Source organism: Phyllostomus hastatus, unplaced genomic scaffold, assembly GCF_019186645.2.
Source record: "Phyllostomus hastatus isolate PE091 unplaced genomic scaffold, TTU_PhHast_1.1 phas_scaffold_555, whole genome shotgun sequence".
Taxonomy (NCBI): Eukaryota; Metazoa; Chordata; class Mammalia; order Chiroptera; family Phyllostomidae; genus Phyllostomus; species Phyllostomus hastatus.
Genome location: NW_025334036.1, coordinates 12,031,534 through 12,167,520, shown reverse-complemented (window position 1 = coordinate 12,167,520; position 135,987 = coordinate 12,031,534). Strand labels below are relative to the sequence as shown.

The 135,987-nt window shown below is 49.2% G+C and overlaps 1 protein-coding gene and 1 pseudogene across 1 annotated transcript; both read right to left on the bottom strand.

The window, feature by feature from the left end:
* Window positions 1-16,641: 16,641 nt before the first annotated feature.
* Window positions 16,642-32,735, bottom strand: LOC123809586 (annotated as a pseudogene).
* Window positions 32,736-51,951: 19,216 nt separating this feature from the next.
* On the bottom strand, window positions 51,952-118,118 carry CHRNA7 (cholinergic receptor nicotinic alpha 7 subunit). The gene is made up of 10 exons (XM_045824980.1): window positions 117,979-118,118; window positions 117,614-117,753; window positions 87,209-87,253; window positions 78,269-78,378; window positions 67,881-67,960; window positions 63,895-64,062; window positions 62,511-62,705; window positions 61,510-61,596; window positions 59,082-59,191; window positions 51,952-54,917 (listed from the first exon to the last, which is right to left on the bottom strand). The coding sequence occupies exons 1-10, from the start codon at window positions 118,022-118,024 to the stop codon at window positions 54,393-54,395; spliced, it is 1,506 nt and encodes a 501-aa protein (XP_045680936.1). The 5' UTR covers window positions 118,025-118,118; the 3' UTR covers window positions 51,952-54,392.
* Between the last annotated feature and the right edge of the window lie 17,869 nt (window positions 118,119-135,987).

Below are 135,987 nucleotides of genomic sequence, written 5' to 3'. Positions count from 1 at the left end.
ATGGGAGTTCAATATACAAGGTCAGTTGTGTTTCCATACATTGTAATATGACAAAGGTATAATCAATGACACAAAAATATTTAAAATTCGTAGCATTTACACCAACATGAAAAGATACCCATCTGAGGAATTAAACTAATTTAAGTGGTGAAACTTGAAATCACTTTTGCTCATGAAGGACTTTCCCACCACAGATGTAGGAATTTTCCTTCTTTCTGTCGTCATGGAACTTAGTATTGGAGACGGCCGTCTCCCAAGGTCTGACTCACTTGTGTTCTCCTACCTCTCCTAAATACATTGGTTCATGGATCTTCCTCTGACAACCCCTAAGTGTTTTGCAGAAGAAAGATTTAGAGCACAGGTTTTTCATAGATTCACAAACATAAGAATCCTGAATATAAACCTATGACTTGTTTAATAGTAATATGTTCCCAGCACTGTGTAAATGATATCTGATCCATTTTTTAATAAACCAGCAGTTCTATGATGATTGTGTATATATGATTTTTAGTGCAATGGACATTAACTCCATGTGGATTTTGAGCAATTGAAATGTAGCTCGAGTGACTTAGGAACTGAATTTGTATTTTTAAAAACGTTTTATTTTCTTTTTAGGCAGAGGGGAAGAAGCGAGAGGGAGATAAACATCAGTGTGGTTGCCCCTTGTGCACCCCCCTACTGGAGACCCAGCCTGCAACCCAGGCGTATGCCCTGACTGGGAATCAAAGCGGCAACCCTTTGGCTCACAGGCCAGTAGTCTACCCACTGAGCCGCACCATCCAGGGCTGAATTTTTTAAAAAAATTTCAGAGTTAATTTAAATAGCCACCCATGACTAGTAGCTACTGTACTAGACAGTGAAGTTCCAGGTAGTGTTTGACCATCTTATTTCCTCAAACAGGAGGGAACAGAGATCCCCTAACCTGCCCAAGGCTGTGATGCTGTCACCAGCCACTGCTTGCTTCCCAGTCTCCACCCCTGTGCTTCCCAATCAAGTTCACGTCCCACCGTCTCACAGTGAACCGTACCATCTAGTTTCATAGTGCATGTGACAAAATTGCACGTGCACTATCAGAAACTCAAACCCTATCTTCTGCCCTGGCCAGTGTGGCTCAGTGGATTGAGCACTGGCCTGCGAACCAAAGGGCCGCTGTTTCAATTCTCAGGACACATGCCTGGGTTGCTGGCCAGGTCCCCAATGGGGCACATGCAAGAGGCAAGCATACACAGATGTTTCTCTCCCTCTCTCCCTTCCCCTCTGTCTACAAATAAATAAATAATCTTAAAAAAAAATAAAATCGTATCTTCTGATTATAGATAGCATGTGAGATTGAATAACTGGAAATACCAGGTGGTGCATCTTGGGAGAAATAAGCAAATATTTCCCATCCCAGTCAAATTATAATCTCAAAGAACTTTCTCCGTCATAGTCCATTTTCCTGTCCTGTTTCCCCCACACCCCCAGCACTGATGTGTTCATGCAGTCTCTGAGCATACACATCTGGCCATTTCTCTCAGTTTATTCTACCCCACCCAAAGCACTGTGTGCTTCAAGGGCTGGGACTTTTACTGTGACAAACTTGTGCACCCACAGCAGTCTGCAGGGCTGTGCAGGAATTCTGGCTGGTCAGCATTTGTGGGTTCGAGTCGAAGGAAGGGAGGCAGCATCCCACTTGAGCAGGCAGTGCTCACCCCCTGGTCCCAGAGAGCAGAGGGACAATGTGGGAGGTGCTTTACAGCAATGCAACAGTGACACATTCCAGACAGCCTAACAACAGCCTGAGAAGCAGGAGCCTAGCTCAGAAGTGGATTCTAGGGACAGACAGAAAAGAAGAATCTTTTATCCCAAAGGGCTGAGGCCTGCTGGGCGGAGCCCCACATGGCTGGTAGGTCTGTATTCAAAGGACACACATTATCTCATGGCAGTTTCCTCCAGCACACACAGCTGCTAATGGCCCAGTGCTTAGGTGTGTCTGTGGGTTTGGGGAGTGAGCTAGTGGGAGAGGGGATTGAAGGCGAGTATCTAACTTCAGGCATCAAGGGTTCGAATTCTGAAAGCAATAGGAATAAGTAATAGTGCTAGTACACTGGTAATAATAATCCCAGTTTGCTCTGAGTATTAAATGAGAGAATTCTTACAAAACAATTATTGCACCACCGCCTGTTACAAGGGACAGTCTTGGAGAGCCCCGTGGATGTCTTTTGTATTTTAGAATCATCCCAAGAATCCTGTGACCAAAGTCACTGTCCACACCCTCCATTTTCGGCTGTCTGCATGCAGTAGTAATATGTCTACAGATCCTTGGAAGTTCGGGGCACACGAGAGGTAGTGAGTCAATACTAGTTCTCATGCTGATGGACCAACTGACTTTTATTTTGGAATTTACAGAGGCAGGTGTCTACAACTCTTAATTCCTACGTCCAAGCTCACCAAATTGAATACATTAGTTATGTGCAGTATTTTGTACTTCAGTTATGCTGCAGTAAAGCTGGGAAAATGAAGTTGAGCTTTAAAACCAGGTGAAATAAAATATGTTACTTAAAAAAGTTCAGTGGTAAACACGTCTTTGCAGTGTTTTTTTGGTGTTTTTTTTTTTTTTTGCCCCTCATCCTGTGGGACTCTGCATAGAACAGACTAATTAGCTCATCCTGGGAGACGTGGGCTGTTTCAAGGAATCCACATCAAATACAAGAAAGTTACTAAAAAAATGCCTTTCTAATTTGATATTTCAGCATGGATATTAAAATAGAAGCATAACTGCCCTGGCCAGGTGGCTCAGTTGGTTGGAGCATCACCCCGTGCACCAAAAGGGCTCTGGGTTCAATTCCTAGTCAGTGTACACAGGTTGTGAGTTCGATCCCCAGTCAGGGGTGTACCAGAGGCAACCAATTGATGTTTCTCTCACATCTACATTTCTCTCTCTGAAACCAATAAACATACCCTCTAGTGGGGATTAAAAAAACCCTGTAACTGCTGCGCAAACCACTCCATTTGGCATCATAAAAATTGCTCTAGTGGTAAAACCCACACTGAATTATCTACATTGTAATTAAACACTGAAAATTTCAATAAATCTTCCAGGTGCTTTTCCACAAGTGCCTACAGTTCAGCTATGTGTATGCTTTAGTGTGTTTAGCAGAATTTTGTCATATTTGTAGTGATATGGTTTACCTAAATTTTCTTCCAACATGCTTAAATTTTAATGTCTAGCTATATGAAGTAGCTTACATAAGGCTAATCAGAAAACTAGTAGACACTGGGCAAATACATAAAATCAGTGTGTGAAGGACTTAGCATACAGCTAATTATGTTAAAAAGGCAGAACCCAAGAGCAAGCATGAAATAACCTAAAGAACCTATGCATTATTGAAAAATCACAAAGAAAATTAGAAAGTAGCTTCAAATGAACAACAATAGAAATATAAAACATTAAGACATTTAAGATGCACCTAAAGCCATGCTTAGAGGCAAAATTTATTGCCTTAAATACAGTGTCTGGCAGAAGAACACCGGCCTGAGTGTGGTCGGCAGGGTAATAATATCAGTGTAGGAATTTATAGTTTTAATTTGAACAGTTCACCTAAAATCTCACACAGTGTGCTTGAGTGTGATATTGTTATGTTCCAGAATGACATGCTTATGATTTTGTAATAAAAGATTTTGTAATTAAAAAGGGTCATTGTTTGTGCCAGACCCTGTCCGTTAAGAAGGAAGGAAGAAGCTTTGCTTCTGGGAGAAAAAGAAAAAACACAAAGGCAAAGGGAACAGATGGGGGAAGACTGTCACAGCAATGCTGGAGTCCCCCTGCCACCTTCCCTTCAGGAAAGGCCACAGGGGTCGTGTCACGGCTGCACACAGACCTGCCTGCTGTGGCTGTATGAGAAAGGGACAGCTTTAATCTGAATTTTGGGTCCTTAGAGGAGTGATTTTCATTTCTAAAAACATAAATATACTCGCCCTGGCCACATAGCGCAGTTGGTTGGAGCGTCATCCTGTATACCAAAGTTGTGAGTCTGATTCCCAGTCAGGGCACATACTTGGCATGTGAGTTTGATCTTCAGTAGGGACACAGATGGGAGGCAACTGATGGATATTTCTCTCTCACATCGATGTCTGTCTTTCTCCTCTCCTTCCCTCCCTCCTGCCTCTCTGTCTAAAATTAAAAACCATTTCCTTGGGTGAGGATGTAAAAAATATACAAATATCAAAACACTCATATAATTTGCCATGTTCCTTTTCCCCTGCAAACGTTTAAGAAGTGATTAAAGGGATTCGAGAACCATGATCTGTAACTGCCCAGGCGATGGAGTTTGTCTCCCACGGAGAACATAAGGAAGTGTATTAATATTTCTGTTTACTAGAAAGCAAGATGCGATGGACTGCATATGCAGAGGTGAAAATCCAGAAAGGCTTAGGAATTTTGATACACAGTTGGTACTACTGATTTAACTGATGTATATAAAACCACTGCACCTATCTCCTCTGGTCTGTGCAAACACACTGGACACTTCGGCCAGTCTGCAACATATGGACGTAAAAGATGTCTCAGTCATTTCAAAAGAGTGAAATAATTCAGAAAACACTCTCAGACCCCAGACCGGAATTTAGCCAGAAACCAACTATGAGGTCTAACTAGAAATTATTTCTGAGTTAGAACATTAATAAGTATATCTCTAAATAATCCACAGGTCAAAGAAAAAAATCACCATGTTAGAGAATAGTATGCTTTGATTAATGATGAAGGTGCTTATATGAAATTTTGTGTGCTGTTGGAAAGAATGCTTCTTCAAAGAGGAAATTTTATAGCTTGAAGTCAATGTGTTAGAAATGAAAAAGTCTGGGTATTTCTGATACAATCACTCAATTCTGGTAATTACCAAAACGGACAATTTTTTTTTTCAATCCTTACGGGAGAATATACTTACTGATTTGCGAGAGAACTATATCGATTGTATCCGATCAAGGACTAAGCCCACAACCCAAGTTTGTGCCCTGAATGGGAAACGAACCTTTTACGTGTACCGTAAGGTTCGCCAACTCCCGGCCGCGGACCAGTAGGAGTCTGTGGCCTGTTAGGAGCCGGGCCGGGAGGGACTGTCGCCTGAGCTGCACGTCCTGCCCCGCCGAACCCCGAGCCACCTGCCCCACCGAGCCCCCGCCCCGCCCCGCCCAAACCCATCCACAGCGGGCGGGAGCTGTGGCCACCGCCACTGAAGCTTGCCTGAACTCCAAGCCTGCTCCGCCCCCTGCCGGCCATTCGTGGGAAAGCCAGACCCTGGTGCCAAAATCACGGGACCACGGGTGTACGGAGTGATGGCTTCCACCAACTTTGCGACTCCGCCAGGACAAGGCAACAAATCTAACTAAATGAAAATTTGTGGAAGGGCTGAAAAAAAAATAAGGTCATAAATTAATAAAGGAGAACAAATATATGGAAAGCAGAATAGCCCAAGTTGGTTCTTTAGTAGCATTAAGGATACAAATTAACCTCTGGTGTGCTTCCCTGAAGAGAAATGTTGATTTTGCAAGTGACCAATATCAAGGTGAGAAGCAGTGATATCCCAAGTGCTCGCACTTATTTTAGGGAGATCCTAGGATGGTGTCATGGACAACTTTAGGCTATTAAACATGGAATTGTAGTTGAAATGGCCAGTGTCCTAGAAAACACAAATTATCAAAAGTAAAATGAAAGTAAATTGGAAAGATGAAAAGCCTTCTAGCTATTAAAGGAATTAATTGTGATAAAAAAAAGTTTCTTACAAAGAAAACTCTAGGCTCGGATAGAGTCACAATAAATTTTATTACATATATAAAAAGGAACGTTACAGATTCATGCTGCTCAGATGATTTGACACAAGTTAATTTAAAAATGAACTCAAATGATTATAAAAGATAAAATAACAAGCAAGGGGTAATTCCCTTAATTCAATGCTATGTCAGAATTTCAAAAATAAATTTAAAAAGCAAGCTCATGACCTCTAACCTCTATCTCAATCTTTGCCTTTAACAACTATTTTATTTTATTATTTTATTTTATTATTTTCATGCTCACCTGAGGATATGTTTATTGGTTTTTTTAGAGGGAGAAGAGGGGAGAGACGGAGAGACAGGGAGAGAAAGAAAATTCGGTGTGACATTGATTGGGTACCTGCCATACATGCCCCAATTGGGGATCGAACCCACAACATAGGGATATGCCCCCTGACCTGGGAGTGAACCAGAAACCCTTTGGTGTGGGAGATGATGCTCCATCCTGTTGGGTCACTGGGCCAGAGCACCTTTAATAACTCCTGATTGAAAGCCATCTGGGAGTTCAAGTTTTAAGTGACAACTGCCTGTTCTGGCTTTAATCTCCACACTGCAGAACTTGGTGTTGTGTTCGGTTCTGCTACCTGTCAGGTGGACATATGCCCCTTCTTTGGTGTGGTAGCATTATGATGTGCCCTTAGAGACATCCTCAGGGTCTCTAATATTCATCTACCAGTATTTTGTTGAATTTTAAGAGTTGCTGCGTCCCTTTTCGTTGCTGTAGTCATGTTCCCTTTGCCTTTGTTTTTGTTTTTTTTTTTTCCCCCGAAGCAAAACTTCTTCCTTCCTTACTAATGGACAGGGTCTGGCACGAACAATACCCCTTTTTAATTACAAACCCATCACCTTTTAGAATGACCCAGACTACTGTTGATGGGCATGTGGACTTCTTTCATTTTTCTTACCATCACAAAAAATTTTATATGGACACTTCTGATCATATACTTTGACGCACATATGCTGGCAAAGATATACAGTGGACATTAGGAGTGTTCTTGAAGGTGCTTGAACAAACTTCACGTTCACCATCAGTTTGTGAGAGTCAGCCCTTGACATTGTCAGTTTTTCTTAAGAATGTAGCCCATTTGCCAGGAGTGCAGTTGTGTGTCACGGTTTCAGTTTGCACCTCCCTAGTGACCGAAGGTGTTGAGCGTGCCATTCATTCACTCGTCGGCCTCTTGACTATCCCCTTGTTGAAATGTTGATTTAAATGTTTTGTCTCACATCACATTGGGATGCATCACAAAGGGTTTGTCCCTACTTTGGAAAAAATCGACACAAATGTATCGGAGCTTACTTAGTCAAGAGCCCGTAGGTGGATTCACTGCGCTCTCTGCTCAGGGTCTGAAAAGATTCCAGCCGCCACGTTGATGAGACGTGTCTTAGCTTGGAGGTCTGGGGTCTTCTTCTGAGGTCCTTCCGGTTGTCGACTGAGTGGTTCCCTTGCACCTGTAGTGCTGAGGCCCGTCCCTGCTAAAGGCCGCCCCTCAGATTGCCGGCCACGTCCGGGCCAGGCCCTGTCTGCACGGCAATACTTCTGTCTCATGTTGACTGCAGTTTGGGCAGCTTCCATGTTTTCAGCTAAACTAAGTAAAACACCAGGGGTAATTCTTTAAAAAAAAGTTGGGGAGAGAGTGGAGCTGTATGATTTATTTTGTAGAAAATTCCACTTGTGAAAATAACCATGAGTTCATGGTATGTCAGTATCTTTATTTATTAGTGCCCGGATGGGCCACAAGAATAGGGTCCAAAAGGCCTTATCTTAAAACATGAATCAGTAATATATTTTTTAAAGATTTTATTTATTTATTGTTAGACAGAGGGAGAGGGAGGGAGAAAGAGGGGGAGAGAAACATCAGTGCATGGTTGCCTCTACATTGCCCCTAACTGGGGACCTTGCCCACAACCCAGGCATGTGCCCTGACTGGGAATCAAACTGGTGACCCTTTGGTTCATAGGCTGGCACTCAATCCACTGAGCCACACCAGTCAGGGTGAATCAATAATATTTTAAAAATTGTAATTAGGTGCCAACACCAGAATTAAAATGGTTATAAATAATACATTGAATCTAGGTCTACACTGGTCTAAAAAGATTTTGTAGAAGTTGTTCTACAACGTTTAGATACAGTCATTGAAACTGCTGTGTGTTACTCAGGGAGCACGTTCACAGTTAGGGAAGGGGCAGTTTATTTTGACACCACGTGAAATCTGGGAAGCACTAACCAGCAAAATTTTATACACACCGCCCATGCGCACGAGTCAAAGGAAGCCCCTTATACATGCCCATTTTATTTGGCACAGATAAATATTTTCCACATTTCTATGTTTTCAAAGCAGCAATGCTGGTGCAGCAGAATTTTTAAGATAAAATGAAAATTTACACAAAATTCTATCACACACACACACACACACACACACACACACACACACACACACCAATGAACAGGTAGGTAAGCCTCCAGGGAATTGAGCCTCGCTATGAAAATGCAGACCAAACCTGTGTAAAAGGGAAGAATATATGTCTAGGATGATCCAAATGCACTCAACTGATTTAAAAAAGAAAAAGGGAAAAAAGATAAAAAAATAAAGTTTTAAAAGGTATTACGTAGTAAAAACAGATACAAAGACATTGCACTCCATTTAATAAAATGGCTATCCGTTCGTTGGTTCTTTTGAAACTCTGTTACAAGAACTTGAATTCTATGTCTTCAAAAGGATGGAAAGACAGCTAAAGCTGGCTGCCCATGACAAGGACTCTCCCCTTTGACCACACTTGAATCAGACTCTTCAGAGCCCTCTGTTCTTCTAGGTCCACTTGCCTTTCTCTCTCTGTCCTGCGGAATGCAGTTAAGAATCCTGTATCCAGCATCCATGCTGCTAAGGCAGCCTAGTGAACACCCCCAACCTGACACCTGCCCACCCCAGGTATATGACCAAATTTCTCCCCCTCCTCCCTCGATATCTTAGTACCCCAGGCTGCTTGCAATTCGAATTCTGTTGAGTTAGCCTCACCAGAATCCCCCACTCCTAGTTCTGATGTTTTCTCTTAGTCGTTTTTCATCCACTGGCCCCCTGCTCCTTGGATACAAATCCCCACATTTCCTTGTTGGAGGAGGAGTGAGGCTCAATCTCGGTCTCCTATACAAAGCCCCGTTACATCCCTGGCTGGTGTGACTCAGTGGATTGAGCGCTGGCCTGTGAATTGAAAGGTTGCTGGTTCGATTCCCAGTCAGGGCACATGGCTGGGTTGTGGGCCAGGTCCCCAGTAGGGGGCATGCTAGAGGCAACTGATCGATGTTTCTCTTGCACTTCCATGTTTCTCTCCCTCTCTTTCTCCCTCCCTTTCCCCCTATCTAAAAATAAATAAATGAAATCTTTTAAACTAAAAAGCATAATTAAAACAAAACAAAACCCCATTAGAGTACCATTTTTAATAAACGAGTCCTATGGTCCTGAACAAGAGCTTGAATAATCTTTCCTTTAACAGTTCAGGAGTCCGCAACTCAGATGGGGTGGTACTCATCCCTGGACCGCCCGGCCTCTCACCCAGGACACCGGGCGCAGCCTGAGTCTTCACTCCTGGCCGACTGATCGAAGAGCCGCTGGTGGGTGCGACTCCTGAGCTGGTGCTCCGAGGACGGTCCCTGGAAGCACGGTAAGGACAGGTTTTGGTCCTTAAAATTCCGATGTGCTCTCTGAAGCTCTCCAGGGTTCGTAAGAAAGCTCCCTGGTGGGCTGGAAGTCCTTCTTCCTGGCTTCTCAGTCACCAGCACTTCCCTCCCTGAGCCCCTGCCAACCTCATGCCTCACTGACTCTGTCCACCTCCCACTGCTGGTGTGATGTTGCAGAGGATGATTTGGAACTTCAGTGACGTTTTGGAAAAGTCAAGGGTTCCCCGTATTGGTTCTTGTAAGACATGGGCCTTCGTATCACCTCCACTCCACCTTCCTCCTCTGACCATGTTTTTAACTTTATTTTTATTGTTGACATTATTATGGATGTCCCCTTGGCCCATCTCCTCCCACCCCTCACTTCTCCTTCCCTCTGGCCACCCCCACACTGTTGCCAGCATCCATGGGTCATGCACATATGTTCTTCGGCTAATCCTTCTCCTTCTTTCATCCAGTGCCCCCAGCCCCTCCCCTCTGACAGCTGTCAGTCTGCCCCATGTGTCCACGCCTCTGGTTCTATTCTGTTCATTAGTGAAATCATGGTCTTTGTCTTTCTCTGACCGGCTTATTTCACTCAGCATCATAATCTCCAGGTACATCCATGCCGTTGCAAAAGGTAAGATTTCTTTTGTTTAATGGCTGTGTAGTATATTCCATTGTGTGAATGTACCACAGCTTTTTCATCCGTTCAGCTATTAATGGGCACTTGGGCTTTTTCCAGATCTTGGCTACTGTAAATAACACTGCTACTAGCATAGGGGTGCATAGATTTTTTTTGCATTGGTGTTTCTGGATTCTTAGGATATATTCCCAGAAGTGGAATCTCTGGGTCAAAAGGCAGTTCCATTTTTATTTTTTATTTTTGAGGAAACTCCATACTGTTTTCCCACAGTGGCTGCACCAGTCTGCATGCCCACCAGCAGTGCACTGGGGTTCCCTTTTCTCCACATCCTCCCCAGCACTTACTGTTTGTTGTTTTACTGGTGGTGGCCATTCTGACAGGTGTGAGGTGATATCTCATTGTAATTTTAATCTGCATTTTCTTGATGATCAGTGATGTTGAGCATTTTTTTTCACATGTCTGTTGGCCATCTGTCTGTCCTCTTTGGAGAAGTGTCTGCCCAGGTCCTGTGTCCATGTTGTCACGCCTTTCCCTTCCACCCCAGCACCTCGGCCACCTCACTGTGGGTCCCTGCCTCGGTCTGGAGCTCTCAGGGGACTCAGAGCCACCTGAAAACTACTCCCTGGGGCTAAAAAGGATCATGGGAAATAGGCGGAATATTTCCTCCACTCAGATGCACTTTGCAGACATCACTGTGGGCCCTAGATGTCTCCGCAACCTAAAAGGTAGACCGCCCCCTGTGTATGGTCATGCGTCAGAGCAAAGGTCAACCTAAGAAAGTCTTCTCCACAAATACTGGTGAAAAGCATTAGCCCTCATTGAGTAGGCAGCCTCAGTGTGTCCCATTTTGGTCAGAAACATACCGTAATTTGGGGGAAAATATAAAAGCGAAGATAAACCAATGAATTTGTATTGCTATGTTGCCAGACTCATAACTAAGATTTTGGAATGAAGGCTATAAGATCCGCTTGCATCTGTCCATATGTTTCTATGTTATGTATATGTGATATTTTTCTTACATCTATATGGTATTACCAAGATAATGGATAAAACCTCTTAAGTGAATTCTAGTCAAATTGGCTTATAGATAAATGGACACATGTAAATATTTCTAAAACTCCTGGAAATATAGACACTGACCCAAGTGTCATTCGACTTCTTGTGGCTTGGGTAAATCTTTGATACATAGATGAGCTTACAATTGTTGGTTAAGTGAGAACAGGCATATCTTCAGGTAGGTAACGTGATTCTCCCCTAGGTTTACGAGTCACGTAGGCTTTGGTGACCTGTACCAGGTGTGCACGATGACGACACTGAAACTGCGTGGGTCAGCGGGCAGGACTGTGTGTCCTCATGCAGCAAGGGGAGTGGCCTTGCCGTGGGAGCTCACGGCGTCGAACGAAAGGAAAGGCAGCCGGGGCTGGTGACAGTCATCTCTGTCACCGCTCCACTCACAGCTGTTGGGCTTTGTCCCTTGACCCAGCAGCGATATGGTGCGTCAGTCCCTGGTGGGTGGTGTTGCCAACAAACAAGTAGAAGGGTCCTGAACACCTGGTGCTGGCGTCTCCTGAGACCCCCGAGGGGGCACACACTCCTTCATAAATGCAAAGCCCCGGGGATGTTCCCTGGGCCTCGCTGAGTGCTCTGGGGCTGTGCTGCTGGCATTACGCTCTGGGGGCTGAGGGGCTTTTCCTGTGAATCCTGGGCATCACCTTTGTAACTTTCTCCTTTTTACATGCTGCCCCACATTCTGACGTACTGTCTCCTGTTTTCTTTGTTCTTCCCAGATAGCTTAGTTTTTCCATATGCTTTTGGACTTGTACAGTTAATGCTTGTAGGATTCTTCACACAAGCAGCTGCTCAAGCTTCTTGTCATTGAACAACAATATTAGGTTCCCCGGCAGCCACAGCTCGGTCCAGCTGCCTGTGTCAGGGCCCTTGGCCGGGTCTGCTGAAGGGCCAGGGAGAGGAGGATGCAGCTGCGGACCATGTCCCAGCCCCAGGTGGCCAGCAGGGTGCCCAGCACTATGTGCCGGAAGCAACACCCCTCTCTCTCCAAGGCCAGCCGGCTGTGTGCACAGCTGCTATATACAGTTGCTATATCACATGTGATACATGCAGGCAGAGTATATGCACATACACACACATGGAAAATGCATGTGTGTACATGTATTCACTGATGGTGTATACGTGCACACACATATGTGCACACAGATATATATGCAGAATGCATATACATCACCATGCATATATGCATATGTTTGAATCACAGGTGTGTGTACAACATATAAAACATGAAATACATGCATGCATGTACATCACACATATGCATGTGTGATGTATACATATATAGGTATATACATATATAGGTATATACAAGACATTCATATATACACGCATTTTTCAGATATTCTACAAAAGGCTTTTTGTCACTTTGATCAGTACAGTTGTCATCTGAATACATCTGAACTTCTCAATTAAAATTATGCTGAGATAAAGTGGATTACTATCTATGGCATCTTTGTTTAGAAATTCTGACATGAATAGGTGTATGTTTATATTTTTTTGTATATGTACATATGTGTACATAGATATATACATATGCCCTGGAGAGGCTGGGGCAAGGTAGGTTTCCAGTTGGAAAAAAAAGTAAGTTTTGTGTGGAAAATAATATAATAATTAATAAATAATAATAATACAAAAATAAACCGTGTTTCTCATGCTCACAATTGTAAACCCCCTTTTGTCCCCTCCTGTATTCGAGTATACTTAGCAGCTATAGTTGCTCTAGGTCTGAAATACTTTAAAAGCTAAACCTTTTTTCATTTTGGAAGATGCTTATCTTTTATCAATTTTAGCCACAATCTTTGTCTATAAAATGCCCTTTATTTTTGCTGAATAGCTTCTGACATTTAGACTTTCTAGCTCCACCCTTCTGCTTCCGAACTGGGGCAGGCGACTAGCTTCTGGTGCCCTTCCTTTGGAGCAGGGGGCAGTGCAGACCCTGCCTGGAATCCGCATCTCCGCCCCGCCCCAAGCCCCATAGAAACCCAACCAAGCCTCCTTCCCCTGCTCTCACCGGCCAGTTTTAGGGCCTGCCTGGGAGCTGCTCTGCTCTTCCCCGAAAACCCCATGCCCATATTCTCTTGGGGGGTGTGTGTGTGTGTCCTTCACAGTCTGGGCATCAAAACCAAATTTTGGGCGAGGTTCATCCTAGCAACTGAAAATATAAATCTCCCTGGCTGAGGGGCTGAGCTGGTTGGAGTGTTGTCCTGTGCACCCAAAGGTTGTGAGTTTGATTCCCGGTCAGGGCACATGCTTAGGTTTCAGGTTTGATTCCTGGTATGGGAAACAACTGATCGATGTCTATCTGTCTCGATCTCCACCTTCCTCTCTCTCTAAAATCAAGAAACATATCCTCAGGTGAGGAATAAAAAAAAAGGAGTATAAATCAAGGCCACATGTGATTCTGTGGGTCCTGGGGCCATGACACGAGCCTCACCAGGACACAGTCCCCTTTTCGGGAGCAGGGACCACATCGCACATTCCACTTTTCAAAATATACAAGGCGGGCCCTTTAAGAAAGCAGTCAGTAAAATTTAATCTCCTCCCTACATCCCAGGAAGCTGATTTAATTGAGAGAGCTAAAGAGTTCTTCAAAAAAAATTCCAATTTCAATTACCAAATGGTAAGTAGACACGTAAATAGGACCTCCTGCTCCCCCTTGTCCTTTCCTACATGCCTCCTCCAGCTTCCCACCACGACCTCCATCTAGGGCCTGGGACCACGACCACCAATCCTTTCCCCTTGGTCACAGATAAGGACCATTAACCTTTCCATGTACCTGACTACATTATGAATTCATACATTCTGACAACGGAATGGCTAGATCTGCCACCGAGACCCATGACATACATCAACATATAATCATCACAGAAACATGATTCAAATGTTTAACATACACCTTCACCAATACAGTGTTAGAGACTGCAGAAACTTCTGGTCTTTTTTGGGGTGGGGGGCTAATGGCATAAATCAGGAACTTGGTTATGGGCCAGTTGATAAGAATTCCTTATATTTCTATGTGTTTTCCTCCTCTGAATTCTTGCAATTGAATGTTTCTACAGTTCTGGGCCAACTTACACTGTATTCTATAAAAGATTCACCTATTATTCAGGCCACTCAAATATGTCAAAAGACTGAGGTCAAAGTTGATGTCAAGACATCCAGAATCAGTTGTAATACGGTGTTTTTTTTTCCAGCTATTTTGAGATATAATGAACAAATAACATTGTGTGAGTTTCAGGTATACAATGTGAAGATTTCATATATTGTATATATACCAAAATGATTACCACAATGTTAGTTAACACATTTACCACCTCACATAGTTATAGTTTTGTGTTGAGAACTTTTAAGATTCACTCTCAGCACCTGTCAGATTAACCGTAGTTACAATGCTGTACCCCACACCCCCAGAAGTTATTCCTCTTATAGCTGGAACCTAAGGATACACACAGGTAGGACACACCCTGGCCCCTTAGGAGCTGAAGACTAAAGCATCAGGTCATAGGACAGGGACATTTGTCTTTTGCTGGGAGTAAAGTTGTGTTTTTTTTTTTTAATTGGTTTGAGAGAGCCAGAGAGAGAGGGAGGGAGGGAGGGAAGGAAGGAGGGAATCAGAGAGAAGAAGAGAGGGAGGACCAGAGGGGGAGAGAGGGACATCAATTTGTTGATCCACTCATTTACGCCTTCATTGTTTCATTCCTGCTTGTGTCCGGACTGGACATGGATCCCACAACCTTGGCTCATGGGGACAACGCTCTAACCAACTGAGCGCCCTGCCCAGGGCTTGGGAGTAAAGTTTTTATAAAGTTATTCCAAGCGTGGCCATTTAGTTCATCTTCCGGTTAGATTTTGAGTCCGCTGAAGGCTGTCCATCTGCCGCATTCTAAGAACTCAAGACGGGTCTCAAGCTGGCGAGGGCGCGGATAGTTTACGGGACGGTCGGTAGACCGGAGCGCATGCGCACTGTGGTGGGTCCCGCTGCTAAATCTCTCCGACCCAGCCCTCCAAACCTTCTTTCACTTCTGCGCCCACAGGGCCTCCAACGCCTAAGACCCAGGCGTGCTCTGGACACCGCCTGGCCCAAGTCACCTCCGGAGCAGGGTCAGCGGAGTTCCCAGGACTCTGACAGGGAGACCAGAGCGGAAAAGCCTGGGACGGAGCTGTGGGGACTACATTTCCCACAATGCCCCGGGACCGCTTCCGGTGTCTGGGCTTTCCCCGCGGGTGATTCTACTGCGGAGGTTCCGCGACCTAGACTTTAATACGCGAAATCCTCTTGTTTAAATATTCAGCAGAGATTGAAGATAGGAAATATGTAAAATGGAGTCACTTTAGCCAAGTTGCTAAAATTATTAACATTGTGACGGAAAGGGTCCATTTTTATTCGAGCTAGCCTGGGAACTGAAAATCAATTAATTAGAACTTTGCAGCCCGTTCTCTATGTCTCTTAAAATGCTTTTCTCTGTTTTCCAGCCTTTCCATTCCTTATAATCCTGGATAATTGTCCATGGTCTGTGTCCTACTGTACTAATTTTCTGTTGTCCGATGTCCAATCTCCACCCAGTCGTGCAATATGTTTTTAGTTTTGATGATTGTGTGTTTGACATGTAGAATGAATGTACGTGTTTCCTTTTCAAATCTTCTTTGTCATCTTATTTAGGTTCCTCTTACTTTCACATTTAGACAAGTTGGCCCTTTAATTCTTTACAGATTATTCTCTGAGAATAATATTTCAACATTGCATTTTCTGGAAGCTTGTTCCTGTAGGTTCTCACTCCCAGTACTTCATACCTTAGTCGGTTTAGTGATCTTTGTGTATTCCTCACTGACTTTGAAAATTATGTCTGGTAATTCTCCAAGGTCTAAGATTCAGTTACTTTTCCCAGGGAGGATCTGCGCTGTTTCTGCCAACCTCTCCAGGGTATTATTAGTGCAAGATCACATTAAACAAAAAACACAGCCGAAGCTTCCCTAGACAATTCACGTGATCTAAATTGGGGAATAACCTGAATGAGGTCTTATACTTGTGATACCTAAGACCGGGGTTTTCTCCCTGCTTTCCTATCACCTTTGTTCTTCTCATGAGTGGAAACTCTCACAGTTACCTGAGTGTGGAGGATGATAATGACTTCAACTGGTTTTCCTTATCTTATGGGTGTATTTCAGCCTTATATTAGTTAAAAAAAAACAACACAGAAAAGCAAATGGTAGCAGGAAATAGTGAATTATATTTTTTAAAATTTACTCTTTAAAATAGATTTTATTTACTTATTTGAGAGGTGAGGAGGGGAGAAGAAGGAGATGAGGATCATTGATGTGTGAGAGAAACCTCATTAGTTGGCTCCCCTTTGCATCTTGACCAGGAACTGAACCTGCAACCCAACCATGTCCCCCAACCCGGAATCCTTCGCTTTGCCAGAGGGCCCCCCACCCAGCGACAGTCAGCGCTGTTATTTATTTATCAGGAAGTTTAAATTCTCAAGGGGTACAGCATTACACGGATTCTACGTCCAATGGCCTTAGCAGGAAGGTTGCTTTGGAATTTAGCAGGAGCCATGCCACTGTTTCCATGAGCACGAGTTGCCTTCCCCCAGATGACTCGGGTTCTGTTTGGCTTACCCCCAGGAGTCACTGTGCTATTCTTTGCTTTGCACACATAGCACATCTGTTGCCTAGATAGAATTCAGTTTCATCTCGAGCATAAACACCTTCAATGTTAAGAAGAGCCATGTCTTCCCCCTGGTTCCAGAGACCCTGTTTATAGCCAGCAAAAATGGCCTTGGGCCACTGCCTTCCAGACGTATTTGTTGTAGCAGCCCTGTTCCCTGGCAGGCTCCATGGGCTTCAAAATGGCGAATTATGTCTTGAAATGAATGGGGAAAAAATGCTACAAAAATACTATGCTCAACAAAAATATTTTAAAGAAATGAGGGCAAAATAGAGGTCTTTTCAGGCCAAAAGGAAATAACAACAAAAATGAGCCAGTCCATGTTGTAGCCATCTTTCAGAGCAAATAGACCATCACCTAAAATTTGGTTTACTTATCAAGATTTTAGTAGAATCAGAAAATGTTTATTACATAGTGAGGCTTCCCGGGGAGAGCAGGGCAGGTCTCCCAGCTGGTCTGGAAGTGTCCTGAGAGATAAAAGAAGAAGACCAGTTGGACTTTTTATGGTGGTTGGGCGTAGGGCTGGGAAGAGGTTTCCCACCTTTGTTTGACATCCCACCTCTGTCAAAGGAGAGACCACCGGGGCTTTTCTACCAGCTCATCCCAATGTGAGCCGGGAGGCAAACGTGAAAAGAAAAATTGGAGCCCTGGCCGAACAGCTCAGTTGGTTAGAACTTCATCCCAATACACCAAGGCTGTGGGTGTGATCCCCGGTCAGGGCACATGCAAGAACCAACCAATGAATGTGTCAATAAGTGGAACAACAAATCAGTGTCTCTCTCTCCAAAAACAAGAAAGAGAGAGAGAAGAGAAAAAAGAGTCAGTCTTCATTCCAGTACATTACCAGCAGATTTTTTTCCCTAAAGATGTTGTTTATTTTATTTTTAGAGAGAGGGGAAGGGAGGGAGAAAGAAAGGGAGAGAAACCTCAATATGTGGTTGCTTCTTGCGCACCAGCAGGGTACCAGCAGCCTTTAACCAAAGAATATTCTAAAAGATGTACATTTCAGCCTGGCTGAAGTGTGTCTCAGTGTATTGAGTGCCAGCCTGTGAATCAAAAGGTCATGGGTTTGATTCCCAGTCAGGGCACATGCCTGGGCTGCAGGCCAGGTCCTCAGTAGGTGGCCTGCGAGGGGCAACCACAAACTGATGTTTTTCCCTCTTTCTCCTTCCTTTCTCCTCTCTAAAAAATGAATAAATAAAATCTTTGAAAAACAAGATGTACATTTCAGGCAGAAGGGACGTATGTATAGTTCTTAGATAAAGGAAAGCGATAGAAGAAAGAAAGGATAAGTGTATGGGTAAATGTAAATGAAGAGTGATTTTAAAAAACAGCAGTAAGTTCAGGCTGGTGTGTCTCAGTGGACTGAGTGCTGGCCTGGGAACCAAAGGGTCGCCAGTTTGATTCCTAGTCAGGGCACATGGCTGGGTTGAGAGCCAGGTCCTCAGTGAGGGGTGTTCAAAAGGCAACCACACACTGATGTTTCTCTCCCTCTCTTTCTCCTTCCTCTGTCTAAAAATAAATAAATAAAATCTTTAAAAATAGCAATAAAAATATCTGATGGGGTTAAAGGAAAAGATAGGACTTTTAAAAACAATATAACACATATGAAGGGGATGTAATGCGTTTCATTGTTCTACCTTTTTTTATTATTTAGGAAGCAATTAAACACTATTTTGATTAACTTTACATTTGGACAATTTTGGTAATTTCTTGCATAACCATTGAAGATAAAAATCAACAGTCCATAAAATTCAAACCAGAAGAGGAAACCATGAAGACCCAACAATGATCCATCCAAACAAGAGGTCATAAAGGACAGAAAAATAAGTGGACAGCACGGTAGATTTAAGAGCAAAATATTAGTAATTAAATATAAATTGATTCAATACTCCATGTTTCAGAAAATGAAAAAATTGTCAAATTATATTTAGAAACTCTAAGCTGTTCATAACAGACACGTCTATATATAAAGTCTCAGGAAAATGAAATGTAAAAGGGGGTAAAAATATATCATTCCAATGACGGGGTGCAAAGTCCAGGGATACAACGTAAAAGTGCAGGCGATTTGAAATGTCAGTCTTTGAAAGGCAGTTTCTGGGAGAGAAAAGAAAGGAGGAGGCATCCTTCGGCAATTGTGCAGTGCAGTCCACGTGGGGAAAAAGGGAGTCTTAGGCATCCTAAGAGACAAAACAAACAAACAAACAAACAAACAAACAAACAACTTGGAGGACACACCAGCATCTCCCAGAAACCATCAAAACAAATCCTCGAATCACTGGAATTTGCTCTATGGACAGAAGAAGGTGCTCCTGAACTAGGAATCTCATAAGCCAGCAAAAAAATCCACAAAAATGAATGGCAGAAAACTCAATGAGTCTTAAAAAGTTTTTATTTAAAGATCATATTCAGTATACTTCAACTCATTAAAAATTCCCCCAATCAAATAATCAGGTATCAGAATAAAACTCTAAAGCAACACTAGGAATGGAATGAAATATATTCAAAGAAGCAGTTTTGGATAAGGAAAATCACCTTGAATCAGACATCCAAAAAAAAAAAGGAACAGCTTCGGCCAGGTGCTTCAGTTTGTTGGGACGTTGTTCTGTACACCAAAAAGTTGTGGGTTCAATCCCCGATCTGAGCACATACGTAGGTATGTAAAAAGAAAAGGAACTCTGCTCTGGCTGGTGTGGCTCAGTGGATTGAGCGCCACCCTGTGAAAGAAAGGGTCTCTGGTTCAATTCCCAGTCCAGGGCACATGGCTGGGGCCAGGTCCCCAGCAGGGGGCGCACAAAAGTTAACCACACACTGATGTTTTTCTCTCTCCCTCTGTTCCCCTCGCTCTAAAAATAAATAAAATCTTTAAAATAATGTTTAAGAAAAGAAAAGAAAAGAAACTCCTAGCCTTGACAACAGCAGGGATGGACCTGGAGATTATTATGCTAAGTGAGATAGCCAGTCAGAGAAAGACAAATAACATATGATCTCACTTATTTGTGGAATCTAATGAGCAAATTAAATGGTTGAACAAAATACAAACAGAGGCATGGATCTGTGAAAGAGGATGGAGAGCTGTCAGAGGGGAGGGGACTGGATGAAAGAAGGGAAGGAGATTAGCCAAAGAACATAAATGCATGACCCATGAGCACAGACAACAGTGTGGGATGGCCAGAGGGGAGGGGGCACTATGTGGAGGTGGGCAAAGGGGAAAAATTGGGACAACTGTAATAGCATAAGCAATAAAATATAACTAAAAACAAAAAAATGAAAGCAATGAGCTCAGTGCCTAGAAAATAGTAAGCATTTACAGTGGGGTAAATTCTCGTCGAATGTTATGGAGAATGTGTTGATTGGTAAGAGTGGTATTTTAGGAAGACTAACTGGGCTGTTTACTGAATGGGATCATAGCTGCAGCATATTACAAAGGCCTGGAGCTTCAGTCAATATATCTGTTTAATAATAAAGAACAAAGTTCTGGGCTCTGTGCCTGTTGGAAGGAAAAAGAAGAGAAAAAGCCGTGTCTCTGTACGTGCCGCCCACGGGCCACGCCTACGGACGTGGGAGAAAGTTGAGGCTGCGAAAGCAGGTGGGTGGTGAAATGATCTTACAAAGGTGTATTTTGACATCCAAGTGGTGAACCCAACAGGATATGTTTGCGGGAGTCGTATGCCTCAAGCATAGGAAGAAGGTGAATGTTTGGATTTGGGGATTTTCTGCATAGAAGTCATATTACAAGCACTGAGAGTGGTTAAGGTCTGTCCCAAGCACAAAGCACACTATTTTAAAGGCCAGGAGTGAACAAGAACGCGGTTATGACACAGAGACACAGATTTCCAGGTCGGGGTGGAATCAGGTTCAAACACAGGGAATCCTGGTTCCTGGACCCATACTTGCGGTTTTCTGTATCACCACCAGGGGGTGCCCAAGTCTCACTACATCCCTGGAGATTTTGGTAATGAGCCAATTTCAAGAAGAAATTTTGAGCTGCTTACTTTCTCTCGACTGAAGAAATGTTGCAGAATCATTTATACAGATAGGTTTTGTAAAAAAAAAAAATAAAGAGATCTAAAATCAGGACTACGTGCTCCCGTTTTCACTTAGAACATGGGCCCATTATCGCGGAGAGCTGTTAGCAGCTCTCTTGGAGTAATCAATTGGAGTAAATTAATAGCCAATATCTGTTTTCTGAGGTCATTTTTGTGTAATTCTACTTGTTGTGTGAACGTTTCTCACCTATTCTCAACGACAAATTTATATATTACTATTGTTTTAATGCTAAACAGCATGGCTTTCAGGAAAAAAACAACATTTAGTTATTTTTACAGCAAAGTTAACTCATCAGCTTCGAACACTGATTTCTAATGGTCTCCAATAGCCCCGATAATTTGTTTTGTTGCATTCCCAGTCATGGCACCTGTGAGTAGGGCCAGCTTTATTTCTTCTTTTCTAATTCTAATTCCCTGTATTTCTTTTTCATGTCTTACTGCGCTTTCTGGGCCACTCTTTACAATACCAGACAGATGCGGTGGTCTTGAATAGAAGCTCTTCGAAGGTGGGGAAATGCAAAGGCACGGAGGGCTGACTTACAAGCCTTCAGGACCGTGTGCTCATAGTCCACAGGAGGAGGAATAAGTGAGGGTCCTCACTAGACAGGTTCCTTCACCTTTATGGAGGATGTGGGAGGGGAGGACCATGCTGGTAACACTGCACAATTTTCTCCAGATCAAACCAACTTCCTCTTTCCCTATTTTTGCAATAGTGCTGGGATCAGGGCTACAGCTCTGTGTGTCAGAAGCAAGGGCAATCCCTGAGGAAGGAGTTGTACACCTTCCATCTTTATGCAGAATTTCCAAGGGCCCGATGGAGTGCCTTGAGTTGTTAGCTCTTCTGGAAGAGTCGGGGTTGGCAGCGAACACAGCTGCATTGCCTGGTGGTCAAGAAAGACCACCCGCCCATGTGCTGAACTTCGCACCTTCTAAGGGTGAGAAAGCTTGGCTTCCAATTGATGACAAATGGAGAGAAGGCAACAGAGGGAATGTAACTGTGAGCAAGGGAATGAATGAATGCTTTGTGCAGTGAGGGAAACTCGTGCGAGGTTCCTAGCCAGTGGTGAGACTGCGGCTCAGTCATACCAGGTGCCCTCAGGTGTGAAGCCGTCTGTTTGCGCCTGACTTTGTAACCTGACAAGGTCAAGTGGAATCCTGCGTGCCTAAGTGGCATTGCTCTGGCGGAAACTGTGGTCATATAATATGATGCTGAACTGGACCAATTGTTAATGACTGCGTGGAACTGTAGTACTAACTATGCCAGTGTCCGTTGACTTATTTTTCAAGTTATTTCCACTCCCAAACTCGGGTACGGTATAATGCTTGCACTGTTACTAAGATTCAGCTCTCTTATGCAAACAGATCATACGCTAAGCTTGATCCTGATCGCCAGTGCCTTGAGATACTCGGTTCAAGTCTCATCAGGATGCAATTGGAACAGAAAATCACTGAACTCAGGAAGAGCTATATTTAGCTAACCATTATCTAATCTATGCTAAATAGTTCAGCAGAAGCTGATCATAAGGTATAATTAACGGTAGATTGATGAGGAAATGGGTAATCAAATTAGTACAGAAACTTGAAAATGTATGGAATGACTTTATAGGATAGTGAGGTGGTGAATTTTATGTCAACTTGTCTGGGCCACGGGGCATCCAGATATTTCGCCACACATTAGTCTAGGCACTTCTGTGAGGGTATTTTTGGATGAGATTAACACTGAAATCAGCAGCTTGAGTAAATCAGATTGCCCTCCCTTGAGTGGATGGGCCACACCCAATCAGGGGAAGGTCTGAGTGGAACCAAAAGGCAGACCCTCCCCTAAATAAGAGAGAATTTTTCTTCCCAGGCAGCTTTTGAATGGGGACGTCAGCTGCCTTAAGACTTCAAGTGACATGCCAGCTCTTCCTGGGTTTCAAGCCTGTGGCCTTGAGACTGGAACTGCACCGTTGGCTGTTCTGGGTCTCCCGCTGGCCGTCTCACTGTGCAGGACTTGGGAATGGCCAGCCTCGAGAATAGTGCAAGACAGTTTCTAATAATAAACCTCTTTCTATGTGTGTGTATCTGTCTGTCTGGCTCTACATGAACAGAAAGTAAGTATGCCCACGTGGATGCTACTGGAGGGTATGTTATACATGCGCTACCCTAAATGTAGATGCTCGTACAACCATGATGGTTTTGCTGTAAAAGCCAGGAGCCTAGGCCAGACACCAAGGGGGCGACCTGTGCCGGCAAGGTTAACCCAGCATTTTGGGGTGTTCGGTCTCTGTGCATTCCAGACACTGGCCCATGACCTACTCTTGGGAGGTCACCTCTAAGCTCTTGGAACATCCTGTGTCTTTGTCTGTCTGGGGACCTTGGCTGTACCAGGGAGTCTGTGGTTGCAGTGTGACACACGATGGGGACACACCTTGGGCCATGCTGTGTCTGTTTTGACCTCTGGAGCAGATGAAGATGGAGTAACCCATAAAGGTGGAGGCACCATGTCTTCACAGCCAACCCCAGCAGAAACTCTGTCTTAGGGGACTTGACAATACTCTGTGTGTGTGTGTGTGTGTGTGTGTGTGTGTGTTTTCTAAGGTCACTTCCTTCCTCTTGTGGGTTAAGGCATTCTCAACGAATTTCTTTTGCTGTAATAAAGTCATAACTAATATTTATTTAGTTCTAATGACGATCTGGGCCATCTGCTATAGCCTTGAAAGAACGTCAGTACCCTTGGTTTTGGAGCAGAAGTCAACGGAGCCTCAGATGGACCCGCTAATGCGCCTAAGTGAAAAACCTCAATCCCTCTTCTGATTCTGACTCCCTGCTTCCATCGGCAATGATGCTTCAGCATCTCTGACAGAGAAGGATCTAAACAGAGGTCTTTCTTTTTTCTCTGTATCGCACGTTCTGTTTTACAATAGGCTTTTGCATTGGGTTCTCCAGAGAGCGCGTGCATCTCATGTGGGAGGGAACTTTGTATCTCAGAGAAGTCAGGAGACCTCCTCAGGCTGGAGGATTCCTGCTCACACCTCTGGTTGCAAAGTACACAGACTCTGCCTGGGAGGAACAAGATTCTTCTTCATTCTTCCCGAGTCTCTGAACGTACACAGATTGCTAGAGCAAAATCCCCTGCCTGCTATTAAAGTCTAATAGGGACCCAGAGTCTCAAAAAGTCTGCGAAAACACTCGGGCACATTTATTTCCTGAAGTTGTCAGTTTCATCGGAAATGACTAAATAGGAATGATGGGCCTTGACTTTGTCTTTCTGTTCAATTTGGCTCTTTGTCACACTGAATCCAGACTGAAGCTGATGGGCAGACGCTGAGGCAATGTTGACTTGACCCCCAAATACCCTCCTATGCTCTTCTTGCAATGAATGAACGTCTTATTCCTGGTGCATGTGGGCCGAGGGGAGGCTGTGGAGAGGGCGGTAGGGATCGATGCTGGTATGTTTTCATTGTAAATATGGAAACTACACCAAAAGGCACCAAACATTAATTGCTTTCTTAGGTCCTACATAGGAGGTGGCCTGTTAGGGGGGCTGAACACCGGCTGCAGTGTTAGGGGACATGAAGCGACACCTTAGTTCCATGATGTGACACCATAAGCAAGTCACCTCGTCCTCCATCCCATCTCTGGGCGGTTCCTCTTCTGTTCTGGGTCCCACCACGTCTGGACGTCTGTGGACCACTTCGTAAAGGGATCGGCACCACGCATCCAATAGTGTTCTGTGTCTCCTCCAAAATTCAATGAATTTGAATTTTGAGGTGCTGACTTCTTGGAAGTCAGAGGATTAAGCCCTGGTCAGGAGCTTCATCCTATACACCCAGAGGTTGTGGGTTTGGTTCCCAGTTGGGGCTCATTTGAGAGGCAACTGTTTGGCCTCTCTCTTTCTCTCTCTCTCTCTCTCCAATGACAAAATGTCCTTGAGTGAAGAGGATTAAGACACACTGATTGTCCTCCACCTGGGGAGGTTTATCTCAGTGTGCCCCCACATCACTGAATAGCCAGAACCTCCCAGATGGCAGGCATTTGAATTGTATTAGGTTTTGTCTTCACATTATTAGCATATCTCCTGCATGCCTACGGGGCATGCCAGGAGGAAAATTCAAATCAAGACTATATTTATCCCCTGGCTCCCCGGAGTGCTCAGTAAAGCACAGATGGAATTTGGAGACCCCAGGACAGAGGATTAACTCAGAGTCCCTAGGCGATCACTGGGAGGGGACTTGGTACTCCCACCCCAGCTCATCGACCACAACACGTGACTTCTTTGAAGGTGGACAGAGGAATACTCACAGGAAGAACTGACTGAAGAGGAGAAAGAGAGTGGGACTGGGAATATTTGAAGGAGCCCTAGCTGGGTAGCTCAGTTGGTTAGAGGATCATCCTGATATGCAAAGGTTGTGGGTTCGAGCCCCAGTCAGGGCACATACAAGAAAAGAATCCACCACTGAATGCATGAATGAGTGGAACAACAAAATTAATCTGTCTCTCTGTCTCTCTTTCTCTCTCTCTCTCTCTCTCCTCTTCCTCTCTGTCTCTAAAAACCAATAAAAAAGAATATTTGAAGAAATAATGGCTAAAAAAATTCCCAAATTTGGTAGAAGAAAGAAACCCACAGACTCAAGAAGCTTATAGTGTTCCAAATAGGATAAATTGGAACAAATCCACACCAGGACACATTATAATTAAATTTCTGAAAACTAAAGACAAAAAAACACAACAACAATCTTGGAAGCATTGAGAAATGGCACATCACCAACAGGGGACGCCAGTTTGAATTAAGTGGAGTTCTCATCCAAAACCACGCAGGCAGGAAGTGACAGGCATTTTGTTCAAGTCACGGAGAAGAAAATTGGTTAGCAGTAAACTTAGTATGAAACTGTCCTTCAGGAAATGAATCCTACTCATAAAGCAGCAAATTGCTGACTCACACAACAACTTTGATGGATCCTAAATGCATTTTGCTGGTTGAAGAAGACAGTCTCAGACGGTTAGGCACTGGGCCTCTGTTTATGTGACATTCACGACAAGACGAAAGGCCTTCAGAGGTTAGAAGGGTGTGACCGTGTGAGGTTGTTTACAGGCACGAGACTGGTCTTCGTTCTAATTGTTGGGAGGGTCACATAAATCTCTGCGCTTGTTAACATTTATCGGCTTACTAGACAGCTCATCAAAAGAGAGCATTCAGATTTACTATGTAGTAAATTACAAAATAAATTTTCAAAGGTCACATTTGCACACTTCACAAGGCATGATTGCAAAGTTAAATGGAGATCTTAAAATAAAATGTTAACACAGCAAACACAGATTTATATAAGGCCAGTTACTTTTTTATATAATATTTTTCCAGCAGTTCAATTCTTTTTTAAAAATTCTTTATTTATTTATTTTTAGAGAGAAGGGAAGGGAGGGAGGAAGCAAGGGAGAGAAACTTCAATGTGTGGTTGCCTCTCATGTGCCCCCTACAGGGGACCTGGCCTGCACCCCAGGCATGTGCCCTGACTGGGAATTGAACCAGCGACCCTTTGGTTTGCAGGCTGGCACTTAGTCCACTGAGCCACACCAGCCAGGGCAAAAGTCTTTAGTTTTAATTAACTCCAGATTATCAATGATTCATTTTATGGATGGTATCTTTGTTTGCATCTAGAAAGGCATTAGCATACCTGAGGTCATCTAGGGTTTCTCCCATTTCATTTTCCAGGAGTTTTCTAGTTTTTCATGACCTATTTAGGTCTGTGATCCATTTTCAGTTGATTTTTGTGAGGAGTGTAAGCTCTGTTCCTACGTTCATTTTCTTGCCGCTAGGATGCCCCGTTCCAGCACCATTTCCTGAAGGGACTATTTGCTCCATTTGTGTGGTCTCGTTCCTGTGTCAGAGATCTGTTGTATGCTCCTGGGGGCCTGTTTCTGGGCTTGCTGCTCCGTGCCACGGGTCCATCTGCCATTATGTCACCGCATGCCATTCTGTCTAGGTCACTGTCGCATTGTAGTGAGGTTTGAGTTTGGGCAGTGTCTGTTCTCTGATCTGGGTCATCTCTTCCAATGTCGTGTGGGCTGCTCATTTAAACTGTGTAGTTGGTTTGTTAGCACCCATATATTAGCGCGATGGGGCTTGTGGATCAAGCTGGGCAGAGCAGACATCGTGACAACACTTCTGCTGTGAACATGGACTCTCTCTTCATCTTTTCAGTTCTTCGATTTAACGCGGCAGAGTCCTATCCTTTTCCTCACATGGGTCCTGTACATATTTTGTTAGATTGATACGTAAGTGTTTCACTGTGGGGGCTGCTAAAGTAGGTGGTGTTCGGTGTACAATTTCAGGTATGTAGGCATATTTAAATGTCATCTAACTGCAGTCACTTTAATATGAATGTTTAAGATGTACGCGATGAATCAATAGAGTAACACACAAAACTTCTCTTTTTATTAGATCCGAAATGAAAACTTCGCAGACACAGATACAATGGTAACTCTTGGACAATAACTAGTGTTTTGAAAAGGATTTGCTGAGTATAGGAAGGGAAGGATTCAAACCCAGGACTGGATATCACCTATGCAAAGCTTGTCCGTAGAATAGTAAGTAGAGTTAGTAGATCCTAAGAAGTTTTATGGACATTATCTTGCACAATAAAAACTGAGGCCCCAACCATTATGCTTATCTGTATATGATCTATCAGTCACATGTTTATATTTGTCATCTGTCATCCATCTATTTTTATAGGAGTGCAGCCAGGAAATAGCATTCGTCTAAAGGACTGGAATACTCACGTGATCAAAGAGTTGCAGAGAAAAAAAACAGGAATATAGATATTCAAGAAACTAAGTCCTTAAGCCCTTGTTGTGGGGTAGGGTGCTGTTTTATTGGGTTCTGTTGCATGTTCTTCCTCATGGTAGAGAGTGCCCGGCAGGTCAGAAGCTGTGGTATAATCGCCAAAACTTATAAACTTTCACTAGATTCTTCTCTGACTCCCTGTGATTGGGAAACAAACTCTATCTATGAGTCACAAAGTGTTACAGAGAGCCCTGGCCTGGTGGCTCAGTTGGCTGGAACATTGTTCTGTACACCGAAAGGTTTTGGGTTCGATCCCCAGTCGGGGCGTGTGTGGGAGGCAATACATTCCTCTCTAAAATCAGTTTTTAAAAATATCCCCGGTTAGAATTTAAATTTTTTTAATGTTATGGAGACAATATGGCCTTTCAAGAATAGTTTCAGAAAGAAAACCCAAGCATCAGATATTTTGTTGAACAAGATCAGCAGTCAATACACATTAAATATCATGTTTGTGTATACATTTCAATTATGTTGAAATAAACCTATCATCTCATGTATTCAAAGCCCCATCTGTTTTCTCAAATGATTGTTACAGCATTTGCTATTCATATTAATATATGAGTTATTTGCAAGTCCTTCTGTGAGCTGCTTCCACCAGTTATTTAAAGAGACTTGCAATAAAGCCTATGTGGACAACCTAATAGAAGTAGAATTTTTATAGAATAGCAAGATCAGGAGGACGTTAAGAGTAAAAGGTAAATTAAGAAAAATAAATCATGCCTTAGTAGAAGAGCACAGGGCCCACCCTAATTTCTGTACTTGAAGTTCAACTTCGGTTCCGGGCCTTCTGACCAGGAAGCAGGGAGGAGCATGTTATTGGAAATGTCAGGAGAGCGAGAATTCCCTTCAGTCTGTGCCCCAAGAGAACTTGTTCAGGCAGGATTTTACAGATGACTGGTGAACAAGAAATACCCTCTGACGTTTGAGGAATAACAGCTTTATTGTTACACTCAAACACCATTAAAACCCTTCTTTAAAATGCACAGTTCAGTGGCTTTAGCGCATTCACAGAGCTGTGCAGAAATCACCGTTATGTGCCTCGCTTTGCCTTTAGCCTGGCAAAGAGAAACTCCGCCCCACGCGCAGTCCTTCCGCACGACCCCTCTGCCAGGCCCCGGCCACCGCCGATCCGCGTCCCGTCTCTCGGGATGTGTCTGTTCTGGGCGATCCGTGTACATTGTACGTGTTCGTCCAACATGTGGTCAGTATGTCTGGCCCGGCTGCTTACACTCAGCATTTCAAGGATCATTCATGTTAGGGCAGGTATTAAGTATTCATTTATTTCTAGGGCTGAATAATATTTAATTGTACGATGGTGCCATTTTAAAAACTGTTTTATTTATTTACTTTTAAAGAGAGGGGAAGGGAGGGAGAAAGAGAGGGAGAGAAACCTCCATGTGTGGTTGTCTCTCGCGCGCCCCCTACTGGGGACCTGGCCCGCAACCCAGGCACGTAACCTGACTGGGAAGGAATCAGTGACCCTTTGGTTCTCAGGCCTGTGCTCAGTCCACTGAGCCCCACCAGCCAGGGAGCCATATGTGAATCTTTTTCGTGTGAAAATGGGTGGTCGAGTCTCTTGTTTCTGTATGTACAGTGCTGTGCAACCATCACAGTCGTTGCAGGACTTCTGTTACCCTTCTAAAGGATCCTGGGTCCCCACCGAACGGTACTGGCCCCTCCCTTCCCTGCCCACCCCCAGCCACCACCGTTCCGCCCTCGGTCTCTGTGAACTCGCCTACTCCAGGGCCCTCCTAGGGCTGCAGTCACACAACAGCTGTCCTCCTGGGACTGCCGTATTAGCATCACGTTGTCAAATTCCATGCACGCTGTGGCATGAGTTAGAACCTCCTTCCTTGTTAAGGCTGAGAAACCTTCCGTGGTGCGTGGGGCGCACACTCGGTTGATCCGTCCGTCTGTGGATGGGCACTGGGGTCGCTGCACCGTTTGGCTAACGCCGCGGTGGACACCAGTGTCCAAGGAAAGACCTGCATCCGTTTCTGCTCTCACTTTTTTTTAGGCACATATCGCTAGTCAAACTGGAAGATCATATGGTAATTCTATGTATAATTTTTTGAAGAATTACCCTACCCTTTTCTAGAGTAGCTGCACCATTTACATTCCCACCAGCAGAGCACAGGGTTCCGATTTCTCCACATCCTCACCAACACTTGTTCTTTATTTTTAGGTTTGATTAATTAACTTCTCTTTTACATTTTTTATGGTTGACACTATTACAGATGTCCCCCATTTCCCTCCCTTTTTCCTCCCCCACCAAGCCCTCACCCCCCCCACCCCAGGCCTCCACCACACTGTTGCCTATGCCCATGGGCTTGGTGTGATGCATGTATGTTCTTTGGCTAATCTCTTCCGGTTCGCCCTCCCCCTCCCCTCTGACAGCTGGCAGTCTGTTCCACGTGTCCCTGCCTCTGGCTTTATTTTGCCCATCAGTTTATTTCGTTTGTTAGTTTCCACATATGAGAGAGGCAGTGTGGTATTTGTCTTTCTCCGACTGGCTTATTTCCCTTAGCATAATATTCTCCAGATCCACCAACACTTTTGAAAAATTAATAGTTATCCCAGTGGGTGGGAAATCTCATTGTTGCTTTAATGAGCATTTTTCAGTGACTAGGCATCTTGAGCATCTTTTCATTATCTTTAATTTTTATCTATTCCAGTGGGTGTGAAGTGCCATCTCCCTGGCGTAGTGGTTGGCATTGCTCCAAGACTACTCACGCTGAGAGTGTTTTCTTGTGCTCCTTGCCCCTTTTCTTGTCCCTTTGGAGAAATGCCTATTCATATTCTTTGCACGTTTCTTTCTTTCTTTTTTTCATATTTCTTTTTTTTAATTATTTATTTCTAGACAGAGGGGAAGGGAGGGAGAAAGAGAGGGAGAGAAACATCAGTGTGTGGTTGCCTTTTACACGCTCCCTACTAGAGGCTGGCCGGCAACCCAGGCAGGTACCCTGACTGGGAATTGAACCAGCAACGCTCTGGTTTGCAGGTTGGCACCCAATCCACTGAGCCACACCAGCCAGGGCTGCACATTTCTTAATTGAAGTGTCCTTACATTTATTGTGGAATTTTAAGAGTTCTATGTATATTTTACATATTACATCCTTATAAGATAGATGATTTGCAAGTATTTTCTCCCATGTAGTGGATTGGCTTTCACTTGCTTGGTGATGTTCTTTGAAGAAAAAAATGTTTTTAATTCTAATAATGAACAATTTATCTATTTACTATTTTGTTGCTTGTTCTTCTGGTGTCATATCTAAAGAACCATGACCTAAGCCAACTTTATTCTTTTGTTGTGCGTAACCAGGTGTCACAGCATCTTTTGCTAAAAAGACTATTCTGTCCCCATTTAATTACCTCAGTACCTTTGTCAAAAAAAAAAAAAACAATCCAGCCCTGGATGGTGTAGTTCCGTGGATTGAGCCTGGGCTGTGAACCAAAAGGTCGCTGGTTCGATTCCCAGTCAGGGCACATGCCTGGGTTGCAGGCCAGGTCCCCAGTGGGGAGCACGTGAGAGGCAACCACACACTGATGTTTCTCTCCCTCTCTTCTTCCCTTCCTATCTCTCTAAAAATAAAGAAAGAAAATCTTTTTTATAAACTCAATCCCTTTCTAAGCCTCATTTTTGGACTCTCAATTCTGTTCCACTGACCAATGTGTCGATGTTATGCTGCCATTGCACTGTCTGGATAGATGTGGCTTTGTGACAAGTTTTGAAACTGGGAGGTCTGACCCCAGCGTCCTTCTTCTTCCAGATTGCTTTGTGGGATTTATGCTCCCAATTTTACTACCTGTTCTGTGCATGTTGTATATCTCTTTTTGTTCCTTTGTTTATCCATTAGTGACAGGCGCACAGCAGAGTAATCAGACATTCATATACCTTACGAAGTGATCCCCTCGATAACCCACCTGGCAGCATACAGAGTTATTATAATATTATTGACTATATTTCCTAAGCTGTCATTCACATGCCTGTGACTGTTTTAAAGCTGCCGATCTGTACTTCTTAATCCCCTCAACTTTTCCACCCAGATTCCCAAAACCCTCCTCCCATCTGGCCACCAGCAGTTTGTTCTCTGTGCCTGTGAGTCTGTTTCTGTTTTGTTTGTATATTTTGTTTTTTAGATTCCACATATAAGCGAATCCCTATGGTATCTGTCTTTCTCTGTCTGATTTATTTCACTAAGCACAATACACTCTAGGTCCATCTCCACTGTTGCAAACGGTAAGATTTCATTCTTTTTCATGACCGAGTAATATTCCATTGTGTGCATGTACCCCATCTTCATCCATTCATCTATGGAGGGGAACTTAGATTGCTTCCATAGCTTGACTATTGTAGATAATGCTGCTGTGAACATAGGGGTGCGTACATCTTTTCAAAATAGGGTTTTGGATTTCTTTGGCTAAATACTCAGAAGTGGCATTGGCCTGTAAGGGTTTGAGAAGTTTTCATCTTTGTGCCGACACTCCCCTTTCGCAGCTGCACGTTGTCTCCTTTCCCCAGCAGAGTCCGGGGCATTTGCGTCTTACTGCTTTTACCTCGCTCTCTGGCCCTGTCACATCAGTGCCCCATGCCAGTCCGGATCTGATGACAGTTTAATAGCTGGGACTCCTCAGTCTGAGTTCTTCTCTCACCTTCGACATGTCTTGTAATTTTTGCTGAGAGCTAGCTGCGTGCGTGAGGCCGTGGGAGCCGAGTGTGAGAACACGTGCCCACCCGGCTGGCTTAGGGGCAGCATCTGACGTGCGTTGTAGCTGTGGGCACGCGAGGCCTCTGACCTCCTTCCTGTTTTTGTCTTCGCTCCTCTCTTGGCCTCATGGCTTCCCCGACATTCCTCCTCTTACAGAGTCCGTGTCTCCCGGCTCTGCAGCGGTCACCCCTGGTTTTGAACTTGAGTAGTGTTGGCTTGACAACAGGGTATGGGGAGAGGAACATTCTGTTACCTTCTGAAGAGAATGCCATTCTCTTCATGGGCCAGAATCTGCTGCCTGTGGCTGTCCCACATGTTTCTGTCCCTGTCCCCCCATTCCCCCCCACCCCCGAAACTTTCCCCGGCTATAGAATACAGAATCCCCAATATCTGTCCACAGAGCCCTCTCCCCTGTTGGCTGGGATTTTGTCTTCCTCTTTGGGTGAAACAGGAAGGCTTCAGTGAGGAGGAATTCCTTTCCCTGAGCTGGGATGAGGTTTCAGAGCGGAGCTCTGGTGGGGGGGATGGGGCTTCCTGGGGGAGGGGGAGGGGGGAGGGCTCAGGCCTTTGGAGAAGGCGCGGGTTGAACTTCACAGCGACCACGCTTCTCCTCCCCCTTCTAATCAACCAGCTGGTATAAAACAGGGATTCCCACTCCCGCCATCAGGTTTGGTAATTTTCCAAAACGACTCAGAGCCCAGGAGAGCGTTATAACGCAGGTTCCGAATCAGGAAGAGCCCAGAGAAGAAGTCCGCAGGGAGAGGTCTGCCAGGGCCCTGGATGCAGAACGCCCAGTTTCTCGGGACAGGGGACCCTCCTGGCATTTCGATGACCAACCAGGAGAACTCTCCCACACCTCGGTGTCCAGAGTTTTTCCCGGGGTCGATGGCCCGGCTGCTTGGATCTGGGACCACAGCGGCCAGGGAGCTCCCAATGGCCGGACCTCCCAGAAGGTCAAGCTCACAGCAAAGCCCAGTCCTCTTGCCACAGGGCTGACCTTTCTGTCCTGACTGCTGCCGTAGCTGAGCTCCTGACACCATGCAGTGACCTTGCCAGGAGCCCTGGTCCCTTTGTCATGCCGTCTGGTTGCCATCTCTGTGTCCATCTTTCCCACAATTCTGTGGCTTTGTCATCTTTGAGCCCCTGGCCACCTGGTCCTGCCGGTGTGAGCTAGCTGCTCCCTAGAGTAAAATGTTCCTTCTTTCTGAGTTTCTTACTCAGAAATGCCTCTTCGTGGCACCGTGCCAGACTGCTTCTGCCTCGACTGCTATTAGGAGATGTAGGACTGCCGAAATGAATTTCCGAGGGGCCGGGTCTCTGGCCAGCACCACTCTCATCAAGCGGCTGACACCTGCTGTTTTGAATCCCAGCTATTGCTGATGGGAATCATAAAGACCCCAGGGGCATAACTCTTCTGGGATAAACTGTCCTTCTTTGAGGAAAGCCTCATCAGCCACGAAGTAACCAAGGGGGATGACACATACACTGTCCTTCCTGAGCCCAAAGGGAGAGGTCCCATCAGCCCCGTGGCCTATGATTATGGAAATCTTTGCTGAGATAGGACAATCTGAAATAAGCGATGAGCAAGATCGATATCCAAATCAGAGGTTGTGACATGAAGCAGGAATATGACCTTCCTTGAAATAGAAAATGGAATAAAGCTTATTGAAAGTGTTCAACTCTCTAGACTGGAAATGACACCGGGAATTTATTCATAAACATCAATATGGCTTTTGCGTTTTGAGGGGTTTAATAGCCGATATTTTCCCATGTGAAATTCTATATATCTTGTCAATTGCTTCAGCCTTCTCGGAGTTAAATGCTTGAATGCACTGGAACTAGAATAGTATAGCTTATTTTAGCCCTGGCTGGTGTGGCTCAGTGGATTGAGGACCAGTCTGCAAACCCTGGGTCACTGGTTTGATTCCCCGTCAGGGCACATGGCTGGGTTGCAGGCCAAGTCCTCAGTAGGGGGCGCAGGAGAGGCAACCACACATTGATGTCTCTCTAAAAATAAGTAAATAACATTTAAAAAATAATAGCTTATTTTAGCATAGTACTGAAGAGCATAGAGCAGAAGAGAAACATCTCTTATTATAGCAGATAACCAAACTATGTTTATATTGGTGTAAATGCATATGTATTGATTAATATGTCTAAATAATGATGTAGACAAAGTAGAACAAGCTCACTTATTTTTTCTTTCATCTTGGGGAAAAACAAAATAGACTTTGGCAACACTTGGCAATTAGTGAGTAAGGTATGTAAGTCTTGCTGAGTGGTTATATTTATTTTAATGAGGCTAATATTGTGGAGCTTATGGTGACATCTCTTTGGCTGCCATTTCCTTGGTGGGTGGCCGTGCGCAAGTTATCTCCTCTTCCTGTGTTCTGTAACCTGGAACGGGCTATTGAGCAGGGGAGAAGTTAAATACGCTTAGCATGGTGCCTGGCACAGACTGATCACATAATGAGTGGTAGCTTTCAGAAGCACTTAAAAAAAAGATTTCATTTATTTTATTTTTAGAGAGGAGAAGGGAAGAAGAAAGAGAGGGAAAGAAATGCTATTGTGTAGTTGCCTCTTACACACCCCCTACTGGCGACCTGGCCCAAAACGCAGGCAGGTGACCTGACTGGGAATCGAACCAGCGACCCTTTGGTTTGCAGGCCAGCGTTCAGTCCACCGAGCCACACCAGCCAGGGCCAGAAGTACTTTTAAAAAGGGTAATTGGTTTCTAGGTGTCAGAACACTCACCTTGCTTTATAAAATTAGCATTCCGAAAGTAGAGCTGAGGAAGAGTTAGAAATTGGACACCCAAATGATTTTTGACATCTGAGTTCGTAGCCACTCTCCATTGAATATTCCAGAAGTCCCTATCGTTAGTGAGCGGTGTGCATGCTCATGTGCACACGCATTTTGTGGTCAAATCGACAAGTCTGACGATGTGCAAACTGACAAGGCCTCCCGGCTGCCAGATGTGTCCACGAGAACTTTTTAGGTTTTCAATAGAGTTTTTTTTGTCTCTTGCTTCTTACTCATACTTTCTATTCCTATATTTCTTTTCTTGTATTTTCATCTTTATTGTAGTTTTGTTTCCTTTGAGTCCCCTTATGCCCCCCACCCCCCACAGCTAGTGTTTTTTTGGGGGGGATTAAGACACCCAAAGGCCTAGCCGGAGCCTGCCTTTCCCAGGAGAGCTGAGGACAAAGCCGGCTCCACGCACAAACAGGTGCAGAGACGCAGAAATGAGATCGCATTGGCTCATTAGCTCCCTTGTTGCCCTCTTGCTTGATTCCGCTTCTCTGAACATGAGACTCATTTTTGTCCACCCTCCCCGCCCCGGGAACTCGTGGAGACATTGAAGATGCCAGAGTGATTAGTCTTATTGCCAATAAGCTAGTCATCGAGCCGAAACCGATGGTTGAACATCGTGAGGGGGTTTCCGGGCTTTTAGCTGATGACCTACCTCCCTTAGGGCCCCCACGCGACAGGAGAAAGGCTACAAAGCAGCAGGGAGTGCTTGTGACGTGGACCCCCTGTGTGTCAGACAGCGCACACCCACACACGCGCGGACTTCGGAGACGCAGAGGTGAAACCCCCGACGACCTACCACCCCACCAGCGTCAACTCCCTCTAACCCTAACGCGTGAGCATTTCACTCCTCCGGGAGCCCCCGCCCTCCCTCCGCAAGTGCTGGATCTCGCCCGCCCGGGTGCGGTCCAGACCTCCCTTCTCCACCCATATCCTGCATTTCCACAAAGAAGCAAACCACAAACCCCCAACCCCCAAGCCGTTCACCACCATCCCTCTCCACCCTTCATTCAGGCACTCCCCGTGGAGAGGGAGGGGCCGGCATTCCTTCCTTCCCTTCACTCCGATTTGCTGCAGGCGCGCGGGAGTCTGCTCCTGGCGGGATGGATCTCAGTGAGCCCCACAGAGCCGGGGGAAAGGACCCACCGTCCTCGCCTCACGTGATGGCACGGCAGAGTTTGGTGTGCTCGACGGCCTTTGAGCGCTGCCATACTTTTCTCTCTCATTTTCCATCGCTCATCCCTTCTCTGGTATCCTCCCCACCCCACCCCCGGCACCCCCTCCATCTCCACCCGACCGCAAATGTGGGGTTCCTCTGCACTTGGTGAAGGGCCCACTTCTCTTTCTTTCTTCCCAGATCAACACGGATTTTTCAACGTGTCACCAAGGCCGATGACCCTCATCTTATATGCCTGGCCATACCTCTGCTCCGAGCTTCAGCCGAGCATAGCTAATGTCTCATTAATCGATTTACAGAGTTCGGATCCTGGGTGTGTGCAAAAAAAAAAAAAAAAGAGCTTTCGGTGTCCCTCCTTTCGTGGATCTTTTTCATCTCGGTCAGTGCCGTGACTGTACATCGGGTTGTTCAAGCTGGAAATACAGGAGAAGCTGTGACTCCCCTTCAACGTTACCCGCCTGTAAGTGTGGCCAGCGTGGTCTCCAGCGTTCCTGTCAGCCTCAGCTGCCAGCGTCTCCGCTCAGCCCAGGTCAGCAGCGACGCTGGCAGCAGCACGACCACGGCCTTGCAAGTGTCCTCTTTCGCGGATGCCGTTCTTCCATATCATAACCACAGCAACCTTCCCAAAACATAAATCCGATGTGATTTGTGTTACGCTTCAAGTCCTCAGACAGTTTGTTGTTGTATATTTCCTCTTCCGGGAACCTGAATTGAATGCAACTTGTGTTAATGCCTTTTTTTCTTCTTATTAAATGAAAAGTATTGGGGCACCATTGTGTAATGAAATTGTGTAGGTTCCAAGTGTACAGTGCTATGACACACCCTCTGTATATGGCACCGTGTGCCCACCAGCCAAAGTCAGATCTTCTTCTATTACCATATATTTGACCCCTTGTACCCTCCTATTTTTAAAAAAGATTTTATTTATTTATTTTTAGAGAGAGGGAAAGGGAGGGGGAGAGAGAGAGAAACATGGATGTGAGAGAAACATCGATCAGTTGCCTCCCACACGCCCCCTGACCAGGGACTGAACCGGCAGCCCGGGCACGTGCCCTGATGGGGAATCGAACCGGCGACCCTTTGCTTTGTGGGAGGACGCCCAACCCGCTGAGCCACACCGGTTGGGGCTACCCTCCTATTTTCAAAATTCCATGGTTCACTGTTGTTTCTAGAAGGCCTTGAATGAACTGCCCCGTACTCACTCCTTTGACTTCCTTTTATACAACTGACTCTTTTCATTACTCTCCTTGATACAAAAGAAGTTCTTTTGACCCATTCACTCAGCAAGGTCTAGAGGAACCTCTGAACTCTTGTAGGGAAGAGGAACCCGGAGTCAGAGGCAGGGCTCACATGCCGTCTGGGTGCATTGCCAGTGAGTGCCTGTGCGCCGAGTCCTTGTCTCACTCAGAGGAGGGTCCCAAGGGTCCCGTGGCACATGAGGGGTAGGGGACAAGGCACAAGGTGCGTGCACCTGAAGAGCAGGCTTTTTCCAGCTGTATACGTTCTAAATGCATTTTCTTTACAATTTTTTTTATTTAATCCTCACCTGAGGATATGTTTTTTTGATTTGAGAGAGGGAGGAAGGGAGAGGGAGGGAGGGAGGAAAGGCAAGAGAGAGAGAGAGAGAGAGAGAGAGAGAGAGAGAGAGAGACATAGATGTGAGAGAGAAACATGGATCAATTGCCCCCTATAGACACCCTGACCGGGGATCGAACCCACAACCTTTGGTGCTTGGGATGGTGCTCCAACCCACTGAGCCACCTTGCCAGAGCCCGAAGCATTATTTTTAAAGCCACGCTCTCCAAATCCTTTAGTATTGGAAACGGGCCGCGAGCATTCCTCGAGTCCGGCTCATCGTCCAGCCCGCCCCCACCCCTGTCCTTCAGATGACGTCACTGAAGCAGACACATTGCGCAACCAGACAAATGCTGGGCCTCAGATCGAGGATGATCAGGTTTTGCCTTTTAAATGAAATTTAAATTAATTTTTAAAAATTGGAAATGGAATTACTAGCCACCAATACCAAACCATTTATAATTAGTGTATTCCATAGATTTTTAAAGCACGTGTAGAGAACTATTTTCATTATCTCTTACTTCCATTGATATTCTGCTCTTGAAAACTTTGCCCGACCACAAGGTGGCAGCAGTGCACTCACTACGAGGACAGTGGAGGGCGAACTGCGAAAGATGTGGTTTTCATTGGATCCCAGCCAGGTTCCGCTTATTAATCAAACAGTCCGCAGCTATTTGCTCTATTTCTGAAATACGTTCTCCCTTCATATGATTTATTCATGAACTTGGATAATGTCCTGTGAAGTTGTTTTGTTGTTGTTTTTTTTTTTTGAGGTGGGTGGTATGTAGGAGCATTGTTATTCTAATACAAAACGTTACCCTTATCACAAACACTCAGAGAACATTTTCCCCTGTGGGGGGGCCACAGCAGGTGATGAAGAGAGAAACAGATAAGAGCCAGCCAGCGAAGGGACAGACTGCCAATCAGGGGAATGACGCTTCAGTTCCTTCTTCGGAAATTGGGGATCAGCTCTCTACTTGTCTCTGCATTTACAAGGATGTATAGAAGAATATCGATGCCGTGTTTGCCAAACAGAAGGAGGAACAGCGAGACTGGACCGAGTGATAACACTGTATTAGGGATGGTAGCTAATGTTTCCTGAACACTTTCCACCAAGCCACAGGCACTTATGTTACCATTTAATCCCCTCGACACCCTTCAGAGTGCCTTCTGTGATACCCGTGCTTTCCAGACAAAGCAGGTGAACTATCGGCGGGGAGTTAAGTGACAACTAGTGAGAAGGCAGTCTGGATTCTGACCCCAGGCTGCAAATGTCTCTCTTGCATCAAAGCTGAGCTTTTGTGTAAGGCTTCGTCCTGCTTAGTTGTATGCGTGTATGTATGTGGCTGTCTCCCCCAACACACCTTATGTTTATGTCAAGGAATCAGGACATGTGACTACTTCTATTTTTCAAAGATCTTGACTCAAGTGGGAAGGTCCTCATTACATAAACAGTATCTAGAATAACCATGCCGCGGTGCACTGCCAGACTGCCATTGTCTCTGTGCTGTAGCTTTTGGAGAGAGCTTTAGGCTATAAAATGCACAAAATATTCCTGCACAGCTGTTTTTTATTGAACTTACTGGGGTGACATCGGTTAATAAAATTATATAGGTCTCAGGCGTACAATTCTACATAATACATCATCTGTACATTGTAGCGTGTGTTCGCCACAGTTTTTTTAACCCTCACCTCAGGGATCCTGATGAAGGGAGAGAGACAGAAGCAGCGACGTGAGAGACATCAGTTGGTTGCCTCCCGTAGGTGCCCTGACTGGGGATCAAACCCATGACCTTTTGGTGTACAGGGCGACGTTTCAACCAGTGGAGGAGCCACTCGGCCAGGGCTGTTCACCTGTGTTGAGGGGTGGGACCTGAGCCCTCACCAGGTGTGAAGCTGCATTCTTGCCGTCCCTATACAGGTTAGCCTGAGCAGGCAGGTGCTCACAGGAAAGGTGAACCAAGAAAGACCAAGGGAGGCCCCCCTGACTCAGCCCAGGTTGCAAAGTGGAAGGTGCATGGGTTAAGGAGATGCCTCGTCCTTGCAGGCTCGGTGTCCCTGAGCACAGATGGTGGCAGAGGGGAGACCTGGGCATACCTGGGCATCGGCTTCCGTCAGCCACCTCCTCCCCTTCCAGCCCCTCTGCAGTGAGTTCAGCCTCCATCAATTCTTACTCCTCACACGTCTGCGCCCAGCCTGCCAGCGCCTCGGTCCTCCCACGAACTGCAGGCCGGGTAATGACCACATTACACAGAATGTAAATCAGATCACCCTATCGCCCCACTTCAACTCCTCCCTGTCTCCCCATTCCTTACGGGAGACAATTGGACATCGAAAAGTGCCTGCCGAGGAATGCCCCTCCCCCACTCGTCCAGCCTCTGCTCTTCCCAGAGGTCACCACGACGCACATGCACGTGGGACTCACCGACTACAGTACCGGCGGGTGCTCTGCACCCCAGCGCCCGCCCACCCACCCACCCACCAGCCGCGTCCAGCCCAGCCTCAAATCTGCCCGCAGCCGCACGCGTGCAGAAGTCCCCTGGTTGGTTGTGCCTCCCAGTTTGCAAGGGGAGCCCCTTGAGGGTTGGCCAGTGTCTTCGTTTCTGCATTCCCCACTGTGCACAGTGCCTTCTTTCTCGTGGGATTCTGTAAACACTGCGTGGGAGCTGCCATCCTCTCCCACCCCCAGCCAAAAGCCCTGCTGGATTTTCGGTGCACGACCAGGCTCCAAGCCATCCTTCCCAGTGTCCTCGGGCTGCTGCTCTGTGGGGCGGGGCCCAGACGAGCCGCACACCCACCCGGTGTGCGTCCTGGGTCTCAGCTTCCTCATCTCTAAGATGAATCGACGCCACCAAAAGCTTTGAGAAAACTGTAAACTCTATCACTTGCTTTTAGAATGGTTCTTGAAGGGTGGAAAAAAAAATCTAAATTTCTGGAGACTCTGATTTGGCTTTTATCCTCCGTGAATAACTGATTTCTTAAACGTCCCGCTGTGCAGGGAGACATAAAAGCAAGTTCAGGTCCACGTCTATGAGACTGATAGCATAACGCAGAGGTCACTTGGTGATTAATAATTGAGAGCCTATGCTGGAATTTTCCAGAACCATCCTTCTTGCAAAAGACCTTGACATCCCACAGCAAATAGGTGAGCCCACACTATTAAATTTTTTATTAGATTGTCAGCCTGTGTATCTGCTCTAAAACATGCAGCCCATAAAAACATACTTTAGTTCTCTTTAGCTGACTTGATGCAATTTCCTTCAGTGCTGCGGACTTATATTTAATGCCCTTTTCTACGCTTATGTCCAAAAAGGCAGGAGAAACACTGCAAAGCAGGCCATATTCTACAACGGAAAGCATTAAAGGGTGGTAACATAATTGAGGTCCTGAGGCCCCCCCACCGCACCCCCCAAAGAGCAAAGCAGAGTGGCCTTCATCTTATGCCGGACCTGTCTGCAGTATTTTGCTTCCGAGCCTTGTCAAGCAATAGGAAACTTGTTAGCTTTTATAGCCGAACCAAAAGATAATAAATAGTATCTGTAGCTGTGGGGGCGGAAGGAGCTTTATTGGTATGAATGAGGCAGGGAATTCGTGCCCATCACAGGGAAGAAATGCACAACAGATCATCCCTGGGACCTATCACCCGAGAGCTGTTGGTATTGATGGACAGAGAATCCACCCACTGCCACTGCTTTAAAAAAAATTTGTTTTCATCCTCATCTGAGGACATTCTTTTATTGCTTTTAGAGAGAGAGGGAGAGAGGGAGAGAAATATTGATGTGGGAGAGAAACATTGATCGGTCACCTCCCATATATGCCCAACAAGCGATTAAACCCTCAACCTCGGTAGGTGCCCTGACTGGGAATCGAACACTCAGCCCTTCAGTCTATGGGATGATGTTCCAACCCTCTGAGCCACAACGTCCTGGGCTCTTCCCTTGTCTTAATGTTGCAATTGAACAACACAGCCAGGTGTTGAAGGAAGCCAGCCCTCTGCAAGTTTGAGTAGTCATTATAATGACTCCTCATCATCATGATAAAATATTCTCTGTTGCCATTGCTGTGTTTCAACAGATAAAGTAAGGAAAGATCGGATCAGAAATGCAGTGCTTACCTGGCTGGTGCAGCTCAGTGGATTGAGCTCAGCCTGCGAACCAAAGGGTCACCAGTTCGATTCCCAGTCAGGGCACAGGCCCAGGTCACAGGCCAGGTCCCCAGTGAGGGCCATGTGAGAGGCAACTACACATTCATGTTTCTCTCCCTCTGTTTCTCCTCCCCTTCCCCTCTCTCTGAAAATAAATAAATAAATAAAAGGAAATGCAGCGCTTAACTTTGTCCCTGCAAAATGACAAATTTGACCATTCTTTGTCTCTGCTATTCCTCCACTGTTGACTTCTTAAAAAAAAAAGATTTTATTTATTTATTTATTTATTTGTAGACAGAGGGGAAGGGAGGGAGCAAGAGAGGGAGAGAAACATCCATGTGTGGTTGCCTCTTCTACACCCCTAACTGTGGAACTGGTCCATAAGCCAGGCACATACCCTGAGTGGGAATCAAACCAGTGACCTTTCAGTTTGCTGGCCGGTGCTCAATCCACTGAACCACACCAGCCTGGGCAAAAAAAAAAAAATGGCCAGAATTTTAAAGGCAACGCTGTGACAACCTTAACTTGGAGCTACGGTGGCACATTATCCTGTGGCATCTGAGACTGCAGGCTCTGAACCTCCCAGCCAACCTGCCCACGCAAAACAGGGCAAAGACAAGGGAAGAAAGTGGGCCGGACATTGCCGTGGGGCGTCTTAGCGGGTGGCATGGGGTGGGCAATGGGGCCAGAGGGTGTGAAACAAAACCAAGTGCCCAGGGTAGTGAGAGACCTTGACCTGAGGCCCAAAGAGAGTTAATGATCAAATAGACACAGGATAGCAATGGCGGATCCACACTGAGCCCACATGGTGTGTCAGGCATCGTGCTAACTCTGGCATATTGTGTGTGTGTGTGTGTGTGTGTGTGTGTGTATACATACATGTATGTACATATATGTGTATGTATTATATAAATGTTCAACTAATGAGGCAGTAACACCAGTCCCACTGCTCATAATAACTTTATTTCTTGATTCCTTACGTGACATTTTAGAATGTTGCAGTATTAATCAATACAAACTGATAGAAATATTTAATGGAATTTCTAATGCAAATCTTTGGGAATCTCCTTATTTTCATTTTCTTTACTTAAAAAACAGTTTTGTATTTTTCAAGTACAGTTGCCGTACAATATTGGTTTCAGAGCGACAGTATAGTGGGTGGACATTTCTATACTTTACAGAGTGATCACCCCGATAAGTCTCGTACGCACCTGGCACCATGCATGGTTATTACAGTATCACTGGCTTTAAGGAGACTATCTGACAGTGTTTTTTTTCCTGTATTTGTTTCTTTCCTAAAGTAGTAGGTAACACAGTGTGGGAGGGAACAATTATGACTGAGTCTCGCTGTTGGTTTGAAAATGGCTAAATTATACCTTATTTAAATCTCATGCTATAGATTGACTCCTTCTGTGCAGGGATTGTGTTTGTTCTTTTTATAATCCTCACTCAAGGAGATGTTTATTGATTTTAAAGAGAGAGAGAGAAGGAGAGAGAAATAACGATGTGAGAGAGAAATATTGATCGGTTGCCTCCTGTACGTGCCTTGATCTGGGATTGATCAAACCTGCAATCCAACCCACGTATGTGCCCTGACCAGGGATCAAACCTGTGACCTTTTGGTGTATAAGACAACACTCCAAGCAACTGAGCCACCCAGCCAGGGCAGCCTTGTGCTTCTTCTTGATTCTATATTGAGTGCCAGACCTGCCGGAGTCACTCAATGAATGACCATGGAGGGGACTCATGCAGACGCCTAGCCCACCTTAGGGAATATAGATATAGCAGCTTTCCCAGCCTCCTGCCAGCCAGAGGCACAGAACAAAAACCACGTGATCATCAAGGAAAAATAAAGTAAGTAGGTGTGGCTTTTCCTCACTTCCGTTTGGCTTCCTTGGAGAAAAGATGCTTCCAGACGGCCTGGCACTTTCTGCCTGTCCCCCAAGACACACAAGGGACTCTGTTCTGTCCCTGGGTCCGCTGTTGACGAGAGGAAAATGTGTTTCTGGGCAGCTCTTCCTAGTGGCAGCAGCTTTCTTGGGTGACCTGGTGCCCCATCAGTAAAGCGTCCGGCCCACAGACTCCCCAGCAGTCACCGAACGGATGGCGCCAGCTGGAACCGCCAAGCACCGCGCCCCCGGGGGCCACTTCCCTGAAAGTCCCTGACACAACACTTTTCCGAGGGAGTTCTGCCTTGTTCAGCATTGTTCCCGTGGAGCTGGCCAGCCTGAACACCAAGGTCCTTAAAGGCTCTTTAAGAAAATTTTTTTAACCCTCACCCAAGGATATGTTTACTGATTTTAGAGACAGAGGAACAGAGAGAGAGAAACATCAAAGTGAGAGAGAAACATCAGTTGGTTGCCTCTCACGTGCATCTGGCCAGGATCAAACCCAAAACCTAGGTATGTGGCCCGACTGGGAATCAAACCTGCAACCCTTTGGGGTATGGGATGATGCTTCAACCAACTGAGCCACCCGGCCAGAGCAGGGCTCTTCGGGCTGCTGTCCCCCTTTCACTGCACGCAATGATGAGCTAGCAGGCTAGTTCTCAGAGAAATGCATTTACATTGCTTCTCTAAAAGCTGGTTTATTTCTACTCTGCTTCCGAGTCTGTGGAAGAAATCAAATACACTCGTCTGCCTGGCTATCAGATTCTGGTTGTCTCCACCCCCACCATCCAATCCAGAGGCTCAAATTGAAGATCCTCTGAAAGGCTGCCTCAAAGCCTATTTCTTCTATCAACAATCTCTCTGAGTATTATGTTTGGAAGACTCGGTTTCATAACTGTATCAGCACTCTTACTCCAGAATTTCCAGAGCCAATTCTTCAGGAAGGCTTCTCAAGCCAAGTACGCGCAAGTCATGTGCTATTCACACATCTGCTAACAAGATCAGCCCTGGCAGGGTAGCTCAGTGGGTTAGAGTGATGTCACAGTGTCCCAAGGTTGTGGGTTCAATCCCCAGTCAGGGCACATGCATCCACCAATGAATGCATCAATAAGTGGAATAACAAATCGGTGTCTCTATCTCTCTGTCTCCCCCCCTCCTTTCACTCTCTCAAATCAATCAATAAAAATTTATTAAAAAGATTAAAAATTCGGCAGCCCTGCTGACATCCCCTTCCAGAGGGAGGAAGGGGGGTGCACGCGGAGGGGCCGCTGGGCGAGGGGGAGAGAACACAGACCTGGCTGCACCCTCAGGCCCTTGCCCACGAAGCCCGAGGACGCTTTGGGGAAAGAACCCAGGCTTCTCACTTTCAGACTCCCGCGGCATCGGGTGAGTTTCAGGGGCGGTGGGTTCACAGGCAGAAGTGCCCGGCCCCGTGTCCCCCGCAGGCACCCGTCCTCCGCGCTCTCCTTGGCTGGGGGGCGGGGACAGAGCTCCAGGCAGCTTTGGTTCCCGGTAAATCTGAATGTGGGCCTGAGGCTCTCCCCATCCCATTGCAGCAGTCGGTGATGATTTACAAGCAGCCTTCCAGGGGCATTCGTGGTGTCACAAAAAGAGGTGGAACGGAGAATTTCAAATACCAGCGGGGGCCACGTGAGGGGGGGGCCTTTCCTGGTTAGTCGTGAGCTCTTGGGCAGAACGCGCCGTCTTCTCATCCCCCCTCCCTCACCCCGAAATAGGCCAGCGGCACCTTCCACACGGGGTGCTGTCAAAGGGGGTGATGGGTATGTGCACATAAGTGTAAACACCAGGAAAAACGTAGTCCAACCACGGCGCCCTCCCTTCCCTCCAGTGCGTTACCCATCTTATCATAGCGACGTGTGCTCCAGGGGACAAGACTTCTGGGAAGCCGACTTGCAGACTGACATCCGGCGGGAACTTTTGTAGAAGACGTTAGCTCAGTGGCAGACGGTGCAGCCGCGAGGACAGCACAGCTGCTGGCGGCAGGGAGCTGCCCCTGCCCAGTCCCGGGAACCCGGTGGGGGTGGGGGTGTTCCCTCTCTGGGAAATACGACATGTATCCTTTTCACTTTCAGGGGCTTGCAGAGATTTTCTTTGTGGCCAGACACACTGCTGCTTTGTCTGCCTACCCCGGTGGGTGGGTCTCAAAAACACCCAGAGACGGGAAGACAGGGAGCTTTAAGGACGTTAAAACCAAGGCCAGTCCCAGCTGCTCCAGGTCTCAGCTGCCTCACTCCAGAGAGCGAATTCTGGGCTGAACCCCAGAATGAAGAGCAAGGATCTCACGTGCCTTCCGTGCATCTGGAGCAAGAGCTGGGGGGCCTGCAGGAGCCCCACATCCAGACCCTGCCTGTGTACTTGTCCCCACACTGTCTCAGAGGCCAAGACATGGGTGCTGCATGCAGAAGCCAGCGCCCCTGGGCAGGTCCACAGACTGGAGTCCTGACCAGTAGGCCTTGTGCGAGGAAGTAGGACCAAGTAAGGGGAGGAGGCTCACGCACTGATCCTGGAGCACGGTGCCCAGTGAGGAGAGCAAGACTTGTGGGGGAGAGTTTTGGGAATGAAAGGATGGCAGGGGTGTCTTAGAGTCTTTGGGAGGAAGAGCAACACATGACCGAGAGAAAGGTTCGAGAGTTCACAGGCAAAAATCGAGTTCCTAACTGTGTCCAGGGCTGGCCCGTCCGCCTTCCTTTCCCCCAATGTCAAGGTAGAACTTACTGCTGCTCATGTTTCCTGGGCAGCAGCACACAATTTCTAGTTTTTCTCGAATTAAGCGGAGGCCATAACTTGTTTCAATGAAAGACAAAGCTAAGGACTTCTCCAGCCAGTCTCAGGCGGCAAACACAGTGTGGACACTTCACCCTGGAAATACTTGCGTGTGAATTTGCTCACACTTATGAAGAAGTAGAAAAGGAAGAGATAAATGAAAGTAAGAATAAGAAGCAAACAGAGAGGCTGGGGACAAGTCTTGATGTTCAGATTACAGATAATTATAAAGTATCACCCTGTCTGGTGTGGCTCGATGAATTGAGTACCAGCCTGCGAACCAAAGGGTCACTGGTTCGATTCCCAGTCAGGGCACATGCCTGGGTTGTGGGTCAGGTCCCCAGTAGGGGTGCGTGAGAGGCAACCACACGTTGATGTTTCTCTCCCTTTCTTTCTCCCTCCCTTCCCCTCTGTCTAAAAATAAATACCGTATTTTTCAGATTATAAAATGCACCATTCCCCCCACAAATTTGGGAGGAATTGTGGTTGTTAATGCTGCTGTTGAATTCTGTTTACATTTACATTGGTGAAATATTATGTTATTTATGTTCTTAAATATTTTACCGCATTTTTTGCTTCAAATTTTTTCCCTATTTTCCTCCTCTAAAACCTAGGTGCATCTTATGGTCCAAAAAATACGGTGAATAAAATCTTTAAAAAAATAATTACAAAGTTATCTATACAGAAACCTGGAGACTCTTCACTTTCTATTTCAATTTCTTTTTTGCCTTAGATCATTTTGTAAAACTGTAAAATTTTGCTTCTCACTTTCCCATTAGAAGGTTGACTTCATTTCTGTTTTCATTAGGGGGACACAGTGGCTTGTCCAGAACTGGCCTCACTGAAACCCCACACAGACAAATCAGCATTTCGATAGGAGAGCTCTTTGCTTTGGGGGGTGGAGCTTATGAGAAAGAGAAATCTTTGAGATCAAACCTCACCTGTCAGCCCCGGCACGCATGCACACACAGCCGTAAATGTTAGGGGTGCAGCTTGACTGTGAGACCAAAGTACACTTTTCATAATGTGGACACACAATAATCAGGGGTCCCGTCTTCAAAAGTTCAGTGTCAAAGTTGTTATGCAGCAGTGTCAGCGGGTGAAAAGCACCTTTTCTTCCTCTGCACTCCGTAAACTGCTGGGTGGTCAGAGGGCTCTATAAGGAACGCAGGCCTCCTGCTCGTTGTTAACCAAAGACACCCCTGGGTAGACAGAACATGCCGTGATTTGTCTTCAACAGACATCACTTGAGATGTGCTTACAGCACCGTGTGGACAACGCCGGGCTGGGTCCTTTCGCACCAGGCGGTGGAGAGCTGGAGGTTTTCGAGGGAGGCACTGGACATGGATGACGTCTGACTCGGCATTAGAACTGGACAGAACAGGACAAGTTCTGGAAAGAACTTGGTGTTAGAACTGGACGAGTTAGAACTGGGCTAGAACAGTTAGAACTGTTAGAATTAGAATTTAGAATTCCATGGGTTAGAATTTGGAGCCCTCACTTGTCTTCTGTGCAGGGAGACTCTTCAGCAAAGGCAGGCTGAGCCAGGAACCTGAGCTCTTGTAAAAAATCAGCCCGGCCCAGACCAGCGTGGCTCAGTGGGTTGGGCATCATTCCACAAACTGAAAGGTCGCCGGTTCGATTCCCGGCCAGGGCACATGCCTGGGTTGTGGGGCCAGGTCCCCGGTGAGGTGCGTGGAAAGGCAGCTGATTGATGTTTCTCTCATATCAATGTTTCTTTCCCTCTTTCTCCCTCCCTTCCCCTCTCTCTAAAAAAAGAAAATCAGCCTGTGGTAAGTCCAAGGGAACCACAGAGACAGATGGCTGTGGGATCACAGTGTTGTTTGTGACAAGACATGTGCCGTCATCCATGCGACTTATCTGGACCACCACAAATGCACCTCTCGAGTACATCTACTCAGGGAGCTCAGCTGGGAAATGCAGCAGAGGGTGGTGGGCGACTTGGTAAGTTAGTAAATCCAAAGGCGACAGGTGCCTACTGGGCAGGCCTGCCTGAGACAGGCACGTGTCCAGCGTCTGGTCCAGAATGTTGTCCCCAGCCCCTGTTAGGTTTTAATGGTCCCCTGGCTTCCCCTGTGCATGCTGAGCATGGCACATCTGCAGCTGCCTTGGGCTTCCAGGAGAACTTTCCAGAAGCCCCGAGGGCTGAGCAAGACCCCTCCTAGGTTGGAGGAGCAGGACGGCAGCCTGTTCCGGGCTTTTCTCCAAGAACACCCGGACATGCCACTTACTTCCGTGTGTTCCTTTGTGTGAGCACGTGCGAAGGTAACAGTTTGCATGAAATGCAGTGAGCACACTGGCAGACACCCATCGAACGCCCTTTTGTTTCCTTGTTTGTTCTCTGAAAAATGTTCTTTGGAAGCAGATGCACAGTGATTGTGAGCTCATGCAGTGTGAGGCTTAGGGGCACAGCAGAGGGGCTGGGAAGGGCGGGGAAGGGCTAGATGGGGCCCATTAGTCCCTAGTAGATTCATTAGATTAATGAATGAAGAAAACACTGCCTGATGTTCCTCCTGGAGGTGTTCCAGCACCACACACGCGAGCACACACACAGCAAGGGTGTTGTTCTTGGCTCAGAACTTTGCTGAGAGGGTTGGTCAAGGGTATGCTAGCATGGCCGTTGGTGGCCAGGTGAGGGTGGAATGTATATGCTGCTTTACATGTTTTATTTCGTTTTTAAGGTTTCACTTTAGTTATTTTTAGACGGAGGGAGAGAAGCATCAATGTGTGGTTGCCTCACTGGGGACTTGGTCCACAACCCAGGCATGTGCCCTGACTGGTAATCGAACTGGTGACCCTTTGGTTCGAAGCCCATGTTCAATCCACTGAGCTACACCAGCCAGGGCTATTTTACATGTTTTAAAAGGCCTCATGGAAATTAGCCCATGAGTGCTAACCAAATATGTGCGTGTGTGTTTGAAACATAATCCTCATTCAAGGGTATGTGTATTGACTTTAGAGAGAGAGGAAGGGAGAGAGACAAACATCAATCGGTTGGCCCCGACAGGAGATCAAACCCCAAACCTTTTGGTACACAGGACACTCCAACCAACTGAGCCACCCAGCCAGGGCTACCCGAATATATTGTAACAGAAATGTCCTCTAGCCGAAGACCCCAGGACCACACCTGCAGGTGAATACGTTGGGCCTTTTACTGGTTCCAGCGAGGGAGAGTACATGCAACATACGCATGGGGAGCCTGGGGTGCGTCTCCGTGTGAGGGGTCAGACCGACTCACTTCAGGACTTGGGCATGTGGGTGGGACTCGCTTCAGGACTTGGGCAGTGTGGGCGGGGCTCATACAGGACTTGGGCAGGGTGGGCGGGGCTCATACAGGACTTGGGCAGGGTGGGCGGGGCTCATACAGGACTTGGGCAGGGTGGGCGGGGCTCATACAGGACTTGGGCGGTGTGGCGGTTTGCAGGTTGTGAGGACCCACTGCCAAAGAAAACTCCTGTCCTGGCACTGGAGCCCAAAGGCCAGCAGGGAAGGCAACCCCTCCCGGGTGTGGCCCCTGTTCCAGGCTCACCAGGTAGCCTACAGGCAGGCGACAGGGCTGCCGTCAGGTCACGGGACTGATGAATAAGTCTAAGAGTTCGGTGTCTGGAAACCTACAGAAAATAAAATCCTCGGCGAGCCAAACCCATAAAAACAGAAGAAAGGAGATATGCACATGACTAGAAATGGAAAAAGAAATAACCATGAATACTGACAAATGTGCAACTTCTAAATGCCCATGTTGCAAAACGAGGCCAATCTGCTGAAAAATATTGCAGTTAGTGTTCTAAGAAAATACCTATAACTAAACTCGATTCCAGAAGTGCTCAAGGACCGGACCTTCCCAGGGAGATAAACCCAGAAAGAAACATGGCCGTGGACACTGGGACAGCCCCCAGCCTCGCCCTGTTACACTGGGGTAGAAAATTATTTAAAACCTAGTAAGCAGTTGCCAAGTAGAGAGGTTGTTTTTGTGTTTGTCACACCAAAGCCAAGTGTTAAGTGACTAATCTCAGTTATGAATATGGACATCCAGAATCATAGAGAGGGATCACCTCAGCACCAGAACAGTGGTCTTAAGGAATCTGTTAAGATAATATGGCCGAGTGACTGAGAACAGGAAATCTGACTGTCTCCATGGATACTGGAGAGGCTGTGACAAAAATCTATCAGAAATGTTTTCCCCTGAAAGCCTTGATCGTTTGAGAATGTGTTGATACTTTTTTATTATGACAACAAAAATATGTGCCTTCACACAAGTGCGCTGCAAGACACTGAACCTTCCCATTGCTGTCGGGAGAAGACAGGTGTGTATTTTTTTAACCCCTGTTAAAAAATGACCCCTATTATTGAACACCATGCTCAAGTTGGTAAGAGAAACAAGTAAGGGAAATATTGGACAGGAGGAGGCAAGAAAAAAAATCTTGGAAACAGTAAGAAATCACAGTTATGGTGGTTATGACATTAATATACAAAATCTACTACTTTCCCATGTATCCAATGAGAAAATAAAACAGAAGCAATCACTCCATTGAAAGTGCTTGCCAAGTGATGAAATATTCAGAAATAAACAACGAGAAATGTGTAGGACCTGTCAGAACAAAACCATAAAACCCGCTCAATGATGTAAAATGAGATTTGCATACAGGCCTAGATTGCAGTATTCTCGAGTAGAAAGATTGATTGTATAAATTCAGTGCGACCCATTTAAAAAACAGATGCATGTCTGTGTGGGGGGGAGAGGGGATGAGAGTTGAGAGGAGTATCGACTTAAAGTATTCATAGTAATTCATAAATTTTCATATTAATATGAAAATATTTGATGCTAATATGAATTAAGCCTTAGAAATTTAAAGGCACTCATGGAGAGATAATAAAAAAATAGAGCCACACATTTAAAGGAATTTAGTTACCCAAAAAATGGCATTTTGAACAAGTGGGGAAAAGATTATAATTGTATTACCAAATGACACTGTTTATATATTTTATTGGCGCAAGTGACCAGCCATTTGGAGAAAACAAAGAAAAGGCATCTTTACCTCCATTACCTGCAATAAGTGAACCCCAGGGACTTGGAAGACGTAAAGGTGAACAAATAAAACCATGAGGATGTAGAAGAAAATAGGAGTGAGTTTATTTATAATCAGAATGGGGTAGGCCTTTTAAAACTAGAAACAAACCCCAGGATCTATGAATGAAAATATGATAAATCGACAACATGAAACTGTACACTTTCTCTATGCCAATAAATAAACTGATAAATAACATCAAAAGCCAAATAAACAAATAAAAATATTTGCAGACACAAAACAGAAAGGTTCCAAAGTGCACCGGCGAATTAATGAAGATAAAAACTTGTTCCCAGTCATTCACACTTTTCTAAGCCACGTGTCCTCATTACATTGGAAAATGCAGAGCAGTTACTTGGATGGTCAAAATACGAACTACTTTTGTTTGCTTTTTATTGTTTTTTTGCACAAAATACAAAACCAAAAAGGCTTTTTTTTTTCCAAAAGCAAAAATGGAGTGGGGACCCATTTTCTGACAGCAGCAAGAAATGAAGCATTTTCTTAACATATATCAAAACACCCGACCTGTTTCTAAAAGGAGTTTCACAGACATTAACAAAGGAGAGAAAAGAAAGGAAACAGCAGGGGTTGTCCATCCCACGAGAACAGGTGAGCTCCAAGCCAAGCACTGGCTCTCCCGGCGTGATGCAGGGATGGCCTTACTTATCAAACTGGTCATACGCCAGGTATCCTCTCTGCACCTGCACACAGGCGCTCACACTCACTCACACACACTCACATGCACACACAGCACACGCCATCTTCCCCACTACAAACAAGTCCATGTGCGTCAGCCAGAAACGAGTGAAGTGAATGGCTGGAGAAATGTCTGCGATTTCTTTTGCTCTGAAAAATTGAATCCTAAGTCGGGGGGCCAGAAGCACCCTGGAGGTCCCAGGGCACAGAGCCTCCTGCACATCTGAGCTCTGGGCAGTGACTGGAGGACACAGTTGAACGGGAGATGTTTTCTTGTGTCTCCCTCTGATGTTATTAAAAGATAAGAAAGATGGCGAGAGGCCAAGGAACTGGTGTCAGCCAGACAGTCTAAGTGGTGAATTCTGTCACTGTGTAAGTTCAACATTAAAGTTGCCTTGGCTTTCAAAACACACGTCGCACAGCTTTCTGGGCTGAGCTGGGTGGACAGGCTGTGGGGAAGTGGGTCCCCAAAAGCCAGGCACCTGCGTGACTGGCTGTGCAGCCACGGTGGCCCACCAGCCCCTCCTGCTGACCACGACTGCCTGTCATCGGGGAAGCCTGGGCCACACCATCCCCTCCCCCACACAGGGAGCAAGAAGAGGCCCCAGCCTCTGGCCCTGGCTTGGAAACACAGAGGAAAAGCACAGGATACTTTCACGTTATATTGCGCACTTGTAGGGATCCACAGATTTCTAAGCCTCATCCACCCCAGTACATGTGCACAAATCTAATGCATTCCTTTAAAAAAACACACACACGGCTTAATTTAGCTTTAGATATTCCATGATCTAAATGGCAATTCTTTTTATTTTCTGATCCACACCGGAGGAAATTTTTTCATTACCTCTAGAAAGAGGAAGGGAGAGAGCGAAAAACATCGATGTGAGAGAGAAACATCCATCCATTGCCTCCTGTATGTGCCCGAACTGGGGATCGAACCCACAACCCAGGTGTGTCCCTTGACTGGGAATCGAACTCTCAACTCCCTGGTTACGGGATGACACTCCAACTGAATGAGCCCCACCTGCTAGGGCTGGGCTGGTAATTCTGATAGAACTCCCCCGCCCTCTGGGTTTTGCAGGGCAGAGCAGATCACTTGCCCCCTATGTTGGGGGCAGCACGCCGGAGTGGGGGCTTTCCTGGACTCTAGAGAAACCCCCCTGGCTTGACCAGTCCTGTCCTCCCTAGATGAGGCTGGGTGGCAGAAACTGAGCCGCTAAGAGGATCGTTTACAAGGTCAGCTATGTCTTTCTCTCTTTTTAAAACATTGAAACAGCATAAAACTACTTCTGCCAACTGTCTTGGTACATGAAATCTGAACTGTAGAAAAATCAGCCATCAGTGTTTAGCTTCAGTTTGGTTGAGGCCTATTTCCTTTCACCAGCCAGCTATTGGAATGGATTTGGTAAATGGGGTTCATTGTCACTGGAAGTAGAACCGATCTAGGTGTGTGCACAGGCTAAAGCAGACGTGGAACTGTCACGCAAGTGACATGCAGGCATGCAAGACCAGCCCTGAAGGCCCCTCTGACTAGCCATCTTGGCCACCCCGCCTCCCAGCTGGGCTCCCCAGGAAGTAGGGACGGGCAGAAGGACCTTCCAAGGGTCCTGCTGACCAGGAGGCTGTTCCAAGGACAGCCAGCAGCTCCTCTGAAAAGATGACACAGAAACGCGCCCACATCCTTTCCCTGAAAGTGACAAGGAGACTGGAACCAAGGCGTCTGAGGGTGATGCTGTGATTGGCCACCCTCCGAGGCCTGGTCACCGCCAGCCTGTGCGTGCGTGTCCTGCCCGCTGGGAGCCGGGCATGTCAAGCGAAGTCTTTGGACACAGCTTCGACAAAGTTGGGCGCCGACATGAGGATGCCGATGGTGCAGATGATGGTGAAGACGGAGAAGGCCATGAGGCACAGGCGGTCCACCACGCAGGCGGCGAACTTCCACTCACTGCACACCGCCTCGCTCTCGTCCTGGCCGCGGAAGCGGTTGGCGATGTAGCGCACCTCCTCCAGGATCTTGGCGAGCTCCGGGTCCCCCTCGGAGGGCGGCCCGCCATGCAGGAGGTGCTCGTCGTGCGCGTGCGCCGGGGAGCAGGCCAGGCGGCCGCACACGACCCCGGAGTCCGGCGTGGGGGCGCAGTGCATTCCGTCCAGGCCGCGGAAGCCGATGTAGAGCAGGTTGCCGTTGGAGGCCGGCGGCCCCGCCACCGCGCTCATCTCCACGCTGGCCAGGCTGCAGCGGCGCGGCTTGTGCTGGCACGCCGGGCGCACCTTGTCCTCGCCCGGCCGCTTCATGCGCAGGAACCAGGCGCACCAGTTCAGGAGGATGATCCTGGTCTGCGGAGACACAATGGAGCATGAGGAGTGGCCCGATGCAGGCACCAGCCCGTGGAACCCTGCAGTACCCTGGGGGCAGCGGCCCCCCTCCTCCCCCACCGGGGGACGAGCGGGATTCTTCTCTGAACGGCGCACTGCCATCACAGGGAAGACAGCCCCCCGTGGGAAGAGAAGGCTGCCTTGCATGGAATGACAGCCCTGAGCTGTGTGAACAGGGCAAGTGGCTTTGCCTCTCTGATCCCTCCTTACCTAACTCCCAGAGGTTTTATTTTACTTTACTACACCAAAGTGTTGTTCCACTTATCTGTGCATCCACTGGTTGATCCCTGTACCTGCCCCCACCAGGGATCGAACCCGTAACCCTGGTGAACGGGAATGACATTTCAACCAACTGAGCCACCCGGCCAGGGCGCCCCAGGGACTTTTAGTTTACAAGGGCAACCCGGTGACCTCTGTCCGATGCTGGCGAACCCCTAGCCTGAAGCCGTTCAAGCTGGAGTGTCCGAGCACTGCAAGGCGGCGGGGGGGGCGGCGGGGGGCTGGAATGTAAAAGCAAGGGCAGCGGAAGTCAACAGTGTGAAACAGGAAATGAGGGTAGGGCTCCCAGGATCGAAGAGGTAGGCGGCGGCGCCAGCAGGCGCTGAGCTGTCCAGACTCCTCAGCTTGTTTTGTCCTGTTCAGTACACAGAACCGTTGGGGATTTCATGTGCCCTGGGGGCTCTGTGGGTAAAAACAAAACAAAACGAACTGCCGGACACTAAAGCTGTACTAATCAAGGGAGCTCAGGGACCTCCAAGCTTAGTCATTAGGCTGCAAGGACGAGTGAGCAAGATCACAGGCGTGAACATCTGAGACAGGGGTGTCGTCGGCCTTTCTGGGCAGGGTCAGAGGGCACATATTGTAGCCTGTTTTTCACTCCGCTCTGCTGATACGAGGCAAAATCAGCCGCAGCCAGCCTGTAAAGGAAGAGGCATGCCTGTTTCCTAATAAAATATCTAATAAAATGTCATTTGTAAAAGTGCTCGGTGGGCTGGATGCGGCACCCGGGTCATAGTTTGCAGGCCTCTGACCTGATGTGTATGATCATGCGTGGCCCACACACGCAGAAGACATGGGGGGAGGGGCACATTCTTGTTCCGCCCTTTGATGGAAAGAGAGCCATCCATGTGCCCTCAGGTGAAGGGAGCCACCTGAGGCCTTGATCCAGGTAATAAAGCAGCGTGTTCTTGCAGGGGCCTGTTCACATCAGAACCTGAAACGCGGGCCCTGCCCGGGAAACTGTTTTCACTTCGGTTTGATTGTAGGCAGGCTCCATCGGCTAAATAACAGGGACATTGTCTGTCTATTAGATGTGAATTTCATGTCTGTTGCACTTCCTGGTGGTCACTGACCACGGCAGTGCACTGGCACAGGAACAGGCCATGAGAAGGACAAGGAAACATGGGAGCAGTTTCCTTGTGGCTGTGAGCACAGCCCGTGGTCCCCGCAGGTGGCTCTCTGCATGCCACCCACAGCCCTTGACCTCCGGTCTGCTGGCCCTCGAGGCTTTTCCACGGTTGGTGGTTTCCAAGGTTTCCATGTCAGCCCTCCCCACCAGGTTCAGGAGACACGCGGTGTCACTGGGGTCTTTTAAGACCCTTAGAAGTCCGTATATGCCCCCACATTACAAATAAAGAAGCCGAGGTCCAAAGAGGCCAATACACTGGCCCAGGGTATCATAGGGATTACGTCACCTGACTGATGTGGACTCCTGGCCTGTCAAAGGCCCCACAGGGTTCAATTTCAGACTCCCGAGAGTGTAGCCCCCACCCACCCAGAAGGCACCGGGGAGCCTGGGCCACAGCCCGAGGGAGAGCATTGGGCACGTGTGCATCCAGACCAGAGGCAGCCGGGCACTCGGAGCGCTGGGCAGTCTCGCCAGCAGCTTCTCCCACCACGTGGGGGGAGGCTCATCTCAAGCTAATACGATCCACAACGCCAAGTCAATTTCAGCTTGAATCATTGGCTTTCAAGGCTCAACTATCTCGAAAGATGACATTATCCTCTTGGCACTTATCAAACTGTGCTCGTGACCCCTTCTGTTAGGTCACAGTTTTGTCTCTGGCTGTGCAAATGTCACATAATGCCACCGCGCTCGGCAGTATCTCTTTCAGAGCTGCAGATCATAATAAAAGTCCCTCGGAGGCTGTTTCTGTTTCAAATACACTTGGAAAGGAGGAAAGAAAAACGCAGTATGCTATGTGCAATGAGAGCGTGAGATCCAGGCTTCCCATCTCATTTGCAGCCATTGGCTCTAGCACACTCCTGTGTTAAGAGGCAGATAATTATTGCTCTTCATTAAGATTTTTCTGGAAGAGTCCAGCGCTGCTCAGTCATTAAAAATGGTTTGGTGCCTTTCTGTCTTAAGCCCCTGATTTTTTTTCTTTTAGATTTTATTTATTTATTTTTAGAGAAGGAAGGGAGGGAGAAAGAGAGAGAGAGAAACATCAATGCACGGTTGCTTGGGGCCGTGGCCTGCAACCCAGGCATGTGCCCTGACTGGGAATCAAACCTGCGATGCTTTGGTTCGCAGCCAGTGCTCAATTCACTGAGCTACACCAGCCAGGGCCAATTCCCTGATTTTTACATCAGTCCAAATATAAGACATAAGAATGTGTGTTGATATTTGCATACACAAACACTGGAAGGAAAAAAAAGGGACTTAATTCAAATGGTTTTCAGCACTGGTGGTGGAGGGAGGAGCTGGGGCCAGAGCAGAATTTCCTGACGTGTCATCTCACTTTTATGACATGGAAATGTGTTTCCTGTTTCAAACAGATGCGTCGGTGGACGGAAAGTGTGTCCGGGTTAGAAAAGGGGGACCTTTTCAAAACAAGCCTATGGACAGGGCCATGTGCCCTGCAGGTGAAGCGGTGGCATTTAACAGAAGCTCACTCTCCTGCTGGTACAATGAGGTATGAGAATTGTTATTAAGTGTAAGAACTTGCCATGGGAAGGGATCTAAGGGGACATAGGAACTTTGTGAAGCCATTTTCTTTAGATTCCGTATATGAGCAAAATGTGTATGTGGTATTTGTTCTTCTGACGTATGTCACTTAGCAACACACCCTCTAGGTCCATCCATGTTGTCACAAATGGTAATATTTCCTTCTTTTTATGGTCTAGGGACATTCCATTGTGTGTATATACCTCATCTTTATTTATTTGTCTACTGATGGCCATTTAGGCTGCTTCCGTGTCTTGGCTACTGTGTATAATGCCAGGTAGCCTTCTTGCAGCTTTGCTAGCTTTAAAAGTATACATGCTACCAACTAACAAGATAAAAACCCATAAAAAATAGTGGCTATTCCTGTGTGAACTTGGCATAACTGTCAATATTGCACAATGGAGGTTGTTAGAAGGCCCAGATCGCCCTGCTCCTGGAGGTTCAACAAAATGCACCTTTTATCTTGCAACGCATTTAGCTGCCTGACCTTGGACGCTAGGGTCTCTAAACATGGGCTCTTTGGACATGAGATGGCTTCTTTAGCTTCCCGCTGTCCCCAGGTCACCCTCTCTGGACAGGAAGGCTGGAGGGTGTGCAGGGTCCAGGTTAGGAGCAGGTGGGGACAGCCCTCACAGATGCTGGCGTGGAAGGCATCACCCAGGCTAATGGACAGGCTATGATATTCAATCCTTTCTTTTTCACCTATTTCCTTTTCTCCCATCCCCTGTCCCACTGGGGACTACAGACCTTCATTCGGTAGGACTTGGGTCGGAGTGCATCCCCGTGTACTGAATGTCTATTTCTGTGCACAGCGACTCTCTTCTTACTGTTTGGAGGACCCAACGGCGCCGCTGTGCACCCACCACGCGGTTGTGTCCAGCCCCTGTGTGGTTCTCCATGGCGCATGCGCGAAAGGGAGCTTTTAAAGTCGCTGTGCCAGGAGGACACACGGGGCAGCCAGTGTGCGGGCCCTGCTCCGCGGGCCAGGTCCTAAGAGCCATGCCACCATCCCGAAGGCAGAGTAGTGCAGGCAGGTGAGGTCGCAGAAGCACTGCTCTTTGTTAGTTAGGGGACGCTGGCGGTTGGGACTTTTAAACTAGACCAGTCATCCTGGCGCTTCGGTTGGGGAAGGGCCCTGACTCCCTGCGGTGGGGCTGGGGGGTGGGGAAGGGACGCACCCACTTGGGCATCTTGCCGCCGTCAGGGTCGTGGTGGTGGTACTGCAGCACAATGACGGTGACGACCACAGACAGGCCCACGATGATCATGGTGCTGGCGAAGTACTGGGCTGCAGAGAGAGCGGGTGCGGGGTGAGACACGGCCAGGTGGCGCAAAAATCTCAGGGCAGAGGTGGACACAGACCTCCAGTGAGACTCCGCAGCCCATCACAGGGGTCCAGTGAGGGGCCCCTGAGGGGCTGAGGGGGTGGCTCGCATGAGAAAGCATACGGACCCAGATTGTAACAGAAACCGCCTGGATGGGGAGAGTGTGGGCACCTCTTGGTGGCCGCAGGGCACGGACGTGCTGCGGGTGTAATGAGGGCAGATCCGGTGTCACCTAGCTGTCCTATCAGGCCTGGAGACTTGGGGGCCTGGTGTGGAAGACGAGTCTCACCCCATCTACCCAGAGGCACTGGGGGAGGGGGGTGTTGCTGGCGCTGCCAGAGGAAGAGGGCGGCGGCAGTGACTTTTCAGGCCGGGCACATGCATTTCAGCTCTGATGGGCAAGCTGCACGTCTCCACCTTGCCCCTGGTGAGAAGCAGCGCACAGCAGCGGAAAGAGCTCCCTCTGGCCCACTGGCCACCATCTGTGAGTCTGCACCGCCACCCAGCCTCCCGGGGCCTTGGGTCATTCACTGACCAGCAGGGCCAGGGTGGAAATGCCTTCTCTGTAGGTTCCGTGCAGGAATTCTTTGGGCCAGGGGTCCAGGAGGAGCCTGGCATATGGCTGGTGGCATTCTTTGATTGGCAGCTCTGATGACTAACCCTGCAGTGAGGCTGGCTGCCAAGGGGGCAGAGCTATAAGCAGGAAGCATACTGGGGCACAGCCAGGTGTGCGGCCCACACCCGGGTGGTAGGGACGCCTCCTGCCCTCCAGGTAGGAAGGAGCTCACTGTCCTCTCCAGAGACCAGAGGTGCCTGTGAGGATCCTCTGGAAGCTGGTCTCTGAGACTTAAAGTTAGCACCAGGGACCAAAGGGGGCTTTTGAAGGGGTGATTAAGTTAAAATGAGGTCATTAGTGGGACCTGATCCCATCTGATGGGTGTCCTTCTGGGAAGGGGAGATTTGAAGATTTGAACTCAGGAAGAGACACCGGTGATGGATGCAGAGAGAGGAGCCCACACGTGAGGACCCAGCCAGAGGGCGGTCGTCTGCAGGTCAGGGAGAGAGGCCTCAGAAAAAACCACCTACCAACACCTTGCCCTTGGACTTCCAGCCTCCAGAACTATGAGCAGATACATTTCTGTGCTGGAAGCCCCCTTTTGTGGGATTGTACTGGGACGTCTCCAGCAGGCTAATGCAATGACCTAGGGAGGGATGCAGGGTGAGAGGATCTCACAGCTGAAATGTCAAAACCTAGGTCAAGGCCAACAGCATTCTGTCCTTCCAGACACATGCTCTCCCATTGGCTGGTCAGTCAGGGCAGGCCTGCCCACCGCCCACTGAGGGCGGTTTCCGCTGCTCGTCCCTGTTGAAAGCACTGTGTTGGAAGGTGGCAGGAATGGTGGCAGACCATCAAGTTCATGAAGCCTGGGGTGTCCCTGTAAGGCTCCCCCACTCCCACCCACCCCTAGGTAACCACGAAGGATGCTGTCAGGCGGTGTGGGCCCACAGGAGTGATCGCAGACGGCATTCCTGCTTCTGTCCCCCACTGCCCAAGGGGGGCAGTGACTCTAGTGTGAAACCTAATTCCCACTGGCAGAGTGTTTGCTTCCTGTCTTCACATCTGGCCGGGAGGGCCGGTTCCCTGGCCAGGATAGAGCCCTGGCCGCTGTGGTGAGGGTGCCAGACCCTAACCAGCGCGCCTCTGAGCACCCCTTTGCGTAGTCCAGTCCAGGGAGGCTCCCGGCACAAAGCAATGCTGCCCTCTGCCCCTGCCATCCCTCCCCGGCAGAAAGCCACAAGTAAGATCTGTCTGGGCCGAGGCACATTTGTCCTGCTCGCGTGCCCTCGCATGCTCAAACTTTCCACGGAGACATTGTGTTACCTCAGGAAACAGTGGCCGAGAGTCGAAGTGTGTGCCCATCCCATTTTAACAAAGGGTTTGTGAGAAGGTGATGGTTTGAGCTACAACAATGAATCTCTCATGGGAAAATCTCTGGCTCCAACACAAACACGAGGGGGAGACGTAGGGTGGGAGAGGGCATTTTTGCATCTTAGAGCCAAACTGCAAAGCTGGACTCCCCACTGCGCTCACCTGGGCCCAGGTGAGCAGAGAGGCCGTGGACCACTCTGAATAGTTACCAGCCACCACCTCACGGCAGACGCCAGGGGGCGCTGCAGCTCTCCATGACCTTGGAGGAGTCGCTTTGCCCTGAGACAGTGCTAGGAGATCCCGGCCCCCTTGCAAGCCCCTGTCTCCGAGAGGAGCCCCACGCTGGCTTACCTATCAAGGGCACCGAGTCGGATGTCGCAGGCATGATCTCAGCCACCAACAGCATGAAGACGGTGAGAGAGAGCAAAACTGTTATCCCTGAAAGAAAAACAAGGGGCGCCGGAGACAGACTGACTATAAGACCTCACACGCCTCTAACGGGATCCTAACGGGTGAGTTAGAGACCCCGAAAGTGTCTGGGGGAAGGGCAGGTGTGTCCAAGACACCCCCGAAAGCAACTGCCTGGTTCCCTGGACTTAGGGGATGGGCCGTTCTTCGGGGACAGTCACGGCATTGAGGAGCGCTTGGTGGAGTGAAATTTCAGAGCCAGAGCTTTAGAAGGACGCAAAACGAGTCACTGCAGTTAGCGTTAGAATCTCTCGTTTTCTTTATTACTTTAGTGTTGAGAGGTGGTGTCGTTTGGCAGGAAGAAGAAGAGTGCCCATTCAAAGTCCTGACTGTGCTCCTCACGAGCTGTGCGACCTTGGATGAGTCACCGAACGTGCCCCAGCCTCGCACTCAGAAGACATGGATGTGAGAGTGGTTTCTACATGGACCAAATACGCTCTCTGGTGACTCTGAGAATTTGAGAAACTCATTTGGCTGCTGTAAATGTTAAATGATCTTGCTACTAGATGACCCTAAGGAATTACGCTGTGTAGGGCAATTTGCAAATGCAAGCTGATAATGGATTAAACGAAATTATTTCCTGTACTTGGCGCATGCTGGCTGGTTGCTCTCAAAAGGCAGAAGGAGGTGGCAGGAGGGGAGAAAGGGCCCCTCCCTGGGGGTTCCCACGGTCCGTGTAGGGTCATAGGGTGCTGTGGTACCTCAGCAGGGCCTGACAACCACACAGAACTGACACCAGCAGCCTGTGGTTCAGGGTGCCGTCCTGGGCCCTGCGGCCCCTGCGTGCACCCAGAGCCTCGCCCGTCCGGCGCTGTCCGGGGTGCTGAACTCCGTGGGGCATCCTCCCGTCCGGTCTCAGACCCCCACCGAAGATGGGCACTTACCGAGGGAGATCTTCTCCCCGGAGTCTGCCGGGAGCAGGAAGACCAGGAGGGCCAGGGCGGAGATGAGCACACAGGGGATGAGCAGGTTGAGGCCGTAGTAGAGGGTCCGGCGGCGGATGGTCACGGTGAAGGTGACGTCGGGGTACGGCTCTTTACAGCACTCGTAGAACTTCTCGCTCCGCTTGCCCGGGATGCCTGCACCGGGAGGGGAGAAGGCGAACTATCACTTACGTGACATTACCCTGTTTGTTCAGTTTAATGCGTAGCACACGCAAACACAGCCATGGAGAAGTTTACGTGCTAAAAAGTTGGGCAATCAATGTTTGAATAAACACTTCCTGTTTTATCCAAGAGTTGTTTGGAAGTGTCTTAGCGATGGGTGAACAAATTAGCAGAATTGTTTGATGGATTGGAAGTACATGTGCTACAGACCAAATGCTTGTGCCCCACCCCCTAATTCATATATTAAACCCTAACCCCCAGTGTCATGGCATTAGGAGGTGGGACCTTTGGGAGGGGATTAGGTCAGGAGTGCGCAGCCCTCAGGCACGGGATGAGGGACCTCAGAAAGGAGACCCCAGGTTGCTGGTGGGCCCCTTCTGCCACGTGAGGACACAGCAAGAAGACCGCAGCCGCCTCCAGCCAGAAAGCTGCCCTCACCAGACACTGGATCTGCGGGTGCCTTGATCTTGGACTTCCAGCCCCCAGAACTGTGAGACGTGAATGTCTGTGGTTTATAAGCCACTCAGTCTGTGTTATAGTCTCCTGTTACAGCAGCCGAGTGGATTGAGACACCGTGATTATAAATAACACGGGGTCCAGCACAAATAACGCCCCTTTGTATTACAAAATCACAAGCGTATGATTCTGTAACAGAGCCATATCATGCTCAACACACCACAGGACATTTTAGGTGAAACGTTCAAATTAGAACTATAAATCACTGCACCCATGTCCTTACCTGACCAAACACACTCAAGTAGGGGTCGCTTCTGCCGGACCCTGTGTCTTGTACACTTTACACCACTATAAATGCAGTGATTGTTTTTCTGTATAAAATCTCCTCGTGTAGGTCCCCATGGCCTGCGGGTTGCTGTCCAACGTGACTTTAGGGACAGAGTAGATTCAAACGACGTAGGGACGCCTGTACTAGCGCCGGCTTGTTGGAATGTATCTTACCGAGCTCCTTGTGGGAAGCACCGAACTTGCTAATTGCTTTTGTTTCTAATCCTCTAGCTTCCCGTAAATCACAGAGGGGGCCGCAGAGTGCCGTGAATCCTGCCCCCGAAAGCGGAGTGGAGAAAAAAGCCCCAAACCTCTGAGCAAGCACTGGAATAAAGCGGTTTCCTCGGGGCAGTGAGTCTCACGTCCTCGCCGCACCTACCTATGAGGTCCCACTCTCCGTTGGGGATGTAGCCGCTGGTGTCCGCCTCCTGCATCTGGAGGTCCAGGGACCAGCCGCCGTAGGACCAGGACCCGAACTTCAGTGTGCACTGCTGCACGTCGAAGGGGAACCAGCGCACGTCGATGTAGCAGGAGCTCTTGAAGATGCCTGTGTGGGCGACCGGTGCTGTCAGAACACACACGTGTGTATGCACATGCACGCATGTGTACTGCACCACACACACGGGTTATGCGTGATGTTATTCAGCCTTTGAAATGATGGACATCCTGCTGTTTGCCACAACGTGGGTGACCCTTGAGGGCCTTATGCTAAGTGAAACAAAGACAGACACTGTAGGGTATTGCTTATGCATGGAATTCGAAAAACAAAAGCTGAACTCGTGGAAACAGAGAGTTGCGTGGTGGTTGCCAGGGTACATGACGGCTAAGTGCGAAGGGCTGGATGTCCCATATGGTGACTACGGTTAATAGTATCGTACACTCGCGACGTGCTAAGAGAGTAGATCTGAAGCATCTTTTATAATAAAAAGGTGAGGGTGTGAGGTGACAGCTGTGTGATTATCTTGATTGTGGAAACAATTTCACGGTGTTTATATTGTCATCACACGCCACAATCGGTCAACCACACCTCCGTGCAGCTGGAACATGTTAAAAATAAAGATGTGTGAACACACAGCCACCCCTTGGTCTCCGGCCTCCTGTGCCGTTCACCACACACGATGCCCGCCCCTCGAGGAGTAAGAACCTTGCTCGTTCAATAAAAGGCTGGTGAGTTAAATACGACCTTCTTTACGATGCTACATATGTCTCTTTTTTTATCCTCACCCAAGGATATATTTTTTTAAAATTGATTTTAGAGAGGGAAGGAAGGAGAGAGAGGAAAACATCGATGTGAGAAACATCAATCACTGCCTCCTGTACACACCCCAACCGGGGATCGAACCCATAACCTTTTGGTGCGTGGGACGATGCTCCAACCAGCTGAGCCATCTGATCTGGCCAGGGCTGTCTGTCTTTTTGATCAGTGCTTTGTGCACTCATTCTCTGGCCCTCCTGTCCCCCCCCCCTTGAAGAGGAGGCAATGAGGGCACCAGGGCCTCTCCACCGAGTGTGGGCAGAGCCCATACTGCTCCTCCAGACTGCAGCTGGACCTTCTAGAATAAGCAGAGTCTTTAAGAAAGTCTCCAGTGAAACATTCAGCTGAAGCTTCAGTGTCTTAACATTCAAGGCAGCACCAGCATGCTCTATTAAAGCCTGCTCTGAGGGGTCTCTGCAAACAATGAGAAGTTCTTTAAATGCGCTGTTACCATGCACACACACCTTCAAATTCTAAATGACATGACAAAAGTGGAGGCTGTGGAAAAAAAAAAACCCAGGAGGAGCTGGCAGAAGTGATGATACACTCCCAAACAGAATTTGGAAAAGTGTGTGTTTGGCGAGAGGGGTGAGTGTTTTCCTGGGGTTAAAAATGGAGAAAACGCTTGGTTCTCTAGAAGTACACGTGGAAGGTAATTTTAAGTTATCTGAATTCCTGGAGTTTCCTCAAAAAATTAAAAATGGAATTGCTGATTCACCTAGCAATCCTACTTCTGAGAATGTATCCTAAGAATCCAGAAACATGGATGGGAAAGAACATAAGGGCCCCTATGTTCACAGCAGCATTAAACAGCCCAAGTGCCCATCAGCAGATGAGTGGATAAAAAAAGCTGTGGTACATTTACATGGTGGAAGACTAATCTTCTGTTAAAAGAAAAAGAAAAAGGAAGAAAGAAACTTTCACGCTTTGCGACATGGATGGACCTGGAGAATATAGTACTAAGTGCAATAAGCCAGTCAGAGAAAGACAAATACCATAGGATCTCACTCATTATGTGGAATCTAACGAACAAAATAAACCGATGAACACAATAGGAGCAGAGGCGTGGGCATGTGGGACAGACTTCCGGGTCTCAAAGGGCAGTGGGGGCGGGGCCTGGAAGATATTAGCCAAAGAACAAACGTACATAGAAGCAAAGCCCGTGGACACAGGCAACACTGTGTTGGTGGCCAGAGGGAAGGGGGGGGGGGGTCATGGAGAGGGACAAAGGAAGAAATGGGGGATATTTGTAACAGTGTCAACAAGAAAAAAAAAATGTGATCATACCCAGCAGACATATAGAACCATTACAATGCAATAGAAAAAGGCAACACAATTGATAAAGGGTAAAACACAAACATTTCCAAAAAAGGAGAAGAGAATAAGGAGTAATTAGGTTTACACCCAAGGGCCAGTGCTTGGGCACCAGCGAGAGCTTCCACTGAAAAGGGTGGTTCCAGCTGGGACCAGCTGGGGGTGAGTCTCCCGGTGGCAGCCACCAAGAGGAGAGCAGACAAGGCCAGCTCAGCAAGCGGTGCCCATGTGTCCCGCCCGCCCGGAAACACTGAAAGGCTGTGGAAGGCACAGTAGCTGGGGTCCCAGTAAGTTTCTGCCACCAGATTAAAAGAAAAACAATTGAATGTCGGAAGGGACTCAGCAGCCTTGCAAACGTAGACCCCACAACCAAGCTGATAAACTTCCGGTCCCCTGGAGTCGGTCCCTTCAATATAATTGGAGCATTTTGTTCAAGGTTCCCAGGGACCTGGAAATCAAACCCACCATGAAAGAGCTAGAACCTGCCTGCCCCCCCCCCCCCGCCCCCGGCCCACAGCACCTGTAGAAAATGTGGCTGTGCAAAGGGGTCACTCCTTTTCTATGGGATGGTCGGACAGGGACAGTCACTGTGACACAGGGTGGGTCAGCGGTTGCTGGGTGCTGGCCGTGGGGATGGGGGTAACTGCAGCCAGGCAGGAGGGACCTTTTTAGGGGGAATGGGAAAATGCTCTGGAGCTAGATTTTGGTCATAGTTGCACAATGCTGTGAATTTACTAAAAAGTGTTGACTCATGCATTTAAAGTGGGTAGATAATGTGTATGCGAATTTGTTACACATCAAAAAAAAGCTGTTAAAAATAAAAATATGCAATGAAAATAAACCCAAGTTGCTATTCTGTAACCAAGTCTCGGTGTCAAAGCGCATGCCCAGAACATGCTTTGCCTGTGCTTAGCTGAATGGGCCGGAAGCACCTGGTCTGTCTGTGCTTCCCTGGGGGGCACGCTGCCCCAGCCACACAGCTCCACCCACTCCTGTCAATCAATGAAGGGGGACTCAGTGTTCACAGCACAGGGCCTGGTGCTGAGCAGGCCCCGGGGCCATGGAGGCCAGCACGTAGACACAGCTGACTGGAAGGCCAAGAACCCTGCTCCTGTGGCTAAAGACAGCCTCGGTCTTCACAACAGTCTGAGGCACCACATTCTGTGAGCGTGTATGTGAGTGTGTGAGTGTGTGTGGTACGTGTGTGGTGTGGCGTGTGCGGAATGCAATGTGAAGGTGGTACGTGAGGGGTGTGTTGGAGTGTGTGTGGCTGTGGTGAGGTGGCAGTGGCTGCAGACCGCCTGGGAGCAGGATATGAATCAGTCACAGTGGGAAGGAGATCCTCCTGGAAAAGGGCACCTAGAAACATCATTTAAAGATTTTTTTTTAAAAATCCCATTACTACCCATAGGCCACAAAGCCGTGTTCCAGAGCCATGGACCAGTCACAGAGCAGCCCAGGGCCCTGGGCATCTGCACGGCTGATGGGCTGGTGAGAACAGAATGGACCCCAGGAAGCAATTAACCATCGACTGGCTAAGGGAGAGGAGACATTCAGAACTGAGTCACCGATGAGCTCGCTGTTGAAGCCACCTGATCGGGGATCTAACAGGCAAGTGCTCCTCCATGCTTGCACTCAAAAGGCTAGCTCAGCATCTTCAGTGTCTTTTTGCAACACCTGGAGAGCACCACGAACGTGGAGTTCAGAGCTAGCCCACAGCTCATGGGAGCACCGTCGGGACTGACACCCCAAGCTCAGCCCGCCTCTCTGCAGGGGGACCAAGGAAGCAATCTTACCTGGGGGGAGGTACTGGCAATGCCCGGAAGAATTCACCAACACGTTGGTGTGGAACGTGGCGTCAAATCGCTCATCAGCACTGCAAATGGGAAGAGGATTTCATGAGCTGGGACCGCCCCTGGCACCCTCTGGCCCGGCCTGCCACGGTCTGAGCAGCATGGACAGGTGCTGCTGTGTGCTCTCCGGCCACCCCAGTATCGGTCTGGAAATGTGCTTTGCAGCTGACCTGAGAGATCTTCTCAGACAGGCCTGAAGGGGCCAGGACCCACCCCCACTTCATAGAAACGGTGATTTTTTTTGTGTGTGCATCTAAAACAAAGTTCTGAGCAAAGCTGGAACCAAGGACCACTGAGGAGGCCGTTGGCAGGTGGGAATTCAGTCCTCGAGCAGGAGGTGAGACCGGGTGGGGCACACGCCGCAAAGCCTTGGTTCCGCACCACGAAAGGCTCGTTCTTGGCAGGTACTTAACAAATGTCTTGTTTTCTGTATTCTTTCACATCTGGGGCCTTGCTGACTCGGGGTCAGGTGGGAGGGGGGTGCTGTCCCCTTTCCTCACCTGCCAGGGCTAGCCAGTTCCTGGATGTGGCGAACCAGCAGCTCACGAGTGCAGCTCTCAAATACACACTGACCAACGCAGAGACCCCACCCCAGCACCTCCTTTGCTGGGGTCCCACATTCCAGGCCACTCTCCACGTGCCCTCATCCTCCAGGGCGACGTGCCAGACAGCTAAGGACAGTCCGTAGGCCCCAGAGTCTGCCAGAATTATTCACAAGCCAATCCCCAGCTTCCTCCCCACCCCTTTCTTGCCCATGTCCCCTCCCTCAGCCTCCTGCATGGCCCTGGCACCTCCCCGTGGGGCCCTGCCTGTCCTGCGCCTCCCGATGCTGGGGAACTCTGAGTATGACAGATGTCTTCCTTCATGACAGACACTCCTGTGCCTGCAGGTCTCATCACGTCTGACTACAGCAAACCTCGAGTACCCTCTGAACACAGCCCCTATGCGTTAGTTTGAAAAAGTAAACTGTCTCAAGAAACGTAGGCAGCTGCTGATCGAGAGGCTGGAACCACAGAGCAGAGCTGCATTCATTGTAGCACCTGGGGGAGCTCTGGCGAGGTCTTCCCACTTTCTGCAGAGCCTGCGGCAGCTTTGTCTAGTCCTCCGGGTCTTTAAATGCAAAACTCAGATCAAAAGGCAGTTGAGAACAGCCTTCCGTGTGACAGACGCCATCGCCATCGGAGACAGACTCAGAAAAAGATCCAAGAAGCAAAGTCAAGGAAAGGCATGAAAAGTTACTGCTCAGAAAAGTCACATTCTCCCCAAAAGGGAAGAGCGTATCGCATTTAGAAAACCAAAAAGCCATCCGGGAGTTCGAACATGGGTTGCGAAATAAATTTTTATTGTGAGTGGCTGAGAGGTTGGGCTGGTAAAACTCAGAGAAGGAACGTAGAACAGAGACAATGAGGGGCTCAGAGTACAGGCCAGGGAAGCTCACTCAGCAGAAGAGCTGGAGAGCCCTGGCTGGGTGGCTCAGTGGGTTAGAGCATCGTCCCACGCACCAAAAGGTTGTGGGTTCGATTCCTGGTCACGGCACATACCTGGGTTGTGGGTTTGATCCCTGGCCAGGGAGTATACAGGAGGCAACCAATCAATGTTTCTCTCTCTCTCTTTCTCTCCATCACCCCTAAAATCAATAAACATGTTCTCAGGTGAGGATTAAAAAAAATGACAGAGGCAGAGAGGAATTATCCAAGAAATCACACAGAGAAATTTCCTAGACCGAAAAGGAACCAGTGCAGAGGAAGGGCAAGGAATGGCGTTCCCCAGAAGTGAGTCCTCAGAGGGCTTGTGTCTCAGGGTCAAGGACTTCAGGATCAGCTCCAGAGAGACGAGGCTGAGCACTGAGTAAGAGGGAGTCAGCTGTCCAACTGAACCTGGAGAGTAAGAAATGGGGTTCTGATGATGAGGGGTACAGGGGGCCTGGAAAAGGGGCGGGGCCAAAGTATAGCAGGATATGAGGGGTCTCTAGGGAGAGGGGAGTGGGTTCCAATGTGGAGAATAAGTAATATGCTGGAAAACACCATGGACTTGATTAAGGACATTGTTTTGTTTTGTTTTTAAATCCTCACTCAAGGACATGTTTCCATTGATTTGAGAGAGAAGGATGGGAAGAGAGAGGGAGAGAGAGAAACATCAATGTGAAAGAGAAACATCCATCAGTTGCCTCTTGTATGTGCCCCAACCAGGGATCGAACCCACAACCTAGGCATGTGCTCAGACCGGGAGTCAAACACTCGACCATTTGGTGCAGGGAACAGCGCTCCAACCAACTGAGCCCTGCGGCCAGGGCAAAGATATGTTTTTTGTTTTTTTTTTAAATCTTGTAATATGAAAGAAAAAAGGCAACCAGAAACTCCAGGTGAAACAATCTGTACAAGGAAGTCATGGTTGGACTATGAAACAAAAATCCAACAAAGCCTAAAGGAAGAAGAAAGAGGCTAAGGAATCATCATAAAAGATTAGGATTAATCACAAAAGAATAGGGATTTGAGATGAAGGAACACAGCCTCTCCTTACTTCCAAACACACACAGAGCAGAGAGAAGGAAGTGGGCTGAGGATGGGAATCTTTGCTTGACGGCAGTCTGTACCAAACTTTTTTTTTTTAATTGATTTGAGAGAGAGGGAGAGAGGCATTGATAAGAAAGACATCGATCGGTTGCCTCCCGCACGCACCCAACCAGAGATCAAACCGGCAACCTAGGCATGAGTCCTGACCAGGAATCGAACCCGCAACCTCTTGGTGGGGTACAGGGCGATGCTCCAACCAACCGAGCAGCAACCAGCCAGGGCAGCAACCAACTGTTCTGACGAGTCACATGATAAACAGCCAGTGGGCATTCAACAGCTGAACACAGGGACCTCTACAAACTCCCTCCCTCCCTCCGGGTCACGGCGCGATGTTGAAACCAGGTTCCCTGGAACCGTCACCATCTGCGGAGATGCTTTCTGCAAGTGTCCGATTCCCAGAGTTTCTTTTTCATGTTTAAGAACTCCTAATAAAAGTCCAAACACACTCCAGCGACTGTTAACAGATTTGTGACTCTTCGGAGAGAGACGACCGGTGTATTCATCCGCGTGGCCTGTTGAACTCCGTTCCGGGTGGAAGTTAAACTCTAACTCCTCTTGCCCTGAATGGGCGTATATTTGCACCTCCGGCAAGGGAGCCACCCCGTGGGATCCCAGATTCGCACGGCTCCTTTGGAAAACGCACACTCCCGCGGACGATTCCAGCGCAGACCCTGCACCCGGCTCAGCACGCGTCCCGCCGCTGCACCGCGGAAACCCGAGGTGGGAGGCGTGCTCGGCCCGGGAGACGCACAGCTCTGCCTGCTTCCTGCCTGGGTTCTTCCCGTCTGGTTTCTGGGTCTGTAACGAGGACCGCCGGCATTGGTCAGATCCGTGATTCAATTCTGGGAGGAAGAAAAAAAATTCCTCCCAGCTCTTCCTGCACACCATTGGGTCAATTTAATTGAAGAGACCCTTGAGACTGGAAGACAAATGGGTAAAAAAAAAACAAAACCAAAACGAGGTAAAAACCTGTTACTATTAGCAATGGCTTACCTGTGTGACTCAGTGATTTCTCGATATGGCTCAAGCAAAGCAGAAAACCGAGATAAATGAGGCCAGACTGCCATCATCATTAGCCAAATGCAGATCTTAATGTCCGAGCTGCCTCTGGTAGGGCTCTCTCCCCTGGGCAAACTGACCGTTATGCAGAAATGGTATGGAAGGAAGCTCTTACAATGAACACGTGCTGATGCCCCTCTCCTGTCGGTTTCGACCGAGAGGGTGGAGATGCGGTTTGTTTGGAAAAGCTGCTCCTACACGCTGAGTCTGGACACAGCTGTCTGAGGCTGGGGGTGATGGGTCCCTGTGCACAGGAGTGGCCAAAGCCCCTGCAAGGACCTGGGAGGGGACAGTATCAGCGCTGTCATCCACACCGCTGGGGTCTTGCGCATGTGGGGGTTCCCAGCACAGGACAGTCTGACCTGAGGCCCGCCAAGGGTCCAGCCGCCTGGGCTTTCCCACCGGTCCAGGTAGAGAGATCGATGGCTACGGAAGGCAGAGCCCGTTCCCTCCTGATAAAGATGTAAAAATAATTGCTTCCAGACTCCTTCCCCCGATTCCCAATTCCCCAGTTCCCGAGGCCAGGTACTCCAGGACCCCGCCTTACCTGGACACGCCCCCCACCTGGTGTCAGATTGTTAACCCTTGCACAAATAGCACACACTGACAGTGTACACTGGTGTGTAGCGTGTGCTTCTTCCTTGTCACGCCTGACTGTACGGGTCTCCTCATTCTCCTACAGGCGGGTCAAACCCGCAACCCTCAGTGGACGGGACGATGCTCCGACCGACAGAGCCACCTGGCCAGGGCTGAAACCTAGATAATTGCAGTAGCCAATGTCACCCCAACCCCCAATGAATTCAATTCAAATCCAATCCAATCAAAATTAGTTTAGCCTGGTCAGGGCACACACCAAGGTCGTAGGTTTCATCCCTGATCAGGGAGTGTCCAGAAGGCAACCAATCAATGTTTCTCTCTCGCATTGATGTCTCTGTCTCTCTCTCTCTCTCTAATTAATGAACATATTCTCAGGTGAACATTAAAAAAAATTGCATAGGTTCCAGGCATTCAATTCTATGATGCATCATCTTTCCACTGTACTATGTGTTCACCTCCCCAAGTCCTGTCTCCTTCCCTCACCACGTATCCCCCCTCACCCCTCCTCCCCCTCCGCCACCCCCTCTCCCTCTGGGCATCAACACTCTGCTGTCTGCGTCCGTGAGTTTGGGTTTTGCTCAGTCCCTTCCCTCCCTTTTCCATGCAGACTCCCAACCCCGCTCCCCTCTGACAGCTGTCAGTCTGTCCCCTGAATCTGCGAGTCTCAGATGAATTTCTAAGGGAGCTTTCCCCTGTAGGTTGAAGACAGCGCAGCCCCGGAAGGCAGTAGAAGTTCCCAGGGACCCCTACAGCAGGCTGAGGGGGAGGGGAGGGCTGACCGTGGCCCCACCCCTGGGCTGCACACCCCTCCCCCACTGGCGGGTGGTGATGACTGAACATCCCATCGGCTTCCTGTCTCCTGTATTTATTACACAGACCCTCCCAGTCATGCGGGCTGTCTGTCTGATGTCACCGAGATCAATAAGCTCATCTCCAAAGGCTGTGATCTTACTCGTGATTGGTCCCACCGCCCTCTGGGTGCAGAGAGGGGGCTGCCCGGCAGACTGGCCCTGCGCCCTGGCCAGCCTCATGCAGGTGCAAAGCGTCCCTAGAAAACTCTGCCCACTGTCGCCCCTGGCCATGAAATTCTGCTCAAACCCTTTGCACAGCGGCTTGCCCGTCGCCTCTCCAAGCTAGCTGACAAGGGGTTCAGTGCCAGACAAGGTGAAGGTCAGAGGCCATGGAAGGATCATTGAGAAGCCACAGGATGGAAATCGGGGAGGGACAGGATCACCCGTTCCAGGATGGAAGAGGAAAGGCTGCAGCTCAGAAGCTGCTCTCAGAGGAGGTCTGAGAGCCCAGCCGATGCAGGGACCTGCACAGAGGAATCGTTTCGCTTTGTGTAACTTGCAGAACAGTCCCACTTGCGATGTGTAGAAGCAACACCAGAGGCGGCCCGGCCCGAGGCCCATGACACTCTGGAGCCAGGCCCACTCTGCCGGCTGACCTGGGGCAGGTGGCTGCTCGGCTCTGAGCACCAGCTCCCCGAACCAGCTCCCCGCCCTGGTAAAGATGGGTGCTCATGCCGACTTTGGGGCGCTTTGTAGAGAGGGGGGACCAGGCAGAGCGGCTAAGGCCCCCTGCTGGCAGCCCACACTGTTGGACCACTCACAGCTCTCAGGGAGGCTGCTGCCACTCACAAGGGCGCAATCCCAGCTCTTCTCCGTGACCTCTGTCCCCTGCCTGCCCTGCTTCGGGCTGGGAAGCCCCTTGAGTCCTGGGATGCTGTCCCTGCCTCTCCGGTCACGGCTGTGCTCCCCACCCAGAGCTGGGCTCGAATCTCCCACCCGCCCTGGGGGGAAGACGTGGACCTTGAGTGTGTGACTCTGGTGTGCGGTGGCCGGCTGCGTGGACAGCTGTGCCTTCCACGCCCAGGGCCCTGACAGCTGCTGACTGTGAGCGCCTGCTTCCCTGCTTGAGGCTGGGGGGCCCTGGCCACCAAGCCCCCTCAGTCCACGTGTGGGGCAGGTGAGTGGAGCTGACCCCTGGAAGCAGCCGTCAACCCCTGTCAGAGGCGGTGGCAGTCACCCTGAGCTCCCCCTCGGGAACGGGCCACGTTGCCCACAGAAGTGGCTTGCTTTTGAATGCATTCTGTGTTGCCCTCCCTCCCTCCCTCCCTCCCTCCCTCCCTCCCACCTCGCTTCCTCTCCCAAGTGAACTACGTGCATGGAAGCCCTTGTCTTAGGCGGACTTCTGGGGGAACCTGAGACACTTGGTAAGAAAATTAATTCTATTTCATCAGTGACTCATTGATTAGCACAGCATGAGCCCTCACAGGCTGGATCACACCACACCTGGGTTTGTCCTATATACCTTGTCCCCGCCCCAGACTCTGCTGTCAGCCACAGGGTCATGGGAACGTGTGAGAGAGAGAGGGCTGTGTGTGGCCAGAGGACAGCACTCTCAGAGCCAGACGCAAGCTTGCAGACGTGCAAATGTAGCTTTGTACAGGCTGTAAGAAGGGGATGGTGGAGCCCTGGCCGGGTGGCTCGGTTGGTTATAGCACTGTCCCATACACCAAAAGGTTGCAGGTTCAATTCCTGGTCAGGGCACAAATAAGAAGCAACTGATCAATGTTTCTCTCTCATGTCAATGTTTCTCTGTCTCTCTCTCTCATCTCTTATCAATAAATGTATCTTTGGGTGAGGATTGAAAAGAGAAAGAAAGAAAAGAATGGTTTACACCCCACAGTGTCCTAAAATGCAGAGGCAACAAAAGCATCTTCAATACATTCACCAACAAAGATCAACCAACACTGTTGTTTGATTATGGGATTTTCTGCCTGAGTGGCTCAAGAACAGAGAAGCCCAGAGAGGCAGGGGCAGCTGCCCGAGGCTGCACAGCACAGGGGCAGCCGAGATGGCCTGCTTCAGGCTGTCTGACTACCGATGCCAGCGAGGCCTTCATTCTGCCCAAAGGGGAAAGCCGTGAGTGACAAGCCATCCAGAATTGCCCCTCATTTGGGGCCTGATGGTGTTCAGAAAAATCCCCAAAGCTCAGGCTTAAAGTAAAGTGAATGAAGCAAGCAAGACGCTCCCGAGGTCAGCGGGGTCAGTGCCCGGCAGGCCGGTCTTTCTCCGTGCTCATCTTCTCGTCGAGTGCCCTGCCCCGGCCTGCTGGCTGGCTGGCGACGCCGAGCCCTGCTCCCCACCCATCAGGGAGATAAAGCAGCCCGTCCCAGGGCTGACGCAGACGCGGCTGGTTTGCAGACACCCAGCCTGCTCCGAGCAGGGAAAATGTATTATTGATACACCTCACCAGCCATTTAGCGGCTCAGGCTGGGACTCCTGCATCCAACTGGAGCAGAGCGAGCCAAGTGATGGGCGTGCAGCGACGCTTCGCCTGCACCGACCCAGGGCTCCTTTCACAGCCACGGCGACCCCAAGCGATGGCACGGCCCCTCCTCAGGGGAAGCCCCCCCCCCAACGCACACACATTAACCAGACATCACGTGAGGCGAGGCTGCAGTTGGGGGGGGTTGCGGCGGGGGGTGTGTATCAGCGAGTGCCTGGCACCTGGCGAAAAGGATTAAGCTCATTTCTCCAAGTCCCCAACAACAGAGCATCGGAAGGTCAGGGCCTCATTAAATCCAAGCTGGTTTGGGTCCTTCCTGTGCCCATCTTTGGAGTCAGTCCCAGTTTCTGATTCTGTCTTTCTCTTCCTCTAGCTCTGCCGTTGTCACAGGGACCTAGCCCCTGCCATCTCATCTGCACACAAATATTTATTGAGCATGCTTTCAGTGTCCAGGAGAGGTGACAGACCTGACGTGCTGTGGGGAGACAGGTTTTCCTATGACAGTGTGTGACAGAGAGACACGCCTGGGGCGCTGGGTGGGACGGGGGGTGTCGGATTGGGGGGGTGTTGAGCTGGAGGCGTGTGACATGGGCGCGGCAGAAGGGGAGACCAGGCAACAGGAGGGGAGACCAGACAGATGTGTGGGTGTGTGGCATGTGAGTGTGTGGTGGGGAGGGGTGTGGTGCAGGGGTCAGGCACCAAGCATCTGGCTGGTGGATGGCTGACAGGGGGTCAGGGGGTCAGCAGATGACTGTATTTGACTTCCTATGGCTTTATTTTTTTTAGTCTTCACCTTTTTAATTGGTTTGAGAAAGAGTTTGAGAGAGAGAGAGAGAGAGAGACATCAGTGTGGAGAGTTTGAGAGAGAGAGACATCAATGTGACAGGCAAACATCCAGCCGTTGCCTCCCATCCGCACCTCGACCCGGGGATGGAACCTGCAACCTTAGGTATGTGCCCTGACCAGGGATTGAACCCAAGAACCTGCAAACCTGCAACCTTTTGGTGTATGGGACGGTGCTCCAACCAACAGAGCCACCCAGCCAGGGCCCTCCTACAGGCTTCATCCGATGCATTTAGCTGACTGCACCTTTCAGCCACTCCCTTCGTTATGCTGCTCAGTAAGTCCTCACTTAACGCCCTCCATAGGTTCTGCAACCGGAAGGGGACCGAATAATGAAACCCATTTTGCCACAGGCTGATCGATACACACAAGAGTTGAGATCCCAGAGCATTCCGTCAGTGCTGTGACGGCACTGTGCTGAATGGAAAGCACGCTGTCATTCGAGAACCTGCGGTCAATGCCTGTTTTGGACCTTACTCCCCACCCCTCCCTGAAAATCTTTCACCTGCTTCCCTGTTCTGCTATTTTCCTTTGCTTAGCAGGGGGTGGCTGGTCTCCTACAGAACATGCGTTCATATACCCCCCTCCCTGAGCACCCCGGGGAATTGGGGGTCACTTTCTCCCTTGATCCAGGCGGAGCTGGAGACCAGCACGTGCTGCACACAGTGAGAGTTCCTCAGCTGAGTCTCTAAGGGGCCCGGCAGCCCCCGTGTCTCCTCGGGGTGCACCAGCCACCACGCTGGGAGACGCACGCTCCACGTGGAAGAGGCTCAGGCAGACTCAGGAGAAGCCACCCCTGCCGACACCTTGACCTTGGACTTTCAGCCTCCACGAGAAAATGAATTTCTGTGAGAAAATATATTGTTGTTGTTTAAGTCACCCAGGCTGTGGTCACAGGGGGTCACGCACCTCGCCCGGTCCCTAGGGGCCTCTGCCTGAGACGCAGCTGAACTAATTTAAGAAGCGGGAGAGTAACAGCAAGTCGGAGGGGAACAGCCTTCCAGGGGCAGGCCCACCGATTCACGAGGAACGCGATGGCCAGCAGGGAAGGACAGGAAGAGCGGAAGTCGGCACCAGAAAGGGAACCCGCCAGCCTCCTGGAAGCAGTCCGTGTGGGACGAGTGTGTCCCAGGGCCCGGGGGATCGCCGTTGCCACCACGGAGGGCAGTGGCCGGCGGTCACAGAGGAACAGTGTTTCCCTCCCTTCCAGGCAGGACCAGAGGCCTCAGTCATTGTTAGGAACTCGCTCTCTCTTTTTAAAAATACTTCGCCGTTTATCCATTACAGACCTTCCTGCGATGAGACGCTCTGAATTCCCTCTGCGACACAGCAAAGGATTTTAACGCTTCTGGAAACTCTACCCCACCTGGGTACCTGCCTGTGCAGCGTCTGGCCCACGAATCAGACGCCCCGGGAGACGGGCGAGTCTCACATTTCTTGACCTCAGGAGGACTGTCAAACACAGCCACGCTCTGCCTTTCTCTGTCAGCCGAGGGACGAGCGTCCGAGGGCGGCCAGAGGTGTCACGGTCACGCCCTTTGCTCGGGGCTCTCCCAAAGTGCCCTGACACGGGGTCCAGACAGCAGCCTCCGGTCCTGCCCCCTCCCACGCACCAGTCCTGCTGTGACCGTGAGTGACATCCAGGGGCAAAGTAACACCCCACGGGAAAATGCCTCAGCATCCCTACGCACAAAAACCTCTGCGCATCCGTGACGCACAGCCCCAGGGACGTGGCCGCGGGAGGCGGCGCGCTGCGGGGCGTGAGCCTGTATGCACAGGTAGACGACCCTGGGGAGGGGGCGGAGCTGCTTCTCAAAGGCCGCTTCCAGAGCCTGGCGGTTCGGGGCAGCCATGGCCCCAAAGGATAGACCATGTATCGGCGTATCTACAAAGCACTCAGATCGCGCTTGATCGTGAAACGTAGGCAAGGGTAAAAGCACGTCTTCTTTGGTCCCGCGTGCTTACCTGTTATACAGGAGGATGTCTGGCTTCCAAATCTGGCCGTCTGGGAAGCGCACGGTCTTGACGCCCGGGTATTCCGACGTGTTCCACTGCAAATAGTGATCTGTCCAAGACTGACAAACAAACAAGCACGTTGAGAGCGCCTGGCTTCCTCGCCTGCTAACAGCACTTCCGTGAGGTTATTACGTAAGCGCCCAGCCAAAATGAGATCCAGACATTTATTGACATAATTGAGTTGCTAGCTATAGAATATAAAGGCCCCGGGAATTAAATGATCCCTTCCTTCCCAAACGACCACAAATGACATAAAAACCGCATTTCGGATCTCGCTGTCACTGTGACCACGTTCAGAGGGAAGCATGCAAGTTAATTCCGGTCCATCATGTGCTCCCCAGCAATTCCCTCCTCCCCGAGAGACGGGTGTTTTCTAGCCAAATGAATAAAGTGTTTTGCTTTCAAAGTTTTCCATAAGGACGCTTGGTAAAAATAAACTGATTTATTTCCGTTGGAAAGAAGAACCAGGCTGAAAAAAACGCAGACTATTTATTTCCATGCAACACTTGGTGCAGCTGCAGGGAAACATCCCAGAAACTTCTACAGGGCTTGTTTGGGGGCTCGAAGTCTTGTCTTCAGGCAGGACCAGCGCTTCTGATGCCACGACCCCCAAATGCACACTCTTGGCCTTGGTGGGAAAATGCTGAGTCAGGACACAGGGTAGGGGGGAAGGACTGGGAAAAATTCATAAACACACAAACACGGAGAGCAACTCCTTGGGGATGGCCTGAAATTGGATTTTGAGTGACCTTTGCCAGAGGAAAGCCAATGCCTGGGCCGCCGCTATCCTGAGACCACACCCACCAGCCCCATCTGGGCCAATCGCTATGTAAGGATGGCTCAAGGGGGACCAGCCTGAGGTTGCTTTCATGACCAGCTTCACCCAGCCAGGGTCTCCCAGGCCTGGCAGGTGTGGACTCAGTAGCCTTTATAAGCAGGGCAGGCCCCCATCCTATACCCAGACCCCCGAGGGCCACATGTGCTCTGGAGCTCAGACTTTCTCAGATTTAGAAAGTTAGGGGAGTCCTGGCTGCTGTGGCTCAGTGGTTGAGTGCTGGCCTGAGAACTAAAGGGTCACAGGTTCGATTCCCAGTCAGGGGACATGCCTGGGCTGCAGGCCAGGTTCCCGTTTGGGGACGTGTGCAAGAGGCAACTGATCGATGTATCTTTCGTACATCGATGATTCTCTCCTCTTTCTTTCTCCCTTCCCCTCTCTCTAAAAAAAATAAATTAAATCTTTAAAAGAATAATAGAAAGTTAGGCGATGCCACCTGCCCAGCAGGAGCCTGGGAGACTCGTAATAAGCAAACACATCCCAATCTCGGCAGCAAAGCATGCAATTTATACTAAGTGAGACCCAGAACACCCCCACCACACACCAATTTCAGTTTGATTTCAGAGTCAAGGACTTGGATGCAAAGTTACAAGAACAACAGCAAGGAGGGGAAATGCCACTGTTCAGAGCTGTTGAGCTTGGGGAACACGCTCCTAGAGCCAGTACAATGGGGCGCTAGGGCATGTCCCCGAGGCCCCCGTGTCCCCCAGGGAGGGCGGGCCAGCATCGGAACAGAGGTCCCAGTCCTGGGGCTACCTGACCGGACAAGAGGGGACGGCCAGGTGAGTCTTGTCATTTGATAGCCACGCACCTTCCCAAATGAGGACGTGTCGACGTCTAGTGTGCTGAAGTGTCACCTGGGCACCTGGACAGAGGCTCACCTGGCTGATGTCTCTAGTCTGAGGTGGGTGGTTGGGGGAGGGGAGGCTGGCACCCAGAAGGGCCAGTCTTGCTCAAGTAGTCTCGCAGGAACGCCTGGGTGCCAGCCGTGCTGTGTCTGGGGCGGCCTGCTCCCTCCCAGCACTGATGCCCCAGCCCCCTCCTCGTTTCTCTCTCCCTTGCCCTCGGCAGGAGCCCCTCCTAGCTCCACACCTGCGACCCCTTTCCCTGATCTCCTGTCTCACCCCGGGGTGCCCCACCCTTGTCCCCACCACCTCCATGCTGACCTGGGCCCTAGGGCCCCCAGAAAGTGAGAACAGGTGGTTCTGATGGCCCCTCATCTGACCTGCAGGGCGCCCCCCAGCAGGTTCACATGTCCTGTCTCCCCTCTGCCCCTGCTCAGTGGCACGCACCCTTGGGCCCAAATCTGGCCACGTTGCCTGCTTGGCCCCGTGGGCGACCTTGACCGCCCCAATGCAGGATGTTGGCCTGATCGCCACTCCTGTTGACCAGAGCAGATGCAGGCACATGGACCCTGAGAGGCGGCGGCGGGGAACTTTGAACTTGAACTCAGGTGGGTGGAAGTATGGGTAGCAGGTGCCCCTATTTGCAGCTGGCACCTGAAGTGGGTGGGGGCAGCCTTGAGGGACTGAGCCCTTAATGGCTGAGACCTGACACTCTCCAGGAAGATGGTGTCAGAGCAGAGTCACATGGATGGACCCCTGGCCGGGGTCCAGAAAATCAGAGAATGGGTTGCTGCTGTGGAAGGCACCACGCATTTGCTGTGGAAACCTATGTACACATGTATGTTCTGATCTGTCTCCCAGTGAATGCTGTGATGTCAGAGGTGGAGAGGGGCCTCCTGCTCCTGCCCACCCCCCAAACTTTGTCTTCTCTCAGTGTGACAGAGTGATGGAAACGTCACCCTTGACTGTGGGCTGCTAGTGTGGCCCTAAGCTCACTTATCTCCCAGCACAATGGCTGAAGCGATCATTCAGAAACCAACCGAAACACTTTAGAAAGCAACATGATCTAGATTAGATTGACGATCTAATGCTACAATGTGCATGCTACTCGGTGCATCGTCAGAATGAGGAGGTGAAAAATAGGGAATAGCGCGTTTTGCCGTGTATATTGTGCACCCACAGTTTTTGTGCGTATAATACACGGGATTACTTACCCAGCATGTGTAACCATTATACCCATGCATAATGTGTGCCCTTATTTTTCCCTCAAAAACTTGGTGAAAAAGTGTGCATGATACACAGCAAAATACAGTTATATAAGAAGGATTGCAAACCTAGAGCAGGAAGAGTGGTCGAAATTCCAAAGCAAGAGAAGACAGATTTTTTTTTTACAGATTGCATGTGGCTCTCTGGGTGGCTCAGCTGCCTCTGCCGTTTCGTCTCACAGATTAAATCAGATTGCGCCTGACAGGCTTCGGAAACAATAGAACTAATCCACAGAGAAAATCCACCACCGATTCCTCCCAGAGCTGGGAAGAGGTGAGTAGAGAGATCAGCCGCTTTCTCCCCCTTCGGGCTGAGTGACCGGAAAGTCAGACAGAATCAAGGGCAAGGGCAAGGATGGCAAACAAAATCAATAAACCGAGAATTTATGGTATTTCTTTTTCTTTCTTTCTTTCTTCTTCTTTTTACCTTCCTGCTTCTTCCATTTTGAATACATAGGAAAATCTAGCATTTGCAGAATGCTGACCTGGGATACCTCGGGGAGGCCGTGCAGATTTGGATTTCCAGAACAGGAGTGCAGCGGCACGAAACTCCAGGGGCCCAGTTTCCTGGGCTCTGTCCTCGTCCTGGCCACAAGGCCGCCCTCCCTGGGGACCCCAGCCCACTAGCCTTCCATATGCAGTTGCTCTTGCATCTGCCCGTGAGCCAGGCTGGCTGTGGTGGCCGGTCCCCAGGGAGAGAACCCAAAGAGCAGGGACCAAGTGGCAGCTGTCTTGTCCATGGTCCCGGGGCGGCTTCCAAGGCTGCCCTGGTGACGTCTGAGTCCCCCGTGTCCAGGCTGTGGCCGCAGTGGACAGGACACAGCTTTCCAGGTGGGAATGCTGAACGGGACCGAGGTTTGGATTAGGTGACCACTAAAGTCCCTTCTAAACCCCAGGTAGTTGCGATTCCTTCGAACTGAGCTGGGAGTTGCTGTCACAGTGGCCACAAGAGATGCAGAGGCGGCTTCCCAGGGGAATGTGTCACATGTGCCCTAAAGGCACCTGGCATAAGGTCCATAGGGTGCGCACCTAGGAACAGGCGCTAGTGAGCAATGCCACGGGGTTCATCGCTGTGAACCCCGCTGCCCACTCCACCTCTCCTGGCCCCTTCAGGGAGTAACTGGACATTTAACCTTCCTTTAGGCTGTAAATGACACAGCCTGCCTGCAAAACGGCTTGGAAGGAGAAACCGGGTTTCATCCATCCTTGGGTCCCCTCACGTGATCTACGGCATTGCCTCCCAAGCAGGAGCTCAGAAAGATGAGTGGAATAAGTACCTGAGATTAAAGAGGCGAGTCCTGAAACAATTGAAGCGGGGGATGCTTCTGCAAGTACAAGACCTAATTAGACCGAAGCTACGCCCGGAGGAGATTTACAGGTCTCTGGTGGATCTTCCGAAACAAGGATGTTTATTTATGGAGCAGCTGAACTCGAAACAGTACATGATAATAGTTATAGTTTTCTCCTAGAAATCAACACCCTTCAAAAAAAATTGCCAAACCTTTGTGTTGCTGAAGAGCAGCCACTTCCTGAGGACTGAGAAATATGGGGTGGGGGGCGAGGAATGGACAGGCCTGGCCTTGACCCCATACGCCATGAGCACACGGTGCGTCTCTCAATGTCAACATTGGCTCCGTAGTTCGGAGGAGACAGGAAAGGTGCAGCTTCGTATGAGTAAGGAAGGGTTTCCCTTGCCCCGCCCCCAAAATTCTGGGGGCTTTATCTTATACTTCAGGGGTCAAATATTATTCGGGGGTGGCCTTTATTTTGTATCACCATGTCTTAGCCCCTCCTCGGTTCACCTCGAGTTTTCTGTTTCATTCGTTTGTCACACAGAAGGTGTTCAGGGTCTGCAGCGGGCTCCGAGCGCAGGAGAGCAGCGACCAAATCCAGGCGGAGCCCCAGCCCTCCGGAAGCGCTCCTTCCGGTGGGGGAGGGGCACTCAGAGCCCACCGACAAGTAAATGATTAAAAGGTTGTCACGCGGTGACGAGTGTTTTGGAGACAAAAGGGAGCGGGGTGCTGTGGGTTGCATGTCTGTCTCACCCTGAAATCTCCGTGTTGAAACCCAGTGTGATGGGACTGGGAGTGGGGCCTATGGGAGCGAATAGAACATGAGGGTGGGGCCCCAGGAAGGAGATTCGTGCCCTTTTAAGAAGAGGCCGTGGAACTTGCTCACTTTTCCCACCATGGGAGGCCACTGCAGAATGGTGTCTATCTGATCATGACCTTGGACCGCCAGCACCCAAAACCAGGAGAAGTAAACGTCTGTTGTTGATAAGCCACCCAGTTAAGGGCATTTTGTGCCAGCAGCCCAAGCCGACTAAGGAGATTAGACAGAGTGCGCTGGCAGTGAGCAGGGAGGGTTTGGGACAGCAACTAGGAGCTCAGGGAGGACCTGACCGAGAAGCGATCTCTAGGAAGAGACTGTAGAAAAAAGTGAGGGAGGAAAGCGAGGGGTTCTTGGGGGAGGAGCCTTCCGGGCAGGGTGGGGAGGGGCAGGAGCCCTGAGGGGGGCATGCGCGTGGGCGAGGCACTCAGGACGTCAGGAGGGAGGTGCTGGAGAGGCAGCAGGGGCTGGGCAGGCTGGGGGTCCAGAGCCCCTTGAAGGCCTTCATCTCCTTCGCCTCAGAGTGAGCCAGGAGCCCCTGGAGGGCTGAGCCTCCATCTTCTCTCACTAGGATCGCACTGGCGGCTCTGTGGAGAAGAGGCGCCACCGATGGGGGAGGGAAGGGCCGACCCAGAGGCCGGGCTCGGAGGCTCTGAGACAGCGTCAGTGAGAGCAAATGCTGGCGTAGACAGGGTGGAAGCAACAAGGTGATGCTCAATGTTTGGCCCCTGGGTCTGTTTTGAAGATGGAGCTGCTGGAATTTAATGCCAGATTGTACGTGGGGGAGAAAGATAAGAGCCGTGGGTGGCCCTGAGGCTTTTGATCTGAGCCAACAGGTGTGTGGGGTCCCCAATCATCCTGACCGAGAGGGCCGCAGGGGGGCAGGTGTGCCATCTGGAGTTTAACAGCCTCGCGGGCACAGCCGGGAGGCGCCGGAGGGCATCACCTCACAGGTGTGGCTTCCAGCCAGGAGCGTGGATCCTCCAGCTCCCGGAGGGATGAGTGGCTGGAAGGAGACCAGGAGACAGCAGACGCTTGCTGTCGCTCTAGTTCAGTGGGAGTGGCCGGTGAGTTACGAGGAAAACCTAACGGACAGGTGCCTGCACACCAAGCGAAGAAGGATTTCAAGGAATGGAAAACAGTCAGCTCCTCCACACGCTCCTGAGAAGTTCAGGAAGGTAAAGGGAAAAACCAATCCCTGGAAGGCCCAGAAAGTCCAACAGTGGGGTTCTACCCCGAGGCAGGGGGCAGGAATTGGCGGCAAGGGGCACTAGGTATCAGCTGGCAGCGTGGTGTAGTTCTGCTTCCTGCCAGAGGTGGAGCTGCTGAGCTGAAGGCATTCCGGGCAATGCACGACTGGGGGACCCTTAGGATTTGTGCATTGCATTGTATGCGGATTTACCCTTGAAAGAAAAAAAAATCTATATAAACTCTAAGATCTGCATGAAGTCCATGGGTGAAAGGACACTGATGTTCGCTCTTCTACTTGGTGCTGCACTTAAAAATAAGCTAGATCAATAGAAAGATGAATAGCTGTCTAGATGTGCGATAAAGTCATCGTAGTAAAATGCTAAATAACTATAGAGTCCAGGAGGCTCGTGTACGGGTGCTCACTGGAGGTTCAACTTTCCTGCGTGCCTGAAAATTCTCATTAAAAACTTGTGGGGAAAAAAAACTACTAAGAGCATTTAGTAACCTGAGGATCAGTGATTGGCTCACCCAGAGCCAGAGAAGGGTGGGCTTCCTGAGGATGCAAGGGGACAGGATGGAGGCACTGGGGGACACTGCTTGGAGGGACCTATAAGAAGAGGAGGACCCTGGCTGGCGTAGCTCAGTGGATTGAGCACGGGCTGCGAACCAAAGTGTTGCAGGTTCAATTCCCAGTCAGGGTACATGTCTGGGTTGCAGGCCACGGCCCCCAGCAACCGCACATTGATGTTTCTCTCTCTCTCTTTCTCTCTCCCTTCCCTCTCTAAAAATAAATAAATTTAAAAAATCTTAAAAAGAAAAGAAGAGGAGGAGACCAGGGAGTCTCGGGGGGCCCTGGGGGCCACACTGGGATGTGTCTGCTTGCTAAGCAGAAGGGCCCACACACCCTATGATGATGTGAGAGGCAATAGAGATGCCATCTACTGCAAGGCTCTCTGCAGTGGCCGGGAGGTGGGACTTCGTCCCGGGAGCACAGGCCCTGCACCCAGGGCTCGAGGAGAGAGGGTCCAGTGGGTGGGCACAGGTGTGAGGGCAGGGCCTGCTCGCTGAGGAGTTCTGCTTTCAATCCTTCGGGGGGAAATGCTCAGAGATTTCTGCTTCGCTCATCACAGGTAGGCTGTGCGAGGGGCCTCATGCACAGCCAAGCGTGCCCCGGGACACACAGCAGTGGATTCGTTTTCCTCACATCAACTCCCACTTGCACTGCCGCTAAACCTCGCCTGCCCAAGAAGGCCCCTGGGAACCCCTTTGCCTGGGCGCCTGCCTCTCCCACTTCCCTTAGCTCTGCTCTCACCCCCTGACATGACCCGAGATCCAAAGGGTCAGCTCAGAGCACTGTGTGGATGACGCTAAAACCTGGGCGACAAACACTTTCAAAGATCAGGTGTGTTTTAATTCTTGGCTTTCAACACCATTAAAGGAAAAACTCATCACGTTGTCAGCTGGTGGTGCACCTTGAGGGAAACTACGGTGTGTAATATTTGGCCTGTCGTGTGGAAGAAGCTCGAGGAATTGAACAACACGGCTGTGACAAAGTGCCTGTCATTCTGAACTGTCTACGCATATCACTGCATCTGTTTTTAAAAGTGATACAGTGGGTGGAGTCTGTATCGATGTCTCAATTCTAGTAATAAAAAACAGCCGTCTATAAATATGTAAATGAGCCAAGAACAAAGTTTCATCCTTGGTAAGGCAATGAATTTCCAGTTCTTTGTTTAATAATTACTTACTAAAATTTGTAATTAGTGTCACCTTGATGAATTTTGTACCAAAATTCATGATCCTAAATTAATTCTGAAGAAAAACTTTTCGTACTTATTTTTTGAAGGAATACTTTTATGCAAATATTTACATTGGAGAGAACCAAGACAGGGTGATTAATAAAAGACTTTCCAACACAACATCCTATCACAGTAGGATAAAATTTGGTATGCAAAGTGGACTAGAACAGCACAAAGACAAAAAGACACCACGTAAACGATCTGACCGCTCCAGAATGGCTTGTTTGTGTTTTTGGGTGACTGCTATGGATATCAAATTATGTGCTGCTTCGATTCCATTCAACATAGAGCCTAACAATCTTATTTTTAAATCTCGATATTTACAATTTGATGGAAGCGGCATCATTTGCAACTGATCCATTTTAGGTTGGAATTTTAGATGTCACACTGAAAACCCACGCGTGGGAGAATGTAGCCCTTCAAAATCTCGCGAGGGTCACACGCGCAGGGAGTGAGGAGAGCTCTGGGTTCAAGTACGTCCCTGGACGGGTGGGGCGTGCGGAGGGAGGCACGCACTCCGGAGTCCTGGGGACCAGTGACGACGCAGGTGCGGGCACCTCCCTGCAAACCTGAGTCGTTTGACTTGTCTCGCATGAAGTGCTTTTGAAATGTTCCCAGGTCACCCTGTCACGAACTGCAGGCGTGACTGGAGCCTTGCGGAACGCAGTGCGCTCCCGCAAAGGCGGGACCTGGGACTTCACGGTCCGCACATGCGCAGTCAGGGACCACAGCCAGTGCTGGCAGTTCTCCCAGGTCCGCCGCTTTCGCTACAATTCACACACTAGCACCCCCAGAAGCAAGCACGGGGACATCCATGGGCGGGGACAGCCATGGTCTCAACTTACCATCTGCAGCCAGATGTTGGTGGTTAGAACTTGGTTCTTCTCGTCCTTGAAAAGAAAAAGACAAGAGCGGTAACTAGGGTGCCTGCGGATTGAGACTGCGGGAACGTGTAGGAATTAGAATGCACCAAGCCCTCCCAAGCAACCTCGAGCAGCGTCGCGCTCACAGTGAAGCTTCTCTCCGCATTCTGAGGTCATACACATTTACGATAGAGCACTTACAAAAGGCTGGAAAGCATAAAACAGAAAATTAAAACCCTGTCACCGCACCATCTCTTATACTGTAAAAAATTAGGTTGGGTGCAAAGTCCCATTTTTTGAAGTCAAGTGTATTACCAGGATGTATAGAGTTTAAAAGGAATATAAATATTTTACACCGCCCTCCCCGGGGTCTGATAGTGAGCTGTGACCGCTGCTGTCCCAAGGGCTGTGTGGCCCACGTTTGTCCTGGTCCCTGGGGATCTGCCTCCTTCCCTCTCATCTTTTATCTCCCAGGCAGCATGCGTGGCCCTTGTCACACACCTGCGAGGTAAACCCCGCCCAGGCGAGGTCAGAAAGGAGACGTGGGGTGGGCCCCTCTTCCGACGTTTCCAGCTGCCTGTGCGTGTGGCAGAGGGGCACCAACCAGTGTACCCGCTATGGCTTTGCCCCAGCACAGGGCACCTGAAAAAGATACTCCACACCGATTGGCCTTGCCAACTATAATGGCACTTCGTGGCCCGCCAAGTCCATGGCTGAGCAAAAGCCAGCACCAGCGGAGACAGACGAGCAAGTTTCCCGCCACAGTGAGAGTGGTGAGAGCAGGTCCTGCAGTATTTATTGCTCAGTTCCCCCCTGAAGGGCTCTGCAAATTAGCAACCTCCACCCTCTGCAGGAGAAAGTGCTGATGAGTGATCCCGGGCAGACAGGCCCAGGGGCTGAGACCGTGAACCCTTCCAACAGGAAGTGCCTGGCGCGGTCCACCCGGGGCACTCACAGACGCAGTGCAGCGCTGGGGCAGAAAGAATGCGGCATCTGCGGGGGCGCGGCAAGACCACAGGGATGCAAATGAGAAATGGATGCGGCTTCTCATTAAAAAAAAAAATGTGCTGGCTGTGTAAGGGGCTGGCAGAGACTTGGACGCCTCAGTGCCCCTGCCCCAGATGCTCACACCCCGGGCACCTTTGAGAGGTGAGACTTGGGGAGTCCTGGGGGGAGGGTGACTTCTGCAGAGAGGCTAGGCGGCCTGTGGATGGACAGGGAATGAAGCCCGGGGGGGAATCCCAGGTCAGGGGCTGTGTCTAGAAGAAGCTGCCAATTTAATTACAGGGGGAAAAAAAATCTCATTTTGCAAAATAGCACACGCCAAGGTTTTTGATGGAAAAAGCTGTGGAGACAACCTTTCTCCATTCTCCACGGAGCAAACGACCCCCACGGAGCCGTGCATTTGAATGGCAGAGTTCTCTGGGACCACCCCCATCTCCAACATTAACTTGAAAGCGCCGAGGCTCTGTTTTAGGACATGCATCTGTTGCCGCGATTTATGAAGGAGTTGTTTTTAATGGACTTAAAATTAGCCACTGTGTTCCACCAAGGTGGCTCATTTTCTTTTAATTGCATTGGTATCTTCATCTTCTCCGAGAAAGGCTTCTGTGGTTTGGGACTTCGACTCCTACCAATCTAATTAAAAGGCTTTCTTCTTTCCAGCATCTCACGGAAACCTCATTACAGCGAGACGGGGTTTCTGCGGAGCGCGGCGGCAAGGGACCCGGTGCGGTGCTGTGAACTGTAATCAACACAAGGCCGCAGGCAGCCACTGTCTGAGCGCGTCGCGGTGCCAGGTAGGCGAGACTCGGGAGGATGCGCCGGCAGGAGGAGCCGAGGGGCTGCCGTGTGCGGAACCGGCCTGGGTGTCCTCCCCTCCCCGTCCAGGACTGCCCCACAACGGGGATGTCCCACTCCATCCTTCCCACCCCCCATGGCAGTGTCCCCTCCCCCTCCATTTCTTATGTTGAAACTTACCCCCCACTGGGAGGGTTTAAGAGACAAGGCCTTTGAAAGGTGCTTGAGTCACGGGGTGCAGCCCCCACGGCGGGGATTAGCGCCCTTATCAACGGGACCCAGGCCGCCCCTAACTCCTCCCACCAGGTGACGAGCCAGTGAGCAGACAGACCACTGTCCCTGAACCCAGAAGCAGGTCCTCACTGGACGCCACACCTGCCAGCCCCTTGGTCTCGGACTTGCAGGCTCCAGATGTGGGAGAGAGACGTGCCCTGTTTCGGGGCTCCGTGGGTGGAATTGTCGCTGCAGCTTCCTGAGCTGACGGAGCCCCTGCGCACAATCCGACCTTACTCAGCTCCAGAAGGGGGCGCTCTGCCCTCCACCTGCGCAGCTTGGGCAGTCGTGTCTAAAGGCAACTCGCAAGCCCTTTCCACAAGCCGTAGCCCAGCCAGCTGTTCATTCACTCACTCACTCACTCACTCACTCAATGAATGTTTAGGGGGCACTTCCTCTTCGAGGCATTAGGCCACCGTGACAGATACCGTGGGAACCAAATAGGTCCTGCTCTTGAGCTTATGGGGGTGGGGGGAGAATTACACAATTCAGCACTGATACACTAGAATCTCAAACAGTGGACACAGAGGACAGGAACAGGGCACCTTCGGAGGAGACGACAGGCAGACGGGCTGTGCCCAGAAGGACCAGGGGCAGGGTCTTCAGGATGAGCCTTAACTCGCACGCCCCGTGACCCTGAAACCTGAAAGGCTGCGGTCCTTACACCTGCCATGCCTGCCACGTGTCCTTAGCGACCTCCCTGCTGACCTTGCCCTCGGGCCTGCCCTGCCCCACACCCCCCCTTCAGTCCTTCCTTCCTCCTGCTCAGGGCCAGGGTGAGGTGGGCAGCACCAGTGGGGGCTGCCTCCTGACTCCCCAGGGTCCCTGGCAGGACTTCCAGCCCCAGAACCGGGAGCAGGAGGGGAGGCCCTGGGGGAGGTGGTGCTCAGTGTGACGAGCAGAAGGCCCATCCTGCCCAACAACAGTCCTGCCCACTTCAGAAAGGACCTGACAACCAGCACTGGGGCTGTCGACACACAGGACAGCCACCTGCCCCGCCGACGCTGCAGCCCAGGGGACTGAGTGCCCCAACATCCGCCTGCGCCGGGGCTCCCACACCAGAGTGCCCATGGCCACCCTCGGCCCCCTGCCCTTCCTTCCTGCACCCTCAGCACCCACTGTGCCCTGCTTCCTGAGCGAGTCTTCTGTAAGGGGCCCTGAGACACAAGTTCAGCTCTGCATTCGACGGCGGAGCCTCAGGGTTTGCATGTCTCTGCATGCTCGGAAGGGAGGGGGAAGCCGAGGACCCAGCCTTTGCTTTAGGAAGATGGCAGATAGATGGCTCTGAAGTTCCAGATGTCCCTCCGGCCACAGGCAGAAGGCAGTTTGTGGAGGGGTTCCCTCCCACCCCCATTGCCCAGAGTCTGTTTAGGGATAAAATCCGGCTTCTCGCCCAGGAGGGAAGCTCCCTTCTCTCTCCTCCAATTAACCTCTGCCGGCTCCAAAGCCGCCAGGCTCATGTGCTGCACTTGAGCTTGTCTGAAATCCTGAAGCAGCTGATGGAGTCGGATTTAATAGCTTCTTCCCTCACAAGATGGATGACACGCTGGGCAAACGCTGGCGAACTTTCCAATCCCGGCCGAGAGTACGGAATAAATAACCGCCAGGCGGGCCTCCTGAGCAGCAGGATCCGGGCGTGGGCTTCAGTGATTCCAGGCCCTCAGGCCACCGCCTGGCCTGTCCCATCCCAGGAGGGCGGCATGGGGTGGAGCCCAGGCTGGCAGAAGACCCTCCGGGCCCGTCCCAGCTCTCCAATCCTCAGGCCCTCCCTCAGTTTCTGTGCATTTTTGTTTTCCCAGAAACAGGGAGAGAGCAGTTTCCCCAAACTCCTTCTAGAGTGGGAGAGGCGGAGGCCAGAGGCTGGCCCTGTGTGGTTTCACACACACACACACACACACACACACACACGTGCGTGCGTGCGCTCGCATAGCTCTTCCGCAAGACCCACCCCCTTCGTGTCCCTGGGACCACACAGGAGGGGGCACGACCCGTGTGCCAGGGAAACACAGGGGGCCCGAGTGGCAAAACACCCCCAAAGTCAACCAGCCTGATGCCTCGTGTTTGGTTTTGAACCTGAGCACTTCAGAATGTTACTAAGCCTTAAAAAAAAAAAAGAAGAAAAAGGAAACTGTGATTTGTGGCAGCATGGATACACCTGGAGCACTCTGTGTAAAGGACATCAGCCAGACGCAAAAAGACAAATATATGTGATTCCAGGAATCCGAGCCATCTGAAGTAACCCGTGTCGTAGGAGCAGAGAGGAGGGTGGGGTCACCAGGGTGGGGGAGGGGGGAACGGGAGGCATCGGTCCGAGGGTAGGGAGTTCCAGTTCTGGAAGATGAACAGAGGTCCTCTATGCAGCAAGGAGACGACAGTGGCCACCTTTAAAATTTTCTAAGAGGGGAGAGCTTAGGTTAAGTGCTCTTTTCATAGCAATAATAATGTAAAATAAATAAAGACAGCAGGGGAAACTTCGGGAGGCAGGGGCTATGTTAACGGCCTTGCTTGTGGTGAGGGTTTTGCAGGTAGATCTCATTTCCAAACTCATGAGACTCATTAAATATGTATTGCTTTCTGTACATCCACGCTGTCTCAATCAAGTGGCTTTTAAAAAATTACACTTGGATTTAAGTAGCTTTTGAAAATCAGTCTCCTGGGACAGTCAGGTATTGGCTTTCAAGTCCAAGTCCAATCATGTGTAATGGGCTACCTTGCATTTTTATACCATTAGACTTTCTGAAGTTATAAGGCAGCACTATCGCACCCTATTTTGCAAAGCTCCAATGCTTTTTCTCTGCTTTCATGGAGATGTTGAAAAAAACAGATAACAATAGATCTCACTGTGTCTACATTCTTGTTTGCACAGAAAATAGCTGGGTAATATGACTTCCCATTTGCATGGCGCTCTGTGGTTTATAACAAGAATTACTTCTCCCATCTCATTTACTCTTTCCACCGATCGTATCTCTGCCCCAGTTCTGCAGAATAATAAGTTCCGAGTTTGATTTTCCCTGAGTCAGCGAGATAGCAAGTCTGACAAAAAAAATTCATATCCAGAATAGGAAACCAACTCGGACCAATCAATAGGGCAAAGGCAGGCAATCCAACAGGGAAAAAATGGGCGAAAGATGAACAAGCACGTGCTTTCCACCGCCGAAGATGACAGTCAGTGATAATCTGAAAGTAGCTTGGCTCGCCTTTCAATAGAGCGCATTTTTCTGACTGTCGCGCACGCGCGGACAGCCAGCAATCGCTACCGCCATCATTCTCATTCAGTAACGGGAACCCTGAGCGAGCTCCACATTGAACCCTACGTGTCTCTGCTGCAGGGAGCTTACATCACCTTCATCATCAGGACCGTAGGGGGTGGCTTAAAGACGGTGGTAAAACCAGCCAAGCTCCCGTCCCTGGGTCACTTGGCAACCCCTGACCCGTCCAACTGCACACCGGTGTGCGAGCCACCAGCCCCCGCCGTGCCTCACGCCACAACAGCGACCCCTTTGGTGATGACAACAGGAAATGGTTCCCTTTGGTATGTGTATAGCACAGAGGTCCTCAAACTATAGCCCGGGGAAGGGAGCTTCCAAGTTACCATGATATTTTGCGTCATGGTAAGAAGTCACAAGTCACTTTCAAGAGATCCCTTATGGACCGGCTGCGAACCAAAGTGTCGCAGGTTCGATTCCCAGTCAGGGCACATGCCTGGGTTGCAGGCCATGACCCCCAGCAACTGCACATTGATGTTTCTCTCTCTCTTTCTCCCTCCCTTCCCTCTCTAAAATAAATAAATAAATAAAATCTTAAAAAAAAAGAGAGCGATCCCTTACGGGCATTTGGTGGGGCTTTGTGAGGCCACAGGACGCGTGGTGCCAGGAGCAGAGTGGATACAGAAGTAGATGAGAAAACCCAGCTGACTTCTATGAAGCTCAGCACTAAAGAGATTTTCGAAAATATACAACAATGCCAGCCTTCTCAAGAAGTGCGCTGTGCTTGGGGAAATGGAGTTAATTTTCCTACAACATTATATATGTTAACATAACATGAGCTTGTTGTCACTGTTAATAAGTTACAGTCCTACGCTCTGCTACTCAGGAGCTGTGGACTTGGGGCTATCGAGCTTCTCTGAGACTCATGTATGAAAACAGGGCGCTCGCCATCGCCCCAGAACGATGCAGGGATTGCATGGGTAAGGCAGTGAAATGTGTCTAATACCCTGGCTGGATGGCTTATTTGGTTGGAGCATCGTCCCATACACCGTCAGGTTGTGGGTTCGATTCCCAGTCAGGGCACATGCCTGGGTTGCAGGTTCAATCCCCAGTTGGGGCACATACAGGAAGCAACCAATTGATGTCTCTCTCTCACATCGGTGTTTCTCTCTCCCTCTCTCTTTCTCTCTCTCTGCCCACCCCTTCCTCTCTCTCTAAATCAATAAACGTATCCTTGGATGAAACTTAAAAAAAATTTTTAAGTGCCTAAACTGTAGTAAAGTTCTTCACCTCTTAATTTGCACAAACAAGTTCCTCCAATACAAAAAATATATATACAAAAGACTTGGAGAGTTGGCCCACATGGGGGACTTCACTCCCCTCGAACAGCCCGTCTTTAGACGTTGCCCATAATAGCGCTGCTTTCGTGCTCACTGAAACCCAGCTTTAGAAGGTAAATGTTTGGATGTCCACATTTTATGTTCTTAGGGAGGCAGTGGCTATTCTGTGATGTATGATGTGCAAATGAGAATCCTTCCCAAAAGACTGTGTGACCCTGACGTCCTTCAAGCTCCAGAAGCTGCCCTCTGTCCGGCAGCTGTCCGCCTTGGAGGAGAGCTTCGTGGAGGGATTTCATGCTTTCCCTCCGAAGGTTCTTGGACAAAGCTGAACTGTAAAGATATATATATATATATATATATATATATATATATATATTATATATATATTTCTAACGGTGCTGTCAAGCACCAACAGAAGAGGAAATGTATTCTGCTCGCACCCTTTAAAACCCAGTACCCTGAAGAGCCTGGCGCTATATATAGATGCTGCTCCTAAGAACACCCCCGAGGCATGGACTATGGTCCTTAAAAACGTCTGCTTCTAGAACTGTCCAAAGTGATCATGGGCTCTTGTCTTCTGGTTTTTTTTTTTTAAGATTTTATTTTTATTTACTTTTAGGGAGGGGGAAGGAAGGGAGAAAGAGAGGGAGAGAAACATTGATGTGAGAGAGAAACATCGATCGCTCTCCTCTCGCACATACCCCAACCAGTGACCAAACCTGCAACCCAGGCAGGTGCCCTGACTGGGCATCGAACCGGCAACCTTTTGTTTTACAGGACGATGCCCAGCCCACTGAGCCACACCAATCAGGGTTCCTCTATTTTTATACTGAAGCTAACCCGCTACATCTCTAGAACACTTGAGGAATTTTCAAAATTTAGGCCAGGGTGTAACACCTTTTTATTTCCTCCCCGCAGGTCACCTTTTGCATAATCCCCCAGGAGACATGCCTTGACGCGTGGTGGCACCCCGACCCTTCCGGCTGGCTGCTTTGGGGAGTTTCCATGCCAGGTGAAGAGGGGTGGGTGTGTCTCTGAACTGAGAGCCTCCACCTGAGCAATGCTAACTTTCTTTTTTTTCTTTCTTTCTCTCTTTCTGCCTTTTAAAACTCAATGCCCAGGGCCACAATGGAGGGCGCAAGGCCCAGGGCCAAGTTGTTCCAGCCGCTCCAGTGTGTGAAGGTACAAGAGGATGCCCCTGGGGGTGTGACAGGAAGTGACTGCCCCCACCCTCACCTTGACCTTGTTTGTGGCCTTTTGAGTGGAGCCCACCTAAGGCACCTCCCCCTTCTCCACAGAGATGGGGAAGGGGTTCAAGAGCGCACTTCGATCTGGGCCTGAGAGCTCCTAGCATTTCCGTAAGGGGACAGGCCTCACTTCCTCCCCCTGACTGACACGTTTGGAAGAAGGAAGCCTGAGAAGTGGATCATGAAAGTGACACCTGACAGAGAGGGGACCCACCTGGAGTTGGCAAAGCTGGGAAGTAGGGGGGCGTGGGGGTGATGGGGGGGCAGAAGGATTGTGGAGCACCGGAGAGAGGGAGCGAGGGCTCCGATGCCTCCGCATGAAGCAGGAATCAACATTTATCTAAGCTCTTCCTGAATGGGAACCGTAAATCCTCTTTATGCCTAAACCGTTGTCTTTGCTGCTTCTGTGTCCAAGCATTTCCTTCACGGTTTACATCACATGGGGTGCATAAGTCACATCTGCCTGGGCCCAACGCAATGCCCAGTGCCGGGCTGGATGCCCCTAAGTGCCTGAGTTAGGGACTGGTGTGGGGCTTCAGTACCAGCCTTTTCCCATGAACTCTGTCGGGAAACCAGCTATGGGATATCCCGTCTACACTGAGGTCACCTGGCCAGTGTGGCTCGGGTGGAGTGCCGTCCTGCAAACCGAAAGGTCATGGGTTCTATTCCGGGCCAGGGCACATGCCTGGGTTATGGGTTTGGTCCCCCGTTGAGATGCATAGGATCCCCGGTCTGGGTGCTTACAGGAGGCCACCGATGGATGCTTCTCTCTCTCTCTCTCTCTCTCTCTCTCTCTCTCTCTCTCTCTCTCTCTCTCTCTCTCCCCCTCCCTTCCTCTCTCTAAAACAAATCAACAAACATATCCTCGAGTGAGGACTTGAAAAAATAAAATAAATAAAATGAAAATAGCAAATGCAAAGGGGGAAAGGAGGAAAGGAAGGCAGACAGATAGACGCAACTAAACTACAAAGCGGAGTCTGGACAAACGCCCGCCCACGACTGGCGTGCCTCTCCTGAGCTCCTCTGGCTCCGAAACTGTGGAAAGCCTTGGCTCGAATTAAGCGTGGTTTCAAAGACCAGACTAAAATAATCCAATGAAATGAAAGGGCGGCTGCAGAGCTAAATAAGCAAACTTAATCAAAACAGCACTACTCCGGGGCTAATCAATTGCATGCAGGAAGGAACAAAACAGACTCAGCTGAAAATTGAGTCACTGGGCGGAAGGCAGGGCATGAGATAATCAGAGGCCGTGCAGGGGGAGAACACAGAGAGATTAAGTCAATTAGGGAAGAGGCTGGGGACATGGGTGAGGCCGGGAGGGCACAGCCAGGGCTGGAAGGGAGACCGTGCGGGGAGCTGTTGGTGCGCAGGACGACGCACAAGGGACCTGCTTCTGGTCTCTAGCAGAACAGCAGACTGCATGATAGGAACGCCAGCCCGCTCCCAAACACCCAGACTTGCTGGAGGAAACCAAGCTAGTGTCTTTTTTTTTTTTAATGTTTCCATTGCAGTTGGCTTTCAATAGGATTCTGTATTAGTTTCAGTAGTATAGCAAAGTAGCTAGAAAACAGGGAAATATACCCAGAGAAACCTGAAACACTCATTGGAAAGAACATAAGCACCCCTCTGTTCATTGCAGCGGGATTTACAATCGCCACAATCTGGAAGCCCCCCAAGTGCCCATCAGAACATGAGTGGATAAAAAAGCTGTGTGGTATGTTTACACAGCGGAATACTACTCAGCCGTGCAAAAGAAACAAAACTCTTTTAAAATGCAAACCTAATCCTATGAGAAAGTAAGAGAAATTCTCAAAAGCAAACAAGCAAATAAAAAAAAGAAGAAACAAAAAAACTACTGTTTGTTGCCGTTGGCAGAGCCATGGGGTGGGCGACCAGTGCACAGTCACGTTCACAAAGAGTGTGGGCAGTGTGTCCAGGGGACTGAAGAGAAGACTCTGACCCCATAGGTGGAGGGGGCTGAACCAGCCCCCACACTACACATCCATCCACCTGTCACCGGGATCTTAAAGGACCAGCTGCCGCCAGGAAACAAAGCTTGTCTCAGTCTGGGCTGGCAGTGGATAAAAAGTGGTAGACTGGTAATTTCAATAGAAAAGCACAGGTCTTTCTTGTGGTGGAGGACTGAAACATAAACAAGCCGCAAGGCCTGGAAATCTTCAAGCTGGGAATGTAGCAACAAAGCTGCTCTGGATATGACTCAGACAGAAAGAGGAAAAGGAATGAAATCTTACCATTTGTGACAACACGGGCGGATCGAGAGGGTGTTATGCTGAGTGAACTCAGACAGACAAAGACAAGTAGCGTGTGATTTCACTTCTATCTAAAGGACAAAATAAACAAAACAGAAACAGATTCGTACACAGAGAACAAGCTGATGGTTGCCAGATGGGAGAGGTTTGGGGGGATGGGGGGGCGACAGTGGAGGGACTGAGAAGTACAAACTGGCGGTTACAGAGCAGTCACGGGATGCAAAGCGCAGCACAGGGAATGCAGTCCATACTATTGGAATGACTCTGTATGGGGCCAGGTGGCACGAGACTTATCTTTGCAAGATAAATACATTTCTACCCCTATGTTGTACACCTGAAACTAATATACTGCCGAATGGCAGCTGTAATTGAAAAATTTAAAAAATTTTGAGCCCTGGCTGGTGTAGCTCAGTGGATTGAGCGCGGGCTGCGAACCAAAGTGTCGCAGGTTCGATTCCCAGTCAGGGCACATGCCTGGGTTGCAGGCCACAGCCCCCAGCAACTGCAAATTGATATTTCTCTCTCTCTTTCTCCCTCCCTTCCCTCTCTAAGAATAAATAAATAAAATCTTAAAAAAAGAAAAATAAAAAAAATTTAATGAGCAAAATAGAACCAGAGGCATAGAAACACGGACCAGACCGACAGCTGTCAGAGGGGAGGGAGGGGGAGGGGGAACTGGTTGAACGAGGCAGAGGGAGTCGCCAAAGAACATATATGTACGGCCCACTGGCAGCAGTGTGGGGGCAGTCGGAGGGAGAGGGGGTCCTGAGTGGAGGGAAGTAAGGGGGGAAAAATATTGGGACAACTGTAATAGCATAAGCAATGAAATAGAATTCAAATTAAAAAAATAAAATGAATAAAGAATGAAAATCAAACAAAAACGAAATAAAATGAATAAAGAATGAAAATCAAACAAAAACGAAAATGAAACTCTTCGGTGTTTCACCAAAGCTGCTCCAGGCCCGTGAAACTAGAGGTGCACATAAGCACAGAAAACAAGCACATGAGCATACCCTGCAAACAAAACACACAGAAAAACAAAAAGCATCTTTGCTTAGAAACTACAACTATGATTGCAGCTTTATGATGCAAAATATAAAATCTGTAAGTGATAAAGCTTCCGTGAGCGAGAAACAGAAAACGAAATCATCAGAAATGAACCTCCCAAAATTCAAACACCAGAAATATCAGAGGGTTAACACTAAACACACATTTCAAATGATCAAACACATTAAAATATCAAAAGCACAATAAAAAAATCACATGCTCTCAAAGAAAATAACACAAAAGTAAAAATAAAATAAATTCTGAGTGTTTCTCAAAGTAAAAAATATAGTAGTTTTTTAAGTTTTCAATGCGGACACCATTATAGATGTCCACATTTTCCCCGCCTGTGCCCACCTCTGCCCAGCCCCCCCTTCCCTCTGGCCACCCCCACACTGTTGTCAGTGTCCGCGGGTCATGCATCGATGCCCTTTGGCTAACCCTTCACCTGCTTCCATCCAGTCCCCACCCCCACCCCCGACAGCCGTCAGTCTGCTCCACGTGTCCACGCCTCTCGTTCTATTTTGCGCGTTGGTTTATTTTGTTCATTAGATTCCACATAATAGTGAGACCATATGGTATCTGTCTTTGACCAGCTTGTCTCACTTAGCACAGCAATAAATGGGTTATAAGTCAGATTATAAAGACTTATAATAATAATTAGTAAGGCGAAAGCAGACCTATCAAACGACCTATCGTACAGTAAAGAATGAGAAAGAGATGAAAAAGACAAATGCTTAAAAGACACGAAGGACACAACTACAATACACAACATGCATCTCAAAAAGTTTCAGAAGGAGAAAACTTAAGCAAAGGATGGCTTAGAGATTCTAGAATTGACTAACACATCCTCAGATAAAAGATGTACAAGCTCCTCAAGATAAGCCTGACTGAAACACTAATCACAACTCAACCCTTCCTCAGACTGTACCTGTAAAAAGCTTAGACGTAATCACGTCCACCAGGCAAGAAAGCACAACTGAACACACAAGATCAATGACTTTGGCGGGCTCGGCGCGGCTGACGTCACAGGGTGACGAAAGCGCCGCACTGGCACCTGGGAAAGACGGGCGAGTCTGGAGCGAGGCTTCACGAGGTGGCCTTGGGTTACAACCAAGAGTAGAAGATAAATATCTGTGAGTCAGAGTATAAGATAAACATCCCGGAGCCTGCACTGGCACCAACAGAATGACTGATGGAACAAATGTATAAATAAGAGAGAGGACGCAAAAATCTCTCACGCAGAGGAGTTCCGAGGAACTTGGGCAGATAATTCACCTCGGAAGGATGGAGGACTTCACTCCCTGCTCCCTGAGTGCGGGCCGTGCAGAGCGGCTTCGTTCTACAGAGTACAGTTTGGAAAGGAGGGACACACAGGGACTGTAATGGAGAGAGAGACCCAGGGGAACATTGCCTGAGGCCAGCTGGTCAAGGTCATGAGCAAGGGAGAGAGGTCATATTGATGGTAGGGACTGGTCCCCTCCCCAAAGCACATCGCCTCAGTCTGATCACGCGAAAGCAGCCAACACGACCCTAGTCAGGGACCGTCTGCACGACACCAGTGCTCTTCAAAAGTGTCAAGACACAAGGACAGTCCGAGTACCTGTCGCAACGGGGAGGAGCCGAAGGAGGCGTGAGGATTGATGTGACGTGCTATCCTGCGTGGGAGCCTGCAGCCGAGAGGGACATTCGGTTAGAAAACTTGAAGCCCAAAATGAATGATGGGCCTCAGGCAAAAATAATCCATCACGGATGGTTCGTGACTGGAACAAAACGAACCCTACGAATGACTGATGATAGTAACACAGAACGCGGGGTGTGAGGGGAGTAGGGACCCTGTTGTCACTCCTCACGTTTTCTCTAAATCTGGGCCTGTTCTCAGATAAAGTGTTCATTTAAAAAACAACCGCATAGCCCTGAAACTGTAGCCTGTGAGAGAGATTATCATAAACCCGTAAACGTACGTGGAGCCAAACGGAGTTTACCTACGGGCAACGGCCGCTGAGATGCCAGCAGGTGGCAACAGTGACAGCCAGAAACCCATAAAGGGACACTTTCAAAGCTCGGGAAGTAATCAGGGAATTCAGCTTCGGATTCCGTGCCAAGCTCAACTGTAATCCAAGAGTAAGTTTCCAGTAAAGATATTTTTTTTTCAGACAAATAGTTTACTCACACCATCTCACTGAAGTTATTACCATCAGGCGTACTCCTGAGAGAATGCCCTGAATTCACAAGAAAAGGATGCAAAAATCGGATGTTTAAAACACCGGAAATACTTCTAAAGACAATTTTTTTCATGTTGTTTAAATCCCCACCTAAGGACATGTTTATTGAGTGTAGGAGAAAGAGGGAGAGAAATAGGAAAAGGAAGAGAGAAAAATATCGAAGCAAAAGAGAAACAGTGACTGGTTGCCTCCTGTGCACACCCTCACTGGGAATTGAACCTGCAACCTAGTATGTGCCCTGACTGGGGATCGAACCTGCAACCTTTCGGTGTACGGGATGATCCTCCAACCAATGGAGCCACCTGGCCAGAACCAGGTTATGTTTGACTTCTGAGAGTGTGGATGGATCCAATTTCACTGTTTACCCTTCAGCTAGATCCTTACTCTACAGTCCCCTGTTTCATCAACTCTGAGATGCCATTCGGTGGCAAGACACACGTTTTTAAAAAAAAAATTAAAATGTGAAAAAAAATGCACACCTCAGAATGGATGGAAACTGGTATAAAATGCACTTTTATAGATGATGAAAGTGAGGAAAAGGATGTGACAGAGCAGAGACCTCAGGGACCTGTCAAAATGTCATTCACTCTAATGTTTGAAAACCCAGCAGGGATACAGGGCCTAAACGATGGGAGGGAGGGGGCGGGGTTCTTCCAGAATCAACGTTGAGACTTTTAGAAATTACCTAAAAGGGAGAGAAATGTCTCAGCCTGAAGACACCCCGGACTCATAGCAACAGAGAAGGCTAATGAGGATAAGCTGCAGAAACACGTTGCGAAAGTCTCAGACTCAGAAAACAAGGATGAACGTCGCTGTGGGGATTCCAGGGCACACAACCGTAACTCAGAGTCATGACCCACCATTTCCAATATCCCGGCTCCACCGCAACGAAGGACAGGAGGGACAAAATGGGAGTCCTTTCCTCTCCCAAATATTTCAGCAAAAGCACAGCCAAGGAAACTAGGGGCATTTAAGCAGTCGGAGGTCCGGCAAGAGAGAGACCAGATGGTGGGGTTCCTTTAGGAAGACAGGCCAGTGTCCCTGGGCCCCTTCGAAGGGGTCAGAGGCCACCCCCTGACCCTCACCCACGTGCACCTCAAGGTCCAGGAGCCTACAGGGGCTCCCACTGGCCCTAAGTGTCTTCCTCTCCAAGCTAATTCTGGGACCCAGTGCCCACCCTAGTGACTCACTCTCACAAAGGACCTCCTCTTCATGGCACAGATGCCTCAGGAAGACGCAGGAGCACTGTGTACGATGTGCTGGCTCTTCATCCCCTGCGGAGCCTCGAGTCCATCCCGGACCTGAAGGCCCAGCATGGATGTCTGAGTGTTTTTTTTAATTTTTGTCCTCACCCAAGCTTTTTTAGAGAGACGGAAAACATCGCTGCGAGACAGACGCATTGATTGGCTGTCTCCCGCATGCGCGTCCAGACGGGCGATTGAACCCACAACCTTAGGTATGTGCCCTGACCGGGACCGAACCCTCAACCTTAGGATTACAGGACGATGCTCCAACCAACTGAGCCAGGGCTGCTGACTGAGTGTTTTATGTTATCATGCGGGTTGGTTCCTAGGAGGTATCCAGGGCCCAGGAACCCAGTGGGGCAGGCGTGTTTGTTTTAAAGTCCTATCCTTGTAGAACCAGGCTGGGGTCACGCGGGGTCACGCTGCAAACCTGCCATCTAGGAGCACTGCCCGGAGAGGTGCACCAATGAAAACACAGCGCTGTGATGCCCGAGTCTCCCGGGACGCCCGGCTCCCACAGTTATCTCGAGAACTCTAGGAGCTCCCCAAAACCTGAAAAAGCAATCAATCCCCCACTGGAATTAGATAATCCTTTTTGTTTCTCCATGAAATCTATAAATAATGACTCCCCTCCCCCACTGCCCCTGGATCTTTAGGCTCTAATTTTTCTCTCACAGACGGGCGGAAAGCTAATAAATTACTGGAGCCAGAAATAATTTGGCAATTCATTCCGACTAATCACAGCAGCGCTTGCAACACTCACAAAGGGAAATTCTCCACTTCTCGCGTCCCCAGGCCCAGAGTCCATTTCCCGGCTAATTCGGAGCCTCTTCTAACTCCCGTCCTACTTTACATGGAGCAGCGAGGAGCTCGGATAAACCCAATTCAGACTGTTCACAGGCATCTTTTCTTATTCCGAAAAGTACAGTGGAGTGACCCAGGCCATGTCACACAACCAAGAAAAATGCTCCTATCGCAACGCAGGAACAAAATTACTTTGACATCTTTAGGGTAATTCACATGATTAAATAGTTTGCGTAAAGTTCCAAAGGGATTCCTTCCCTCGTAAATTATCTTTCGTGAAGTGTGAGCCAGTTACTAAGGCAGGGAATGTTGTTTTCATCATAAAGCCAGAACTGCCTAGGCAGGAAGTGCCCCATGTAAGGGAGGCTTGAGTTGAAACCTACACAATAGTTGGAGCTGAATTCCTACCCCACAACTCCTCACCTCCTCACACCATGCTCCTTATGATCAGCCCTTAACCTGAAGACCCAGATAAATTTGCACATATTTTTTATATTCATTATAACTCCATAACAATTGCTTTGGTTTCCATCTAACAAAGCGAGGCATCTTCCCTACCTTACAGCCCACTGACGGGTTATTACAGAAGAGTAAGTACTGAAATACTGAAAGATTCTCAGGGAAGGAATCGTCCCTGGCATGTGACAATCTCATTCAAGAACTCTGCAAATTATAAGAATGAGTTGCTCTCTACCTTCTTCTTACCCACCAATGACACTTCCTGACTCCCCGTGCAACCACGGGCCACAGCACCCACTCCCTCTTCCACCCCCAGTGCCACTGAACTTGCTCCGTTCCCCAGTTCAAAGTCATCCCTTCGTTTCTGGCTGTTCTACGAGCCCTGACAGTGGCTAGCTCTGCCGTAAGGTCCAGGGGAAGGGGGTTGAGATGTCGAAGATCACACGCGCTTTTCCCGCTCTCGAAAACGGAACCCAGCACACTGCAGAATGAAAATCGTGCCCACTAAGCTCACCCATGAAGTGGGAAGAAAAACACTGCAAAGGTTAGGAAAGCATGTTGCTGCTCGGGTGCGGGGGGCGGTAAACCGAGGCTTCCCAAAACAGCACAGGAGAATGAAAGTGGCAGATTGCCACTCAATATGTTTGTCTTCTCTCTTTTCACTAGATTATTTTTAACAATGAGTTTATAACTAATGCGCACAATGGCCAAGCACTGCTACGTTCTGGATTCTTCTTTCCTCTGGGTGGGCTTTTCACCCCAGACAGTAGGAAATAAAGGATCACAAGAAAACCAAAGAGCGATTGGCTTCCGTAACTGTGGGCTGTTTCTCTAAATGTGCACTAATACATTTAAAAGTGAGTGTGAAATAAATGTAATAACCACATCACCTAGGGTTTTAACATCTTAAGACTCATTATAACCAGAGACATTGAGAATAAGAACAAACTGACAGTAGCCAGAGGGGAGGTAGGAGGGGATAATGTGTGGGGGGGAGGGTTTCAGGTACAAGTATAAAGGACACATAGACAAAACAAACGGTGGTGGGACAAGGAGTGGGAGATGGGGATGGCTGGGTGGGGGGAAATGGTGGGGGGAAAAGGGAGGCAACTGAACTTGAGCAACAATAAAAAAATAAAACAAAAATCTTAAGACTCAGAGCTGACATGGCTATGGCAAAGCTGACAGTTGCCATCAGTGGGAGTCGAGGCAGATACTGACACATACTTTCTGCAAAGGAACCTTTACATGACTTGTAAGTCAAGAGACTTAAAAAAAAAAACTATTCACTTATGGAGCTAATTCCACATCTAAGAACTGATCCCAAAGAAGCAGTCAGACATCTGAATAGAGAGGGAGGTCGAGCCATGTCCATTACAGTGTTATGTATAGCATCAGCCATATTTCGTGTGAACAAGCAAACTACTCAACAATAAGTTGTGTCATTCCCATGACAGGAAATGTTATGTAACAATACAAATATTATCAAAGGAATGAAATCTTGCAAAACATACATTAAGACAGAAAAAGGAAGAAAAGCATCCCATGAAATTGTACTACGGCAACACCCGGTTGTTTATAAAGGATTGTTTAAATTCTGTCCTGCGATCCCCTTGTCTTTCATCCCGTTTAGTCATAAAGACGATGATTGATTACTGCAATGCTGAGCTGCTCTCTGAAATCTCCGCTGGGTCCACCCTGCTTTGCTGAGAATGACTTGCCATCTCTGAATAAAACATATGCAGATATGATGCCGACCTTAACATGCACGCGCCTGTAGGGACGATGGGCATCTATGACACAGGCTCTCACAGGTCTCTGGGGAATGACAGCAGGGGGAGACACAGGGGTGGGGCTGGGGCGACTCGCAGACCCCGCTTCATACGGCTGGTTGTGGGTATGGGGTGTGTCATGTCGACATTTTAAACTCTTAAGCCATTCCCAAGCCCACGCACTTTCTCCATGTCACACACACACTAAATAATTAAAACGCCCACCTGTGTACAGACATAGCGGTTAATACAACATCCGATCTTGACACAGTTCATCAGTCACAGACATCCCACGCTCAACCTTGTCATTGTCCCTGAAAACCGACAGAAATGAATCCCCGGCCGAGATTTCCCTGGGAAAGGTAAAACAACAGCTCAGAGCCCCCCAAAAGCAAATCTGTGGAAAAGTATGAGCTGGAGAAAGAGCACCTTTTAAATATGACACGGAAGCACTAAGCCTAGAAGAAAGAAGTGATAAATTTCATCCTGTTAAAATGAAGAATTTCTGTTCATCAAAAGACACCATTTATCAATCACTGTGTCACGCTTCAATTAAAAGTTTACAAAAGCAAGGAAGACAGAGCGTTAAAACAGGGAGAAGACAAACCAGAGTGTCTGAGAAGGTACGTGCAAAACATGTTAACTAAGGTCTCAAATCCATAATACAGAAAAAAACATACAGACCAATAAGGAAAAGAACACAAAACAAAATACCCAGATAAAAGCAGGTAAAAGCCCTGGCTGGGTGGCTCAGTGGATTGAGCACTGGCCTGCAAACCAAAGAGTTGCCGGTTCAATTCCCAGTCAGAGCACATGCCTGGGTTTCAGGCCAGGTTCCCAGTTTGGGGTATACGAGAGGCAACCACACGTTGATGTTTCTCTCCCTCCTTTTCTCCCTCCCTTTCTCTGAAAATAAATAAATAAAAGCTTAAGGGGGAAAAAAAAGAACTCATTTTTAAAAATAGACAAGAGAGCCCTGGCTGAGTGGCTCAGTTGATTGGAGCACTGTGTCCCATACACCAAAAGATTGTGGGTTTGATTCCTGGTCAGGGCACAAACCTAGGTTATGGGTTCGATCCGCAGTCAGGATGCGTATGGAAGGCAACTGATTGATGTTTCTCACTTCAGTGTTTCTCCCTTCCTCTCTCTCCAAAATCAATAAACATATCCTTGGGTGAAGAGAAAAAAATAAATAGGCAAGAGACATGAATAGACACTTTTCAGGAGAAGATGCCTAAGTAGAAAATGAAGACATGAAGGTGTCCTCCACTTTATCGGTAACCAGGAAACCACTGATCAGCATCCCAAGGAGGAATCCCTCCACACTCAGCAGGATGGTGGATGAAAACCACCAGAATGTCAAGTGTGGGTGGGCGTGTGGAACAACAACACTTTCTCGCACCCTGCTGGTGAGCATGTTCATTGGTATAGTGTTTTGAAAACTGCCTGGCCTCATCTGGAGAAGTTCAAAATACTGCTACCCTGTGACCCAGCAAGGACACAGGGGACAGAAAGAAATGCAAAAATGTGCCCCTCGAAGGGCCTGTGTGAAAACTCCAACAGCAGTGACCTCCCTAATAGACGGTCCCTAATAGCTAGACATGATGTAAATATCCACCAATAGAATAATAAATCACATCACAGGTGCATCATAAAAATGAACACACCATAGCAACAGGCAGCAACAAGCGTGACTTTCAGGGGAAAAATTATTAAGCAAAAGACACCAGACCGAAAAGAATGCACGCAGTGGATTCTGCTTAATGATGACGCAGAGACAGGCAGGACTAAACCTGGGGGTGTGACGTCATGTTTTGCAGTGGGACAGACGGGAGCGCCGTGTTAGGTGGTGAACCCCGGGTGGGTTCCTGGGCGACAGTTCACTGGGCTTGTTGTGACATTCTGTCACATGTCAGCTGTCTATCACGCTACAACTTGACATTTAAAATTCGATTAAAGACTCCCAAACAAAATGTGTGTATCTCTGTGAGCTGTAACCGGGAATTAATTCCCAGTGTATTAAGAGGATCGAATGCCAATAAAACATCCTAATGGAAAACAATGAGTGAACTAATGTTTCCTCACTAGCGATTGCGATGGAAAATTCTGTCAATGGGGTCTTAATCCAATCTCCCTCGGCAATCAGCGAGGAGCCTTGGCTTAATTTGCTTAATCTGAACCTCCCAACAGAAAGAACCTTGCCCACATGAGCTTTTGAAAACAGATACGTTGGATTAGAAAATCGCTTTACGTTTCTGATGTGTCAAACCATTTTAAGCTCTACCTGAACACTTACCTTCTCTCCATCAAATGAAACCTACAGGTTGTTCTGGCTCCGCCTGCCTTTGCCCTGGGTAAAGACACCACCTCTTTCTCCCCCCAGTGGGAACATTTACAGGCAATTTGCTTCCAGCGACCTGAGAGAAAATTTCCCACTGTGAGAATCACCTCACAGGTGGCACTGAGTAACCATGACAGCTACCAGGTCCGCCCCCTTTGCCACCGCCACCTTGCAGTTGGGAGAGGTCAAACCTTCATCTACCCCCTGACTTTGAACCTGGACTCAGCCTGCTTCCCAGGCCTGGCCGGCAGCCTGTTCTCGTGACATGATTTTTAACCCCTAGGCAGGATTTTATACAGTTCCTTATTGAATCTCACATCGGCTTCAGTCAATTACTTGGGCTTCCTAGGAGCTGTGACCTCAAAGCTTTGCTGTGCCTCCTGGCTTTTCCCCTTGGAAACTTAACAAGTGTGTTATTCAATGTGTTACAAAGGAAAAGTGAGCAGAGGGGATGCAGGAGGGGATGACAGGGTGAAGAAGGGGAAGACTCGAGTCAAGGACCAACTATAAAGGACCCAAGGTCAAAGACAATGGGGGGGGAGGATGGAATGTGGGAGGTGGGAGTGGGTGCAGTAGGGGAGAGCAATGGGGAGAAGTGGAGGCCACTGTAATTGAACAACAATAAAAAAATTAAATAAGAAGGAAAAGAAATGCAAAAATCCAACAAGGCGAGGTAAGAGTACTAGGTTGTGTGTGTGTGTTTATACACACCTATGCACAGAGACACACTATTTTACAATAGTTTGGGCCTTCCTATGTGTGTGTGCCACAATCGTTTATAGCTGATGTGGACTGTGACTAAGGAAGAAGCTGAAATAAACATCGTGGGAATTGCTGGGAGAAGGTTCCAGATGACTGTCGTCTTCACTGAGTGAACCGCCACCTCATGCAAATGAATCAACAAAAGCACAGAGATTTCCACGGTTATCTCTCCGTGATAAGACAGAGTCTGCCCAACTGGATCTGAACGGCATGTCAGGGATGAGGCAGAGGCTCTGACAGAGCCAAACCCTTTGGGAAATATCCGTGGCGGCAGACCTGAAAGGCACCATTTCCAAGAAAGATTCCTTCCGTCCAAGTGCCCATAATTCTCAGTCTACGAAGCTAACAGAATGTTGCCCGATTAGGTCCCAGAGCCATCAGAGCCATAAAGAGGTTTGCGAGAGATAAAACTTGTGCCACAATAAACCTGGGTCCGCTACCAAGGTGTGCCGTAAACAGGTTTTCATTGAGCATTTGCGTTCTGCCATCAGCGACGAGGAGCTAGGGGCTCCCACCAACCTTTAGGGAGAACAGTTAGAAAAGCTGGGGAAACGGGACAGATGTGGGCTTGCAGGCACCTGGAAAGTGACAGGTAATGAGGAAGTACAAGGCCAAGTCCAGGAGCGGCGGAAACCCCAGAGAGAGAGTTCAGGGGCCACGGAATACAGGATCCCAGTCAATCACCTCTGCGTACACCCTGGAACATAGACGTGAACGTCAGAAACAGCCCCGCCCACACAGGATGGGAAGCCAGCTGCCCATCTCAACGACTAACTGCATTAGGGCGATTTGTGTATTCGCTGGTGCCCAGAGCTGCCCAGAAATCGGTCAGAAACAAACAGCAAATGAGAGGGAGGGAGTGTTTTCAAGACCCCCCCCCCACAATTATCTCCGCAGTTTTTCACATAACAATGTCTGGGGCACAGTTTAAAAATAACCAACCAGGCTGAGAAGCCACAGCGTGAATCATTTCAATAGGCACTTTTTAAACATTTTCTAAAATAAAAATGGGCAGAGGGATTGAATATGCAATGATGATGAGAGTTACATAATAGTGGGGCAAGAATGCAGTTTATTTTAAAACGCCTATCAGTTTACAACGTGGCCTATTTGTGCCATTTTCATATTAATGCCTGCTAATTCCTGGTTAAGGCATCATCATGCTGTTACGCCACTTCAGTACTTAACTCTTTCTGTATGCATCCTGTAAGTACAGAGAAAAGACAGCAGAAACTGCCCCAGAATGTCTTGAGTAATGATAACTTGGGCAACCCCTCCTTGGTCCTTTTTTTTTTTTTGTATTGGTTGTTTAATTTGGTCAGGAGTTTTAAGAAGTAACACTTCTTAGCCCTGGCTGGTGTAGCTCAGTGGACTGAGTGCAGGCTGTGAATCAAAGGGTCACTGGTTCGATTCCCAGTCAGGGCACATGCCTGGGTTGTGGGCCAGGTCCCCAGTAGGGGGCATGCGAGAGGCAACCACACATGGATGCTTCTCTCCTTCTTTCTCCCTCCCTTCCCCTCTCTCTAAAAAGAAATAAAATAAAACCTTAAAAACGAAATAGACACTTCTCACAACGTTACTAGGATCATTACTTAATTGTACCTTAGGTTGTCTTTCTGGACTGTGTTCAAGGTGTGTCAGTTTTACAGCTAATATTTGATAATATGAAGTTATAGAGTCATAGCAGTTTAGATGCTGGCTAAATGCAAGATTATATGTCTGAGGAACGTGAGCAGAAGAAGGCCCCCCCACAGAGATACTAGGCAACACCCTAGCCCTTAGGATGCTGGGCTTCCCACTGTGCCCGCCATCTGTGGCAGCAAACCCCCAAAGCACGACCCTGTGCTTCTACTGTCTCAAGGCTAGAGCTTCCCAAAGAGGTGAGCCTGCAACCCACCGTCCATCAAAGCCCACAATCCTTCATGCATAATGATGTTTTATATTTATGCGTAATTATGAGTTGATTCATACTGCTCATTTTCAATGCCTTGCCTGCTGAACGCGCTTTCATAACTGGGCACATTTGTCTTATGCAAATCCACGCTTGGAATGGCCCGCAGATGCGTGCACAGGTGAACGACTACGCGGCACGAATAAAAAAGAAATACTGTGGAAACCGATGGCCGTTTAGAACCGCACATGTGCGTCTCCTCAGAATGATTCCTGACACATTATCTCATTCCCAGCCCATGAAGTAAGTGAATCATCACCATAAATCAGAGTATGCATTTAGGAGTAATTTAGGTACTGTCACTTAACACGCTTATCTATGTGCCAATGGGACGTTTATAGACACAGTTATATATCGTAGATAATTGATGCAAAATGCCTCTGGAATCTGTCCTTTTCTCTGCATGCCCATGGTGACCACCGTAGTTCTGACCTCCTCACCACCTGCCTATGCTTTCCCTCCTCTCTCATTTGTACCCCCCACACACCGCCCTCAGCATCCTCTATCCAAACCCAGGTCCAGTTACACCCTCTCCACAAAAATCTGCCCCAAATCCTCACTCTGTAGCTTGCCTTTCTCCAAGGGGCCGGCTGAGGAGCTGAAACACACTACGGCAGGCAGGGCGATCCTTTAAAGAGGCACGTTTCCTCTTTAAAATGTATGCACACCTCTTTTATTCTGATCCATAATTTATACTTGTTGGATTTAATGCAAGTGTCGTGGTTTGGATGGTTTCCATTTCTAGGAACACAGGCTATAGCACGCTGACGTTGCAAGTTCACAAATCCCCTGGCACGCAGCCTCCTCCTGGCCTCAGAGATACCCAGACTCGGGCTCCAGGCAAAACCTCAACTCTGGAGGGGCTCTCAAGGCCCCTCCTGCTCTATACCCCTCCTGCCTCTGAGCTCACCTCCAGAGTTCACCTCCTTCCAAAAATAATCCTCACCTGTATCTTGGAAGGTGTGTTTCTAGAACACAATTCTTATGAAAGAGTCCATAGAGAAAAACAGGTATTTTGGTCGACACTGTATCCCTCTTAGAAATTCTCCATGAACATGAACACATTGAACTTTCGGAGACGTCTGGCTAAAGAACCTGCAGCTACGATGAACTGGGACCAACATTCCCTAGAATACACCTTGGTGGAGGTGAGCTCCCCTCTACCTTGCTCTCGGTCTGTTCCCACCCTGGTCCCATTGCCTGGAAAGCCTTTCCTACTTTCTGCAACTGGCAAAATCCTCCCCACTTAAAAAAAAAAAAAACTTTGAAATCATTCCCAGCCACCCTAAATGGAAACATATGTTTCCTCCTGCATGCCCTTATGGCTCTTTGTACAGGCGTTTATGTTGGATTGCACCTCGAGAATCTTCCAGGTACACACCAGTCTCGAGGGCCAGGGTGTGAGTTTTAAAAGCAGAACCTAGTCCTTATTCATTTATGAATTCCCAGAATCTAGCAATGTTCCTAAGCCAAGCTCAATAAATATGTGTGAAATAAACTGATGAAAGAGAAAGGATCTTTCACAAAAATAAAACATGTAGCATCATATGTCATCCTCCTAGCACTCCAGCCGGGAAACCTCTGCTGGCAGAAAGGAGAACAGTAAGATTTTGGGTGGTGGGGAGATGGGAGGAGGTAGACCATCTCTAAGACAGCCCAGTTAGAATGGGCAAATGCCCCTGTGGATTGAATTTGTAAAGGGACTCTTGTACCTTTGTCCTACGTAAAGGGACTCTTGTACCAGTCAAGACTTTGTCCTATGAAGAAGGAGAGGGAGAGAGACAGGGAGGGGGACTGGGAGGGCGAGGGGAGCAGAGGAGAGAGAGAAACGGAGGGCCGGCCAATGAGTCTCTGTCCATGGTGCTGAGATTCCAGCTGAAAAGTCCTGGCTATTCTTCAACACCAGGCCGAGCCAAGTCAGGCCAGAATACAAATATTTCCATATTTCATTATCTCAGATAGAGAGACTTCCTTTTCACCCAGCATCTCAGGACAGTCGCAGTCGATCCGTCACAGTTCAGCCAGTCTAAGTACATTAAGCCAACGAAGTCACCGACTCCGAAGGACGGGGGCGTCCGTCAGATGGGAGTTTTCCTCGCAGCCCTGCCTCTAACCCGTTAGCGACCTGGGGCCCGTGACCACGCCCTTCCAGGCGTTAACTTCCCCACCTTTGAGGCGAGTAGCTACACAATGAAGATTGAACAAACCTTCAGTGAATCACCGGCGTGCGGCAGGCGCTTTCCCTTATTATTCTTCTCATTTTACACACGAGGAAACAGGGCTTAGAAAAGGTAAACGTGCTCAAGGCCACTCCATGCGCTAGCGGCATTGTGCGGCTGGGACGTTCAATGGGTCCGTGGGTACATCCACGGCCAAGGGGAGACCAAGGCTTCCTCCGCCCCCACCCTGCCATAGCCTCTGGCTGCTGACGGCTGTTTTCACGTGTACCTCTCTCATGCTGGAAAGTGGATGACGCACGGTGCTTACGATTTGTTACTTTCACACTTCCTAATTTCACAAAGAAATTTGCCCTGGTTTGACAATGCTTGTTTGTTTTTTAATTTTCACACCGTGTCTCCCTAGCCTATGCCTAAACTTCCCACAAGATCCCAAACCTTCCTATATAACCTGATTTCTGATGGGTCTCTTTAAAAGGCTGGGGTGCCCGGGAAGAAGCTAGCAGCCCCTTGCTGAGTGGTCTTGTGTCCAAACCAGCCCTAAGAGGGTCTGCTCAACTTGATTGCTGCTTCTGCTCCTCCGCTTGGTGGTCACTGCACCCTCACACCCCATCCATTCAGCCTAATGATGCAATGAGGGAGCACACACACTGGGGAGGCGGCCTTGCAGGAGTCAGCCCTGGGCAGGTCGGGGAGGGACCTTCATTCTCACCCCATCATGCACCACTTACAGAGTGTGCGAGCTCAGCTGCCTACTCCTCTTCCAGAGGGTGGGAGGAGACTGCTTTTTGCTTTGATGAAGATGACCATAGTCATGCATCCAGCTTTCTGGTCTTTCAAGGTTGCCTCCACATCCTTGAGGTCATCACAATGACCAGTGGCATGCTAGCATGTCCATTTCATCAACAGAAAAGTACAGACTCAGAACAATGAAGATACTTAGGCAAGACCCATCAATCAGAAATGAGCAGAGGCAGAACCTACCAAGGCTCCCAAGTACACATTGCTCCCTCTAATAACAGGGAAGTCACTCTGTGAAGTACTTGTCCCCCAAATGTGCCCCCACATGGCCATTTCTCTGGTCTAGCTTAGCTCAACACTGCAGCTTCTTTCCAGCCTCTCTCCCTCTAACTCTAAATCTCCATCCTTTCTCTTTTCCTGCAGTCCAAGCTCTGTAAACAGCAATTTTCACTCTTTCATAACCCATGTGACAGCACTTGTCTTCCAGGACAGCCCCCTCCTACGACAATTTGTCTACATCATCGCACACATTAAGTATTTTAAAGCACGGCTCTATCTGTAGGAGGAAGTACACGCTTAACACAGGTGTAGTATGAGAAAGGAAGCCATTCATCACAGCTACTTTAATTACAGTGAGCGACGCAGTACACACCGGTGTGGGAGTGTGGGTCCTCTTTCATGCCCGCCCCAGGCCTCCCCTGTCTTATCCACCAGCCACCAGCCTGTTCTCTGGATCTACGCATCTGTTTCTGTTTTGTTTTATTCGTTTTTTTTAGATTCCACATATAAGTGAGATCATATAGCATTTGTCTTTCTCTGTCTAACTTATTTCATTTAGCATAATGCCTCAAGGCCCATCCATGTCTTTGCAAATGGCAAGATTTCATTATTTTTTTATTGTATGTGTATGTGTGTGTACACATATGTACAATATACATATACACACAATATATGTGTGTATACTATACACTTGTGTGTATGTATACATACACATATACACACAATATATACATATACTATATATACATACTATAGTATATACAGTATACTTAGCATACACAGCATACTACAGTATATATAGTATATATAGTATGTATAGTATACACATACAGTATATATAGTGTATACACAATATTTTATCTAGTTACAGCACATTTACACATATGGCACATCTTCTTTACATGTCCATCTATGGATGGATACCTAGGTTGCTTCCATATCTTGGCGATTACCAGTGATGCTGCAATGAACATAAGGATGAGTGATCTTCTCAAATTAGTGTTTTTGTTTTCTTTGGGTAAATACCCAGAAGTGGAATTAGTGGAGAGTATGATAGCTCTGATTTTAATTTTTTGAGGAATCTCCATATTATTTTCTATGGTGGCTGCACCAATTCACAATCCCACCAAGAGTGCCCTAGATTTCCAGTTTCTCCACGTCCTCACCAGCACTTGTTGTTTGTTGATTTATTGATAATAGCCTTTCTGACAGGTGTGAGGTGGTACCTAATTGTGATTTTAATTTACATTTCCCTGATGTTTATTTTTTTCAATCAAATTACTCTTTTGGTATTAAGTTGTATGAGTTATTTATATATTTTGGATATTAACCCCTTATCAATGTATCATTTGCAAATACTTTCTCCCATTCAGTAGGTTGTCTTTTTGTTTTGTTGATGGTTTTCTTTGCTGTAAAAAAACCTTTCTGTTTGATGTAGTACTATTTCTTTATTTTTTCTTTTGTTTCCCTTTCTTGAAGAGATATAGCACAAAAGATATTGCTAAGAGCAATGTCAAAGCCTTACTGACTATTTCCTTCTAATAGCTTTATGGTTTGGGGTCAACATTTAAGACTTTAATCAATGTCGAGTTTATTTTTGTACCTGGTGTAAGAAAGTGGGCCAATTTCATTTTTTTTGCATGCATCTGTCCACCTATCTCAACACTAATTATTTAAGACTGTCATTACTCCATTATACAGGGGTGGGCAAAAGTAGATTTACAGTTGTGAGTACACAAAACAGTTTACTCTTGTATTATTAATTAATTTTAAAGATACATGCATATCTTTTTCCAAACAAACAACTACAGACCTATTTTGCCCACCCTGGATAGCCTTGCCTTCTTTGTCATAGATTAACTGATCATATAAATGAGAATTTATTTCTGGGCCCTGGAGTACCATACTGCTTTTATTATTGTAGCTTTGTCATATTGTTTAATATTAGGGATTGTGGTACTTCCCACTTTGTTCTTTCTCAAGTTTCCTTTGGCTGTGTGGGGTCTTTTGTGATGCCATATAAATTTTAGGATTAGTTGTTCTAAGAAGAATGTCATTGGGATTGCACTGAATCTGTATAGTAGTTTTAGGTAGTAAAGACATTTGAACAATATTAATCTTTCCAATCTATAAGCAAGATATACCTTTCCATTGAATTGTATCTTGTTTAATTTCTTTCTTCAGTGTCTTATAGTTTTCAGAATACAAGTCTTTTACCTCCTCAGTTAAATTTATCCCTAGGTATTTTATAATTTTTGATGCAATTGTAAATGGAGTTGTGTACTTAATTTTTTCTTTTGATGATTCATTATGGTGCCTAGAAATACAACAGATTTCTGTACATTAATTCTGCATCCTGCACATTTACGGAAGTCATTTGTTACTGGCTATTAGTTTTTAGTTCTAATAGCTTTTAGTTCTAATTAGTTCTAATTTTTTTTTGGTGGAGTCTTCAGGGTTTTCTGTATAGAGCATTGGTCCTCAACCTTTTTGGCCCCAGGTACCTGTTTCATGGAAGACAATTGTTCCACAGACTGGGGTGGAGGAGAATGGTTTGGGCATGATTCAAGCACATTACATTCAGTCACACCTCCTGCTGTGAGCCCGGTTCCTAACAGGCCCAGATGGGAACACGCCCCTGGCCAGGAGGTTGGGGACCTCTGGTATACAGAACCATGCCATCTACAAATAATGAGAGTTTTACAACTTCCTTTCAAATTTGGATGCCTTTTATGTCTTTTTCTTGACCCATTGCTGAGGCTAAGACTTACACTGGAGTCCCCTTGAGGGTGGGCCACGCACCTGAATAGAGCCCCCGCCCATTCTATGGATGTGGAAGGTGACTTCCACAATGGTGCTCACGGGCCCCTCTGACATTAGGGATTCCCGAAGTCCCTGGTAACTAACCTCCCGGGGCTCTCCAGTCTCCTCCATAAAGCTCCTGTAGTCTCTGTTGCGGAGAAGCAGGTCCGGTGCAGCAGAAACCACCTCCGCGCCAGCTGCACACGCCGAGGACCCTGAGAAACCCCGGAGCCGTGGGGGAAACCCAGGCTGCGCATGCGCACACTTCACGCGCCCACCGCCCGCACTGCCTGCCGGGAGGAGCCGCTCTGGGCCACGAGGCCAAGGCCACGACTGTGTTGACGCGAGGCTGCTCCGCTTGCTCGGGTTGTCCCGAGGCTGAGGGCTCAGGGCCGTGTGGCTGGGATCCTTTGCGGCGACCTTGCAGGTAGGCCAGAGCCCCAACGGCGGTGGCAGTGGCAGAGCAGCGGTGAGCGTGGACACCCTCAGCCCAGACAGTTCCGGGGTCTCCCCCGCGTCTCCTTTCGTGTCTCTCTCGTTTGCTGTCCAAGGCCGGTCATTCTGCACTGGCTGTCTGGCATGAGTAATCGCTGTCTGCAACCCTGCGTGTCTGCTGTCACTCTCGGGCGGGGGCCCGTGCAGAGTCTGCCTGTCCTGGGCCGCCATGTTCCTCCGGGTACTCGTTATTTGTAGCACTGTGAAATATCCCCGTCTCCTTATCTCCCTGTTTTGAACCCCTCTGGTGGCTCTCAGCACTTTGTCTGTGCAGTCGGGGCTGCTGTCCCACCTCATTCCTGCTCTATTCTTCCCACCCCTTGAACACCCTTAGCGCGGTGCCGCACACGGGCGGGAGCGGAATCCAATGCCTTGTACAGCCAGGCCCTCCAACCCATTTACAGTGAATAGAAACATCTGGAGAAATATTTGTGTTGTGGGCAGCCAATGAAAATTGAATATTCAAAGCAGTCTAGACGAGCAAAAGAACAAAGTTACAAGGCCATTGCATAGATCAGGCAACTGGAGCGAGTACTGGGAAGTCTGTAGGGCCGGAAGCCCGTGGGGCTGGGGCAGGGCCTGGAGAGTCAGCCCAGGGTGCCTGGGGGGCATGGCCTCGCTCATCCTTAGGGCAGGACTACCAGCACTGCCCAAGGCAGGAAGGCAACACTCATGCATTATTGCTCACAGCTAGCCTCCCGCCTGGACAGATTAACCAACTGCAAAGTGCAGAGCCAGGCCAAACTACAAACCCCGGGCATCAGGAAAGTCTGTGGATGGCCAAATGATACCAGATGCCAGACTGCATGCCCACACTTATTCCATATGTGAGTCTAAGCTATGACCACTCGGACCCTGTTCTTGCGGATTCCTGGCTGGGATACTTTCGTCCCGAGTTTCTAAGTGGGGGACCGGCGGCACCGAAGTACTATGCACAGGTGGCGGGGGGCGGTGGAACAGCTTGGCAGGCGGGGAGACTGAGGCACACAGCAGAGGGCAGGCTGGGTCGCGGTCAGAGCTCGGGCCCGCTTGGCCCTGGGCCAGCTAGCGTGTCTCGGCCAAGCCTCACCGCCCCAGCCTCCCGCCCGCGGCGTGAACGACCCCTGGGCGCCCGTGGCGGGGAGGGGGCAGCGCTGAGGCCGCGCAGGGACTCACCACGTCCATGATCTGCAGGAGGCTCAGGGAGAAGTAGACGGTGAGCGGCTGCGAGTCGTTGGCCACGGGCCTCTCCAAAGGGTTGTAGTTCTTGACCAGCTCCTTGTAAAGCTTCCTCTGGAACTCGCCTTGCAGGGACACTTCAGGAGAGAAGAACCGGCCGGGCTGCTCTTACGCCAGCGGGGGTGCGCCTTACGCCCCCCTGCCCGCGATCCCAGCCACCCCACCAGCGCAGCTCAGACGAGCGAGACTAGCCCTCCCCGATACCCTCTCGCAACCCCCAAAGCTGGCCCCGGCACGGGGCACACTAAGCCACCCCGGTTGCTCCCAGGAGGAGTGGAGCGTGGGGAGCCCCGCGGCTTTACCGTTCAGGAGCGACGCGGCCAGCGCCAGCCAGACCGAGCGGCGCATGTTGGGTCCCGGAGCTGCCGCGGGCTGGCGCGCCCCGTGTAGCGGATCTCACCAGGCAGCAGTCAGCCGGGCCTGCTCCTGCGCTCGGAGCCGCCTCTCGCGGCTCGGCTCGCGCGCCTTTAAAGAGCTGAGCGCGCCCCCGCCCCGTCCGCCCCCCAGCGTCTCCACGTGACGAGCCCCGCCCCCGGCCCCCACCCGAGCCGGCTGCCTGGGGAACTGCAGCCCGCGGTACAAGTAGGAGGTGCGCCCCGCCTGCCTCCCTCTCTAGGGAGCCCTCCCTTCTCACAGCGCATCAGACCACGCCGGGCGATGCCCGGGGCCGGCTCGGCTGTCCTTTGTTCCCACTCCGCTCCCTGTGGCTCTCAGATAGAAGCTGATCTGGGACAAAGCCCTTGGGAGAAAGGCGGCACTATTCTGGGGTACAGTCCTCTTCCACGCTGGTGGCTGGGTGACAGCGACCAGGAACTGGGCCCCCACGAGTTCGGATGTCTTTCCAACCAGAAGAGACAGACCTGAGAGGGAGCCCCCTCCAACCTCCCACCAGACCCAGATGTTCTTTCAGCGCCGCCAGCCTGGCTCTCAGCCAGGTTCTGGAAGTGCCCGGAGAAGCGGCGAAGTCGGCCAGGGAGGCTGCAGAAGTGCGTGATGGCATCCCGGGTGGATTTCCCCTTCGCGTGCCAGCCTCTTGTAAGGGCGATTCAAAAGATTGAAAAGTTCACTCCCACCCCCTTGCTGGAAGGCGGTGGTGTGATCTAAGCTATTTGTGAGCCCAGGAGAGAGTTAAGCGCCAAGAGGACGCTCAGAGAGGACAAGGGGTGGCGGGGAGGGTCAGGGGCTAAGTCAAGCCCTGGACGTTGAGGAGGAGGAGTGGCTCTGGAAGAGGAAGGGGCAGCCGGCGTCCTGCTCTGATTTGATCGCTGTCAGCAGGTGGCAGCTGAATGCAGCAGGACTCCCTGCTCCCAGCAGGGGACGCTGCCGCTCACCTTCCCTAAGGCCCCCCGAGCCTCTGAACTGCACCCAGGGCTCAGCCCTGCGCCAGTAGAGGCTATGCCCACATTTCTGAACTGCTAAGACATGAGACTCTCGGAGGACACCAAAAACCAGGGAAAGACTCACTAAAACGTGACTGCCCTTGAATTTACCCCAGCAGCAGGGACGGACGACTGAGCCAGTTATTTGATTTGGAAAAACAAAGGAAAGGGACAATCTTGCAAGAAGTGTCTGCTAAACCCACACCTGATAGCAGATGCATGTATAAACAAATAATCATTAAAGGCTCCGATAACTGTGAGAGGATCCTGAAAGAAGGAAGCAAAGATTCAGATAGGAAGAAGGGTTTGTAGAGGAAGTGACAGCTGTTCAGGAGGCATCTGGCCAGGAGAGGGGACACCAGGGCCATGTTAACTGGTGAGCAGACAGGCGTGCCCTTAGCTTCATCTGGCTGCTGAGTTGCACACCATCTGTGGCAGTCTGGATGCACACAGAGCTGGCACACGGTGAAGGAGTGAGTATCGGGCATTGGCTGCTGGCAGAAGGGGACTCAGAGAAGGCACGTAAAACCCAACAACATAGTTGAGGAGGCAAAGGAAACACGGGCTGGAAGATTCTCTGGTGCACCACGTCCCAGGGCCACGTGAGTGCCGCGCTGACTGACCGACGCGTGCCCTGGAAGGGCCTCAAAGCCCCGCCCTCCGTTCTAGAGGGATGTGAGCCCAGAGGGGCCCAGGGAGTCCTATATCTTGAGTATGGCCATTTAGGGTGACGTTCCTGAAAGCATAACTACTTCCTTGCGTCCGTCATACCCCATAATACCAGAAACCTGGAAATAAACCACTTTCCAGGGGGATACCGGGTCAATAGTATTTATTTATGCCCTGTGTTCTGCTTGGTGCCTGGAGGACCTACTAGCACCATCCACTCAGTTTATAATTTAGAGCTGACGTGTGGAAAAAATAAATTCTCCTCTGTGCTGTGCCGGCAAGTAGGCCTGTGAGTCTGACGACATTCACTGCTGTCTACGGGACCCAGTTCCTTCATTTGTAAAGTGAAGAAAGGAGTGGAGGACATTTTGGGACTAAGGCTGACAGGCCCCTCTCTTGCTCCCCTTCCCAACAGAAAGAAACGGTAAATAAAGCAAGAGAAACCAATACACACTGGAGCTTCCTAAAGGCAGGGCCCAGAAAGTCCCCAGGCAGAATAAACAGGGGACTCAGCACCCTCCCCCAACCTGAGATAATAGGATAAAAAAGCTATAAAGTGCGTTTAAAGTGTAAAGCTTTTGGTGATGATGAGTGATGTCAGCTGAGGTCCCAACCTTAAGGAGTCAGGAAAGCTGACACAGACAGCCTTCCTCCTGGGCCGGGGACGGGAATGCAGGGCTCAGCGGGAATTGGCTCGCCCGATTATATATACAGTTATGTGTGTATCTGATCAGTACGGGGTGGGGCAAAAGTAGGTTTCCAGTTGTGAGTATGCAAAACAGGGTTTATTCTTGTATTATTGTTTTATCATTTATGAGTTATTTTCTATATAAACAACTATATACCTACTTTTGTGCCTTGCTGTGTAGGAATATATATATATATATATATATCTTTTTAAAAATGTATTTATTTATTTTTAGAGAGGGGGAAGGGAGGAGAAAGAGAGAGAGAGAAATATCAATGCGTGGTTGCCTGTCACATGCCCCCTACTGGGGACCTGGCCTGCAACCCAGGCATGTGCCCTGACTGGGAATCGAACCAGTGACCCTTTGGTTCGCAGCCCGAGCTCAATCCACTGAGCTACACCAGCCAGGGCCTGTATATATCTTATATAAACAACTTATATGGTTATCTATAGATATAGATATGGATATAGATATAGATGTAGATGTCTCATATTTCTTTCTGGCTGCTAGAACTTGCAAATGTTCAGCTTTAGTAGACTGGCAATTTCTTAACATATTTCTTCTAATTACATTCTCACCACAGCGTATGAGCGATCTGGTCGCTTTGCATACTCACCCACTGCCTCTGATTCAATACCAGACATTCTAGCTAGTAGATAATTTGATCTCATTGTGCCTTTTAATTTGCATTTCTTTGATGACTGAGGAAGTTGGGTAGCTTTTCATATGTTTATTGGTTTGGAACATCCCTTTTTGTGAAGTGGTTTTCCAGAGTTTTTGCCCACTTTTTTTTTCTATTGGATTGTCTGTGTTTTTCTTAGTTATTTGTAGGAATTCATTCTTTGCTCAGGATGGGAGTCTTTCCTCAGACATATATAGTGCAAATATTTTTTTTTACAACTCTGTGGCTTCAGTTTTGTTTTCTTACTGTATCTTTTGAGGAACAGATGTTCTCAATCTTAGTGTAAGTCCAGTGGATCGACGTTTCCAATCACAGTTTGCTTTGTCTGTGTCCTGCTTTGGATTTCTTTGCCTTTCCCAAGGTCATGAAGATGCCAGGTTGCGTTGATTCTAAGAGCTTTAGGCTTTTAACTTGCACATTGAAATTTTTCCCCCACCTGGAATTAGCTTTTGCATATGCTATGAAGTATGGTAGCAACAGAGATGCCTTATTGTATACAGGTATTCGGTTGACCTGGTACCATTTAATGAAAGGGTGACCCTCTCTCTCTCTCTCTGTATTGTCTTGTCACCTGTGTGTGTCAGATGACAGTGCATCTGTGGCTCGGATCTCTTTGCTCCTCCTTGTACCAATACCACATGCCCGTAACTCCTCTGACATCACAATATATCTTTCTACTTGATGATGTGAATTTTTTAAGCCTGCTTTTCTATTTCTTCACGACTGTCTTGGGTATGCTTGACTCTTTTCTTCTTGATAGCATTATGATTCACTTATAATTTGGGAGGGGGGAGAGTCTGTGGAGACTTTTGACTGATTTGGGAAGAATTGATGTCTTCACCACACTGAGATCTCTAGTCTCTGAACATGGTGTTTTCTTCCATTTATCTAGATCTCCTCTAATGTTTCTCCATAATATTTTATCATTTTCAGCATAGATCTTTTGGGAAACTTTCATAAGAAGCATTCATAGACAATTGATGTTTCACGCTACTGCAATGATAGGGGGTGCAGGGAAGTGGACGAGGACAAAGGGGAGGTGAATGGAGACGGAAGGAGACTTGACTTCGGGTGGCGAGCGCCCGGTCGGTGTGCCGATGATGTTTTGTTGACTTGTACACTTGAAACCATTATGGTTTTATTAACCATCACCCCAATGAATTCATTAAAGTTTTTTTCAATTAAAATTTTAAAAAGTTTAGCCCTGGCTGGTGTAGCTCAGTGGATTGAGTGTGGGCCTGTGAAGCAAAGGGTTTCAGGTTCAATTCCCAGTCAGGGTACATGCCTGGGTTGCAGGCCAAGCCCCCAATAGGGGGTGTGTGAGAGGCAACCACACGTTGATGTTTCTCTCCCTCTTTCTCCCTCTCTTCCCTTCTCTCTAAAAATAAATAAATAAATAAATAAATCTTAAAAATGTTAATTAAAAATTTCTGTTTTATCATTGTTGCATGTGTAGAAGTACATTTGATGTTTGCATGTCATTCTTGTACCCAGTGAAATTCTAAACTCACTTATTAATTCCCGTCATTTTTCTATAGATGTTGAAAAATGTACAGTCATAACAGCCGCCACATCAAACATGTTTAAACTTTTCTTTCTGTTGACCTGTTTCACTAGCTAGGACCATCAAATTCAATACTTAATGGAAGTTACAGCTCCTTCCTGATCTCGGGCAGAAGGCCGTCAATAATTCACCAGTGCATTAGTTTTCTGGGACTTCCATAACAAAGTGCCAAGCACTGGCTGGCTGGAAACATGGAAATTTATTGTCTCACAGTTGTGGAGGCAAGAAATCTGAAATAAAGGTGTCAGCCTGTTCCCTCGGAAATTCTGCACAGAATCTTCCCTCATGTCTTCTTGGTTTTGGGTGCTGCTGGTGAGCCCTGGTGCTCCTTGGCCTGTAGCTGTGTCACTCGTCTCTCCCCCATCATTGCCCCTGTGTATCTGTGTCCAAATTTCCCTCTGAAAAAAAATTTAGAGAAAGGAGGAGAGAGAGAGAGAGACATCGATTTGTTGTCCCACTTATTGATGCATTCATTGGTTGATGCTTGCATGTGCCCTGACCAGGGATCGAACCCACAACCTTGGCATCTTAGGACAGTGCTCTAACCAACTGAGCTACCTGGCCTGGACTAAATTTTCTTCTTCTTGTAAAGATAGCAGGCATTTTGATTAGGGCCCACCTTAACATTCTCGAGTTCACTTTCTTATATCTGCAAGACCCTATTTCCAAATAAGGTCATGTTCACAGGTCCTGGGGGTTGGGACTTGAGCGTATCTTTTGCGGGGGACAGAATTAAACCCATAACAACCAGTAAGTAGGGAACATATTCGCTATAGTTTTTTTTTATGTTTTGTTTTATTTTGTTCCCCCTATCCTTCATAATACAAGAAAGACATTCACTTCTTTATTTACTCAAATAAAAAAAATAAGTTATTAGCTGACTTCCTCTAATGCGTTTGGGGCTTATCTTCAAGTTTCTTCGACAAATTCTGGAAAATAGAAGTTACATGTTCCTGGAGAGTTTGGTAGAATTTACTTATGTTTTACTGCCTCAGTCTCTAAAGGGAGAACTTGATCACCATTTCAATATTTGTTACTGATCTTTACCTTTTTTCCTCTCTTCTGGCACCAAATTGAGTTAAGTTTCTTTTTTTTTTTCCAGAAAATTTTTCACTTGATCTAGGTGTTTATATTTCATTCTTAATAGTCATTTATAATATGCTTGTCAATACATTTTAAATTAGATGTTTTTAAAATTTATATCAAATAAATTCCCTTTCTGGTAAAGAAGAACTAATTTTTCAATAGTTCCAGGCCATTAACAATTTCACATTTTCCCCACGAACCTTTCCTATGTATTCTTCACTCAGGTTTAATCAGGGGCTCATCTGATTGTTGTTCTACAGTTTCCTCTTATTGTCATTACAAAAACTATCTGCTCATTTTCTGAAGTAGCTAAGTTTTTAGTCCTTATGCTTTCCTCTTTATTTTATTACCATCACATTTTATTTGTTTTTTGAAAGATTTTACTTATTTATTTTTAGAGAGGGGAAGGGAGGGAGAAAGAGGAAGAGAAACATCAACGTGTGGTTGCTTCTTGGGCGCCCCCTACTGGGCACGTGGCCCTCAACCCAGGCATGTGCCCTGACTGGGAATCAAAACGGTGGCCTTTTGGTTCGCAGGCCAGCACTCAATTCCCTGACCCAACTAGCCAGGGCTACTGTCACATTTTAGTAGAGTAAATCCTTCAAAGCAAGGGTGCATAGCAATCACATTTGGAGACCTTCCTTTCTGTTGACTGCGTCTTCATAGGAGATTGATTGACTAGCTTGTATAGAAGTCTGTGTTGGAAGTCATGTTTCTCTAGGAAGATAAAGGCATTGTTTGTTGTCTGAGGCATTCGAATCACTCATCTTTTGTAGCTGTCATTTTTTAAAAAGATTTTCTTTCTTTATTTTTAGACAGAGGGGAAGGGAAGGAGAAGGGAGAAAGAGGGAGAGAAACACCAATGTGTGGTTGCCTCTTGCGCTCCCCCTACTGGGGACCCAGCCCACAACCCAGGCGTGCACCCTGCCTGGGAATCGAACCTGGCACCCAGGCTCAGTCTACTGAGCCACACCAGCCAGGACCCTTACTCATCATTTTTTGTGCACTTCATTGTCACCGACCCTCATTGCTTTGACATGTGGGTGGTAAGCGTGTTGTCATTCCTTTTTTATATGTCACATCAGGTGTTTGGAAGGGTCTTTCATTCCAGACACCCATGCCCCACAATTCCGAGGTCTCTGGTATTATTTCATCCTTGTTTACCTTCTTTTCTTTTTCTCTGTTCTCCTTTTTCAGCACTTCATTTGCATGTTGGCCTTCCCAGATCGGTCTTTTGCTTTTTCTCATAGTTTGTCTGATTGTTGTTTTGCTGTAAACACCCTTGAAAGACAACCGCTTTGTCTTCCAGCCTTGCTATTAAATATATTGCTTTTCCCGTCATAATTTTGATATCCAGGAATTTTTTGGTCTCCGAATACTCTTTAAAAGCATCCTGTTTGTATTCCGTGGACGAAACAGCCTCTGTTGTGTTCATTGGCCTCACTCCTTGTAGGCACTTAGCTTCATGGTAACTCAGACGCCATTAGGCCTTTCACTCTGCGACTCTTAAAAGTTTCTATCATCTATAATTGACGTCATCTTATTTGCTTTGTCCTTCTGCATTGATGTTATGATTTTCCTCTTCATTCTGGTATTAGTGGAATATTCCAACGAAAATCCCTTTCATTAAAAAACCAACCTCTAGCATAGTTATGTTAGTCTCCCTTCATTTGTTAGCTCTTCTGTTTATTTGCATGTTTTCTTTTGGGGGAAGAAACCAGGAATTAGTCTATGTATAGTCAGCTGTCGATAGCCGTGCTTTATACTTGTGGTCAGCTTCTGTGGGGAAAACAGCAAAACCGTTTCTAGAAATGCCTACTTAGTAAGCAAATTCTGGAAGGGAAGCACAAAATGAGATAATTATTGACCTTAAGATAGCATATTAAAAACTACTTTAATAAAAACTGTGTATACTAGCGCAGGAGCAGTAGCATAGTTGGGCACCCCAGACAGAGCTGTGTATGTATTTAGGAATACAATGTACAATGGCAGTTACATAACTATCAGCGAGGGTATGTTTATTAGTCAGTAAACGGTGCCAGGGAAACAGACCGACTATTTCTATCTTACAGAAATATGTGCACAAGAAGTAACATTTAATAGGCTACAGTTCTATAAAGAAAGTACATCTCTTAAGCTAACAGAACTTGCAGAATGTCTTTGTGACCTCGAAAGTGGGCGTCTTTTGTAACTAAACTCCAGAAGTCACACACAGGAAAGGGAAGGGTGGACGGACTTGACCCGTGCAGAAGTCGTGGTTGCTGTTTGGCGGAGATGCAGTTAAAATACAGATGACAGATCGAGTATCTTGGATGTGCAGGGCACTCCCGCAAATCATCGAGGGAAAGACCAGCAGTCCAACAGAAAAAAAAAAGATGGTGAGAAACAAGGAAGGCTTTCAGATGGAAAACCAGACGGCAGAATACCTCACTGAACGAGTGTGTGTCTAACCCCCCTCGTCACCTCAGATGTGCAGATTTACATGTCATGTCACCATATCAGCATCGGATGGGCCAGAACTAGAAAATTTGCTGGGGTTAAATGCTGCTGGGGACTTGGGGAACGGGGCACATGAGTTTACTGCAGGACCTGAACGGTGGTGGAGCCGTTCTGAAGGGCAGTCATGGGAGACGAAGCGTGCAGACACCCCTGACCCCACAGTCCCCCTCCAGGGCCCATTCCCTGCAGAGCATGTCAGGGACATGCACAGGAGACCGACACAAGGACAGCCAGCCTTGCACGTGACACAGGCAGCTGGAGACGAGCTGGGTAGCCTTCCTTAAGGAAATGAATGGGTAACGGTGTGTATGTGCACAGCTTGGACCTCAGGCATTATGTACATTCACCACATACAGACAGGACAGCTCAAGGCCCTGGCAGCCGGGTAGCTCTGTTGGTTAGAGCATCGTCTCGATGTGCCAAGGTTGCAGGTTCAATCCCTGGTCAGGGCATGTACAAGAAGCAACCGATGAATGCATCAATGAGTGGAACAACATATCAGTGTCCTCCCCCCATAAAACCAATAAATAAAAATTCAAGCAAAACAACTCTATATCACACATATTTCTAAGCGAAATGATTAAAAATAGTGTGAGGGGACATTCTTCGGGTACAATGTGTAGATATTGTGAAGGTTGGGGTCGGGCCTCGAATGGGAATGGGGACAATGAATGAAGGGGAGATGAACAACTAATGTCAACCAATAAATAAATAATGAGCGAAATAGCCCAAAAGGGGCTTTGCAAAGAAAACCAATAGTGTGCATGCCGTAGACTGAGCAGTAGGATGAGGTTACTTTGTTCGTCTGTGGTCCTAGGAAGTAAAACTAGCTGAAAATCGGATGCCAGAGACTGAGAGCCGTGTCTGGAGAAGCTCCCCACGTGGCGGCAGAGCCGGGGGGACACAGCTGCAGAAACGGCCCTCACTCTCAGGAGGGCAGACAGCGGGCCACCCGACTGAACACAGCCCTGGGATATGACAGAAAATCTATCGGGGAAACAGGACCACGACCTTCTGGTGACGTTCCAGGAAAGAACATCTAGATTCCATTAGCACCGAGATGGATGACTCAGGTTTAAGGCAGCAGATCTGTGATCACGGGTGTGGGTTCCATGGGAAACGGGATGGGTGGGGGGCAGCTGGGTCCCCCCCGAGGGTGCTCCGTCTAAGGCAGAGCCACTGTTGACTGCGGAGCCCGTGTCGTGCTGTGTCACGTCACAGCATGACGGCTGAAGACTCGGAGGCAGGAGAGCGAAGGGGCCGCGTCCCTGGTGGGAACCAGTGCTGGGAAGATTTGGCTGTGTGCGGAGGCGTAGGTGGGCATGCCGACCCCCAGCAAACTGGCAAACCGTGGCGAGTCCTCTCCTCTTGCATTTGCATTTGACAGGTGAGATTAAGAAAGGCAATGCCAGCAGCACCAGGGCGTTGGGTGAAAACCAGCTGAGGCTCAAGCTGAAGCACCTCTGCAGTTTCAATAGAGAGCCCTTGACCTTCCTCTCTGAGGCTGGCGTTGCATTTCCTTCTCCACGTGGTTCATCCCATGCTCAGATTTTTATCCTCTTACAGGTTTGCCAATCATAATGTTTCTTGTGGCTCCTCAGATAAAGTTCTGTGCCCTAGACCCCTGAAAGCACAGCCTGAGGTGGTCATGCCAGGACCCCCCACCCCCACCCTGCGGTCTGTGGCTGGTGGCCTGGAGGTAACTACTCTCACAGTCCATGACTATGGTGAGTGAAGGAAATGGAGTTTCCTCGCCAGGCATCATGGGTATCGACTGAGCAAGGTGGACTGTTCTTCTCCAGAATTGAAAGGAGCAGGCTGGGCCACGGTGAGCTCCTCGGTAGGCAGCAGACGCTGATCCAAGTGACCCACCAGCAGAACCCCACAGCGGTCTCTGCATTCCGGCTGCCGAGGGCCGCAGCTGCCGTCCTGTTCGAGTCTCCCTGGCGGCCAGCTTGGCGTTCCTGACCCTGCTGGGGGGCGTGGTTGGTCACCTCTCCCCGGGTTATTGTCAAGGCCCACCCCATAGCTAAGATCCTTATTTTCCATTTTCTCAAATGCATTCTTTTAAAAAAATAATTTTTAATAACTTTGTATCCTCACCTGAGGATATGTTGATTGATTTGAGAAAGAGAGAGAGAGAAACACTGATGTGAGAAACATGGATCAGTTGCCTTCATCATGCTCCAGTTGGGGATCGAACCCACAACCTTTTAGTGTACGGGATGATACTCCAACCAACTGTGCCACCCGGCCAGGGCTTAAGCGGATTCTTAAGATATGCTCCCATGTACGTGAAGTGGTCTGAGCAAATCTGGTCCACGACGAAAAAGAGCCCAACTGGATCATTCATTTGCTTTCTTAACCTTCCAGACAGTGGTCTTCAACGTTGCCCCAGGACACCCCCAAGTGGTTAAGTGCAGGAAGAGATGGCGGAACATGGGCTTCGTGCTGTAGTTCCCAATGGCTATGAGCCACCCGTGGGGGAGGGGCAGGCAGGTGCCCACGACAGGCGTGCAGAGGCCAGGCTGGGCAGAGCGTGGTGTGACTGAAACGTGTCAGTGAATGAGGGCCCTGGGGTTGTTTGGGGTGGAGCTGTCTGTGAGGTGGCGGCCGTGTGATGAGGGAGAAGATGACATCTTGGGATGTGTGTGGAGAATGTACTCACGGATCCGTGTGGCTGCGTCGAATCGTGGTGGTGATTCCATTGTGAGCCCCGATCAGGGGGCTGAGGGGAGGTCACCCCCGGAAATCCAGCAGAACAAAAAGCCGGCCAGGAGGCTTTGACTGCACGTGGAGGAACCAGCCATCCCAGTGTACCGTCCACTGCAGGGTTTCCTGGGGTGTGGGTATTTCAGCGCTGAGACACCAGGAGAGGCCTGGGCGGTCGGGATGCTTGGTCAGCTGTAGGATTCACAAACTACAGAAAGTCACTACATAAGCAGAAATCAGTGATTGGTTGACTTGCGTGGTCAAATCACGGGGAGGGGAGCTCTAAAACCTGGTTGAAAAGTCCCAGGAATGGATCATGGCGTTCAGGGACCGCCTCCGGCCTTGAGCTTCCAGGGATTTCATCTCCAGGAATGTGAGACATTTTTGAGAAACATGCGTGTCCAGAAGTCTCCCGGGTATTCTGATCTAATTGCTCCGAGCTTGGGCTTTGGCGTCAGGTGATTGAAAACCTCTGCTTTCCATGAATAACAGAATAGGCCCACGCTTCCCAAACATGTCTGTCCACTGCAGCCACCCGGAGAGTTGACTCAGGACCGAATCCTCTGCAGAAGGCCCACCAGGTACCGCTCTGTGCTCCCGTGGTGCAGGCATGGCCAGCGGTGGGCGTGGATCTGAGGATGCCCACGCTCAGGGCTCAGGGACTGAAGTCCAACTGACCGGGCTGCGGCCTGAGCTTTGGGAGTCTCCACACACCGGCAGGCGATTCTGAAGTGCAGACAAATCTGGGACCCATCCCTAGATCCTCTCCCAGAATAGCCCTGGGACTCGCTCTGGGGAAGAGCAAAGATTTGTGGGTATTTTAATCTTCAGACCCATCCACGGGGGACCATTTGCAAACCCTGTGAGTCAGCCGAATGTCCGCTCTCGTGCTTCCACCAGGATCCGGGCCTGGGAGGGAGGGGGGTGCATGCGATTAGGAGGTTTGGGAGGCAGCTGGGATGAGACCCTGACTGGACAGGGGCTGAGTCCTCGGCGATCGATCCTCTCACTCTCCCGAAACTGTCACGGCCATCGATCAAGGCTTCCAACAGGGGTGCAGTGACTGTCCTGACTTGTGCCTGTCTCGGCTGACCTTTGACATTATGTCACGCCCCAAGTCGATTGCCCCCTAAAAGGGCGATAACACTGCTTACTGTAGATGACCCACAAATATAAAGCATCTGATGAGTAATTAACACAGAATCGAGCATTGGCATTTCCCTCCTTCTCGCCGCTTGGAATAATCTGAGTCCCCGCGGGGACTTGTTTCAATAACGGCCATTTCTGCCGTGGCCGACAAACGCCCTCCCTCTGGATGTTTGAGCACTGCTGTAGGACTCCCAGACGTGTGCTCACGGCGTCACGACGCCCGGACTTACCTTCCCAGAATTTGTTCACATGCAGCCACAGAATGTTTAAATCAACACCGAAGTTTTCAGAGAGAAGGACTGTGGGATTCCGCAGCTGCGCCACTAATATTATGCTGACATCCAGCCAGGCCTGCGAGCGGACCTCATTTTCCAAATATCATGACTCGGCAGATTCCCGACGACACGATTCATTGGCATTCAGACAGCGTGACTGAGTGATCCTCTGATAGGATGACACCGAGTTTCCATTTCGGTGATGCGTACCCGGAAAACGTAAATCCAAATTCACGGCAACCGTGCCAAAAACGCTCATCCCCAAGCCAAGCCCGCGCCTCCCACCAGCCACGCGTGCATCACGGGAGAGCAGGGCTGTGTTGGGTGGTCCTGCTGCGTGCAGAGGACTCGGTCCTGGAATGGCAGCTTGTGGAAGAGTGGCAGTAACCAGACCGCTGAAACTGACATTGATTTTTGATTTGTCCTTTTTGAAGAGAGTGGATACTCCTTCGGTTATAATATGTGTGGTCAAGTGTTCGGGCCGTGAGCACAGAATGAGAAAAAGCTGGGTCCCGGATCCACTCGGGACCTCCGACTTCGTGACCTGATGGTTTTTAGAGTGCTCACCTTGGTGACGCTCATGCACACGCATCATAAGACGCTGAAAATTAAAAAAATAACTCAGCAGTATGGGGAGAAGAGCCAGAATCTCACAAGGCAAGAAGACAAAACAAAACAAAAAAAAACACAAGAGACCACATGCTTTGTGAGGGACACAGGCCGCTCTGGAAATGAGCACAACGCCTCGATGTGCCCCCTCCTTTCTCATGGGCTCCTCCCCACGGACAGCACGGAACGGGAAGTCTGGCGGCTGTACTTGACCCCGGTTCTTTGCCCAGCTGCTGGGCACCAATCCAGGGAGGAGACCTCGCTGGCTGGGTCACCCCATCAGAGTCCTTCCCTGGCTGTCCGGCCAGGGGTGGCGGTGGTGGTTAAGGTGAGAGCCGTGCTGTCAGACAAGCGGGGGGGCAGGACACGGGGAGCTCCCCATGCGAGGCCACGCCTGCTGATGCCACAGCGCGTCCTGGGTGGGCAGAAGCAGGGCCAGAGACGGTCCTGGTTCAGCCCCCTGCCCTTTCTTCCCCGACGTTCTGTGACACACCGGCCGTGAACCTTCTCTCCTCCGTTTTCCATCGACATTGTTTTGCTTCCTGTTTGCCTGTTCATCGTAAGACTGATAGGGAAACCGCATCGCTGCACACGCAGAGGTTAGTGAGTTGCGATTATAAGGCAAACGGCCCAGTAGCAGCCACCCAGGTCAAGAAGCAGGGCCGGGCAGTCACCCGGAAAGCGCTCCCTCAAGCCCCATCCAAACACAGCCCCGCCCCTCCCCCCGCAGAGGGTCACGGGGCTGATTTTTGTACCAGGCATGGCCTGGCCTTGCTTCACGGTGTCACCGTCCAGCGGTGGATCCCAGGTACTGCGGTGTCACGGTGTGTGTTTGGTCATCTTGCTCTGTTACTTCTCTGTTGGTCTGGAGACACAGTTCCAGCCCTTCCCCCTGCCCCCCACCCTCTGGACCCGGTTGTCGGTTGGAGAGTCTGGGCTCTTTTCCCTGCGGAGGTTTCTCCTGCTCAGATTTCAGACTCGCCGTGCAGCTCAGCAGGTTGCCCTGCCCTGTTCTTTGCACACTGGCCGCTGGGCCCCGAGCCCCTTGAGACTCAGGTCCAGTCCCTTCGACAGGACCACAGGTGCGTCATGGCCTTTCACCAGGAGGCACGTGCTGGCCGGTTGCTGTCTCCAGGGAACCCCAGCTCCCGGGTCTCCTTCCTGAGTGTTGGAACTCGCTAGTGTGCTGTTTGGTCCCTTTGTTTTCATTGGTCCTTTTACATTTGTTAGGCAGTGTTTGGGGGCCCAGAATGTGGTCTCTCATGGTGGGCGTTAGTTCTGTGCACACCTGAGGGTCCGTGCATTCTGGCACTGCGGGAACAGGTGCTCTGTCCTTGTCAGTACCGTGCAGCTGACAGGTGCTGCTGCTGGGTCCACCCACTTCCTCTCCGGCTTTCTGCCCACCGCATGGGTCAGGGCCCGGGTGCGGGGGGTGACGCAGAAGTCTCCAGCTGCAGCAGTGGGGTCTCTGTCTCTCCCTGCAGTTCGAGCCGTCCCTGCCTCCTGCGTTTTCACTCTGTCCTCAGGCGCATGCACACGAAGGGTTGGCCCTTGGTGTCTCGATCTCTTTATCGCGACGTGATGCCTCTTTGTTCTTGGTACAGAAGTCTGCTCTGTCCAAAACTGGTGTAGCTGTCCCAGCTTTCCTCCGATTAGCATTAGTGTGGTGTATCTCTCCCTATCCATTTATATTTAATTTCTCTGTCTGTATATTTAAAATTTGTTTTTTTGTAGATAACACACAATCAGTGTTGGTTTTGATCTGCTGCTGTATTGTCTTTTAACCAGTGTACTGACATTTAATGTGATTACTGACATCGTCAGATTAATACATGCCATATTTGTCATGTTTTTCTACTTATTGTCTTGCTTTTATTTCTGTTTTCTGTCTTTTTCTGCCTCCTCCACTTTTGGTTGAGCATTCAATACACTTCAATACTCTTCCCTTAGCTTATCGATTATATTTCTTTTTGAACGTTGTTTAGCAGCTGTGCTCGGCTTTGCAATATGCATTTGTGAGCAATCCCTTGCACCCACAATGCACCATGTTCTCTGCCATCCACTCCACGTAGACTCCGGAATCCAGCGGCATCGCCTGCTGGTCTTCCCCAGAGGCCAAACAGACACCAACACACACCAGATGCGCTGTAAAGTCACTGGTTCAGTGTCAAGGTCACAGCAGTGCCCGGCACGCAGCAGGGACTGAAAAGGCTGGCGGTCTGGTCCTCATTCGGCTCATTCTCATCCAGGAGGGCGTGAGGAACCCGAGCGCCGCTGACCGTCACTCCGCACGAAGGTGGAGACTGAGCCCAGGCTAGCGTGTCGCAGTGTGAAAGAGCACGCAGACCACCGGAGAGGACGCCCAGACGGACGAGGGGCTGTCCGGAGACCCCCTCCCTGTGTTTGTCCCAGTGCAGACCTCAGCGCTGATGGCCCTGTCCTCAGATGCATTCCCTGAAAGTCCCAGTCCCCCCACCTGCCGAGTCTCCACCCAGGGCACCGCAGGGGCCAGAGGACTGGCCTCAGCGACCCTGTTACAGCCCGACCGCTGTCGCTGTCTCAGGCGGCACGGCCCCCGGTGCACCGGCCCTTCGCCATCCTGTCTTAGAATGCACACGTTCAGGGCCTGACCTACAAGTTCAGAATCAGACAACTACTTTTAAATGTAAACATAAGGAAAAATCCAGTTTTCTCGTAGCCCTGATTGGGTGGCTCGGTTGGTTGGAGCGTCGTCCTGGATGCTGAAAAGTTATGAGTTTGATCGCCGCTCAGGGCATGTGTGGGAGGCGACCAATCAATCTTTCTCCCTTTCTCTCCTTTCCTGTCTCTCTCTGTAAAATCAATAAAACTATATCCTCGGGTGAGGATTAAAAAAGAAAAAAAACGTTTTCTGAGGTTTCTGACCCCAGTGTTTATGGCTGCTGGCGCAGTCACCAGGAGCACCCTGGGGCTGCAGTGACTCTGGGGACGTGGGTCCTTCCAGCGAAACCACGTGAAGGCGCCGCGTGGCGACAGCGAGCTGCAGAATATGCAACGTGAGGTTTAACTTCCTGCGCGTGCCCAAGCTGGTTGTGCCCAGACACGCCAGCCCCCGTCCTGGCTCTCTGCCAGAGTCACCGTCATGGGCCCCACGAGGACAAGGGCAGCCGTGTGCAGAGAAGTGCAGCTCCTAGGCCCTGGGGTCGGCAGGGTCACCAGAGCCACCTCCATGAGGGGCGTGGGGTTCCATGGAGGAGAGGGAGCCACGCGGGGCCGGCAGGGTGACAGAAGACGGTCCTGGCATACATCCCTGGCTGCCCCTCGGGCTGTGTTTCAGAAACGGGAAGAAAATACATATGTCATGGCACCGAAAAACAAAATAGCATCGGCGTGTTGGGAATTTTTAGGGACCTGGGGAAGGCAGAACGGTGCACAGCAGGACGCTGTCCTGGGCCCCAGGAGCAGGCGGTGCGGGCGCTGAGGATGGGCAGGACCGGGCTGTGGGCCTGTGGGCCCCCACACAGCAGCACCTGTGCCAGCTGGGCCCTCCCGCCTGTGCTGTCCTGGGGACTCAGGAGGGTCTCTCTCTGGGTCGCTGCCTTTAGGTACAAGAATCTCAGACATTGCAGGTCCCGGAGCCCCTTCCCGTCCTGCCCGTCTCGGGAGGCGATGACAGAGGCCAGAAGATGGGTGTCCCAGCTGCCAGCGGGAAACAAGAAAAGTCCTGATTTAAAACATTAGGGAGGAAAGTGCCGAACAGCCCAGTTAGGGGTTTTGCTCTCTGACCCCTGAGAGGACCCGGAAACCGTAGAGGGTGTGTGAGTGCCCTTGCACTATCGGTTCGTGCTCGTCTCTGCCTTTTCAGACCCTCCGAGCTTTGAATGAACTGCCCCTTCTGTTCGTACGGAGGTGCAGATTCCTGGCTCACCCCTGCATGCGCACCCCGTCTCCATAGGGGGTTCCATCCCAGAGAGCCCACATGCAGCAGGCAAGGGTCCCTCCTCTGGCTGTTGAACAGGGTGACAGGCGCCGTTTCCCTGGACAGAGAGAGCTCGCCACCTGGTGGCTGCATCAGGAGCCGGTCACACTCAGCCAGGCCAAGACCCTCAGGCAGCGGGCTGGGGGCAAGGCGCTGGAACGCCGAGGGCCCTGTGCCCACTGGGAGGTGAGCAGTCACAGCATGTCCCTGGTCATGGAGTTGGGTTTTGGTGTCGTCCCAGGACTGGGCCTGCGCAGCTGAGTGTGCCATGGCTCCTGCAGGCCCTGTGAGCTCGAGAAGGGTGGGCACCCTTCATCCATGGCTTCCATAGGGCATGGCCGTCCTCAGGAACACATGCCAGGCAAACACGCCACATGCATGACAGCGACATGTGCTGGGTGGACAGTGGGAACAGTGAGCACACAGAGTGGGACACGCAGTGCCCAGTGCTCAGTGCCAGGGATGCAGCGTGGGGCTGGGCGCACAGGCCAGGCACTCAGCAGGAGCTGGGCACAGACACCAGGCACAGGACGCTGGGCACACAGTGCTGCTTTGAGGAAGGAACTGGGAGCACCCTCAGCCCAGGGCACCCCTGTCTCTCTGCTCCCCGACCCTGAGCAGCCCGGCTGCAGATGGGGGTCTGGGTGTCACTGCTGCTGCTGCTGCTGCCACAGAGCCCAGAGCACCCGACGTGGCTCCCCTGCGGGTGTCTGAGAGTCTTGCCTACAGGCCCCGGGATGAACAGCAGAGACACTGAGCCCTTCACTGCAGCACAACCCTGCCGTGCACGGCATGTCTGCACAGGGCCCCTGAACCCCACGCTGGGCCAGTTTCCCCATAAGCATCTTGGAAGCGGTTTTGGAGACGTCCTGACTACCTGGAAGTGATCGTGTCAGTCGCACCAGGCACCATGAAGCAACCGGGTCGCTTCTTCTCCGTGACCCGTGTCCGTCCCATTGTCCCTGTGAGTGAGCGTGACCATCTCTTCACTGGTGACGGCCACCGTCAGTCACACGTATGACGTCTCAGTGTTTCGTACC

Coding starts and splice junctions, on each gene's coding strand:
- CHRNA7 (XM_045824980.1), bottom strand. CDS start 118,024: ATGCGCCGCTCGGTCTGGCTGGCGCTGGCCGCGTCGCTCCTGAACG. Junction 117,754..117,978: donor GGCCGCGTCGCTCCTGAACG/GTAAAGCCGCGG, acceptor TCTCTCCTGAAG/TGTCCCTGCAAGGCGAGTTC. Junction 67,961..78,268: donor GACATCCTCCTGTATAACAG/GTAAGCACGCGG, acceptor TCCCATTTGCAG/TGCTGATGAGCGATTTGACG.